Source organism: Coregonus clupeaformis, chromosome 35 (assembly GCF_020615455.1).
Source record: "Coregonus clupeaformis isolate EN_2021a chromosome 35, ASM2061545v1, whole genome shotgun sequence".
NCBI classification, from domain to species: domain Eukaryota; kingdom Metazoa; phylum Chordata; class Actinopteri; order Salmoniformes; family Salmonidae; genus Coregonus; species Coregonus clupeaformis.
The window spans coordinates 42182031-42319775 of record NC_059226.1 but is presented as its reverse complement, the minus strand read 5'-3'; the positions used below and the strand labels follow the sequence as shown (position 1 = coordinate 42319775).

The 137745-nt window shown below is 45.1% G+C and overlaps 4 protein-coding genes across 8 annotated transcripts; 3 read left to right on the top strand and 1 right to left on the bottom strand.

Moving 5' to 3' along the window:
- Positions 1-3909: 3909 nt before the first annotated feature.
- On the top strand, positions 3910-16081 carry LOC121539292 (RUN and FYVE domain-containing protein 1). 4 transcript variants are annotated; one of them, XM_041847681.2, is made up of 15 exons: positions 3910-4248; positions 4615-4785; positions 5046-5265; positions 5409-5594; positions 5790-5925; positions 10664-10765; positions 10878-10994; positions 11136-11303; positions 11451-11548; positions 11637-11756; positions 11833-11962; positions 12043-12137; positions 12554-12602; positions 13741-13818; positions 14899-16081. In XM_041847681.2, exons 1-15 carry the CDS (start codon positions 3915-3917, stop codon positions 15043-15045), a joined length of 2151 nt encoding a protein of 716 aa, XP_041703615.1. In that variant the 5' UTR covers positions 3910-3914; the 3' UTR covers positions 15046-16081. The 4 variants fall into 4 exon arrangements, 2 of the variants coding, with proteins under 2 accessions (XP_041703615.1, XP_041703605.1); XM_041847671.2 differs by having other exon boundaries at positions 4612-4785; XR_005995345.1 differs by lacking the exon at positions 12554-12602 and having other exon boundaries at positions 4612-4785; positions 14899-14985.
- Positions 16082-16134: 53 nt separating this feature from the next.
- LOC121539307 (heterogeneous nuclear ribonucleoprotein H) lies at positions 16135-22342 on the bottom strand. 2 transcript variants are annotated; one of them, XM_041847698.2, is made up of 10 exons: positions 22228-22342; positions 21381-21484; positions 21113-21268; positions 20636-20779; positions 19604-19742; positions 18423-18607; positions 17924-18036; positions 17710-17845; positions 17335-17511; positions 16135-17177 (listed from the first exon to the last, which is right to left on the bottom strand). In XM_041847698.2, exons 2-10 carry the CDS (start codon positions 21463-21465, stop codon positions 17089-17091), a joined length of 1224 nt encoding a protein of 407 aa, XP_041703632.1. In that variant the 5' UTR covers positions 21466-21484; positions 22228-22342; the 3' UTR covers positions 16135-17088. The 2 variants fall into 2 exon arrangements, with proteins under 2 accessions (XP_041703632.1, XP_041703642.1); XM_041847708.1 differs by having other exon boundaries at positions 17098-17181.
- Positions 22343-41877: 19535 nt separating this feature from the next.
- On the top strand, positions 41878-98301 carry LOC121539283 (ankyrin repeat and KH domain-containing protein 1-like). Its single transcript, XM_045211125.1, has 35 exons — positions 41878-42321; positions 56466-56619; positions 67097-67253; positions 67592-67739; positions 67952-68099; positions 74253-74486; positions 74658-74752; positions 75717-75872; positions 76543-76624; positions 76843-77034; positions 77693-77802; positions 77895-77982; positions 79023-79150; positions 79818-79994; positions 80328-80431; positions 85350-85491; positions 85630-85741; positions 85943-86088; positions 86323-86465; positions 87095-87308; positions 87505-87680; positions 87845-88007; positions 88204-88299; positions 88449-88770; positions 88982-89181; positions 89458-89786; positions 90018-90170; positions 90534-90683; positions 90920-92423; positions 94145-94331; positions 94522-94647; positions 94812-95057; positions 95298-95482; positions 97310-97474; positions 97582-98301. Exons 1-35 carry the CDS (start codon positions 42046-42048, stop codon positions 97630-97632), a joined length of 7059 nt encoding a protein of 2352 aa, XP_045067060.1. The 5' UTR covers positions 41878-42045; the 3' UTR covers positions 97633-98301.
- Positions 98302-103885: 5584 nt separating this feature from the next.
- On the top strand, positions 103886-121095 carry LOC121539276 (eukaryotic translation initiation factor 4E-binding protein 3-like). Its single transcript, XM_041847647.2, has 3 exons — positions 103886-104373; positions 112638-112817; positions 120447-121095. The coding sequence occupies exons 1-3, from the start codon at positions 104241-104243 to the stop codon at positions 120473-120475; spliced, it is 342 nt and encodes a 113-aa protein (XP_041703581.1). The 5' UTR covers positions 103886-104240; the 3' UTR covers positions 120476-121095.
- Positions 121096-137745: the final 16650 nt, after the last annotated feature.

Below are 137745 nucleotides of genomic sequence, written 5' to 3'. Positions count from 1 at the left end.
CCAAGAACCTGATTAAACAGCATGATCATTGCACTGGTGGTCCTTGTGCTGGGGACAATAAAAGGTCACTCTAAAATGTGCAGTTTTGTCACACAACACAACTCCACAGATGTCTCAAGTTTTGATGGAGCATGCAATTGGCATGCTGACTGCAGGAATGTCCACCAGAGCTCTTGCCAGAGAATGTAATGTTCATTTATCTACCATAAGCCGCCTCCAACGTCACTTTAGAGAATTTGGAAGTACGTCCAACCAGCCTCACAACCGCACACCACATGTAATCACGCCAGCCCAGGACCTCCACATCTGACTTCTACACCTGCGGGATCGTCTGAGACCAGCCACCCGGACAGCCGATGAAACTGTGGGTTTGCACAACCAAAGCATTTCTGCACAAACTGTCAGGAACCGTCTCAAGGAAGCTCATCTGCGTGCTCATCGTCCTCACCAGGGTCTTGACCTGACTGCAGTTCGGCATCGTAACCGACTTCAGTGAGCAAATGCTCACCTTCGATGGCCACTGGCACGCTGGAGAAGTGTGCTCTTCACGGATGAATCCCGGTTTCAACTGTACTGGGCAGATGGCGTCGTGTGGGCGAGCAGTTTGCTGATGTCAACATTATGAACAAAGTGCCCCATGGTGGCGGTGGAGTTATGGTAAGGGCAGGCATAAGCAACGGACAACGAACACAATTGCATTTTATCTATGGCAATTTGAATGCACAGAGATACAGTGACAAGATCCTGAGGCCCATTGTCATGCCGTTCATCCGCCGCCATCACCTCATGTTTCAGCATGATAATGCACGGCCCCATGTCGCAAGGATCTGTACACAATTCCTGGGAGCTGAAAATTTCCCAGTTCTTCCATGGCCTGCATACTCACCAGACATGTCACCCATTGAGCATGTGTGGGATGCTCTGGATCGACTTGTAAGACAGCGTGTTCCAGTTCCCGCCAATATCCAGCAACTTCGCAAAGCCATTGAAGAGGAGTGGGACAACATTCCACAGGCCACAATCAACAGCCTGATCAACTCTATGCGAAGGAGATGTGTTGTGCTGTATGAGGCAAATGGTGGTCAATGTTGCATTCATATTTTTGCTTAGTGTAATTATTACAACTTGTTTATATCAAATTAAATCACATTTTATTTGCCACATGCGCCGAATACAACAGGTGTAGACATTACAGTGAAATGGTTACTTACAAGCCCTTAACCAACAATGCAGTTTTTAAGAAAAAAAAAGATTTAAAAAAAAGTGTTAAGTAAAAAATAGAAAAGAGCAAATAATTAAAGAGCAGCAGTAAAATAAAATAACAGTAGGGAGGCTATATACAGGGGGTACCGGTACAGGGTCAACGTGCGGGGGCACCGGTTAGTTGAGGTAATTGAGGTAGGCTTTGTTATGCCCTCTTCACGACTGTCTTGGTGTGTTTGGACCATGATAGTTTGTTGGTGATGTGGACACCAAGGAACTTGAAGCTCTCAACCTGTTCCACTACAGACCCGTCGATGAGAATGGGGGCGTGCTCAGTCCTCTTTTTTATCCTGTAGTCCACAATCATCTCCTTTGTCTTGATCACGTTGAGGGAGAGGTTGTTATCCTGGCACCACACTTCCAGGTCTCTGACCTCCTCCCTATAGGCTGTCTCATCGTTGTCGGTGATCAGGCCTACCACTTTTGTTTTGGTGGCAAACTTAACGATGGTGTTGGAGTCGTGCCTGGCCATGCAGTCATGGGTGAACACGGAGTACAGGAGGGGACTGAGCACGCACCCCTGAGGGGCCTCCGTGTTGAGGATCAGCGTGGCAGATGTGTTGTTACCTACCCTTACCACCTGGGGGTGGCCCGTCAGGAAGTCCAGGATCCAGTTGCAGAGGGAGGTGTTTAGTCCCAGGGTCCTTAGCTTAGTGATGAGCTTTGAGGGCACTATGGTGTTGAACGCTGAGCTGTAGTCAATGAATAGCATTCTCACGTAGGTGTTCCTCTTGTCCAGGTGGGAAAGGGCAGTGTGGAGTGCAATAGAGATTGTGTCATCTGTGGATCTGTTGGGGCGGTATGCAAATTGGAGTGGGTCAAGGTTTTCTGGGATAATGGTGTTGATGTGAGCCATGACCAGCCTTTCAAAGCACTTCATGGCTACAGACGTGAGTGCTACGGGTCGGTAGTCATTTAGGCAGGTTATCTTCATGTTCTTGGGCACAGGGACTATGGTGGTCTGCTTGAAACATGTTGGTATTACAGACTCAGTCAGGGACATGTTGAAAATGTCAGTGAAGACACTTGCCAGTTGGTCAGCGCATGCTCGGTGTACACATCCTGGTAATCCGTCTGGCCCTGCGGCCTTGTGAATGTTGACCTGCTTAAAAGTCTTACTCACTTCGGCTACGGAGAGCGTGATCACATAGTCATCCGGAACAGCTGATGCTGTCATGCATGCTTCGGTGTTGCTTGCCTCGAAGTGAGCAAAGAAGTGAATTAGCTCGTCTGGTAGGCTTGTGTCACTGCGCAGCTCACGGCTTTGCTTCCCTTTGTAGTCTGTAATAGTTTTCAAGTCCTGCCACATCCGACGAGCGTCAGAGCCGGTGTAGTACAATTCAGTCTTAGTCCTGTATTGGCTCTTTTCCTGTTTGATGGTTCGTTGGAGGGCATAGCGGGATTTCTTATAAGCGTCCGGGTTAGAGTCCCGCTCCTTGAAAGCGGAAGCTCTACCCTTTAGCTCAGTGCGGATGTTGCCTGTACTCCATGGCTTCTGGTTGGGGTATGTACGTACGGTTATTGATGAAGCCAGTGACTGATGTGGTGTACTCCTCAATGCTATCGGAAGAATCCCGGAACATGTTCCAGTCTGTGCTAGCAAAACAGTCCTGTAGCTTAGCATCTGCGTCATCTGACCACTTTTTTATTAACCGAGTCACTGGTGCTTCCTGCTTTAGTTTTAGCTTATAAGCAGGAATCAGGAGGATAGAGTTATGGTCAGATTTGCCAAATGGAGGGCGAGGGAGAGCTTTGTACACATCTCTGTGTGTGGAGTAAAGGTGGTCTAGAGTTTTTTTCCCTCTGGTTGCACATTTAACATGCAACCATGGTTTATACTTATAGAGTGGTTTAAACCATATACATGGATTATAAAGTTACAACAAACTAATGTAGGCTAAATGAAAATGTGTCTAATTTTGTTGACTGTTTAGGCATTTTAGTTGGAAAAATAACATAAAAGTGCATTGCTTGACATCATATTGCTGATCATATCATGCCTCTTTCTGTATCATTTGAATTAATGGGAATAATGGACTTACAAGAAGTTATCATTAGACCTGTGACTACATTAATAAAAAAAGCATGCAAATTATGACATTTAGGGTCAGTTTAATAGGCACAGTTTAATAAGCCTGTTCATGGACTAAGAACCATGTTCAATGGAGATTCTCTATTGAAAGATCTACTTAGTCCAGGACTAGACTTAATCTATAACCGGGAAAACAGCTAAACATGCTTTAAACTGGTTTAAATCTAAAATAATATGTTGTCAACCAAAAGCCACTGATCTGAATGCACTTCTAGGTCTGTAACCTCAGCTCAGTTTCATCATAGGCCTACCTACGCAATGGATACACACGAAGGACACGGGACAATATCAATAGTGACATCTAGTGGCTTGAAATGGATACACAGCTATAACCTCATAAACATTGGCTGTTATCCACAATAGTTAGCGTCGCTTAAAAATGTCGTAAAATATTATTTAGACTGTTTATATGGAAAGAAAACACTTTAAACGATGCGAAACGAATAAAACAACACTTGATGAATCACTGAAAAGCATTCCTTGATTACTTTGGACTTCTCGCAGGCATCATAAGCGATTGCTCTGGCCTGGAGTCACATGTTCCGTTATTTTAATAAAAATGGCCGACGAGGTAAGGGAAACAAACACAGCTGCTGAGGAAAGCGACGTCAAAGAACAGGAATCCAAAGTTTTGGAAGTTATTCCAGACAGCCACCCTGTTGGCATTAGCAGCGATGAAGAGGCTCCAAAAGACAAACCGGCGACCGAGAGCAACTGGTCAACACCGATCCTGTCGCTAGCACGGAAGGCGACCGAGACGATCAGCAGTGGGGTTAGCTACGGTGCAGCTTTGAGAAACGCCAAATCGTCGGGATCTGCCGTGAGCTCTGCTACCAGTCCGACTAAACAAAACTCTACCGAGAATGACACACACACTAACCAATACCTACCAGGTACGGAGCAAGGTTATTGTATTGCACGCCAATGTGGAAGCATATAAACTTACTAGGTAGTGAAGTGCTGAACCAGCGACTTCTCTCTTCTGCATCTCTGCTGTCATCAGCTGTCAACACAACACATGACTCCTGCCTGGCGAGGAAATCAGAGTGGCATACTTAAGCAATAAATATAGACTAACAGTCTATATTTATCCGTGGTCAAGTCTTGTTGTCCTTTTAAAAATTACTTTTGCACAGGAAATTCAGATTATGATCTCTCCCCCCTCTTTTTCTTGTTCTCTCCCCTCTATTTCTTGCGCCTCTCTTTTTCTCTCCTCTCTTAATTATTTTTTCTTCTCTCTCCCTCTCTATTTGTAGCAGTGAAGGACCATATGGCTGTGGAGCGCTCCAACCTGTTCAGTATGATGAAGCTGAGTATTAAGGTCCTGATCCAGTCATCTCTGAGTCTGGGAAGAACCCTGGACTCTGACTACCCTCCTCTGCAGCAGTTCTTTGTGGTTCTGGAGCACTGCCTCAAACACGGACTGAAAGGTGAGACTTGCTCTAGAACAGGGGTGACAGGCCAACCCTCCGCCTGGAGAGCTACTAGGTGTGTTGCAGACTTTTGTCAGGTTCTTGATTAGCTGAATCAGGTGTGTTACTGCGGGGCTGGAGCGAAAGCCTGCACAACCAATTGCTCTCCCGTAGCAGAGTTGGAGACTCCAGTATTCCTGCGGCACTTATTCGTTTTGGCCCTTTGAAGAACACTACCTAAACATTCTCCTATCTTCTCTCTCTTTCTCTCTATGTAGTGAAGAAGTCATTCATCAATCAGAATAAATCTATCTGGGGTCCTCTGGAGCTGGTTCAGAAGCTGTGTCCTGAGTCTACTGATATTGCCACCAGCGCCAGAGACCTGCCAGGGCTAAAGACTGGGTTGGGTCGGGCTCGGGCCTGGCTGCATCTGGCCCTGATGCAGAAGAAATTGTCTGACTACCTGAAAGCCCTGTTGGACCATAAGGACCTCCTGGGGTGAGTACAGCACAAGGCTCTGTTGCTAGAACTGAATCAGTGTAATAAACATGTAATACCGGTAAGCATTTTGTGTCCTATTCACTTTTACAGTAGTTATTGTATCTATCTTACAAAATCTTTCTGCCTCCTTCCTTCCACAGTGAGTTCTATGATCCAGGAGCGTTGATGATGGAGGAGGAGGGGACAGTGATAGGAGGGATGCTGGTGGGGCTAAACGTCATTGACGCTAACCTCTGTATCAAAGGAGAGGACCTGGACTCCCAGGTGGGGGTCATAGACTTCTCCTTGTACCTGAAGGACCCTATGACCACTGAGACCACTAAGGAGTAAGTACTATGTCTCTGCCTTTCCTCCCTCACCCCAAACACACTCCTCTCTTAATTTATGACTATTCTCCTTTCCTCTAACCTCCTCCTCTCTTTCTTTCTCAGCAAAGATAAACCATCAACATAAACCACACTCCTCTCTCTGTTATCCTTTGTCTCTTCTCCTGTAACCTCTCCTTCTCTCCTCGCTGTCAGCGATGCTAAGATGACGGCCATATTGGACCAGAAGCACTACATTGAAGAGCTGAACAGACACCTGAGCTGCTCCGTCACTGACCTGCAGGCCAAGATGGACTCCATAGAGAAGACCAACAGCAAGCTCATTGAGGAGGTCAGAGGAGCTTATGAATGTGTTGTAATCCTTTGTAGTGTTTATTAAGCTAAAGATACGTTTTTTGCATGGGCTGTGTCTCAATCTACTGCAGACCATGAGACATCCCGAAAATCGGTCTTCTCATGAAAACGTCAGTAGCGTCCGACCGGTTTGGCCTACAAAAACTATTATGACCCTTCTATGGAAAGGTGACTCTCACGAACACGATGGTGTTCTCCGTTTTGCTTTAAAACCCCACAAGCGTCACAGGACTTGTCTGAAATCGGTTCAGCCGATCTGCCAACTTCTGTCTGTAGCGTCCGAATAGTTTGGGCTACACACTAATATGACCCTTCTATGGAAAGGTACGTTTCTCACAAACACGTACGTTTTGCTCTAGGACACACACAAGCCTCACAAGACTAGTCTGAAGGTAGCTGGATACCAGGTTAAAACAATTATGGAAGTGTGTATATAGTTTAGTGCCTAAAATAAGGTGTTAAATACATGTCCCAATAACATAAAATGTTTCCTGATCTTTCTTATATCTATCAGATATAGGACAGACACTTCAGAACAAACTTCCTTTTGATAGTCAAAACAAAATATCTGTTTATCCATGTATGAAGCTATTATTCAATGTGTTTCTATGGGCTAAAAGCAGTAAGGCCAAATGTTTTTATCAAACTATTTTGATTAAGGCACAGGTGTCAAACTCATTCGATCCTCCCTTGTCTTTGATTGATGAATTAAAGTCACTAATTAGAAAGGAACTCCCCTCACCTGGTTGTCTTAGTAAGGAACTCCCCTCACCTGGTTGTCTAGGTCTTAGTAAGGAACTCCCCTCACCTGGTTGTCTAGGTCTTCATTGAAAGGAAAAAACAAAAACCTGCAGACCCTCCGCCCTCCATGGAATGAGTTTGACACTTCTTTGACACTTAGGGGTCCTAAAATTCCAAATCAAATAGCTAAAGTATCCTTGGTATGACCATCTTAAAACAATTCCATATGTTAGCTTAGTAGAACCCCCCCCAAATGACTGTGTTATAATAACCATAGTTATCATGGGTGTCTTATAACCCTATGTAGAGCTTATGTAAGTGTTATAACTAGAGATTTAACGATTCACTGATGCGCATCGGTCCCCAGTTCAAATGTTTAAGATATGTGCATCAGTCTGCAGGACACCAAACCGATCCAAATGTAACATGCATCGGTCAGAAAATCTATTCAAACGTACGAGTCGCCGGTTCACTAAAATGTTTTGTTCAAATTACTTTCTTTCTACCTTCCGAAAATTCCGTCACCGGTTTTTCTGAAATTCCGTTACCGATTTGGTAACGGAATTTCGAGTTTTAATCACTTAATAATTCATAAACAAAATTGATATCAATAAAAACACTAACTAATTGATAGGTCTACCGTTTCCGTTTTACCTCTGAACTTTCATTATTCACCCTTATCTTAAAACCCCTATCTTAAAGATATGTGGGTTTTTGGTAACGTAATTTCAAGGCACAAGGCAATGTTTCTTAAACTTACAGAAGGCAGAAAAATTTATTCAAAACTAAATATAAGTGTTGATATTAGTAGGGGTCTTTACTTCAACAGTTATGTTTTGATGTATGTATAATACATTTTTTAATACTTTTTCTGGTAGATGTTTTCTAAGACCCCCTTTCCATCTGTTTGACCAGAAATCAAAACCTTTGCTTATTCCTAATTTTTTTTTATGCATATGCCTTAATTACTCAAATATAGACTCTTAGCTTTCATTTGACACCCAATTTGACACACTCCTATGAACTTGACGTGTTGGTGCTTTTACATGGAGATGACCCAAAGATGCTACCGGACACAACTCTCATCTGGCTATAGCCTACATGCTGATTGGAACTTACATTATATTTTTATTTTGATTATTCAGGTTCTCCATCAGCAATAGTTTTGGTTTAAACGATCAGTGTATATATGGTCATTTGTGGTCATATACAGGGTAACATTAATTTCATAACTAGGACAGCAGTCACTTTTGCTACCCACACTGCATGGTCGAAGAAGAGAAGCTCACTCCAAGTTGTCAACATCCAAACGGTCTAAACCATTCGATTATGAGACTGGGGTGAAATCCAAAGTTGTGCTATATATTCATTGGGTGTCATTGCTAAATATTGATACATTACTAGCTCTAACACTTTTAATCTGCAAAAATGACCAATTTAATTAGTGGATGATTGGGATAGTGGGGTGGTAGATGCCCACTTTCCCTTGTGGCTCAGCTCAGGTGCCTACATGCCCCATAGACATACATTTACATCATTTAGCAGACGCTCTTATCCAGAACAACTTACAAATTGGTGCATTCAACTTATGATAGCCAGTGGGACAACCACTTTTTTTCTTTCTTTTTTTATGGGGGGGTAGAAGGATTACTTTATACTATTCTAGGTATTTCTTAGAGGTAGGGTTTCAAGTGTCTCCGGAAGGTGGTCAGTGAACAAAAATATAAACGCAACAATTTAAAAAGATTTTACTGAGTTACAGTTCATATAAGGAAATCAGTTCATTTGAATAAATTAATTAGGCCCTAATCTATGGATTTCACATGACTGGGAATACAGATATGCATCTGTTGGTCACACAACTTTTTTTTATTTTACTTTTTAGTAGGCGCGTGGATCAGAAAACCAGTCAGTATCTGGTGGGACAATAATTTGCCTCATGCAGCGCGACACATCTCCTTCGCATAGAGTTGATCAGGCTGTTGATTGTGGCCTGTGGAATGTTGTCCCACTCCTCTTCAATGGCTGTGCGAAGTTGCTGGATATTGGTGGGAACTGGAACACACTATCGTACATATCGATCCAGAGCATCCCAAAGATGGTGACATGTCTGGTGAGCATGCAGGCCATGGAAGAACTGGGACATTTTCAGCTTCCAGGAATTGTGTACAGATTATTGCGACATTGGGCCGTGCATTGGCTTCCAGGAATTGTGTACAGATTGTTGCGACATTGGGCCGTGCATTATCATGCTGAAACATGAGATGATAATAATAATAATATGCCATTTAGCAGACGCTTTTATCCAAAGCGACTTACAGTCATGCGTGCATACATTTTTGTGTATGGGTGGTCCCGGGGATCGAACCCACTACCTTGGCGTTACAAGCGCCATGCTCTACCAGCGGAGGTGAGGGCGGCGGATGAATGGCACGACAATGGGCCTCAGGATCTTGTCACGGTATCTCTGTGCATTCAAATTGCCATCGATAAAATGCAATTGTTTGTTGTCTGTAGCTTAAACCATAACCCCACCGCCACCATGGGGCACTCGGTTCACAACGTTGACATCAGCAAACTGCTCGCCCACACAACGCCATCTGCCCGGTACAGTTGAAACCGGGATTAATCCGTGAAGGGCACACTCCAGCTTGCCAGTGGCCATCGAAGGTGAGCATTTGCCCACTGAAGTCGGTTACGACGCCGAACTGCAGTCAGGTCAAGACCCTGGTGAGGACGACGAGCACGCAGATGAGCTTCTCTGAGACGGTTTCTGACAATTTGTGTAGAAATTCTTCGGTTTTGCAAACCCACAGTTTCATCAGCTGTCCGGGTGGCTGGTCTCAGACGATGTGGAGGTCCTGGGCTGGCGTGGTTACACGTGGTCTGCGGTTGTGAGGTCTGTTGGACATACAGCCAAATTCTCTAAAACGACGTTGGAGGTGGCTTATGGTAGAGAAATTAACATTCAGTTGTCTGGCAACAGCTCTGGTGGACATTCCTGCATTCAGCATGCCAATTGCATGCTCCCTCAACTTGAGACATCTGTGGCATTGTTTTGTGACAAAACTGCACATTTTAGTGGCCTTTTATTGTCCCCAGCACAAGGTGCATCTGTGTAATCATGCTGTTTAATCAGCTTCTTGATATGACACACCTGTCAGGTGGATGGATGATCTTGGCAAAGGAGAAATGCTCACTAACAGGGATGTAAACACATTTGTGCACAACATTTGAGAGAAAGAAGCTTTTTGTGCATATGGAAGATTTCTGGGATTTTTTATTTCAGCTCATGTAACATTGGACCAACACTTTTTTACATGTTGCATTTTATATTTTTGTTCACAATACATCATTTACTTACACACACACACAGTCAGTTCAGACAGATCCAGCTCAGAGGCCCAGCTCATGAGCTCCATCAGCAGCAGATTTTAATTTAGAATGGAAAATGAATGGATGTGAAATATAACCCTATGTAGTTGTTATGGATGTGAAATATAACCCTATGTAGTCGTTATGGATGTGTTATAAACCTATTGTCCTTATAGCTGTGTTTTAACTAGGGCTGTCGAATGATTCAAAAAGAGGTAATTGCAGGATTTGCTGTGATTAATTGCAAATTCCGAATTTGCTCAGTGGGAGCTGTAATTGAAGATATTTCATACAAAAAAACATTAAAATAATATTGACGTCTTAATTTTGTGTAAAGTAACGGTTAGCAAAATTAGGTAAATTGAGAAAAGCACACTTTCTTTAACCTCAATGTTAACTTGTTTTTACATGGCATTGTAGATTTTAGCTGTATAGATTATGTATTTTTATGTTTTCAGTGTATTTTAACGCTCAGACAATGCGATTTAATCACACACACACAAAAAAATCATGCTTATGGATATGTTATAACCCTACATAGTGCTTATGGATGTGTTATAACCCTACATAGTGCTTATGGATGTGTTATAACCCTACAGCTGACGGCAGCGACAGACAGGATTAACTCTTTACAGGAGGAACAGGAAACACTGAGACATGAGAATGAGACCATCGTCCAGAGCAGCCAGAAGAAAGAGGAGGTCAGGACACTCCCACTTCCTATGCATCTGCAACCGTTTTCAGTCTGTGTAACTGTCATCCAAGTCAGACAATATGAAGAGCTGGCATTTCACGTCCTGTTTGGTTTCCTAGGCGACCCTGGAGGACAGCGCAGTAGAGCTGGAGACATACAGACAGACACGGCAGGGCCTGGATGAGATGTACAGCGTGGTGTGGAAACAGTACCAGGAGGAGAAACGCATCAGACAGGTGTGTGAAACAGTGAGATGAACAACTAGCTCTACATTTCTTTGAGATCCTAGCCAACTAACACATCTGTGTTATACTGCCTCTACAATAGGTTTGTATGTTCCTGTACCTTTGTTCCTCTGTGTGTGTGTGTGTGTGTAGGAGTTGGAGCGGGAGTTGGAGCTGCAGGTAGGACTAAAGCAGGAGATGGAGATGGCCATGAGGCTGCTGGAGAAAGACACACATGAGAAACAGGACACACTGCAAGCCCTCCGACAACAACTAGACCAGGTCAAAACCCTCAACCTGCAGATGTTCCATAAGGCAGAGGTAACACACACGGACACACAGAGACTGATATACACGGACAGATATACACAGACACGCGCTCAAGCAAACATGAAATGCACACATACTCTCTCACTTACTTAGCAACACCCTTGTGAGTACACACCTCTTGACAGAATGTGTGTGCAGGACTGTGAGAGTGATGCCCAGAGGAAGCAGGAGGAGGTGGGACAACTGGAGGAGAAGATGAACCAGATGGAGACTACCATTAAGGAGATGGAGCAGAGGTGTTTGTGTGTGTGGTGCAGAGTGGTTTCATAATGGTTTCCGTGTTTTAACATGATTGAATACTAATTGTAGCCCATGTATTTTCAGACTGCAGAACTCGGAGCGTGATCGCAGACAAAGTGACCAGACAGACAGAGACATGAGGACAGAGCTGGAGGGCAGAGTAGACTCCCTACAGAAACAGCTGTCTGACCTGGACACACTGAGGTACGTATGGACACACACACACACACACACACACACACACACACACGTTGTGACCCACACCACCCTGTCTCTCTAGGCTGGGTCTGGAGAGTGATCTGCGCAGTGAGAAGGAGCAGAGACAGGCCATTCAGAGAGCTCTACAGAGAGAACAGGACAACAGCACTGAGCTACGCACCCAACTACAACAGATACAGGGGCTACACATGGTCAGTGACACACACAGACACACAGAAAAGAGAAGTCCACCTCCCATTTTTCTTCTGAGCTTGTTTCTGTGTGTTTCTAGGAGCTGCAGGATGTTCGTCAGGAGAAGAAGCAGCTCCAGCAGACCTGTCAGGAGCAGGAGACAGCCTTACAGGAGATGGGCCTACACCTCAGCCAGTGAGTACTGTACTAGACAGCCTTACAGGAGATGGGCCTACACCTCAGCCAGTGAGTACTGTACTAGACAGCCTTACAGGAGATGGGCCTACACCTCAGCCAGTGAGTACTGTACTAGACAGCCTTACAGGAGATGGGCCTACACCTCAGCCAGTGAGTACTGTACTAGACAGCCTTACAGGAGATGGGCCTACACCTCAGCCAGTGAGTACTGTACTAGACAGCCTTACAGGAGATGGGCCTACACCTCAGCCAGTGAGTACTGTACTAGACAGCCTTACAGGAGATGGGCCTACACCTCAGCCAGTGAGTACTGTACTAGGCTCACTCCTAATCCTGCTCTTTACATCTCTCTCTCTTCTCTTCCTTCCTGTGTTCCATCTGTTTTGTCTTTGTATGACACATCTCTCTCGTAGGTCTAAACTGAAGATGGAGGACTTCAAAGAGGTCAATAAAGCCCTCAAGGTAACATGTTCTCTGGCCTAAATTAACACTTCCCCTTTCCTCTAGCTCTCCGTTACACCAAAGCTGTGTTCAAATACTCATACTAACCGTACTATTTGTGAGGTAAATTGAGTGTATAGTATGCTTATTGGTCATAGTATGGATATAGTTAGTATGCCAAAAGTTCCCGGATGTCATACTACATTCGCCAAAATACGAAGTATACAAGCAGTGGACCAATAATGCAATTATTCCGAAAATGGGCGTGGCTTCACAACGTTTTCAGATTTGAAGAAAATGGCGGAAAATATGCAGCCGAAGTCCAACGAGAGTGGATACATATTCATTGCTTTAACTAATTATGACAAATGTTAAGAAAATGTTGAGCAATATAATAAAGTCATGACTTTTCAAATAAGTTACCTTACACGTTATTTTGTCTGACAATTTGTTAGCTACGCTATCCTTACGAACCGCATATCATTAAAGCAGTATGTACCGGTATGTTAGTTGGCGAATACATCGAACTTGCCAGTATATTAACTATATGCTATCTAACTACCCAACGTTTATTGACTTGATTATTCATGTCATTCTTAGTTTAGCTAAGTGGTATAGTCGTTGTGCGTTTTCAATGGACATTCGGGTGCGTTCGTAAATAAGCTCTGGCTATCTACTCCGATTTCTGAGCACTCTCGTCTGAGTGTACCTGTGCCAGAGCGCAGCATAACTGCTGAATTTACGAACGCTCAACACCAGTTGAATTTGGCCGGTGTCTGTAAACGTCGGCAAAAAAGCGTCATTAAATTGTTGCCAGCAGCTAGTCATTTGTTATGCTAGCAAGAGGTTGCGTATCAACAGCATCAACTTCCGGTAGACAGGCGAAGCGCTAGTATGCTCAACTGAAAGGATACGGTTCGTTTACAGTATACTAAAATGAACTAATAGTATACAGTATGTTAGTATGGCTATTCGAACACAGCTCAAGTCTCTATGGAGTTTGTTCTTCACTAGTAGACTAGACATAGGCACTCACCGCTGGTCATAGGGTCCTTCAGGTACAAGGAGAAGTCTATGACCCCCACCTACACAACACAGACACTCACTCATTTCTGTAATAATTTGTGATTGAGCATTGTTGTCTGTCCGTGTCCATCAGGGCCAAGCCTGGCTGAAAGACAACGAGGCTACACAGTGTAAACAGTGTCAGAAGGAGTTCTCCATCGCTCGCAGAAAGGTAAAGCTCTGTCCATCCATCTCTTCGGAGTTGTGGACTCTGGTCTGTGGCAGATGTAGAGAAAGATTTATACTGAACAAAAATATAAACGCAACGATTTCAAAGTTACAGCTCATATAAGGAAATCTGTCAATTTAAATGAATTAATTAGGCCCTAATCTATGGATTTCACATGACTGGGTAGGGGCGCAGCCATGGGTGGGCTTGGAGTGAACAGGCCCACCCATTTGGCAGCCAGGCCCATCCAATCAGAATGAGTTTTTCCCCACAAAAGGGCTTTATTACAGACATAAATAGTCCTCAGTTTCATCAGCTGTCTGGTGGCTGGTCTCAGATGATCCCACAGGTGAAGAAGCCAGATGTGGAGGTCCTGGGCTGGCGTGGTTACACGTGGTCTGCAGTTGTGAGGCCGGTTGGACGTACTGCCAAATTCTCTAGAACGACATTGGAGGCAGATTATGGTATAGAAATGAACGTTCAATTCTCTGCCAACAGCTCTGGTGGACATTCCTGCAGTCAGCATGCCAATTGCGCACACCATCAACTTGAGACATCTGTGGCATTGTGTTGTGACAAAACGGCACATTTTAGAGTGGCCTTTTGTCCCCAGCACAAGGTGCACCTGTGTAATGATCGTGCTGTTTAATCAGCTTCTTGATATGCCACCTGTCAGGTGGATCAATTATCTTGGCAAAGGAGAAATGCTCACTAACAGGGATGTAAACAAATTTGTGCACAAAATTTGAGGGAAATAATCATTTCTGGGATCTTTTATTTCAGCTAATGAAACATGGGACCAACACTTTACATGTTGCGTTTATGTTTTTGTCCGGTGTATAAATGCCTTTGAATGAAACGCTCTCATTTGCCACAAATGTTACTAACAGTTATACTTGGACATCCTGTGTAGCTCAGTTGGTAGAGCATGGCGCTTGCAACGCCAGGGTTGTGGGTTCGATTCCCACGGGGGACCAGTATGAAGATGTATGCACTCTAACTGTAAGTCGCTCTGGATAGTGGCGTCTGCTAAATGACTAAAATGTAAATTTAGTATGTGGGTTTTTTTCTCCTTGTCTGCAGCACCACTGTAGGAACTGTGGAGATATCTACTGCAACAGTTGTTCTAGTAATGAGTTGGCCCTGCCCTCCTACCCTCGACCTGTACGGGTCTGTGACATCTGCCACTCCCTACTGCTGCAGAGGAGCACCTCTTCCACCACCTCCTGACACACAAGCAGACCCTCATACATACTCTCTCCTTCTCACACAAGCAGACCCTCATACATACTCTCTCCTTCTCACGCAAGCAGACACGCTCACACGTTTCACTCATAATCTTTCTTTCTTCCCTCACTCTCAAGTCATTGCAGTGATCTAGGCTACTGTGCTCAAAGCCCACAGTACTCTTGGTCATTGAGAACACATTTTAATCAAATTTGAGCAGGAACAGTGGATTTGGTGTGATCTATAATATTTATAAAGCTCTGTTTCGCCACTTACCTGAAATTCAGGATCTTTGGCACGGTTTACTTTTGAACTGTAGAGGGTTCTATCCACTTCTTGATTTGGGCTAATACTGCCTTCTCTCTTTTAAACTCATCTGGGGGGATTTCACAAAGTAAGCTCACTAAAGAATACAATGAGTCAGCCAGCTAATTGTCATAATGTTATGAACTAACTCCATTCCCAGTTATACTCCATATACCCTCTAGGATGCTGAATTTAAAGGATAGTGGTAGTTGAAGGGAGCCACAGGGTATTGGAACAGGCATCAGTATTTGTTGTACTATGAATGACCAAATATGCAACCATGTCACAATTGCGGGAAAATTTTAGACGAACTGACCTTCAATAATAGCATTGAATTGAAATAGTTCAAGAAAACCAACGTTGATTCGCTTTATTATAGTAATTTGAATCAGGAGTCTTAAATTTAGCTTTGAAAAGGTCTTAGAGGCGATTGTATAGATTCATGATTCTTTCACTTCCAGTGAAGCAAAGGAACAGTTATTTTCTGTTCATCTCAACCTGCCTAGCTGAATAATTGTGGATTTATTAGACCCAGGTCTTTTTTTTATTGTAAATGACTACAGAATGTTCTTAACACATTAAGATGTCTATTTTAGAATGTATAGAATTATCATTTTGTGCATTGATTGTGACCAGTGCTACTAAACTGCCATTTTCTGACGAATTATTGGGGCATGTTTTCTATCTAGATATTTGATAGATATCTAATTTAATAAAAATGTATCTGAATGTGTTTCTTCTTAACTGTATAGGAAACTACTCACCTAAAACAAGACAAACGACATATCCAGCTTAAAATTGTATTCACTCTTGTGCACCTTAAAAAAAAAAAAAAATCTGCATAGGCAGTAGAAAGAAACCTTTAACAGAAAAACGTAAGGTTTGTTTGCCAACTAAATAAGTAAAGTATCCATCCCTCATGGAGAATTCCCCCCCCAACCCCTCCCATAACAATCACTTCAATATAAAACAAACTCAAACATGCTCTTTGTTCACCATGTAAAATGTCAACTACACACACCATTATTTTAACATTGTTTCAGACTTTGACAGAAAGGCTAGATATTTTTGCAGCTACTGGAGAAAAGACTAGCAACATCTAGAATACTATTTACAGAAGTGTGTTGGTTCATACACTGAGATATAACAGTCAGGTGGGGTCAATTACATTCAACGCTTTTCAATTATGAAAATGTACAATTGGAATTTGGTTTACTTTCTGCATTGACTGGAATTTAAATCGAATTTACCCCAACCCTGCAGTCAGTCACTTCATGGTCAACGTAAGGTGAGCTACTGTGGGTAACAGAAACAGACTGGGTCATAATCACAGTTGGTTGTTTTGAATCTTCGTTAAACACCATGTAGCGGTATTGTTAGATGGCAGCGTACGGTGAAGGCTCCGTGCAGGATTTCTCCACAACCAAAACAACACACACTTCCTGGTAACGATGATGAAACAACCAATCCGCCCATGGTCATAGTTTGTGTTCCAACAGTACCGTACAGTTTGTATTGCTGCAGTCATGTCATTAACAACAGTAGGAGAGGATGGAAACAAAAAGTCTAATTTCTACCAACCTAACTTCAAAGGAGCCTCAATCATGAATACAATCAGCATAAAACAAAACATTTCCCAACCCTCACTATAAATCGGCTCAGAACTACAATACCCATCCAAAAGACCAGGTGAGAACTACAATTCAGTCATTCCAGCCAAACACATGCTGGGTTAAAGAACTACATCCCCCATCCTGACCCCAGGCCATTGGAACTCCTGCCTCCTCCGCCGCCGCCATAGTAACTGCTGCTCATACCGTCCTGGTTACCTGACAGGAGAGAGATACACACTATAGGACCGAGGAGTTCACACAGGCTAAAGCTTGATAGTTTGGGTCATACGTAGATACATACACATCAAGGCTGGTCAACAGTGGTGGAGGTACATGTGAACAGGTGTATGTGTTTTACAGAGCTGATACTCACTATAATCACTGTAACCTCCCATGCTGCCCTGGCCGCTGTAGCCTCCAGAGTATCCAGAGCTCAGCCCTCCACTGCTATAGGAGGACTGGCTCCCCATACCCCCCTGCATCGGACTGCCATACGAGCCATTACTGCCCCCTGCTGTAGAGTTCAGGAATAGCTCCACATAGCGGTGCTCTGCAGGACAGACAGATTGTTACCTACTTAATCATTTTAAGGTAAGAAAATAAGGAGGGAAGGCTGGGGAGGAGGAGGGGAAGAAGGAGGGATTATGGGGAGGAAGGTTTTTAGAGTGCCTTTCATAATGGTGGTGGCCGGCAAAAAATTAATAAAAATCTAACACAGATTAATTTTAAAAAAGAAGAGCAGACTCACGCATGTTGGCCTTGTCCTTCGACATGGCTGCCACAGCGTCCTCATGTGTAGCAAACTCCACGTCAGCCTCTCCTGTCACTCTGCCGTCAGGACCGATCTCTACATGCACTCTCACTGGGTTCAGAGGAGAAAAGAACTACGGAGAGAGAGAGAGCAGGACGTTATAGTCACTGTCTCACACAGACCATTCTTAGGAAGAGATCCTATAACTCACATTGTAGATGTCGGTCTCTGTGGCTCTGTAGGGCAGACCCCTCATGTGAACACAGTGACCCGTAGTGCTCTGGAAGGAGGAGCTACTATCACCGTACCTCCCATCAGACACACCTGAAGTTAGACACACACACCTTAGTTACAGAGAGACTGGTCTGGGACATGGAGACATATCATACCATACCCATTTCCCACGGGGGGCCTGTATGAAAAAAATAAAAAATAAAAAAATTATAATAATAATGTATGCACTCACTAACTGTAAGTCGCTCTGGATAAGAGCGTCTGCTAAATGACTAAAAATGTCAATGTAAATACCGTCTCTCATCATGATAGAAATGTGCATAGAGTGCTAGGAAGAGCATGACTAGGAGACCATCATGTTATGATCCATAGTCATGACCCCTTTGACTGATAATGGTTCCCAATTAATCCATTCAGATAAACAAAAACAAACAGTATCTTCTTACACTGTGCAGACATTACACACACACACACACCTCCACCATAGCCTCCGCGTCTAGCCCTGTCGTAAGAGCCCCCTCCTCGGCCCCCCATCATGTTGTACCCACGGCCCCCAGACGGTCTGTCGTAGGGCCCCGGTCTCTGCATCCCCATAGGTTTCCTCTGGGGTTCGTAGTGGGTCCTCACCTCGGCACGGCTGCTCTTGAAGATCTCAATGTACCTGAGATACATACAGTACACACACCACCATGAAGACCGCACCACACACAGGAGGTGGCGGCTAGAGCTAGCTACTGTACAGCTCCAAAGGCTGAATGAATGTGTCTGTTCAAATGTAAAGGGTACCAATAAAGTTGGGTGTTCAATATGCAGGTGCTGAGCTGACATTTTTGTGTATTTGATTGTCATTGAGGGTACTGATAAAGTTGGGCTATTCAGGACAGGTGCTGCCATTGGCACTACTGCTCCATAGGTAGGTGAGTCTTGAACTATGTGAGACTTGATCTAGTGGGTAACAGTATACTGTGTAGTATGAGAGGGAAAAAATAAATCCTTGACAGTACAACAGGCACTTTTCTTATGGTCACCTGCAGGTACCCGATACAGTTAACATTGATGTTACAGTACAATCTGTGTCCTGTTACATTGTGTCCCTGTCGTGGTCATTGTCCTGTTGTTATCCATGGAGACCCACTCTCTGAGCATTACCTGTGAGTGAGTGGGCGGGGTCCATGTCCTCGTGTTGATTGGCCCTCAGTGAGTTAGAACACCTGGGAGAATCCTGTCTGTCTATTGGCTACCTGTACTGATGTTTAGTGCCCAGGAACCAATCAGCTTCACTCTTAAGAATCAGTGTAAAATGGATATGCCCAAATTCAACTACAATGTTTACTCTGCACTCTCAACCAAACTTGGTGACGAACCTGAGAGCTTACAAGACACCTCGGCACTAAACTCAGAATATGAACTATCTCCCAATGGTTTTAGAACAAGAGAATGTGCTTCATTTTCCCAAAGACTGCTGTGAGTGAATGAATGATTGAGTGTGTTCTGATCTAATATTGTAACTGTGTCTTTACAGTCAATACCTGAGTATGTGTTGTCTTAAATGAACTGTTCTGTTGAGTGTCAGTCAGTGATACGTATGGTTAATGTTTGTAAGTTGTACACCATAAGAAAAGCAACTTTATCCAGCCAACCAACCAACCATCCCCACCTGTGCCCTATTCTTTCCTTGTGTTTCTTTAGAGCCTTTTCAGCTATATCCTGTGAAGCAAACTGCACGAAGGCCTCCCCCGTACTCCTCCCCTGGAAGTCCAGCGGCAATGTAATCCCATTTGGCACGATTTCCAACCCTTCAACCCAAGGACAGATAACCCCAGTGGGGGACACAGTAAATCACATGCCCAGTTACAGAAAGATAGCTTTCTCTATTGTTGCTTTATTTATTTTGTATGATAGATAGATAAAAAAAAAAAAGAGAGATATAATGAAAACTATGCATTATGACATGTACTGTACATACCAGGTGAGTGTTTTTAACCAATGAGACTCAGTGACCATTCAGGCTACTTACTTTTACTGCATTTGGGGGAACATAAAGGAGGGTGAGAGGAGATAGGAAAGAGCAGAGAGAGAGACAGAGAGAGAGACAGAGAGAGAGACAGAGAGAGAGACAGAGAGAGAGAGAGAGAGAGAGAGAGAGAGAGAGAGAGAGAGAGAGAGAGAGAGAGAGAGAGACAGAGAGAGAGAGAGAGAGAGAGAGAGAGAGAGAGGAGGATACAGCAGAGGAAGAGACTGTAGGTGTGAAGGAATGAAGAGGAGTGGCTCTGGCAGTACTTGTGTTACCTTTAGTACCCATCCATTTTATAATTGTCCCAATGGGATGAATGACATCTTTGTTATGATATAGTGGGTTCAGGGGAAAACACCAAAGGACAACTGTCAATGAAAAGTGACATAGGGGACTAGCATGTCAGGCCCGATTGGCCAAATTATTGTACAGAATAATTCATTTTTAAAAAGTGTTGGTTGGGACCAAAGCAGTGATAGAGAAACTTAGGTGATGGGGGAAATCCTGGACAAACTATAGCCTGTATAATGTGAGTCGCTCTGGATAAGATCGTCGGCTAAATTACTGAAAATGTTTTATTATCCTGGATCATTGATGAGGGCTGAGGACGGTTTACCTACTCCTACAGGATATTATGGGGGTGTTCATCAACCAGTGGGAGCTAGCTACTGGTACCTGAGAGGAACTGGACGATCTCCTCCTTGCTGCAGCCGAAGGGGAGGCCTCGGAGCCTGACCAGGCCGTCTCCAGTCGTCTCTGGGCAGTTTGGACCAGAATGTTTCATCACCCAGTCCATTTCCACATTGTTGGATTTGAACACTGAGAACAAACAAGTCAACACATACAGACCTAAGTCACTACTGATAGTGCTACACAATGTAAATGGCTGAGAACTGTAGCCTAAAGTGAAGTCCCAAGGCACATATTATGCTCCTGCTGCGAACATTGAAACTTCAGGAAGACTTTGATATGCCCAAATTCAACTGCAATTTTTTCGTCAACCAAACTTGTTGACGAACCTAAGAGCTTACAAGACACCTTGGCACTAAACTCAGAATATTAACCATATCTCCCAATGGTTTTAGAACAAGAGAATGTGCTTCGTGACACACAAACACAGAGACACAGAGCGACACACACACACACACACACCTTCAACATATCTGTGGCCCATGGTTTCTCTGTTCTTCTTCACAGCGATCTTCAGGTCATCCTCATTCTCCAGCTCAACGAAAGCCTCTCCGCTGGGTCGGCCCTCACGTGTGGAGGTAAAATGGATGCTGGTGCCATTGTTGGCGATTTTACAATCTATATGCCAAGAAGTGTGTAGAGGGACTCACAGTTATCGCAGATGTCAGAGGTGTAGGTTATAAAGGTGTTGTTCCAAGCTATACAGGTTTTATCGTAAAGGAGTTATTACCTGAGAAGAACCTCTGTACTTCATCCACAGAGCAGGACCATGGTAGGCCTCTCACACGCACCACGTAACCCTCTCCATCAGACATGGTTGGTATTCTTTTAAACCTGAGGAAAGTAAAGAAGCATACCGGTACAGTATGTTTGTAATGCTTAGATAACGGTAGTTAACTAGCTAGTTACCTTTACTCATTTTACATTTTAGTCATTTAGTATACGCTCTTATCAAGAGCGACTTACAGTTAGTGAGTCCATACATTTTTCATACTGGCCCCCGTGAGAAACGAACACACAACCCTGGCGTTGCAAGCGCCATGCTCTACCAACTGAGCTCAGTTAGCTACTTGGCTAATAATGTGTAACTAGTTAGCTAGTTACCCATCTACATTGTATTTTACTTTTAGGTAAGTGAATGCAGTTAGCTAATCATGTCTTGTAACGTTAGACATTTTAAATTGCTGCAAATTCCAGCTGGTAGCTATCTAACGTTAGGCTAACCACCGGCCAGCGCATTATGAATTTAGCTAGCGCATTGTTGCTAGTAGTTAGCTAGTTATATAAGTTTAGCTGGCTAGCTAAATTCAGTATCATGAAACACACTATTTCATTTGCATATAACAAACTAGCTAGATTAAGTTAATGTGTCTAACGTTATTAGATCATAATAATTTCATCCTCACCGACAGTCAGACACAAATGGCAGGCCTTGCGTTAGCTAGCTAAGTTAGCGCTAACGTTCGCTACCTGGCTTGCTAGGTTGATCAAATTGGCTGACCTAAACAGCAGGCAAGGACTCACAGGATAAAATGTATTATCACAAAACACATTCGTTGAAAAATAGACATAGCTACCTGCTAATTTGAATCCAGTGACAGTTTTATCACAACCAGGATTGCTAGTATAGCTAGCTGTGTTTCGGTGTCAGGCCGGTCTGTTTCCGCTAACTAGCTCCAAGCTTGCTAACTAGGTCCACGCCCAACAAGTATGACGTAGCCTGCCTGTGGCCACATTTTCCTGAGGAAACAGTAAAGTGATACTAAACGTTACCAATAATGAAGATTTAACATTTCCATTGCTTTCCATTGCTCTTGAGAAACAATGCACTCTAAAACTAGAAATGTACATTTGAACATGAAAGGCCCAGTGCAGTCAAAATTCAGTTTTTCCTGTGTTTTGTATCATATTGTACAACAGCTGATGAAACTAACACTGTAAAAGTGTGAAAAAAATGTATAAATGTTATTTCCTGATAGTTGCTGCTTGAAAATACAATCTACACAGGACCTTCTAGTCAGCAGGTTTACATGGGCGGGAGTTTCAGATTTCCATGGTGACATCACCATGCAGGAAATTGGTTAATAGACAATAACAAAAATAATTCCAAACCTCTCTGCCAATGGGCAAATTCGATTATGCTGAGCCACGGGGCACCGGTCTACGGCCTGTGATGTGAATGGGCAAAAGCAGTGAGGGAGAAGCGCCCTTCAAATCAAATCACATTTTATTTGTCACATGCGCCGAATACAACAGGTGTAGTAGACCTTACAGTGAAATGCTTACTTACAAGCCTTAACCAACAATGCAGTTTTAAGAAAATTAAGTGTTATGTAAAAAATAGATAAGTAAAAAAATAAATAATAATAATAATAATAATAATAATAATAATTAAAGAGCAGCAGTAAAATAACAGTAGCAAGACTATATACAGTCGTGGTCAAAAGTTTTGAGAATGACACAAATATTAATTTTCACTAAGTCTGCTGCCTCAGTTTTTATGATGGCAATTTGCATGTACTCCAGAATGTTATGAAGAGTGATCAGATGAATTGCAATTAATTGCAAAGTCCCTCTTTGCCATGAAAATGAACTTAATCCCCAAAAAACATTTCCACTGCATTTCAGCCCTGCCACAAAAGGACCAGCTGACATCATGTCAGTGATTCTCTCGTTAACACAGGTGAGAGTGTTGACGAGGACAAGGCTGGAGGTCACTCTGTCATGCTGATTGAGTTAGAATAACAGCAGGCAGGTGTGAGTGCATCTGCACGCACAGTGAGGCGAATACTTTTGGAGGATGGCCTGGTGTCAAGAATGACAGCGAGGAAGCCACTTCTCTCCAGGAAAAACATCAGGAACAGACTGATATTGTGCAAAAGGTACAGGGATTGGACTGCTGAGGACTGGGGTAAAGTCATTTTCTCTGATGAATCCCCTTTCCGATTGTTTGGGGCATTCGGAAAAAAGCTTGTCCGGAGAAGACCAGGTGAGCGCTAGCATCAGTCCTGTGTCATGCCAACAGTAAAGCATCCTGAGACCATTCATGTGTGGGGTTGCTTCTCAGCCAAGGGAATGGGCTCACTCACAATTTTGCCTAAGAACACAGCCATGAATAAAGAATGGTACCAACACATCCTCTGAGAGCAACTTTTCCCAACCATCCAAGAACAGTTTGGTGACGAACAATGCCTTTTCCAGCATGATGGAGCACCTTGCCATAAGGCAAAAGTGATAACTAAGTGGCTCGGGGAACAAAACATCGAAATGTTGGGTTCATGGCCAAGAAACTCCCCAGACCTTAATCCCATTGAGAACTTGTGGTCAATCCAGAAGAGGCAGGTGGACAAACAAAACCCCACAAATTCTAACAAACTCCAAGCATTGATTATGCAAGAATGGGCTGCCATCAGTCAGGATGTGGCCCAGAAGTTAATTGACAGCATGTCAGGGTGGATTGCAGAGGTCTTGAAAAAGAATGGTCAACACTGCAAATATTTACTCTTTGAATAAACTTAATGTAATTGTCAATAAAAGCCCTTGACACTTATGGAATGCTTGTAATTTTACTTCAGTATACCATAGTAACATCTGACAAAAATATCTAAAAACACTGAAGCAGCAAACTTTGTGAAGACCAATACTTGTGTCATTCTCAAAACTTTGACCACGACTCTACAGGGGGTACAGAGTCAATGTGCGGGGGCACAGGTTAGTCGAGGTAATTGAGGTAATATGTACATGTAGGTAGAGTGAAAGTGACTGTGCATAGATAATAAACAGAGAGTTGCAGCAGCGTAAAAGAGGGGGTGGTTGGGAGGGGGGGACAATGCAAATAGTCCGGGTAGCCATTTGATTAGCTGTTCATGAGTCTTATGGCTTGGGGGTAGAAGCTGTTAAGAAGCCTTTTGGATCTAGACTTGGCGCTCCGCTACCGCTTGCCGTACGGTAGCCGAGAGAACAGTCTATGACTAGGGTGGCTGGAGTCTTTGACAATTTTCTGGGCCTTCCTCTGACACTGCCTGGTATTGAGGTCCTGGATGGCAGGAAGCTTGGCCCCAGTGATGTACTAGGCCGTACACACTACCCTCTGTAGTGCCTTGCGGTCGGAGGCCGAGCAGTTGCCATACCAGGCAGTGATGCAACCAGTCAGGATGCTCTCGATGGTCCGGCTATAGAACTTTTTGAAGATCTGAGGACCCATCCCAAATCTTTTCAGTCTCCTGAGGGGGTGTGTTTGGACCATGATAGTTTGTTGGTGATGTGGACACCAAGGAACTTGAAGCTCTCAACCTGCTCCACTACAGCCCCGTCGATGAGAATGGGGGCGTGCTTGGTCCTCCTTTTCCTGTAGTCCACAATCATCTCCTTTGTCTTGATCATGTTGAGGGGGAGGTTGTTATCCTGGCACCACACGGCCAGGTCTCTGACCTCCTCCCTATAGGCTGTCTCGTCATTGTCGGTGATCAGGCCTACCACTGTTGCATCGTCGGCAAACTTAATGATGGTGTTGGAGTCGTGCCTGGCCATGCAGTCATGGGTGAACAGGGAGTACAGGAGGGGACTGAGCACGCACCCCTGAGGGGCCCCTGTGTTAAAGATTAGTGTGCCAGATGTGTTGTTACCTACCCTTACCACCTTTAGTCCCAGGGTCCTTAGCTTAGTGATGAGCTTTGAGGGCACTGTGGTGTTGAATTCTGAGCTGTAATCAATGAATAGCATTCTCACATAGGTGATAATTTTGTCCAGGTGGGAAAGGGTAGTGTGGAGTGCAATAGAGATTGCATAATCTGTGGATCTGTTGGGGCGGTATGCAAATTAGAGTGGCTAGAAGTAATTTAGCTAGGCTCGTGTCACTGGGCAGCTCGTGGCTGTGCTTTCCTTTGTAGTCTGTAAAAGTTTGCAAGCCCTTCCACATCTGATGAGCGTCAGAGCCGGTGTAGTACGATTCAATCTTAGTCCTGTATTGACGCTTTGCCTGTTTGATGGTTCGTCAGAGGGCATAGCGGGATTTTTTATAAGCGTCCAGGTTAGAGTCCCGCTCCTTGAAAGTGGCAGCTCTACCCTTTAGCTCAGTGCGGATGTTGCCTGTACTCCATGGCTTCTGGTTGGGGTATGTACGTACGGTCACTGTGGGGACGATGTCATCGATGAACTTATTGATGAAGCCAGTGACTGATGTGGTGTACTCCTCAATGCCATTGGAAGAATCCCGGAACATATTCCAGTCTGTGCTTGCAAAACAGTCCTGTAGCTTAGCATCTGCGTCATCTGACCACTGGTGCTTCCTGCTTTAGTTTGTACTTGTAAGCAGGAATCAGGAGGATATAATTATGGTCAGATTTGCCAAATGGAGGGCGAGGGAGAGCTTTGTACACGTATCTGTGTGTGGAGTAAAGGTGTTTTTTCCCCCTCTGGTTGCACATTTAACATGCTGGTAGAAATGAGGTAAAACGGATTTAAGTTTCTCTGCATTAAAGTCCCTGGCCACTAGGAGCGCCGCCTCTGGATGAGCGTTTTCCTGTTTGCTCATGGCCTTATACAGCTCTTTGAGTGTGGTCTTAGTGCCAGCATCGGTTTGTGGTGGTAAATAGACAGCTACGAAAAATATAGATGAAAACTCTCTTGGTAAATTGTGTCGTCACAGCTTATCATGAGATACTCTACCTCAGGTGAGCAAAACCTTGACACTTCCTTAATATTAGATTTCGTGCACCAGCTGTTGTTTACAAATATACACAGACCACCACCCCTTGTCTTACCGGAGGCCCCGATGCGTTCCTTCACGGATTATCGGAGGTGATTAAAGACGAGCTTGCAGCCCGGGAGCTGCCCCTGGACCTTGACTTCCTCATAGCCTTGACCATCCGGATCGCCACACAACCCGGATCCCCACACAACCCTTCTCCATTCCCATGGACGTCAGAGCATTGGATGGGCGCTCTATTGGCAGAGTCACCCAGACTACGTTTCCCATTAACTTGAGAGTGTCGGGTAATCACAGTGAGTCTATACAGTTCCTGCCCATTGAATCCCCTCATGCACCTGTGGTTTTGGGGTTTTCCTGGCTCCAGAGGCACAATCCTCTGATCGACTGGGCTACTGGTTCTATCCTGGGTTGGAGCCCGTTTTTCCATGCGCATTGCCTGAAGTCGGCAATGCCTGCCCCGGGATGTCTTCCTGCGGGCTTTGGAAAACCCCAGGACGTCTCCGCAGTTCCCGTGGAGTACCAGGACCTCTGGGAGGTTTTCAGCAAGGCCCATGCCACCTCGCTTCCTCCGCATCGGCCATATGACTGCGCCATCAACCTTCTCCCGGGCACTACACCGCCTCGGGGGAGACTTTATTCCCTGTCAGGTCTGGAGACCAAGGCGAAGGAGACGTATATTGAGGACTCCCTGGCTGCAGGGGGTATCCGTCCTGCTGCCTCCCCCGCCAGAGCAGGGTTCTTCTTTGTGGAGAAGGACAAAACCCTGCGTCCGTGTATCGACTACCGGGGCCTGAATGACATCACGATTAAAAACCGTTACCCGCTTCCACTTATCGCCTCGGCATTCGAGCCTCTCAAGGGGGCTACCATCTTCTCCAAGTTGGACCTACGGAACGCCTACCATCTGGTACGGATACGGGAAGGGGATGAGTGGAAAACCGCCTTTAATACGGCTAGTGGGCACTACGAATACCTGGTGATGCCATTCGGACTGACCAATGCTCCTACTGTGTTCCGGGCCCTGGTAAACCACGTTCTCTGGGACATGTTGAACCAGTTCGTATTCGTCTACCTTGATGACATCCTCGTGTTTTCCCACTCAGCTCAAGAACATGTCCTCCAGCGTCTTCTGGAGAACCAGCTGTTCATCAAAGCGGAAAAATGTGAATTCCGTCTCTCCACCATCTCCTTCCTTGGATACATCATAGCTGCAGGCAACATATAGATGGATCCTGAAAAGGTGAGTGCGGTTGTGGATTGGCCGCAACCCACCTCCAGAGTGCAGCTGCAACGCTTCCTGGGGTTCTCCAATTTTTACCGCCGGTTCATCCGGGGCTACAGCACCAGGGCTTCCCCCCTGTCAGTGCTCACCTCCCCCAAGGTCCCGTTTATGTTGTCTCCAGCTGCAGACCAGGCGTTCTTGGACCTCAAGCACCATCTCCTACCGCCCAGGGTCCAAGAATGTGAAGCCGGATGCGCTGTCACGCCTCTATAACCCCACTGCTACACCATCGGATCCCGAGACCATCCTTCCTACCTCTTGTCTCGCAGCTGCACTCATCTGGGGTATAGAGAACCGGGTCCGTGAGGCGCTGCGTTCCCAGCCGTACCACGGGGGGGCAGCTAACTGGATGTTTGTCCCGGACTCTGCCCGTTCCTCGGTTCTGGAATGGGCTCATTCCTCTCGACTGGCCTGCCATCCTGGCTCCCGTCGGACCCTGGCCTTTGCACGACAACGTTTTTGGTGGACCACCTTGGTTCCTGACGTCTCCGCATTCGTCGCGCCTGCACCGTGTGTGCCCAGAATAAGACTCCTCTGCAAGCTCCAGCTGGCCTCCTTCAACCACTTCCTGTCCTTCACCGTCCCTGGTCACATATATCCCTGGACTTCGTCACTGGTCTCCCCCGTCTGATGGCAACACGGTTATCCTTACCGTGGTGGACCGGTTTTCCAAAGCCGCCCATTTCATTATTCTCCCCAAGCTACCCTCAGCGAAGGAGACGGCCCAGCTCATGGTGCAGCACATCTTCCGGATCCATGAACTCTTTGTGGACATGGTCTCCAACCGGAGTCCTCAGTTCTCGTCCCAGTTCTGGAAGGCGTTCTGCACGCTCATTGGGTCGTCGGCCAGCCTGTCCTCCGGGTTCCACCCCCAGTCTAATGGCCAGTCGGAGCGAGCCAATCAGGACCTGGAGACGACTCTTCGCTGCCTGGTCTCCGCCAATCCCACCACCTGGACCCAGCAGCTTGTGTGGGTAGAGTACGCCCGCAACACCCTCCCTTGCTCAGCCACTGCTCTCGCCTTTTGAGTGCTCCCTAGGATATCAGCCCCCGCGCTTCCCGGAGCAAGAGGAAGAGGTCAGCATACCCTCGGCCCAGATGTTCATCCGCCTGGTTGGCGGGGATAATGGCTCTTCTACTGTCACACCCTGATCTGTTTCACCTGTCTTTGTGCTTGTCTCCACCCTCCAGGTGTCGCCCATCTTCGCTCTAGCTCGTTTTCCAGTTTTTCCCGGTTTTGACCATTCTGCCTGTCCTGAGCCTGCCTGCCGTTCTGTACCTTGTGACACAGTTCTGGATTACCGACCTCTGCCTGCCCCGACCCTGAGCCTGCCTGCCGTTTCTCTACCTTTCGGACTTTGCTCTGTATTACTGACCTCTGCCTGCCCTTGACCTGTTGTTTGCCCGGCCCCTGTTTTTGTAAATAAACTTTTGCTATTTCGAACTGTCTGCATCTGGGTCTTATCCTGAGTCGTGATACTAAAGGTGCTTCCAGGAACCTTTTCCCAAAGGAACCTTTTAAAAAGTTCCTCAAATAACCTTTTAGGGTGTTAAGGTTCCTGTAGGAATCTTTCATGTCCCATGTATTCTATTATGAATAATAATAATATGAACAATAATAATACAAATAACAGAGTGGCAAACTTGTAAAGTCACAAATTCATTTGATTGACTTTAAAAGTCACAGAAATCTCACTTGCAGACATCACAGAAATGTCTGGTCTCCCTTATCCCTCTATACAGCAAAAGGTTTGCCATTCGTACAACATTTGTTGGTCATTTACCCCCCTCATCAATTCCCAGAACACATTTCTGAATGAACAGCATAGTGCTTTTCATTGATGCTGCATACTCAATATTAAAAAGGAAATGGACCCCCATTGCCACTCCCAATCCCATGGAGATGTCCTCTCGCTCTTCAGTGAGTGCCTCTCCATCCAGGAAGAGTTGGATGTGGCTCTCATCCGCAAAGGCATTCCCCTCTATTCTTATGGTAGGTGATGGGAACACACTGTAAAAAAGTAAAATTAAGGTTACTCAAGTCATATTTCAAACAGTAAGTTAACAACTGAGCACAGCACACCTTACACAGTACTACTAACTTTGCATGTATTTATTTGTCTGCTGGGAAATACATACCCTGTCTGTGACATACAGCCCATTTGGATCTTCTTTGAAGAGGTAGGTGAGGAGCAAAATGGCTGCAGTGACCTTCAGACCTGTGTAATAGGGTGTGTAACAAAATGGCTGCAGTGACCTTCAGACCTGTGTAATAGGGTGTTTAACAAAATGGCTGCAGTGACCTTCAGACCTGTGTAATAGGGTGTTTAACAAAATGGCTGCAGTGACCTTCAGACCTGTGTAATAGGGTGTGTAACAAAATGGCTGCAATGACCTTCAGACCTGGGTAATAGGGTGTGTAACAAAATGGCTGCAATGACCTTCAGACCTGTGTAATAGGGTGTGTAACAAAATGGCTGCAATGACCTTCAGACCTGTGTAATAGGGTGTGTAATAAAATGGCTGGATTAGAATCAATAGAATTAGAATGGCTGCATTCTGTTAAGGGTACATTTTACATGTAGTAACATTGATTAAACAAGATAACCTTTGTGAGCCTCCTCTGTGTGTAAGAGAAGTGCTGTCTTGTAGAGATTCAGCAGTTCCACGACCACACCCGTCCTCTCCGTTTCTGCAATGATTTTGTCAGCCATTGTGCCGAATCCGGACAGAATGTTTCTGTCCACATCCATACCGAATTTGCTTCTCATCTCAGAGAAAATCTGAAAGTAAATTTGTTTATAATGCATCATCAATATATCTTAAATTCAGATGACAGTACTTGGCTATTTTACATTAGTTGTGCTTTTTACCATTTCTTTCTATCAGACTTTTTGTCTACTTACAATGGCTGACAAACGGAGTGCTGGGTACTGTTTTAAGATGTCCTTGGTGCCTTGTTGTTTCATAAAAAGTTCTCTCTCCTTTTCATTTTGTCTTGTAGGGAACTTATGTTCGGTCTCTTTTTTTGGCACTCCACCTGCATCTTTTCAACATGTAACTTCTGACTGAAGAAATCCTCACCAGTCTCAATCTGAAAATCAAATATAAATATTATCAAATATTGATACATACAGCATCAAAGTCTATAGAAAAGGGAAAATGTCCCGTATTCACAAAGCATCTCAGAGTGCTGATCTAGGACCAGGTCCCCACCTGTCCATACAATCCTATTTATGATCTTCAAAACGGATCCGGGATCAGCGGTTCGACATTGACACACTGAATACGGGCCATCATACAGTGGGGGGAAAAAAGTATTTAGTCAGCCACCAATTGTGCAAGTTCTCCCACTTAAAAAGATGAGAGAGGCCTGTAATTTTCATCATAGGTACACGTCAACTATGACATACAAAATGAGAAAAGATTTTCCAGAAAATCACATTGTAGGATTTTTTATGAATTTATTTTCAAATTATGGTGGAAAATAAGTATTTGGTCAAAAACAAAAGTTTCTCAATACTTTGCTATATACCCTTTGTTGGCAATGACACAGGTCAAACGTTTTCTGTAAGTCTTCACAAGGTTTTCACACACTGTTGCTGGTATTTTGGCCCATGCAGATCTCCTCTAGAGCAGTGATGTTTTGGGGCTGTTGCTGGGCAACACGGACTTTCAACTCCCTCCAAAGATTTTCTATGGGGTTGAGATCTGGAGACTGGCTAGGCCACTCCAGGACCTTGAAATGCTTCTTACGAAGCCACTCCTTCGTTGCCCGGGCGGTGTGTTTGGGATCATTGTCATGCTGAAAGACCCAGCCACGTTTCATCTTCAATGCCCTTGCTGATGGAAGGAGGTTTTCACTCAAAATATCACGATACATGGCCCCATTCATTCTTTCCTTTACACGAATCAGTCGTCCTGGTCCCTTTGCAGAAAAACAGCCCTAAAGCATGATGTTTCCACCCCCATGCTTCACAGTAGGTATGGTGTTCTTTGGATGCAACTCAGCATTCTTTGTCCTCCAAACACGACGAGTTGAGTTTTTACCAAAAAGTTATATTTTGGTTTCATCTGACCATATCACATTCTCCCAATCCTCTTCTGGATCATCCAAATGCACTCTAGCAAACTTCAGACGGGCCTGGACATGTACTGGCTTAAGCAGGGGGACACGTCTGACACTGCAGGATTTGAGTCCCTGGCGGCGTAGTGTGTTACTGATGGTAGGCTTTGTTACTTTGGTCCCGTGTTGTTCTGGTATTTTTGCTCACCGTTCTTGTGATCATTTTGACCCCACGGGTGAGATCTTGCGTGGAGCCCCAGATCGAGGGAGATTATCAGTGGTCTTGTATGTCTTCCATTTCCTAATAATTGCTCCCACAGTTGATTTCTTCAAACCAAGCTGCTTACCTATTGCAGATTCAGTCTTCCCAGCCTGGTGCAGGTCTACAATTTTGTTTCTGGTGTCCTTTGACAGCTCTTTGGTCTTGGCCATAGTGGAGTTTGGTGTGTGACTGTTTGAGGTTGTGGACAGGTGTCTTTTATACTGATAACAAGTTCAAACAGGTGCCATTAATACAGGTAACGAGTGGAGGACAGAGGAGCCTCTTAAAGAAGAAGTTACAGGTCTGTGAGAGCCAGAAATCTTGCTTGTTTGTAGGTGACGAAATACTTATTTTCCACCATAATTTGCAAATAAATTCATAAAAAATCCTACAATGTGATTTTCTGGAAAAAAAGTTCTCAATTTGTCTGTCATAGTTGACGTGTACCTATGATGAAAATTACAGGCCTCTCTCATCTTTTTAAGTGGGAGAACTTGCACAATTGATGGCTGACTAAATACTTTTTTCCCCCACTGTATGTATGCAGTTACCTTGGCTATTTTGGTCGGGTCTTCATTTATGGTGACATCTGATCTTCTTTTTTCCCTTGCCTCCCAAACCTCTTCTGCCTTTCCTGTACTTGTGTAACGTGATCAAGAGGCTGCCGCTGTTTTTTGTATTTATTCTTTATCATGCCGTGCCATGACTCCTTAAAAAATGACATGTGGAGAGGAGAAATGTCATGACCGATTATTGAGACTGAGGTCAGGGGAGCAGACTAGAGATCGTCTTGTTACACTGCTGTGATGGTTTAACAGTGTGAGAAGAAAATATCCAAGCCAGCACATTATGGTCTGGGTAGGCACAATGGTGTAAAAAGGTTATTAGTGTGAATTAATGTGAGTAGGAAAACTGAAGAATTTGTACATATCCCTTCCCTGTCTGGTCTCTCAACAAGGGGTACTTTTGAATGAGCGCTGTGCACACATCCATATATTGCCGGGTAGTGGGGTGCCTACAGCAAAAGAGAAACATACAAGATTACATTTAGACAAACAATTATGTTTGTAATACAAATTACATTGATTGATGGCGTTGATTATCATCATGTAAAAGGTGAGTATGTGCTCTGCTATCAGCTGCAGTGATTATGACAAGACAGTAGAGAGAAGGACAGTATGTGTTCTGTTATCAGCTGCAGTGATTATGACAAGACAGTATAGAGAAGGACAGTATGTGTTCTGCTATCAGCTGCAGTGATTATTACAAGACAGTATAGAGAAGGACAGTATGTGTTCTGCTATCAGCTGCAGTGATTATTACAAGACAGTATAGAGAAGGACAGTATGTGTTCTGCTATCAGCTGCAGTGATTATTACAAGACAGTATAGAGAAGGACAGTATGGAGGACAGAGACAGGAGAAAGGCTCAGGGCGACGCACACACACACACACACACACACACACACACACACACACACACAAGCATTATGATTAATAATTGATGAACATTAAGCTAAGATCAGTTTACTACATAACTATACTCACCAAGTGTAGGTACACATGAAGTCAAACAACACCTGCACAATCTGAGACCTCCACTTCGAGTGCACAGTAGGGCTGGAAATTCTGGAAATTCTGGAAGTCTAAACCCAGATGGCCAGACTCTTTGGCTGATTGATGTGTCCTGTTGCTGGCCAGTTGATATGTCATGCTGAAGGCCAATTGGTGGGTCATTGTGCAGGACAGATGTTGGGTCATTGTGCTGGACAGATGCTGGGTCATTGTGCTGGACAGATGCTGGGTCATTGTGCAGGACAGATGCTGGGTCATTGTGCAGGACAGATGCTGGGTCATTATGCTGGACAGATGCTGGGTCATTGTGCTGGACAGATGCTGGGTCATTGTGCTGGACAGATGCTGGGTCATTTTTGCTGGGCTGTTAACTGTGAACAATAATTTTAAAAAATTGTTATTTCAGGCTCAGAAAGAAACAAAAGAGCAGAGAATGTGAATAGGATCAATGTGATAGAATCAATGATGCAAATAAGTCATTCATTAAACTTACCTATTTACAGCTTTTATATTCTCCATACATTTTGTGAATTTGATTAGAACTTTAAATACTGGAACGATTTGCTCCACCATTCTTTGGTTCAATGACATCAAATTCTCTACATCAATTTGGTGTTCTGTGGGAGAAAGATCCAAAATAAAAAAGAACATGTCAGTGTTCTGGTCAGTGTGTATCACAATAGGAAATGCATATGGAAATGTGAAAGCAAAAGTGTGTTGTGCTTAATAAGTTAATAAATCAATGATTTTAACTAACTGCAATCCAGTAGCAGAGAGGAATGGACACTCTACCCTCTGGGTCCCTGTATCCATCTAACCCACGAAAATCGATCTCCTCAGCAGGACTTATAGCAATCCATTATTGACTGTGTTTAACCATGTATGCGTGGTGATGGCTGTTGATACTGGCTGCTAGTAGTACCAAGGAAACTGTATATTCCACACACTTCCATGAACACAGGGATCTCTTCTGAATGGACAGTGTCAATGACCAGATAGTCTCCTAAATTGTATTGTGCGTTGTTCACTGCAATGGACTTTGTCTTGGTGACACATTTTGCTCTGATGTCTTCTCCGAATCTGGCACTTAATACTGCACGGGCAGAATTTGGAAGTGCATGCAGTGGGACGTCTCTTGTGTCCGCACAGTGTGTTGTTGTGTTGCCAAGGCAGTTGTTGTTGGTTTGCTCCCAGCATTGTCTGAGCTGATGTCTTTTTACAAGGATCTTTGTTATATTTTTGAAGTTTCCCACAACTGCTGAGTGCCTCTTGAAATATTGGTGTTGCACTTCAAATCACATGGTGGACTGGTGGATCAAAGGTCCATAGGCAAGTAGCAGGCTAGGGTAGTGGACGAGATAGTGCATCTTTGGGATTGTCTTCCCTGGAAACAGCTCCTGGAAGAGAGCTTGAAATTCAGAGATTTTTTCTGCCAGATATGGGATCCAGGATCATCTTAAAACTGGGGCCAAGATGTCGTCGGATATCTCTCGAAGCAGGAGGTAGAGATCCCAAGCACTGCCATTTTGTATTTGACTACCAATCATTTGGGGGAGTAAATGGAAAAGTGTTAATTTTTCTGATGCACTTCCGGATAGATGGCCATTCTTCCTCAGGACTCTCTGGGATAGTGACACAGGTTTAGAAGACACATCTCGTTTGCCATAAGACAAGTTCTCAACCTCATAGCTGATCTGGGCAAGAGTAATTTGCCTCTGTTGAACCAGTTGTTGCAGCACTAGTCTGAACTCTGTGGGTATGATGCCCCCATAAAGGTCATGCATGACGTCTGGTGGAAACAGATTGGAGATGGCACATGATTCAGCTGAGAGAAGCAACAGGCTTTTCTGATGCCATACATCGATGCATTGTCTGGATTTCCTTCCACAGCCTGCAGATGGTACTTGTAGTTGTCTGGGTCACGCATGGTGAATTCCTCTTTAGTGATTTTTTTGCAAATGTCCCCCTTGGTAGCCAAGCAGAAGCGACAAATGCGACAAGAGGAAACTTTTTTGCTCTACCCTGCAACTGCACGTGCGGAGAGATTATCTGCTGAGACTGTTGTGATTGTGACTCGAAAGGTTTTGCATGATAACTTCACACCCTGTGTTTCTAATTCCTGGATGTCACGTATCAAAGGCTTGAATACTTCTTCGTAAGTGGTGACTTGTTTTTGAATGAGGTGGTTGATGAATCTGTGTGGAGTGGTATATATTTTGGAGGATCCTTGTGGTCAAGATTTCCTAATCTAAAGTACACTATGGTTAATTTGTGCTTGCCTTTTTCAGAACCCAGTGGATTGACAACTTCAAATTAATCTACATAGAACTGCAGACAGAGGCTCTGCTTTGTTAGGTTTGGATTTGAACAATTCACCGTCAGTAAAGTCTTCCAGAATTTCATCATTATGTGGCTTTTGGTCTTGATTCAAGGTGGCCCAGAACTCTTTATTACTTGCCATTTTTTGGAGTATGCTGACCAATGGGATGTATTGAAATGACCTTGTTTTATAACCTTCTTTGTTGCTCGGGGGTACCCCCCAAAAAAAAAAAAAAAAAAAAAATGTAAAGTGGTTATCCCACTGGCTATAAGGTGAATGCACCAATTTGTAAGTCACTCTGGATAAGAGCGTCTGCTAAATGACGTAAATGTAAATGTAAATGTACTTTGTTGAAGCACCTTTGGCAGCAATTACAGCCTTGAGTCTTCTTGGGTATGACACTACAAGCTTGGCACACCTGTATTTGGGGAGTTTCTCCCATTCTTCTCTGCAAATCCTCTCAAGCTCTGTCAGGTTGGATGGGGAGCGTCGCTGCACAGCTATTTTCAGGTCTCTCCAGAGATGTTCAATCGGGTTCAAGTCCAGGCACTGGATGGGCCACTCAAGGACATTCAGAGACTTGTCCCGAAGCCACTCCTGCATTGTCAACACCTATTAAATCCACAGGTAATTATACAATTTGGTTCGTGATGGTGATAGAGGTCAATATGTGTGAGTTGTCTGGACACAGAGAAAGTATGTTTGTTGCAAAGTGGACAATTGAATAGAGTTGGTATTCTTCAGACAGATTGTGAACCTTGGAATGATGGTATGGAATCATGGAGATCAATTCAAGTTGACACTAAAAGCAAAAGTGAAATGTATTAGTGTTGAGGCTAAAACAAAACCTATACCACTCTTTCTAGAAAACCACCTGTCCTCCTAATCTTTATTTATGGTTGTTCCATAAAGAAGCAGAGCTTGTCAGGAAAGGTGAAGATGTCTCTCTCTTATTTATCTGACGCCATATTTCTAAGTATGGGACATTATTGTATTCTGCAGACTAATATGATGCTCCAAATGGGGCATTGAGTTCTTCTTCCATGTCAACCCAAATTGGCCTATTAGAGTTCTCAATAGAGAGAGCCTATTTGGGCAGTTAAAGGCTTCTTGATATATACTGAAGAAAAATAGAAACGCAACATGCAACAATTTCAACGATTTTACTGAGTTACAGTTTACATTAGGAAATCAGTCAATTTAAATACATGTATTAGGCCCTTATCTATGGATTTCACATGACTGGGCAGGGGCGCAGGGCTGAGGCAATCAGAATACGTTTTTCCCCACAAAAGGGCTTTATTAAAGACAGAAATACTCCTCAGTTTCATCAGCTGTCCAGGTGGCTGGTCTCAGGCGATCCTGCAGGTGAAGAAGCCGGATGTGGAGGTCCTGGGCTGGTGTGGTTACACGTGGTCTGCAGATGTGAGGCAGATTGCACGTACTGCCAAATTCTCTAAAACAACATTGGAGGTGGCTTATGGTAGAGACTTTAACATTAAATTATCTGGCAACAGCTCTGGTGGACATTCCTGCAGTCAGCATGCCAATTGCATGCTCCCTCAAAACTTGAGACATCTGTAGCATTGTGTTGTGTGACAAAACTGCATATTTGTGTGGCCTTTTTATTGTCCCCAGCACAAGGTGCACCTGTGTAATGATCATACTGTTTAATCAGCTTCTTGATATGCCACACCTGTCTGGTGGATGGATTATCTTGGTAAAGGAGAAATGTTCACTAAGAGGGATGTAAACACATTTGTGCACAAAATTTGAGAGAAATAAGCTTTTTGTGCATTTAGTACATTTCTGGGATCTTTTATTTCAGCTCATGAAACATGAGACCAACACTTTACATGTTGCGTTTATATTTTTGTTCAGTATAATTACAGTTTAATCCTCCCTTCTAAATCTTTGGCTATAATCTAGCTAGGTTCATCCTTGCCCTTTTAATAGTCCAAATAAACTGAGTAATAATTTTGTCTATGGTGTTAAAGGTGTAGGCAGGTATGGACAGTGGAAACATGCTGACGACGTAATTCAGTTTAAGAGCTTTAACCATCTTTATAACATGTGGCCTACCCCACAATGAGATTTGTAGTTTATCACAGTTCTTCAACTGGAGTTGATTTTTTTTCAAATATACAGAATGGAAAAGAAACATTTCCCTTCCTCTTCCCCAAAGAAACAACTTCTCTTCTCACAACAACAAAGAAGACAAAATGACACCAGACAAGAAAAGATGAAGGAATTACACAGAACACACTATAATCACACTGTATTTATTGATTGACTGTAAATACATTAATTCACCATTCAGTTAGTATTGGAAAATATGAAGGAATTACACAGAACACACTATAATCACACTCTATTGATTGATTGACTGTAAATACATTAATTCACCATTCAGTTAGCATTGGAAAAGATGAAGGGCGGCAGGTAGCTTAGTGGTTAAGAGCGTTGTGCCAGTAACCGAAAGGTCGCTGGTTCTAATCCCTGAGCCGACTAGGTGAAAAATCTGTCGATGTGCCCTTGAGCAAGGCACTTAACCCTAATTGCTCATGTAAATCGCTCTGGATAAGAGCGTCTACTAAATGACGTAAATCAGTAAATCAATGAAGGAATTACACAGAACAGACTATAATCACACTGTATTGATTGATTGACTGTAAATACATCCATTCAGTTAGCATTGGAAAAGATGAAGGAATTACACAGAACAGTATGAAAAATGTATGCACTCACTAAAACTGTAAGTCGCTCTGGATAAGAGCGTCTGCTAAATGACTAAAATGTAAATGTAAACACACTGTATTGATTCACTGTAAATACATTCACTCGCCATTCAGTTAGCATTGGAAAAGATGAAGGAATTACACGGAACACACTATAATCACAGCTACTTTGCTGTTATTCTGGCTGCACTTTTTGACGTGACTGTAAATTAGCCATAGTTGGCAAGCAAGGGATAAGAACGTAACCAGCCAGTATGGCAATGGAACATTTAGAACGAACGACTGGGTCGCGTCCATAGATACAGAACAAAAAGACTGAACGACTGGGTCACGTCTCTGGCGACCGAACCTTGTAAAACGAACGACCAGCCGGCTTCGGTAGCAAGCCTAGATTTGTGTCGGGACTATATCTTCTGGAAGGATGAAATACAGTGGTATGAATACATTAATAAAATAAAAATTTTAATGAAAATATGTCAATCATTATTTGAATATGTTGGTAACCCGGACTAATGTAAGCACCTACCAAATGATTATAAAATGATACATTTATACACTTTATTCCTTACCTCCTCCATTATCAAATGGGTAATCTCGGCAACCCAGAAACAAAATCTGGCATAAACGCCATCTACATCTGGACAGATTATCAAATGGGGAAGAATTAGACCGGGTTAGGGATAATTGCTCCTGATCTAGGATCAGTTTACTTTAGCTAGGAGGGAACCTACCCATTTCAGGCAAGTTTCAAGTTTCAATATCACGTGCATAAATACAGTGAAATGCCTTTCTTGTAAACGCCAATCCTAACTATGCTGTAATCAATAACCACGTTTCCATCCACAGTTTTTATGCGAGTAAAGTCATCTTAAAAAATAAATCATGACAGCTATGATGGAAACAGGAAGTTTCGGTGTAATTTTATAATTGCCGACAGATAATTTGTTCGTTAGACATGGTGGGTTCTTTTTGTGTCGGTAAAATACATTATGCAGGAAATGGCAGTGGAAACGCCTTTATCCTCAAATATTGATATATCGAAGTCAATTTGGAGTCACGCGATTATAGAGTGCAGGTGCCAAGACCAGAGTAGTCACATTTGCTATTTAACGCAACAGTTTTGTGACAACTATCGGAAGAGTTGAAAATATAATGGAAACACATTGAACTTGAGATTTTTATTCGGTACATGAAAACTTAAGCGAAAAAGTACATTTTGTGTGCACTACATCATCACACACTGATTTTTATCCACAAGTCAGTTTGGTGGAAACACACCACTGGTGGGAAAATTCGCATATTTTCTTTATTTTCTTTAATTCTGTCGCCAATTGGATGGAAACCTAGCTACTGTAACACTAAAATAACACAAGCTAGAACAAAAACACACGATAAATAGAAATAAGAAATAAGAAGAACAAGAGAAAGTAAGAAGCTATATAAAGGGTCAGTTCCAATACCATATTTACAATGTGCAGGGATACTGGAGTGATGGAGGTAGATATGTATAGATGTAAGGTGACTAGGCATCAGTATATATGATAGACAGAGTAGCAGCAGTGTAAATTATGATCGTATGTGTGTGTGCGTGTGTAGAGTCAGTATAAATGTGTGTTGTAGTGTCAGTGTTGGTGAGTGGGTAGAGTCCTGTGAGTGTGCATAGAGACAGTGCAAAAATCAAAATCAAAGGTCAACTCAGATAGTCTGTGTAGCCATTCTGTTACGGCTTGAGAATAGAAACTGTTCAGGAGCCTGTTGGTGTCAGACTTGATGCACCGGTACTGCTTGCTGTGCAGAAACAGAGAGAACAGTCTATGGCTTGGGTGGCTGGAGTCTTTAACGATTTTCCGGGCCTTCCTTGCCTGATATAGAGGTCCGGGATGGCAGGGAGCTCGGCCCCAGTGATGTACTGGACTGTCCGCACCACCCTATGTTGCGCTATGCGATTGAGGGCGGTGCTGTTGCCATCCCAAGCAGTGATGCAGCCAGTTAAGATGCTCTGAATGGTGCAGCTGTAGAACTTTGAGGATTTGAGGGCCCATGACAAACTTGTTCAACTTCCTTAGGGGGAAGAGGCACTGCCGCGCCTTCTTCAAGACTGTGCGTGAGTGGACCATTTTAAGTCCTTAGTGATTTGGACACTGAGGAACTTGAAGCTCTCGACCCACTCCAATGCGGCCCTGTCAATGTGGATGGGGGTGTGCGGTGTCTGGGATGATGGAGTTGATGTGTGCCATAACCAGCCTTTCAAAGCACTTCATGATTACAGATGTGAGTGCTACAGGGTGATAGTCATTGTGGCATGAAGCCTTAGAGTTCCTGGGAACAGGAATGGTGGTTGGTACTCCTTGGCATAGAACTACATGTATAACTAAGTGGATAAGTGTATTATAGGATCTCTTTGCTCCTTGGTACCATTACAGTAACCCAACGACGTAAGTTGTTGGTAATCAGGCCTACTACTGTCATGTCATCAGCGAACTTGATGATGGAGTTGTAACTGTGTGAGGCCACGCAGTCGTGGGCATACAGGGAGTACAGGAGGGGACTGAGGACACACCCTTGTGGGGCCCCCGTGTTGAGGATCAGTATGGAGGAGGTAATGTTGCCAACTTTCACCATGGGGAGGGCCTGTCAGGAAGTCCAGGACCCAGTTGCATAGGGAGGAGTTCAGTCCCAGGGCTGTGAGCTTTGTGGTGAGCTTAAGAGGGCATTATGGTATTGAAGGCCGAACTGTAGTCAATGAACAGCATCCATTCCTCACATATGCATTCCTTTTGTCCAGGTGGGTGAGGGCAGTGTGCAGTGCAATGGCGCTTGCGTCGTCTGTGGATCTGTCAGGGCGGTAGGCGAATTGGAGAGGGAGGAGGTGATGTGGTCTTTGACTAGCCTCTCGAGGCACTTCATGATGATGGAAGTGAGTACTACAGGTCGGTAGTCATTCAGTTCAGTAACTTTCCTGTTGATGTCCCTGTTTATGGCGTTCCAAATATCATGTTGACATGACAGTAAATGCCTGAAATATTCCAGTTTATTCCTATTTACTTTTAATACCAGTGAAATGCCAGGGCCAGTGAGGCCACTGCACGTCTTGACGTTCGTTCTGAGACTCTTGATATCGTAAACCTAACGTGACGTCGCGTGCTTTCGCTTGACAAGCACCAATGTAAACCAATCATTGTCAGTCATTGTTTTACCTCAGCCAATGGTGATTTCATTGTTTTGTTTAGAGGCGGGTTTTCTGACAAACAGTGCGCAGTGGGTTAGGTTGTTAGCTAGAAAGTTAGCTAATGGCTGGGGGAAAGAGATCCTCCTCAACCCTCGCTTCGGGAGAGTTTCAGGATTCCCTGAAGTAAAAACACCCGACTATTCCACAAGAGATACCCCTGAAGGAAGTTAAGGTCAACAATAAGAACGCTAATATACGTATTGTCAAGATAAGTATGCAGGATGCAGTAGCCGGGACGAGAATGCTGACGGACGGCTTCGAGGACGAGATTGACTCGGTGACTCCTCGTACCCCAGCGGTAGGGATGGGGGTCGGAGCAACACCAGGAGTCGGACTACGGGGCATAGGGATTGGTGTGGGCGGAAAGAAAGTACGATTGTTCGGCGAGCCCGGTGGGCCTTCTACAGACAGACTGGATTTCAAACTGGCTGCTGCTGCAGTCCTTTCCTCTGGTCCCGGATCCAACAGCGACGAAGACGAGGTATCAGAGGTAACGTTAGCTAGATATGCTAGTTAGCCAGCTAGCAAGCAAACGTTCATCTCCCTGCCTAGCCAGCTAGCTAGATGTCAGCAGCCACCCCCTCCTAGGCTGAAGAAATAGTCTAAAAAACAACTACGAATGTGCTCGAAACATGTCTCCAGCAAACTCAATTTATCATGGGTTGTCAGACATAAGGAGAAAAGTGCAAGACACCGACATAATTGCATGATAATCGATGGAATGTTTTATTTATGCGGCGTAGGCTGTGACCACGGCCTAGTTCGGGTGGAAGCAATCATGCCATCGACAGTACTAGCTAGCTAACGTTAGCTAGCTAGTAAGTTAGCAATCGTCTCGCAGCACATACACATTCTCGACTTCACACACTGTACACATTGGTGGGAGAGCACGTATTCACACACAGTCAGAACAAGCAAGCGCTCTCAACCTTGCCAATATTAAAACTATCTAAGTTACCATTTTATCGTAATGGTGCAATTACGTCACCTTTCTAAATTATATACATTTTAAAGCCGACTGTCCTTCAATTCCTCAACACACGTTTTAGACAGCTAACTAGCTAACGTTAACTGTCCTAACTAGTTGAGTGATGGATAATCGGGCTGTCATAAATAACACAGAATGATCAGATGACACTTGTCTCAGCCTCCTCTATATCACAGTCCTGCGTTGTTACAATTCATAGCAGGCCCTTTTCAGAGTTGTGGCTAACTTTCCATGTGTTAGCAGGCTCACAGGACACCACAGTTGAGGTTGACACCCGTCAGATGAGCTGAGATCGCGAGCTACAACATGGTCACACAAACCAGGATCTCCTGTTTTGTCATCTGTAATGATGATAACACAACGGTTTCAACTCGAAAATCGTTCTTATGTGGATTGGTTCCATGACACCGTTTGCACTCTGTGTGCTCACCACCAACCAATCAACATCCACTTCCAGGTCAGGTGAAGGTGTGACTTTTGAAGCCACACCAGTGGTTGCCCTGCCATACCATACCCTGCCCTACTCTAATCTGTCTGTGGATTTGTGGCGGCCATGACACTTTCAAGTTGGTTGTCGTCTGACTGACACATCGCACAGTTCCCGCTCAGCCCAGTCAAAGCTATTCGCTGCTCTGGCACCCCAATGGTGGAACAAGCTCCCCTACGACGCCAGGACAGCGGAGTCACTGACCACCTTCCAGAGACACTTGAAACCCTACCTCTTTAAGGAATACCTGGAATAGTATAAAGTAATCCTTCTTCCCCCACCCCCCAAAAAGAAAGAAAAGTGGTTGTCCCACTGGCTATCATAAGTTGAATGCACCAATTTGTAAGTCGCTCTGGTCTCCCGAGTGGCGCAGGGGTCTAAGGCACTGCATCTCAGTGCTTGAGGCGTCACTACAGACCCCCTGGTTCGATTCCAGGCTGTATCACAACCGGCCGTGATTGGGAGTCCCATAGGGCGACGCACAATTGGCCCAGCGTCGTCCGGGTTTGGCCGGTGTAGGCCGTCATTGTAAATAAGAATTTGTTCTTAACTGACTTGCCGAATTAAATAAAGATCAAATAAATAAAATAAGAGCGTCTGCTAAATGATGTAAATGTAAACATCGCTACCAGTCTGGCTATTCTGTCCACTAACTACTGTTGAAATGTAATTAGGCTTGGATGGCGTCATGTGAATCCCATTCTAGGAACACAGTCTAGGATCATGTTTGCCTGGAAACCCAACATTGCAATGAATTCTATGTCGGGCAAAAATGAGTGTCTGGATCAAGAAAAATTATCTCACGACCTCTACAAGCCAGCATGTTGAATAAAATGACATTTTAAACACTACCGGTCGTTACTGCTGGTGCTCCTTTTGACGGTAGGAATGTGAGACAATATATCCACAGGAAAGTATAATTAAATCACCTTATCAAAGCGTTGGTAGTGCGTTGAGATTTCTATCACATGAAGCTAGCGCAGAACCATGTCAAACGTGTACGAGCTAGGCAAGCATGCATGCATGGTGGGCATGCGTTTTCATATTGTGCGCGTGCTTCAGGTGATAAATGTGAACGCACTACCAGCGCTTTGAAAAGTTGATGTAATTATACATGCCTGTGGATATAATGTCTCATTCCTACCTGCAAAAGGACCAACCACACAGACAACCGTTAAAGTAAGTTAAAATATAATTTTATTCAACATTCTGGCTTGTAAAGGTCATGAGAGAGCTTTCCTGGCTAAAACGCTCATTTCTGCCTGACATAGAATTCAATGCAATCAAGTTTCCAGGCAAGAATCATGTGTGTGTGAGACGCATGTTGTAACTGCCAGACCAGACGATAACCTGAGAGTGGTGCAGGGCTAGGGGGCCAAATCCAGATAATACTGGAAAATCAATTCACTAATAAGTTTCCCATATATTTCCAGGAAGGGTTTTATTTATTCACGAGGCTGTCATCTTAAAAGTCTGTCTGTCGTAACATGTGCACCTACAGAGAGCACTTTCACATGTCATGGTGTTGATGGAAGCTGTGGAGCTTGGCATGTTAACAGGGTGCAGACACTACCTGTTGAGCGACCACCACCTGACCATACCATAAGTAAACCGTGATGGAATGGATGTTAAGTTCTTATGTTTAATTTGGAAAATGGTTCCAGGGATAGGAGACGAGTGCAGGCAGCTATCGCGTCTGTCGGGAATTAGTTAAGGCTGAATGTACAGTATATGTCTGATACCGGTGTCATGTTTTGTGGCCTTCCTAAAAGGCCTTTTAAATTTTTTACATTTACATTTTAGTCATTTAGCAGAAGCTCTTATCCAGAGTGACTTAGAGGAGCAATTATGGTTAAGTGCCTTGCTCAAGGACACATCGACAGATTTTTCACCTAGTTGGCTTGGGGGATTCGAACCAGGGCCCTTTCGGTTACTGTCCCAACGCTCTTAACCACTAGGCTACCTGCCACCCCTCCTTGAGGATCTGGCTGAAAGGGAGGGATTGTTGTGAAACGTTAGCCTAGTGGAGAGCTCACTCCTGTGGGCTACAGCTGAACTCTGAGCTCCAGGATTAAGCAGATGCCTTTCCAGGCCTTTCCAGCTCTCTGGACGCAACACAGTGGTGGGAACTGTAGTTCATTGATGGGCAGGACTGATGTCCGTTGTTGTTTGGGAGTCCTCTTGGAACTACATCCCCCAAAGGTCATTGTGTTCTGCATTCCAAGTGTATCGCTACATTCCTCCACATAGACTGCTGCCGAGTCCCTGTGGACTCCCAGTAGCTTTTCCTTACTGGTCCTCATCTCGGTAAAGGACTACAGCTAAGGGCAGACTATTGACTGAATTAGCTGTCAACTCTTTTTATTTTGAATGCTGTTTGACAGTTGCAGATGGCACATTGTTTTCATTACATATCTTTGCATACTGTACTAAACATGTAAAACATTTAAAAATGTACTACTAGGAATGTTAACATTTTGTCATAATTATTTAAATGTTTTAATGAATTTGAAACTGTTTATTACCTATTGTCTGAAGTTTAACCACATTAATGCTCTTTGAATATTGCTAGTGTTGAATTCACAATATTTATTCCCAAATTTTATCTGCACTTCCTCATAAGCACTTGCATCACGTTCCTCAAAAATCTTTGCCAAGCAATGCTAGTAAACAGTATTCTAGTTTGGAACTGGGACAGGTTAGTCAGCATGTTGTTGGGTACACAGACAGACACAAGTCCCTCTCTCTGGCCCTGACCTTGGGCAGCTGCAGTCCCAGCACGGAGCTGCGCCAGGGGGCTCGTGCTGTATGTACTGAATTTGCTGCATGCTGTTTTCCTCCTCAATGCTGGTGTGCTGTTCTGTGTTAAAGGGTCAGCTATGGGCCCTTGGCTTGTACTGTTTAAAGTACACTAACTTTTCAGAGCCTGCTTGGCTTGCTTGGCCCCACTTGAGAGAACCTTAAGCTGGCTCGTAGTGTTGATATGGAACGGATGTCATTCCATGCATGTTTTTGAGATGTTTATTATGGAACACTTGTTTTGCTCCTTGACCAGATTGAGCTCTTGAGTGTTTTCAGTTATTACACACATAAAGCAAATAAACTGTTTGTAGTTAAAAGCTAGTTTTCGGTTGCAAATATGAACCACCATTTTGGAAAACATTGATTTAGAAAACATTTTAAGGAGTCTGTACACTGAAAATGCTAGAGTTAGTTTGTGGACTACACTGTGAGGTAGAAAACTGAGATGGGAATCTGTGACCGTCACAAGTGGTATCCTACTCTATAGATGCCCTGGATCCTAGATATTCTATTGCTAGGCTGGCCTTTTGTGCTCAGTTCAGGGTAACTCATTGTACTGTACAGAGCCAAGCCATTCATCAAACAACAGTTCCACACAGGAAAAACAGGCTCTGTTCTCTCCCATCCACATCACAGAGAGCTGCACTGGGAACATATCATGACACTTAGTTAGCTAACCACCTCATTCCTTTCTGTTAGCATGTGCATGTAGTATACTATCATGCTTTTAGGATCTGTCTCTTTTCAGATTCCACAATGATTCTTTAGTTGTGGACACTACATCACTCTTTAGTTGTGGACACTACATCACTCTTTAGTTGTGGACACTACATCACTGCACTCCCTCTCTTGCTGTTGTTCCTCCTCATCTTAGTAAGTCACCTTGATTTTGCAACTGTGTGTTTTATCAGTTTCTTTATGAAAGTATTTAGCGAACTCCATGACAGTAGCTAAAACAAGGGACTATAGCAGCACACAAGTAGACTACAAATGCATGCTGGGGCAGGGATGCCCTGAGCTCATGAAGTGAGTGCCACTGAAGCGATACTGTAGTGAAATTTGGAGCGGGCGAGAAGGCCAGTGCTCCATTAATTTGCATTTTATTGCATGACAGAAGTATTTGATACATCAGAAAAGCAGAACTTAATATTTGGTACAGAAACCTTTGTTTGCAATTACAGAGATCATATGTTTCCTGTAGGTCTTGACCAGGTTTGCACACACTGCAGCAGGGATTTTGGCCCACTCCTCCATACAGACCTTCTCCAGATCCTTCAGGTTTCGAAGCTGTCGCTGGGAAATACGGACTTTCAGCTCCCTCCAAAGATTTTCTATTGGGTTCAGGTCTGGAGACTGGCTAGGCCACTCCAGGACCTTGAGATGCTTCTTACGGAGCCACTCCTTAGTTGCCCTGGCTGTGTGTTTCGGGTCGTTGTCATGCTGGAAGACCCAGCCACGACCCATCTTCAATGCTCTTATTGAGAGGAGGTTGTTGGCCAAGATCTCGCGATACATGGCCACATCCATCCTCCCCTCAATACGGTGCAGTCGTCCTGTCCCCTTTGCAGAAAAGCATCCCCAAAGAATGATGTTTCCACCTCCATGCTTCACGGTTGGGATGGTGTTCTTGGGGTTGTACTCATCCTTCTTCTTCCTTCAAACACGGCGAGTGGAGTTTAGACCAAAAGCTCTATTTTTGTCTCATCAGACCACATGACCTTCTCCCATTCCTCCTCTGGATCATCCAGATGGTCATTGGCAAACTTCAGACGGGCCTGGACATGCGCTGGCTTGAGCAGGGGGACCTTGCGTGCGCTGCAGGATTTTAGTCCATGACGCCGTAGTGTGTTACTAATGGTTTTCTTTGAGACTGTGGTCCCAGCTCTCTTCAGGTCATTGACCAGGTCCTGCCGTGTAGTTCTGGGCTGATCCCTCACCTTCCTCATGATCATTGATGCCCCACGAGATGAGATCTTGCATGGAGCCCCAGACCGAGGGTGATTGACCGTCATCTTGAACTTCTTCCATTTTTCTAATAATTGCGCCAACAGTTGTTGCCTTCTCACCAAGCTGCTTGCTTATTGTCCTGTAGCCCATCCCAGCCTTGTGCAGGTCTACAATTGTATCCCTGATGTCCTTACACAGCTCTTTGGTCTTGGCCATTGTGGAGAGGTTGTAGTCTGTTTGATGTGTGTGGACAGGTGTCTTTTATACAGGTAACAAGTTCAAACAGGTGCAGTTAATACAGGCAATGAGTTGAGAACAGGAGGGCTTCTTAAAGAAAAACTAACAGGTCTGTGAGAGCCGGAATTCTTACTGGTTGGTAGGTGATCAAATACTTATGTCATGCAATAAAATGCAAATGAATTACTTAAAAATCATACAATGTGATTTTCGGGATTTTTGTTTTAGATTCCGTCTCTCACAGTTGAAGTGTACCTATGATAACAATTACAGACCTCTACATGCTTTGTAAGTAGGAAAACCTGCAAAATCGGCAGTGTATCAAATACTTGTTCTCCCCACTGTATAAGGAAATCAGTCAATTTTTTAATAAATTCATTAGGCCGTAATCTATGGATTTCACATGACCTGACAGGAGCGCAGCCACGGGTGGGCATAGGCCCACCCACTTGGGAGCCAGGCCCAGCCAATCAGAATGAGTTTTTCCCCACAAAAGGGCTTTATTACAGACCGAAATACCAGATGTGGATGTCCTGGGCTGGCGTGGTTACACGTGGTCTGTGGTTGTGAGGCCGGTTGGACATGCTGCCAAATTCTCTAAAATGACGTTGGATACGGCTTATGGTATAGAAATGAACATTAAATTCTCTGGCAACAGCTCTGGTGACATTCCTGCAGTCAGCATGCCAATTGCACACTCCCTCAAAACTTGAGACATCTGTGGCATTGTGTTTTGTGACAAAACTGCACATTTTAGTGGCCTTTTATTGTCCCCAGCACAAAGTGCACCTGTGTAATGATTATGCTGTTTATTCAGCTTCTTGATATGCCACACCTGTCTGGTGGATGGATTATCTTTGCAAAGGATAAATGCTCACTAACATGGATGTAAACAGATTTGTGCACAACATTTGAGAGAAATAAGCTTTTTGTCCCTGTGGAAAATTTCTGCAATCTTTCATTTCAGCTCATGAAACATGGGACCAACACTTTACGTGTTGCGTTTGTTTTTGTTCAGTATAATTGCATTCTAAACTGAAGATTATGATTAGTTGATTATTGGAGTCATGTACAGTGGGGGAAAATAGTATTTAGTCAGCCACCAATTGTGCAAGTTCTCCCACTTAAAAAGATGAGAGAGGCCTGTAATTTTCATCATAGGTACATGTCAACTATGACAGACAAATTGAGAAGAAAAAAATCCAGAAATTCACATTGTAGGATTTTTAATGAATTTATTTGCAAATTATGGTGGAAAATAAGTATTTGGTCACCTACAAACAAGCAAGATTTCTGGCTCTCACAGACCTGTAACTTCTTCTTTAAGAGGCTCCTCTGTCCTCCACTCGTTACCTGTATTTATGGCACCTGTTTGAACTTGTTATCAGTATAAAAGACACCTGTCCACAACCTCAAACAGTCACACTCCAAACTCCACTATGGCCAAGACCAAAGAGCTGTCAAAGGACACCAGAAACAAAATTGTAGACCTGCACCAGGCTGGGAAGACTGAATATGCAATAGGTAAGCAGCTTGGTTTGAAGAAATCAACTGTGGGAGCAATTATTAGGAAATGGAAGATATACAAGACCACTGATAATCTCCCTCGATCTGGGGCTCTACACAAGATCTCACCCCGTGGGGTCAAAATGATCACAAGAACGGTGAGCAAAAATCCCAGAACCACACGGGGGGACCTAGTGAATGACCTGCAGAGAGCTGGGACCAAAGTAACAAAGCCTACCATCAGTAACACACTACGCCGCCAGGGACTCAAACCCTGCAGTACCAGACGTGTCCCCCTGCTTAAGCCAGTACATGTCCAGGCCCGTCTGAAGTTTGCTAGAGTGCATTTGGATGATCCAGAAGAGGATTGGGAGAATGTCATATGGTCAGATGAAACCAAAATATAACTTTTTGGTAAAAACTCAACTCGTCGTGTTTGGAGGACAAAGAATGCTGAGTTGCATCCAAAGAACACCATACCTACTGTGAAGCATGGGGGTGGAAACATCATGCTTTGGGGCTGTTTTTCTGCGAAGGGACCAGGACGACTGATCCGTGTAAAGGAAAGAATGAATGGGGCCATGTATCGTGATATTTTGAGTGAAAACCTCCTTCCATCAGCAAGGGCATTGAAGATGAAACGTGGCTGGGTCTTTCAGCATGACAATGATCCCAAACACACCGCCCGGGCAACGAAGGAGTGGCTTCGTAAGAAGCATTTCAAGGTCCTGGAGTAGCCTAGCCAGTCTCCAGATCTCAACCCCATAGAAAATCTTTGGAGGGAGTTGAACGTCTGTGTTGCCCAGCAACAGCCCCAAAACATCACTGCTCTAGAGGAGATCTGCATGGAGGAATGGGCCAAAATACCAGCAACAGTGTGTGAAAACCTTGTGAAGACTTACAGAAAACATTTGACCTGTGTCATTGCCAACAAAGGGTATATAACAAAGTATTGAGAAACTTTTGTTATTGACCAAATACTTATTTTCCACCATAATTTGCAAATAAATTCATTAAAAATCCTACAATGTGATTTTCTAGATTTTTTTTCTTCATTTTGTCTGTCATAGTTGACGTGTACCTATGATGAAAATTACAGGCCTCTCTCATCTTTTTAAGTGGGAGAACTTGCACAATTGGTGGCTGACTAAATACTTATTTCCCCCACTGTATGTTAGCTGGGGCTGAGGCAAAAGTGTAACACCAATCAGGCTTCCGAGGACGGGAGTTGCCCATCCATGATTTAAGGCGACTCACAGCACAGTGAATGCATACCTTTTTTAAGTATGTTTGTTTATGTTTATTTTTCCTCAAATAAGGCTTTGGTTAATGTATCTGAAGCCTTTGCTTGACGGAGTCTTCCTCAATGCCCAGACCGTGTCAGTAAGGAGGCCTCTGGACCAATGTGAACGTGTCTGCCTGCAGTGCTGCCCTAGAGGCAGCGGCTACAGATGGAGGGATGGACTTTGAATCAGACCATAAGAGACCGCACGGTGTGTTCAGAATGGCTAATGTCTAGGTCAACAAGTGGAAAAAACAGCGCAGGACTGAGGCCTACATATAGGACATGGACTCCTTGAGAAATGGGGGAGGTTTTGTTTTCACTGTCCCTGCCTGACTTAAAGCTGTCCCATAGTTCATACCAACCCTACAACTGTCCCATAGTTCAAACCAACCCTACAGCTGTCCCATAGTTCATACCAACCCTACAGCTGTCCCATAGTTCATACCAACCCTACAGCTGTCCCATAGTTCATACCAACCCTACAGCTGTCCCATAGTTCATACCAACCCTACAGCTGTCCCATAGTTCATACCAACCCTACAGCTGTCCCATAGTTCATACCAACCCTACAGCTGTCCCATAGTTCATACCAACCCTACAGCTGTCCCATAGTTCATACCAACCCCTACAGCTGTCCCATAGTTCATACCAACCCTACAGCTGTCCCATAGTTCATACCAACCCTACAGCTGTCCCATAGTTCATACCAACCCTACAGCTGTCCCATAGTTCATACCAACCCTACAGCTGTCCCATAGTTCATACCAACCCTACAGCTGTCCCATAGTTCATACCAACCCTACAGCTGTCCCATAGTTCATACCAACCCCTACAGCTGTCCCATAGTTCATACCAACCCTACAGCTGTCCCATAGTTCATACCAACCCTACAGCTGTCCCATAGTTCATACCAACCCTACAGCTGTCCCATAGTTCATACCAACCCTACAGCTGTCCCATAGTTCATACCAACCCTACAGCTGTCCCATAGCACGCCCCCATTCTCATCGACAGGGCTGTAGTGGAACAGGTTGAGAGCTTCAAGTTCCTTGGTGTCCACATCACCAACAAACTATCATGGTCCAAACACACCAAGACAGTCGTGAAGAGGGAACGACAAAGCCTATTCCTCCTCAGGAGACTGAAAAGATTTGGCATGGGTCCTCAGATCCTCAAAAGATTCTACAGCTGCTCCATCGAGAGCATCCTGACTGGTTGCATCACCGCCTGGTATGGCAACTGCTTGGCCTCCGACCGCAAGGCACTACAGAGGGTAGTGCGTACGCCCAGTACATCACTGGGGCCAAGCTTCCTGCCATCCAGGACCTCTATACCAGGCGGTGTCAGAGGAAGGCCCTCAAAATTGTCAAAGACTCCAGCCACCCTAGTCATAGACTGTTCTCTCTGCTACCTCACGGCAAGCGGTACCGAGTGCCAAGTCTAGGTCCAAAATACTTCTCAACAGCTTCTACCCCCAACCCATAAGACTCCTGAACAGCTAATCATGGCTACCCGACTATTTGCACTGCCCCCCCACCCCATCTTTTTTACGCTGCTGCTACTCTGTTAATTATTTCTGCGTAGTCACTTTAACTCTACCCACATGTACATATTACTTCAACTAGTCGGTGCCCCGCACATTGACTCTGCACCGGTACCCCCCCCTGTATATATAGCCTCCCTACTGTTATTTTATTTTACATCTGCTCTTTTTTTCTCAACACTTTTTTTTGTTTTATTTTACTTTCTTATTAAAAATAAATGCACTGTTGGTTAAGGGCTGTAAGTAAGCATTTCACTGTAATGTCTGCACCTTTTGTATTCGGCACATGTGGCCAATAAAATTTGATTAGATTAGTTCATACCAACCCTACAGCTGTCCCATAGTTCATACCAACCCTACAGCTGTCCCATAGTTCATACCAACCCTACAGCTGTCCCATAGTTCATACCAACCCTACAGCTGTCCCATAGTTCATACCAACCCTACAGCTGTCCCATAGTTCATACCAACCCCTACAGCTGTCCCATAGTTCATACCAACCCTACAGCTGTCCCATAGTTCATACCAACCCTACAGCTGTCCCATAGTTCATACCAACCCTACAGCTGTCCCATAGTTCATACCAACCCTACAGCTGTCCCATAGTTCATACCAACCCTACAGCTGTCCATAGTTCATACCACCCTACAGCTGTCCCATAGTTCATACCAACCCTACAGCTGTCCATAGTTCATACCAACCCTACAGCTGTCCCATAGTTCATACCAACCCTACAGCTGTCCATAGTTCATACCAACCCTACAGCTGTCCATAGTTCATACCAACCCTACAGCTGTCCCATAGTTCATACCAACCCTACAGCTGTCCCATAGTTCATACCAACCCTACAGCTGTCCCATAGTTCATACCAACCCTACAGCTGTCCATAGTTCATACCAACCCTACAGCTGTCCATAGTTCATACCAACCCTACAGCTGTCCCATAGTTCATACCAACCCTACAGCTGTCCCATAGTTCATACCAACCCTACAGCTGTCCATAGTTCATACCAACCCTACAGCTGTCCCATAGTTCATACCAACCCTACAGCTGTCCATAGTTCATACCAACCCTACAGCTGTCCCATAGTTCATACCAACCCTACAGCTGTCCCATAGTTCATACCAACCCTACAGCTGTCCCATAGTTCAAACCAACCCTACAGCTGTCCCATAGTTCATACCAACCCTACAGCTGTCCCATAGTTCATACCAACCCTACAGCTGTCCCATAGTTCATACCAACCCTACAGCTGTCCCATAGTTCATACCAACCCTACAGCTGTCCCATAGTTCATACCAACCCTACAGCTGTCCATAGTTCATACCAACCCTACAGCTGTCCCATAGTTCATACTTTGGGCCAAGAGGTTGACCTGACATTTTGTGACTTGACCTGGAAAAAGTATATTTATTAGGTCTAGAGCAGGGATGACCAAACATCTGGGCCAAAAAATAATGGACATGACCTTTTCCTGGTCAGGTCACGCGTTCAGGAAAAACTTGAGGCTTGGACTAAAGCCTTCTGCATGCTTCGGTTCGGCTGGTGAGTGTGCTTCGAACGAGTGCTCGCATACCCCCTTAAAAGACATTCGCTTGAAAAACGAGAAAAAGCGGCAATAGCACTTTGTCCATCTCGAGATGCCGTAGCCAGTATACACTTCCTCAAAATAGTCTGAATTAATCTACGATAACTCAAGAAATCTTTCATCAATTGACGTTTTTTTTTTTTTTTTTAAGTCTCATACAGACACAACTTTGGACCAAAATGGCGAGACGTAACTGAACCTCCCTTTTCTAAACAATAAAAATCTCTGACATACAGTGAGGGGAAAAAAGTATTTGATCCCCTGCTGATTTTGTACGTTTGCCCACTGACAAAGAAATGATCAGTCTATAATTTTAATGGTAGGTTTATTTGAACAGTGAGAGACAGAATAACAACAAAAAAATCCAGAAAAACGCATGTCAAAAATGTTATAAATTGATTTGCATTTTAATGAGGTAAATAAGTATTTGACCCCCTCTCAATCAGAAATATTTCTGGCTCCCAGGTGTCTTTTATACAGGTAACGAGCTGAGATTAGGAGCACACTCTTAAAGGGAGTGCTCCTAATCTTAGCTTGTTACCTGAATAAAAGACACCTGTCCACAGAAGCAATCAATCAATCAGATTCTAAACTCTCCACCATGGCCAAGACCAAAGAGCTCTCCAAGGATGTCAGGGACAAGATTGTAGACCTACGCAAGGCTGGAATGGGCTACAAGACCATCGCCAAGCAGCTTGGTGAGAAGGTGACAACAGTTGGTGTGATTATTCGCAAATGGAAGAAACACAAAAGAACTGTCAATCTCCCTCGGCCTGGGGCTCCATGCAAGATCTCACCTTGTGGAGTTGCAATGATCATGAGAACAGTGAGGAATCAGCCCAGAACTACACGGGAGGATCTTGTCATTGATCTCAAGGCAGCTGGGACCATAGTCACCAAGAAAACAATTGGTAACACACTACGCCGTGAAGGACTGAAATCCTGCAGCGCCCGCAAGGTCCCCCTGCTCAAGAAAGCACATATACAGGCCCGTCTGAAGTTTGCCAATGAACATCTGAATGATTCAGAGGAGAACTGGGTGAAAGTGTTGTGGTCAGATGAGACCAAAATGGAGCTCTTTGGCATCAACTCAACTCGCCGTGTTTGGAGGAGGAGGAATGCTGCCTATGACCCCAAGAACACCATCCCCACCGTCAAACATGGAGGTGGAAACATTATGCTTTGGGGGTGTTTTTCTGCTAAGGGGACAGGACAACTTCACCGCATCAAAGGGACGATTGACGGGGCCATGTACTGTCAAATCTTGGGTGAGAACCTCCTTCCCTCAGCCAGGGCATTGAAAATGGGTCGTGGATGGGTATTCCAGCATGACAATGACCCAAAACACACGGCCAAAGCAACAAAGGAGTGGCTCAAGAAGAAGCACATTAAGGTCCTGGAGTGGCCTAGCCAGTCTCCAGACCTTAATCCCATAGAAAATCTGTGGAGGGAGCTGAAGGTTCAAGTTGCCAAACGTCAGCCTCAAAACCTTAATGACTTGGAGAAGATCTGCAAAGAGGAGTGGGACAAAATCCCTCCTGAGATGGGTGCAAACCTGGTGGCCAACTACAAGAAACGTCTGACCTCTGTGATTGCCAACAAGGGTTTTGCCACCAAGTCATGTTTTGCAGAGGGGTCAAATACTTATTTCCCTCATTGAAATGCAAATCAATTTCCAACATTTTTGACATTTTTTGTTGTTATTCTGTCTCTCACTGTTGAAATAAACCTACAATTAAAATTATAGACTGATCATGTCTTTGTCAGTGGGCAAACGTACAAAATCAGCAGGGGATCAAATACTTTTTCCCTCACTATCTTTTCTAGAGAATTATGGAACCACACCTCTCATTTGACTGGTCATTTGTCTAGAGTAGATGAAGTATCCATTCTACCCGGCAACACGCCACTGCCAATATGTTTCAACTGCAGTTGGTTATCTGAGCCATGCATTTTTACTCACTCACTCGGTGGTGTTGGAGAAAAACCTCCAGTCATGTAAATAAGAGAGGAGATGTGGAGGACACCAGTCAAACTCAAGAGCTGTGTATTACATTAGAGTCCAGTTGTAGTTGTTGATGGACTGAGTGGAATTCCACATATGGATACAGATGATATAATATTACAGGTTTTGCGGGTCGGCTGCAGATCAAGATGCAACATCAAGAGTGAGATTTCCCTGTCTGCTGTTATGTGCTTTATATCTTATGCATTGCTTACTTGTCTCTCTCCCTCTTCTCCTTACCCCAGGTGGAGTCATTTATCTTGGACCAGGAGGACTTGGAGAACCCCATCATGAAGACTGCCTCAGAGCTGCTTTTGTCCAGCGCCACAGACGGAGTGGACCTCCGCACCGTCGACCCAGAGACACAGGCCCGCCTCGAGGCCCTGCTAGAGGCTGCAGGTATGACCCTGAATCCATCTCTGGCCTTAACCCTGACTGCTGCCGTTCAGAACCCAACTGCGCCTGATCCCACAGTTTAACCCTGTCCCAAACCTGCCTCTATTTAGTCTAACTCAATTCAAACTCACCTCACCCTAAGACTAAGGCCTAGTACCCCATCCAAACAAATTCCATCCAACCCTACTTGACCTGAAAGGACCCCACCAGCAACCCCATTCCACCCTTCCAGAACCCAACTCGCCCCCTCTAGTACCGCCCCCAAACTTGACCCTGACGCCTTGCCTTGCAGACTGTTGCAGTTCTGCTTGATCCGTTGAAGTGAACGTGTGGTTATCTGCATCTTGCACTGCATAGCTGTCACCCGCCATCCGACCATGTTAGATCACTGATTACTTCAGGGGAAGGAAGGAGGCGATTCAAACAGGGGAAAGTCAGCCTGATGGAAAGCCAGAAAGAGATATGTCCATGTTTCTAATGTCAACATGTGGATGTGTGTGGATGTGTGTGTGTGTGTGTGTGTGTGTGTGTGTGTGTGTGTGTGTGTGGCTCGCGCGCGCATTTGTGCATAGCCTACATGTGTCCGGCTCTTGAGTGTTGTAGTGTTAGAGCAGGTGCTTATGGGTAAACATTCACTGTGTGCTGTCTGTGTGTTATATGGACCAGGGTGTGTTTCTAGGTTTTATGGTAACACAGTATTCAAGAATCTAAATGTTACCCTAAAAAGCTTTTTGTTCCACATAAATATCAACAGAAAATGGCAATGACAGGAAAATGTCAATGTAGTTTTCGCTTCTCTCTCTCTGATATACACTTAGGCTTTGTCCAAAATGGCACCGTATTCCTTATCCCAGAGGCCTATGGATCTTGATCAAAAGTAGTGCACTATGTAGGGAATAGGCTGCCATTTCGGATGCGGTTTCTGTGCTGCATTAATGATTTATTTCACCTTTATTTAACCAAGTCAATTGAGAACATGTAATTTACAATGACGACCAAGAGGCATAACGGAGAACAGGACAACACACAATACCACTAAATATACACTACCAGTCAATGGTTTTAGAACACCTACTCATTCAAGGGTTTTTCTTTATTTTTACTATTTTCTACATTGTATAATAATAGTGAAGACATCAAAACTCTGAAATAACACATATGGAATCATGTAGTAAATAGCCACCCTTTGCCTTGATGACAGCTTTGCACACTCTTGGCATTCTCTCAACCAGCTTCATGAGGAATGATTTTCCAACAGTCTTGAAGGAGTTCCCACATATGCTGAGCACTTGTTGGCTGCTTTTCCTTCACTCTGCGGTCCGACTCATCCCAAACCATCTCAATTGGGTTGAGGTCGGGGGATTGTGGAGGCCAGGTCATCTGATGCAGCACTCCATCACTCTCCTTCTTGGTAAAATAGCCCTTACACAGCCTGGAGGTGTGTTGGGTCATTGTCCTGTTGAAAAACAAATGATAGTCCCACTAAGCCCAACAGTGGCTGAAGAGAACAAGGCAACAGTGCTTGGATGACAGAATATTAAATGTAATAAAACGATATCACAGTAACAATGGAATCCTATTAACACATCGCAGCCACTTACACAGGAATTGACTGTCTATACTGAAATGTGAGCGCTGAAGTATGTGAAAGATAGGCTCTCTTCATATTCAATGAAAGAGGACCATGTCAGGTGAAACTTATCTTGGGAGACGTGTATCTAACCTTTTCAAGCAGCAGAGATAACCATCTCCTTAACCCACTGCATAAGAGAAGGTGTTCTTGCCAAGTTCCAATTTAAAGAGGATAAGACGGCACCCTAGAAGGGAAACAAATGCTACTGCATTCGCCTGGTGGGTGGTAAAACATATAATGCTACTGCATTCGCCTGGTGGGTGGTAAACATATAATGCTACTGCATTCGCCTGGTGGGTGGTAAAACATCTAATGCTACTGCATTCGCCTGGTGGGTGGTAAACATATAATGCTACTGCATTCGCCTGGAGGGTGGTAAAACATATAATGCTACTGCATTCGCCTGGTGGGTGGTAAACATATAATGCTACTGCATTCGCCTGGTGGGTGGTAAAACATATAATGCTACTGCATTACGCCTGGTGGGTGGTAAAACATATAATGCTACTGCATTCGCCTGGTGGGTGGTAAAACATCTAATGCTACTGCATTCGCCTGGAGGGTGGTAAAACATATAATGCTACTGCATTCGCCTGGTGGGTGGTAAAACATATAATGCTACTGCATTCGCCTGGTGGGTGGTAAAACATCTAATGCTACTGCATTCGCCTGGTGGGTGGTAAAACATCTAATGCTACTGCATTCGCCTGGTGGGTGGTAAACATATAATGCTACTGCATTCGCCTGGTGGGTGGTAAAACATCTAATGCTACTGCATTCGCCTGGTGGGTGGTAAAACATATAATGCTACTGCATTCGCCTGGTGGGTGGTAAACATCTAATGCTACTGCATTCGCCTGGTGGGTGGTAAAACATATAATGCTACTGCATTCGCCTGGTGGGTGGTAAAACATCTAATGCTACTGCATTCGCCTGGTGGGTGGTAAAACATCTAATGCTACTGCATTCGCCTGGTGGGTGGTAAACATATAATGCTACTGCATTCGCCTGGTGGGTGGTAAACATCTAATGCTACTGCATTCGCCTGGTGGGTGGTAAAACATATAATGCTACTGCATTCGCCTGGTGGGTGGTAAAACATATAATGCTACTGCATTCGCCTGGTGGGTGGTAAAGCATCTAATGCTACTGCATTCGCCTGGTGGGTGGTAAAACATCTAATGCTACTGCATTCGCCTGGAGGGTGGTAAAACATATAATGCTACTGCATTCGCCTGGTGGGTGGTAAAACATATAATGCTACTGCATTCGCCTGGTGGGTGGTAAAACATCTAATGCTACTGCATTCGCCTGGTGGGTGGTAAAACATCTAATGCTACTGCATTCACCTGGTGGGTGGTAAACATATAATGCTACTGCATTCGCCTGGAGGGTGGTAAAACATCTAATGCTACTGCATTCGCCTGGTGGGTGGTAAAACATCTAATGCTTCTAACCAAAAGTCACATTACCTTAATACTTAAAACCTAAATCGATACTGTCATTAATGTGTTTCTTCAATAATTATGCATAATACTTGTTGGATGCGCATTTGGTGTCCAGCTGATTTAGTTACGCCGTGATATCTTCTCACATCTGATCCAGGAAGGAATTTTCTTAATGACAGTCAAGTGAGGAACAGCTGTTGTGATGGCGCATGCAATGCAACAACAGCCCAAGTGCTGGAAAATAGGTGTTTGTGAAGAATGTCCAGAATATTTTGTCTCATTCGTTAAGTTGATGAAGACCGTTGTGCCTGGATCCACGTCGAATCTAATATCCCTAGCGAATTGAGGTTGATCAGCTGTCTGCTTGATTTACAGCAGGGTCTCGTTAGATTTAAGAGAAAGCATCAAGGTAATGTGTTTTGTCTTTGGGCCTCGGATTGGACACCAAGTCTACTGTGCGCAATTGTGTAGGATAGACTATTGCGCAACACCAACACTATTGCTATTAATTATTCTGCATAGAATGGGCTTATTCATAATATGATCTGGTAATGAAATAACATGACAAATACATTTTAGTTTTTCATGTTAGACCTGCAATTATAAACAATACAATGTGGTCCTCTGTAGCTCAGCTGGTAGAGCACGGCGCTTGTAACGCAAAGGTAGTGGGTTCGATCCCCGGGACCACCCATACACACACAAAAAAAAAAATTTATGCACGCATGACTGTAAGTCGCTTTGGATAAAAGCGTCTGCTAAATGGCTTATTATTATTATTATTATTATTATTATTATTATATTATTATTACAAGGGGCTTGAAGTAGCCTACTTGAATTTGGAGCTCAGAAATTCAGGTACTGGAATAGGACTACCTTGAAAATCTGACATTTCCTCATTTTGGTGCGAGAAAAGTCCTTGTAATTATTATAGGCAATTTATAAGTTCCTCTGCTCCCTTATAATTATCTGTGATTTAATTTTTGATCAGTTTTTGTGAGAGGTGGCCACTTACGTTTGTTTCCTGCCGCTTCAATTGAAAGGTATTGTGAAATGCATCGTTTTATAGGGTCAGCCATATTAGTACGGTGCCCCTGCAGCAAATTTGGGTTAGGTGCTCAAGGAAACATCGACAGATTTTTCACCTTGACTGCTCGTGTATTCGAACCAGCGACCTTTCGGTTACTTGCCCAACGCTTTAAGAGCTAGGCTACCTGCCGCCCTAATGAGAAACATTCACAGTGGGTTAGAGCAGAAATACCACAATAACAGGCAGCCAAAATGAAAACCCATCAGACCGAATGATCAGCAGGTACATTGAACAGTCAGTAGATCAGGTAATGTGTTTTTGAAGGAGTGTGGTGGGATGAATGTGTTAAGTTTTTGAAGGTCTTTTGCAGCTCATTCCAGTTGTTGGCGGTGGAAAACTGGAATGAATGATGGCCATAGGAAGTGCTGGTTTTGGAATAACCAGTGTCATACATCTACCAGCGAGCAGGCTGCTATTGGTAGTGAAGGTGCTGAGGTAGAGGGGGGACTTGCAAATAAATTGGCACCAGTGGGTCTGGTGTCGTGTATGTAAAGAGGGCCAGTTGACCAGGGTGTAAAGGTAACAGTGATAAGTGTTGAAGGGGGCATTGGTAACAAAGCAGATGGCAGTGTGGTAGATTACATCTAGTTTGAGGGAGGGGGCAAGCCTGTAACCTACGTCGCCATTGTCCAGGATTGTCTGTATGGTCATTTTTCCAAGGGTGTGCTTGGCAGAGTGGGTGAAGGATGTTTTGTTGCGGTACAGAAAACCAATTGTGGATTTAACTTTAGCCTGAAGGTGGGTGACGTGGGTATGGAATGACAGTGACTAGTACAGCCGTACGCCAATATATTTATAGGTGTCGACATTAGGGCTGACCCCATTTAGTCGAGCGGTCGCTGTCCGCGGTTCTGAAACATATCAGTGCGCTGTTGAATTGGCGCTTTTTCCTAGACCATGTTGCTATGTGCATAATAGCTAAGGTAACCAGCATATTGGTGTTGAGAACAATGCTGTGGAGGAAGCAGCGGAGTTAGGCGATGAGAAAACAGCCTTTGCCTTAATTGTGTAAGAAAAGTGAGGAGAGATGAAACCCCAACTTAATTAGGTCTATAATCAATAGCCTAACTGTTAAATGTGCCTGGCTTTATAAATCTTCCATAGATATCTACATAAATAAGACAGATCCTGCTTCTGTTGCCTGTTTGAGTGTTTGTTTAATAGCCTACTGATTCAGTGAGCACCAAGCCTTCGTGAGCACCAACCACAACATGTCGGATAAACAATTTCACTAATTTTTAATCTTTGCTATGCTGTAATAAAGGATTTACACCTTTTCCCTGTTAGAACAGCCTCTCTGGTATTATTTATAATTTATTTAGTGTTTACACTTCCAAATTGTCAGAAAAATAACCCTCATTTTTCTTGATCTCCTTATTGTTGTTATTATTACTATTATTGTTATGATCATCATTATGATAAGTAATGTCGTTATCATTAGTAGGCTTTGTATAGCAGCCTTGTATAACCACCATCGAGCTGTAGGCCTAAGAGCACATCCTGTTTAGTCTTAATACCGTAACTTACTTAGGCTTATATTTCAATACTTATATAAGCTACAGTATCAATCATTCATTCGTTCATGTCATCACACAGCATACGAGTCATTCATGATTTGAAATGCAATCAAGCATTTTAGTTTTAAAATAAAATAACAAAGCGACCCTCTGAATAATTAGCGTAAACAATAAATAAACCGTTCCATTTTGGAAATTGCATTCACGAATGAATGCGACTGGTTTTAGTCTTTGCTCTAATAAAGGCTTAAAAATATAATTTAAAAAACGTTACATTACATTTACATTTACATTTTAGTCATTTAGCAGACGCTCTTATCCAGAGCGACTTACAGGAGCAATTAGGGTTAAGTGCCTTGCTCAAGGGCACATTTACGTCATTTAGCAGACGCTCTTATCCAGAGCGACTTACAAATTGGTGCATTCACCCTATAGTGGGCCCAACCACTTTACACTTTTTTTTTTACCATGGGGGGTAGAAGGATTACTTTATCCTATCCCAGGTATTCCTTAAAGAGGTGGGGTTTCAAATGTCTCCGGAAGGTGGTGAGTGACTCCGCTGTCCTGGCGTCGTGAGGGGAGCTTGTTCCACCATTGGGGTGCCAGAGCAGCGAACAGTTTTGACTGGGCTGAGCGGGAACTATGCTTCCGCAGAGGAAGGGGAGCCAGCAGGCCAGAGGTGGATGAACGCAATGCCCTCGTTTGGGTGTAGGGACTGATCAGAGCCTGAAGGTACGGAGGTGCCGTTCCCCTCACTGCTCCATAGGCAAGCACCATGGTCTTGTAACGGATGCGAGCTTCAACTGGAAGCCAGTGGAGTGTGCGGAGGAGGGGGGTGACGTGAGAGAACTTGGGAAGGTTGAACACCAGACGGGCTGCGGCATTCTGGATGAGTTGTAGGGGTTTAAGGGGTTACAACAGACTCTCTGGTATGCTTATAATTTTAGAGAAATTATATTGTAATCTATACAGAACCTGTTTGGCACACGTAATATGCACGTAGCGCTTGATCCTTACCTTTTTTTTTCTTGATCTACAGTATTTTCCACAACTTGTCACATTTATTCCACACATTTGACTTCCCCTTTACCTCCTGAGCAACCAGTAAACATTCCCCCGTTTCGAGTTTGTCACGGCCTCTGCATCCATTTTTCTGTCGCATGTGGTACAGTGTTCAGAGTTTGTTATTACCAATTTATTGATGTAATTATGATATAGGTCAGGCCCTATGTCACAAAGAGAGCAAGGGTTGAGGGAATGTTTTTCCTAAACAAATGAGGGATTTCGGTAACAGAACTTTTCAGTCAGAAATGGCTGTAATTGTTGCAGCTTCAGCAACACGGACAACGCGATAAACGCTGTTGATGTTCTGTGGTGGTCGCTGCAGCAGGGAGGAGAGACAGACAACGGGTGCTAGTCAGTCACTCACTGTCATTTTTTTAACACAGTGCAGCAAGTCTGAGCCCGGCCCGGCACAATCAAATCAATTGCAGTCGGACTCCCTCTAGTCATTTTTCTTAATGATTTCATCAAACAATGCGCTTAAAGCATCAGACACGCTTAGTGCATATAGTTGATTTTATTAAAACACATAGGATGTGCCTATGTATAGAAAAATACACGTTTGAAAATATCGACCAATCGAAAGAACAGACTACTCTCGGTCGGCTAAGATTTCTTTTGGGGGGGGGGACAGCCCTAGTCGACACTCTAGCTCTGACCAATTCAGGATGAGAACGTTAGGAGGGCAGGCAGGTTGAGGTAGGTTCCGGTACATTTTAGTTTTGTTGGTATTAGTAAGGTCTGTAGTAGAGTGAGGCTAGACAATCCTCTGAGAACCCTCTGGTCGCTGAGTCTGTTGAGCAGGATGCAGTGGTTAACAGAATCAAAGGCTTTAGCCAGATTAATAAAAACAGCTGCGTAACACTGCTTCTTGTCGAAAGCCGAGATGTTGTTTAGACAGGACAATACAACGATCAACCCCCCCCAGACCTCAGCCCTCCACTACTTTCCCTGCCCTGCCTGGCCCGCCTGGGGCAACGTTGTGAAATCCTTCTGACAGTTAGGCGTAGGCTACGTTTAGACTCACTCACACAGCCAGAGCAGAGGGTAGTGGTGGTGAAAACGCTGACTGGCAGGACCCACCCACTAACACACAGTTTTACTTCTAAACTTTTCTGTTACAAAGATGGTGCCATTCTGTATGGCTGTGTCTTGTGAGCTCTGACCCAACTTTGCTTGTGAGTAATTATTTTGGTGTTTTGTCTTTACTTTACTGCACTGTTGTGTAGGGCTTGCAAGTTAAGAATTTCACTGTACTTGTGCATGTGACAACTAAAACTTGGAACTTCCACTAATGTAGGGTAGAGGCAAACATATGGGGGGAGAGTTGGGCTCTTGCTAGCTTGCTCTCACTTTCTCCCCCATCTCTCGTGTCAACGCACACACAATATTTTGGCTTGGATGACCTCCCTGGATGGGAAGTGTGTCTTGCTCCTTGTGAAAGAGGTCCTCTGTAGGTTAACAGAACAAGCACAGTTTTTTCCTCCTGCCTGCTTCTCTCTCTTGCTCTCCTCCCTCTCTTCCCTGCATCGCTGTCCTCTCCCTCCTCTCCTCCCTCTCTTCCCTGCATCGCTGTCCTCTCCCTCCTCTCCTCCCTCTCTTCCCTGCATCTCTGTCCTCTCCTCCCTCTCTTCCCTGCATCTCTGTCCTCTTCCCTGCATCTCTGTCCTCTCCTCCCTCTTCCCTGCATCTCTGTCCTCTCCTCCCTCTTCCCTGCATCTCTGTCCTCTCCTCCCTCTTCCCTGCATCGCGGTCCTCTACTTCCCTGCATCGCGGTCCTCTACTTCCCTGCATCGCGGTCCTCTCCCTGCCTCCCTCCCTCTCACACACGCTGTTGTATGACATTCCTGCTTTTCTCCCAGCAGTGCCTGTCTTGTCCAACACTTTCTCCCAGCAGTGCGTCTTGTCCAACACTTTCTCCCAGCAGTGCCTGTCTTGTCCAACACTTTCTCCCAGCAGTGCCTGTCTTGTCCAACACTTTCTCCCAGCTGTGCCTGTCTTGTCCAACACTTTCTCCCAGCAGTGCCTGTCTTGTCCAACACTTTCTCCCAGCAGTGCCTGTCTTGTCCAACACTTTCTCCCAGCTGTGCCTGTCTTGTCCAACACTTTCTCCCAGCAGTGCCTGTCTTGTTCAACACTGTCTCCCAGCAGTGCATGTCTTGTTCAACACTGTCTCCCAGCAGTGCCTGTCTTGTCCAACACTTTCTCCCAGCAGTGCCTGTCTTGTCCAACACTTTCTCCCAGCAGTGCCTGTCTTGTCCAACACTTTCTCCCAGCTGTGCCTGTCTTGTCCAACACTTTCTCCCAGCTGTGCCTGTCTTGTCCAACACTCTAGGCCTCATCATAGAGTAGGTAGAGTACAGAGCATGAAACAAACCCTGCTAGCCTGTAGGCCCCTAACCCCCAATCCCCTCGCCCCTAGCTAGCCCCTACCCCCAAGCCCCTCGCCCCTATCCTTCTGGCCCCTAGCTAGTCCCTACCCCCTAGACACTAGCTAGCCCCTACCCCCTGGACACTAGCTAGCCCCTAGCTAGCCCCTACCCCATAGACACTAGCTAGCCCCCTAGACACTAGCTAGCCCCCTAGACACTAGCTAGCCCCTAGCTAGCCCCTACCCCCTAGACACTAGCTAGCCCCTACCCCCTGGACACTAGCTAGCCCCTACCCCCTAGACACTAGCTAGCCCCCTAGACACTAGCTAGCCCCCTAGACACTAGCTAGCCCCCTAGAGACTAGCTAGCCCCTACCCCCTGGACACTAGCTAGCCCCTAGCTAGCCCCTACCCCCTAGACACTAGCTAGCCCCTACCCCCTAGACACTAGCTAGCCCCTAGCCCTTTAGGTAGCACCCTAACCCCTACCTTAGACTCTAGTCTAGCCCCCAGGCACTTGGGGAGATCTGTGAGGACTTGGTCAGTCGGTGTAGGCAATATGTCTACATTTCCACCTAGCCTCTGAGGGAAAGGTGGAGCTACTCTCACATTACTCTTGACCTCTTGACCTTTTTAACATATAGACATACACAGAGTGTACAAAACATTAGGAACGCTTCCTAATATTGAGTTGCACCCCCTTTTACCCTCAGAACAGCCTCAATTCGTCGACTCTACAAGGTGTCGAAAGCGTTCCACAGGGATGCTGGCCCATGTTGACTCCAATGCTTCCCACAGTTGTGTCAAGTTGGCTGGATGTCCTTTGGTTGGTGGATCATTCTTGATACACACAGGAAACTGTTGAGCATGAAAAACCCAGCAGCGTTGCAGTTCTTGACACACTCAAACTGGTGCGCCTGGCACTTACTACCATACCCTGTTCAAAGACACTTAAATCTTTCGTCTTGTCCATTCAGCCTCTGAATAGCACACATACACAATCCATGTCTCAATTATCTCAAGGCTTAAAATCCTTATTTAACCTACACTGAAGTGGATTTAACAAGTGACATCAATAAGGGATCATAACTTTCACCTGGTCAGTCTATGTCATGGAAAGAGCACGTGTTCCTAATGTTTTGTACACTCAGTGTAGATACCCAAGACAGTTAAGCTTCTCAAATCTCACTTTTCCTGACTTGGATCTAACCCATGCTTGTGTGTTTCTGTGTTTTTTTATGAATGCCTCTACTAACCATGGATTGGATTGGCTGTGGCTGGATTTGCCTCTACGATCACCTGCCTGGCTTCTTTGGTATGGTTTTGCCTCCATGCCTGTGATGACCTTTAACCCGGAAGGCATTGGTAAACTGTCAACTGCGGATGGTAAAGCCTTTGCAGATCCCGAGGTGCTGCGGAGGCTGACGTCGTCAGTGAGCTGTGCCCTGGACGAGGCAGCTGCCGCCCTGACGCGCATGAGAGCAGAGAACACACTCAACGCTGGCCAGGCCGACAAGTATGTATCTACCCCAGTCCATATATCAATAGATCCATCAAAATATCTATCAATACATGAGAAGACAACCACTGAATATAGCAATCAATATCAGAATTTCAGTCAATCAGTCAGTGTATTAACTCAGAGATCAATATGTCACTCAATCAAACAGTTTAGTCATGTGTTGTCTGGTAGTTTCTCTGTCAAAATAATAGTAGAAGTGTGATTATGAGGTGTGTGTATGCGGGCATTAGTTGTGTGTTTGTGTTTGTGTAAGTGTGTGTGTACAGTATGTAAGGGGTGTGTGTGTTCTCCTGTCACAGTGGCAGTAATTGTAGCAGTCTGGTTATTTTCAGCCGTAGTCTAGCAGAGGCGTGTTCGGACGGAGACGTGAACGCTGTGAGGAAGCTACTAGACGAGGGGAGGAGCGTCAACGAACACACTGAGGAGGGAGAGAGTCTGCTCTGCCTAGCCTGCTCTGCTGGATACTATGAACTCGCACAGGTGGGTCTGTGTGAGTGGGAGAACAGTGCAGTGCGTGTGTCTGTGCACAAGTGTGTCATCGTCCTTTTTCAAAAATAGACATTGTGTCTCCTCTTTTTGGGGGGGGGGTTATTTTATGTCAGAATGACATTCAGTCCCCCACAAACTCTCTACACCATACATTGACATTGTATGACCTCTAATCCCTGACCCCTGCTGTGATTGGTTGTTAGGTGCTGCTGGCCATGCATGCCAACGTGGAGGACCGGGGGATTAAAGGTGACATCACGCCCCTGATGGCGGCGGCGAGCGGCGGTTACGTCGACATCGTCAAGTTGCTCCTGGTCCACGGGGCTGACGCCAACGCACAGTCCTCCACAGGTATGAATACACACTCCTTTTCCATCTGCCTTGTTCAATGTGCGTGTGGACATTTCTTGTCATAATTCTTTGTCCAAACCAAAACGTTTAGATTTCTGTTTGGACAATATGTCCTTGTGCTCCATCTAGCTCCATTAAAACATCACTAACAGACAACACAAGTATCTAGTTCTTCTCTCCCTCTGCCACGCTGTCTCTCCCCCTCTCCCTGTAGGTAACACAGCCCTGACGTATGGTCTCTCTCCCTGTAGGTAACACAGCCCTGACGTATGGTCTCTCTCCCTGTAGGTAACACAGCCCTGACGTATGGTCTCTCCCCCTGTAGGTAACACAGCCCTGACGTATGGTCTCTCCCCCTGTAGGTAACACAGCCCTGACGTATGGTCTCTCCCCCTGTAGGTAACACAGCCCTGACTTATGGTCTCTCCCCCTGTAGGTAACACATCCCTGACGTATGGTCTCTCCCCCTCTCCCTGTAGGTAACACAGCCCTGACGTATGGTCTCTCCCCCTCTCCCTGTAGGTAACACAGCCCTGACGTATGGTCTCTCTCCCTGTAGGTAACACAGCCCTGACGTATGGTCTCTCTCCCTGTAGGTAACACAGCCCTGACGTATGGTCTCTCTCCCTGTAGGTAACACAGCCCTGACGTATGGTCTCTCTCCCTGTAGGTAACACAGCCCTGACGTATGGTCTCTCTCCCTGTAGGTAACACAGCCCTGACGTATGGTCTCTCTCCCTGTAGGTAACACAGCCCTGACGTATGGTCTCTCTCCCTGTAGGTAACACAGCCCTGACGTATGGTCTCTCCCCCTGTAGGTAACACAGCCCTGACGTATGGTCTCTCCCCCTGTAGGTAACACAGCCCTGACGTATGGTCTCTCCCCTCCCTGTAGGTAACACAGCCCTGACGTATGGTCTCTCTCCCTGTAGGTAACACAGCCCTGACGTATGGTCTCTCCCCCTCTGTAGGTAACACAGCCCTGACGTATGGTCTCTCCCCCTCCCTGTAGGTAACACAGCCCTGACGTATGGTCTCTCTCCCTGTAGGTAACACAGCCCTGACGTATGGTCTCTCTCCCTGTAGGTAACACAGCCCTGACGTATGGTCTCTCTCCCTGTAGGTAACACAGCCCTGACGTATGGTCTCTCCCCCTGTAGGTAACACAGCCCTGACGTATGGTCTCTCCCCCTGTAGGTAACACAGCCCTGACGTATGGTCTCTCCCCCTGTAGGTAACACAGCCCTGACTTATGGTCTCTCCCCCTGTAGGTAACACAGCCCTGACGTATGGTCTCTCCCCCTCTCCCTGTAGGTAACACAGCCCTGACGTATGGTCTCTCCCCCTGTAGGTAACACAGCCCTGACGTATGGTCTCTCCCCTGTAGGTAACACAGCCCTGACTTATGGTCTCTCCCCCTGTAGGTAACACAGCCCTGACGTATGGTCTCTCCCCCTCTCCCTGTAGGTAACACAGCCCTGACGTATGGTCTCTCCCCCTCTCCCTGTAGGTAACACAGCCCTGACGTATGGTCTCTCTCCCTGTAGGTAACACAGCCCTGACGTATGGTCTCTCTCCCCCTGTAGGTAACACAGCCCTGACGTATGGTCTCTCTCCCTGTAGGTAACACAGCCCTGACGTATGGTCTCTCTCCCTGTAGGTAACACAGCCCTGACGTATGGTCTCTCCCCCTGTAGGTAACACAGCCCTGACGTATGGTCTCTCTCTGTAGGTAACACAGCCCTGACGTATGGTCTCTCCCCCTGTAGGTAACACAGCCCTGACGTATGGTCTCTCCCCCTGTAGGTAACACAGCCCTGACGTATGGTCTCTCCCCCTCTCCCTGTAGGTAACACAGCCCTGACGTATGGTCTCTCTCCCTGTAGGTAACACAGCCCTGACGTATGGTCTCTCCCCTCTCCTGTAGGTAACACAGCCCTGACTTATGGTCTCTCTCCTGTAGGTAACACAGCCCTGACGTATGGTCTCTCCCCCTCTCCCTGTAGGTAACACAGCCCTGACGTATGGTCTCTCCCCCTCTCCCTGTAGGTAACACAGCCCTGACGTATGGTCTCTCTCCCTGTAGGTAACACAGCCCTGACGTATGGTCTCTCTCCCTGTAGGTAACACAGCCCTGACGTATGGTCTCTCTCCCTGTAGGTAACACAGCCCTGACGTATGGTCTCTCTCCCTGTAGGTAACACAGCCCTGACGTATGGTCTCTCTCCCTGTAGGTAACACAGCCCTGACGTATGGTCTCTCTCCCTGTAGGTAACACAGCCCTGACGTATGGTCTCTCCCCTGTAGGTAACACAGCCCTGACGTATGGTCTCTCTCCCTGTAGGTAACACAGCCCTGACGTATGGTCTCTCCCCCTCTCCTGTAGGTAACACAGCCCTGACGTATGGTCTCTCCCCCTGTAGGTAACACAGCCCTGACGTATGGTCTCTCCCCCTCTCCCTGTAGGTAACACAGCCCTGACGTATGGTCTCTCCCCCTCTCCCTGTAGGTAACACAGCCCTGACGTATGGTCTCTCTCCCCTGTAGGTAACACAGCCCTGACGTATGGTCTCTCTCCCTGTAGGTAACACAGCCCTGACGTATGGTCTCTCCCCTCTCCCTGTAGGTAACACAGCCCTGACGTATGGTCTCTCCCCCTGTAGGTAACACAGCCCTGACGTATGGTCTCTCCCCTGTAGGTAACACAGCCCTGACGTATGGTCTCTCCCCCTGTAGGTAACACAGCCCTGACGTATGGTCTCTCCCCCTGTAGGTAACACAGCCCTGACGTATGGTCTCTCTCCCTGTAGGTAACACAGCCCTGACGTATGGTCTCTCTCCCCTGTAGGTAACACAGCCCTGACGTATGGTCTCTCCCCTGTAGGTAACACAGCCCTGACGTATGGTCTCTCTCCCTGTAGGTAACACAGCCCTGACGTATGGTCTCTCCCCCTGTAGGTAACACAGCCCTGACGTATGGTCTCTCCCCCTGTAGGTAACACAGCCCTGACGTATGGTCTCTCTCCCTGTAGGTAACACAGCCCTGACGTATGGTCTCTCCCCCTGTAGGTAACACAGCCCTGACGTATGGTCTCTCCCCCCTGTAGGTAACACAGCCCTGACGTATGGTCTCTCCCCCTGTAGGTAACACAGCCCTGACGTATGGTCTCTCCCCCTGTAGGTAACACAGCCCTGACGTATGGTCTCTCTCCCTGTAGGTAACACAGCCCTAACGTATGGTCTCTCTCCCTGTAGGTAACACAGCCCTGACGTATGGTCTCTCCCCTCCTGTAGGTAACACAGCCCTGACGTATGGTCTCTCCCCCTGTAGGTAACACAGCCCTGACGTATGGTCTCTCTCCCTGTAGGTAACACAGCCCTGACGTATGGTCTCTCTCCCTGTAGGTAACACAGCCCTGACTTATGGTCTCTCTCCCTGTAGGTAACACAGCCCTGACGTATGGTCTCTCCCCCCCTCCCTGTAGGTAACACAGCCCTGACGTATGGTCTCTCCCCTGTAGGTAACACAGCCCTGACGTATGGTCTCTCCCCCTCTGTAGGTAACACAGCCCTGACGTATGGTCTCTCCCCCTGTAGGTAACACAGCCCTGACTTATGGTCTCTCCCCCTCTCCCTGTAGGTAACACAGCCCTGACGTATGGTCTCTCCCTCTCTGTAGGTAACACAGCCCTGACGTATGGTCTCTCCCCCTCTCCCTGTAGGTAACACAGCCCTGACGTATGGTCTCTCTCCCCTGTAGGTAACACAGCCCTGACGTATGGTCTCTCTCCCTGTAGGTAACACAGCCCTGACGTATGGTCTCTCTCCCTGTAGGTAACACAGCCCTGACGTATGGTCTCTCTCCCTGTAGGTAACACAGCCCTGACGTATGGTCTCTCTCCCTGTAGGTAACACAGCCCTGACGTATGGTCTCTCCCCCTGTAGGTAACACAGCCCTGACGTATGGTCTCTCCCCCTCTCCCTGTAGGTAACACAGCCCTGACGTATGGTCTCTCTCCCTGTAGGTAACACAGCCCTGACGTATGGTCTCTCCCCCTCTCCCTGTAGGTAACACAGCCCTGACGTATGGTCTCTCCCCCTCTCCCTGTAGGTAACACAGCCCTGACGTATGGTCTCTCTCCCTGTAGGTAACACAGCCCTGACGTATGGTCTCTCTCCCTGTAGGTAACACAGCCCTGACGTATGGTCTCTCCCCCTCTCTCTGTAGGTAACACAGCCCTGGCGTATGGTCTCTCCCCCTGTAGGTAACACAGCCCTGACGTATGGTCTCTCTCCCTGTAGGTAACACAGCCCTGATGTATGGTCTCTCCCCCTGTAGGTAACACAGCCCTGACGTATGGTCTCTCCCCCTGTAGGTAACACAGCCCTGACGTATGGTCTCTCTCCCTGTAGGTAACACAATCCTGACGTATGGTCTCTCTCCCTGTAGGTAACACAGCCCTGACGTATGGTCTCTCCCCCTGTAGGTAACACAGCCCTGACGTATGGTCTCTCTCCCTGTAGGTAACACAGCCCTGACGTATGGTCTCTCCCCCTGTAGGTAACACAGCCCTGACGTATGGTCTCTCCCCCTGTAGGTAACACAGCCCTGACGTATGGTCTCTCTCCCTGTAGGTAACACAGCCCTGACGTATGGTCTCTCTCCCTGTAGGTAAGACAGCCCTGACGTATGGTCTCTCCCCCTGTAGGTAACACAGCCCTGACGTATGGTCTCTCCCCCTGTAGGTAACACAGCCCTGACGTATGGTTCTCCCCCTGTAGGTAACACAGCCCTGACGTATGGTCTCTCTCCCTGTAGGTAACACAGCCCTGACGTATGGTCTCTCTCCCTGTAGGTAACACAGCCCTGACGTATGGTCTCTCTCCCTGTAGGTAACACAGCCCTAACGTATGGTCTCTCCCCCTGTAGGTAACACAGCCCTGACGTATGGTCTCTCTCCCTGTAGGTAACACAGCCCTGACGTATGGTCTCTCCCCCTGTAGGTAACACAGCCCTGATGTATGGTCTCTCTCCCTGTAGGTAACACAGCCCTGACGTATGGTCTCTCTCCCTGTAGGTAACACAGCCCTGACGTATGGTCTCTCTCCCTGTAGGTAACACAGCCCTGCCGTATGGTCTCTCCCCCTGTAGGTAACACAGCCCTGACGTATGGTCTCTCTCCCTGTAGGTAACACAGCCCTGACGTATGGTCTCTCCCCATGTAGGTAACACAGCCCTGACGTATGGTCTCTCTCCCTGTAGGTAACACAGCCCTGACGTATGGTCTCTCTCCCTGTAGGTAACACAGCCCTGACGTATGGTCTCTCTCCCTGTAGGTAACACAGCCCTGACGTATGGTCTCTCCCCCTGTAGGTAACAAAGCCCTGACGTATGGTCTCTCCCCCTGTAGGTAACACAGCCCTGACGTATGGTCTCTCCCCTCACCCTGTAGGTAACACAGCCCCTGACGTATGGTCTCTCCCCCTGTAGGTAACACAGCCCTGACGTATGGTCTCTCTCCCTGTAGGTAACACAGCCCTGACGTATGGTCTCTCTCCCTGTAGGTAACACAGCCCTGACGTATGGTCTCTCTCCCCTGTAGGTAACACAGCCCTGACGTATGGTCTCTCTCCCTGTAGGTAACACAGCCCTGACGTATGGTCTCTCTCCCTGTAGGTAACACAGCCCTGACGTATGGTCTCTCCCCTGTAGGTAACACAGCCCTGACGTATGGTCTCTCTCCCTGTAGGTAACACATCCCTGATGTATGGTCTCTCCCCCCTGTAGGTAACACATCCCTGATGTATGGTCTCTCCCCCTGTAGGTAACACAGCCCTGACGTATGGTCTCTCCCCCTGTAGGTAACACAGCCCTGACGTATGGTCTCTCTCCCTGTAGGTAACACAGCCCTGACGTATGGTCTCTCTCCCTGTAGGTAACACAGCCCTGACGTATGGTCTCTCCTCCTGTAGGTAACACAGCCTGACGTGGTCTCTCTCCCTGTAGGTAACACAGCCCTGACGTATGGTCTCTCCCTGTAGGTAACACAGCCCTGACGTATGGTCTCTCTCCCTGTAGGTAACACAGCCCTGACGTATGGTCTCTCTCCCTGTAGGTAACACAGCCCTGACGTATGGTCTCTCCCCCTGTAGGTAACACAGCCCTGACGTATGCGTGTGCTGGGGGGTTCGTAGATGTGGTGAAGGTTCTCCTAAAGGAGGGGGCCAACATCGAGGACCACAACGAGAACGGCCACACCCCCCTAATGGAGGGGGCGAGCGCGGGCCACGTGGATGTGGCCAGGGTTCTGCTGGAGTACGGCGCCGGGATCAACACACACTCCAACGAGTTCAAGGAGAGCGCCCTCACGCTCGCCTGCTACAAAGGTGACGCTCTTCTTCACTTCTCCTTCAAGTGTTCCCTTTTGATATTTTTTTTAAAAATGTTTTCTTGTGGCGCTCGCTCACATAGCCCCCCCAATACAACATTCATAGTCTCAGACAACAAAATGTCAATTTAAATGAAGTGATTTATCCCTCCCTCCCCTCTCCCTCCAGGTCATCTGGACATGGTGAGGTTTCTGCTGGAAGCTGGGGCAGATCAGGAGCATAAGACGGATGAGATGCACACAGCACTGATGGAAGCCTGCATGGTGAGCATATGACCCAACACACAGCCCCCCTCTTCTCTCTCCCTGCATGGTGAGCATATGACCCAACACACAGCCCCTCTCTTCTCTCTCCCTGCATGGTGAGCATATGACCCAACACACAGCCCCTCTTCTCTCTCCCTGCATGGTGAGCATATGACCCAACACACAGCCCCCTCTCTTCTCTCTCCCTGTATGGTGAGCATATGACCCAACACACAGCCCCCTCTCTTCTCTCTCCCTGCATGGTGAGCATATGACCCAACACACAGCCCCTCTCTTCTCTCTCCCTGCATGGTGAGCATATGACCCAACACACAGCCCCTCTCTTCTCTCTCCCTGCATGGTGAGCATATGACCCAACACACAGCCCCTCTCTTCTCTCTCCCCTGCATGGTGAGCATATGACCCAACACACAGCCCCTCTCTTCTCTCTCCCTGCATGGTGAGCATATGACCCAACACACAGCCCCTCTCTTCTCTCTCCCTGCATGGTGAGCATATGACCCAACACACAGCCCCTCTCTTCTCTCTCCCTGCATGGTGAGCATATGACCCAACACACAGCCCCTCTCTTCTCTCTCCCTGCATGGTGAGCATATGACCCAACACACAGCCCCTCTCTTCTCTCTCCCTGCATGGTGAGCATATGACCCAACACACAGCCCCCTCTCTTCTCTCCCTGCATGGTGAGCATATGACCCAACACACAGCCCCTCTCTTCTCTCTCCCTGCATGGTGAGCATATGACCCAACACACAGCCCCTCTTCTCTCTCCCTGCATGGTGAGCATATGACCCAACACACAGCCCCTCTCTTCTCTCTCCCTGCATGTGTGCGTGCAACCCGGGTGCTTATGTCTGTGTGCGTGTCTCTCCAGTGTGTGTGTGTGTGTGTGTGTGTGTGTGTGTAACCCACTCAGGTGCTTATGTTGTCCCTGTGTGTGTGTGTGTGTCTCCTGTCCCAGGATGGGCATGTGGAGGTGGCACGGCTGCTGTTGGACAGCGGGGCGCAGGTCAACATGCCCGCTGACTCCTTCGAGTCGCCCCTCACCCTGGCAGCCTGCGGCGGGCACGTAGAACTAGCAGCTCTGCTCATAGAGAGAGGTGCCAACCTAGAGGAGGTGAGTAGCAACACACACAGAGTCCTGTAACAGTGGATGTTTTAATGTGTATCTAGGTGAATGATGAGGGCTACAGCCATCTGATGGGTTAGGGATGGTGAATCCCAAACCACCGCCTCGCCCTTACCAACCCGCTTGGAGGGCCCTCTGTCACTCTCCGAGGGTGACTTCCAGAGAGTGGCGAGGGGGTCAATAAACCCATCAACTTCAGGACACACAACTGACTTGAATGATGCAATTCATGATCCATTTTTAAATTGTAAAAAGGGGAGTGAAATTCAAATGAACAAATACTCCCTGTCGGTTTACAGTAACAGTTAAATCTTTAATTTAGGAGTTATTTTTTATATTTTACAAACCAATGCACGTGTCATATAATTAGGCACGCCTCTCCATTATTTTGTGTGAAATTGCGCACATTTTTAAATAACACGGTGCCTTATGGGATTTCACTTCGCTATGAAGCCAGCAGCGTTGCAGGCTCAGTCTAAGTGCCTACTGTAAGGGCTAATTAACCCCTACGCCCTTGATCATTTTCATTCCTTCAGCTTTGGGACACTTTTGCAAATGACGGAGGCGCACGTGAACGTGTGCGTGGAGGGGCCAGGGGAAGGGGGTGATTTGGGATTCAGCCACTGAGTCCTGTAACTGGATGTTTTAATGTGTCTAGGTGAATGATGAAGGCTATACCCCTCTGATGGAGGCAGCCAGAGAAGGCCATGAAGAGATGGTGGCTCTGCTGCTGGCTCAGGGTAATGAACTGGGATCATATGGAACTAGAAAATAAATGGAGACCTGAACACTGTTCAATGCTCTTGCATATACTATGTTATTGTGTGTAATGAAGTACTTTGTCAGGCCTGTTGGAGAGGGTTTCACTTCTAATATAGACACTAGCCTCTCTCTCATCTCTCTCTATTTCTGCCTCCATCTCTCTCTCGCTCTCTCTGTCTCTCTCCTCCCCCTCCAGGTGCCAACATCAACGCCCAGACGGAGGAGACCCAGGAGACAGCCCTGACCCTGTCGTGCTGTGGAGGGTTCCTGGAGGTGGCTGACTTCCTCATCAAGGCCGGAGCCGACATCGAACTGGGCTGCTCCACGCCTCTCATGGAGGCTGCTCAGGAGGGACACCTGGAGCTGGTCAAATACCTCCTGGCTGCAGGTACACACACACACACCTGGAGCTGGTCAAATACCTCCTGGCTGCAGGTACACACACACACACCTGGAGCTGGTCAAATACCTCCTGGCTGCAGGTACACACACACACACACACACACCTGGAGCTGGTCAAATACCTCCTGGCTGCAGGTACACACACACACACACACCTGGAGCTGGTCAAATACCTCCTGGCTGCAGGTACACACACACACACCTGGAGCTGGTCAAATACCTCTGGCTGCGGTACCACACCCCCTGGGCTGGTCAAATACCTCCTGCTGCTACACACACCACACCTGGACTGGTCAAATACCTCCTGGCTGCAGGTACACACACACACACACTGGAGCTGGTCAAATACCTCCTGGCTGCAGGTACACACACACACACCTGGAGCTGGTCAAATACCTCCTGGCTGCAGGCACACACACACACACCCTGGAGCTGGTCAAATACCTCCTGGCTGCAGGTGAGATGGGGAGTCGTATTGAAGATTCTTTGTTTGATCTTTAGTATTTTTGTAGAGAACTTATGTGAGACTCCAGGACTTAGCCTAGTAACTAGATGGCTGTTGTAAAGTTGACAACCTCTGCCTTTTAACAGGGCTTGTTAGTTTTTCTTTTGGGTCAGCTCTGAACTCTGACTTCTCTCTGTAGGTGCGAACGTGCACGCTACCACGGCGACGGGAGACACAGCACTGACGTACGCGTGTGAGAACGGACACACTGACGTGGCCGACATTCTGCTGCAGACTGGAGCAGATCTGGTACACAAACACTCCTGTTATCTCTTTCTTTCCTTCTTTCTTTCCGCCCATTTCCTCTCCTAAAATCCACATCCTTTTTGTCTGTCCTCCAGGAGCATGAGTCTGAGGGGGGGAGGACTCCCCTGATGAAGGCAGCCAGAGCAGGACACCTCTGCACCGTGCAGTTCCTCATCAGCAAGGGTGGGTTAGGTTAGACTGCATCTTTTTTTTTAAACCACTACAATGCCCTTAACTATGTCCTACTATGGCAGACACTGGAAGGAGAAGTTGACGTGACAGAGGAAGTGCTTTGCATAGGTGCTTTGATGGTGGTTTTTTGTGGGACTGAAAAAATAGCTTGGAGCGTAAAATAACGTTATTAACCGGTTCCCATGCTTTTAAAATAATGGTTCTGTTCCGGAACACTATAGATCACCTTCGTTCCTCGTAAATGTTTGTTATTTTCTGGTTCCTGAACCGGTTCCAATCACTGGTTCTAATTCTATGTTGTTGTACAATTCCCTCCTTTAAGATCTACATCCATTTTGAACTATTATTATTATGAAACGATTGATTCTTAGAAGTTTAAAGTGGATGAAAGTATATACTGAACAAAAATATAAACGCAACATGTCAAGTGTTGTTCCCATGTTTCATGGGCTGAAACAAAAGATCCCAGAAATGTTCCATACGCACCAAAAGCTTATTTCTCTCTAATTTTGTGCACAGATTTGTTTGAGCATTTCTCCTTTGCCAAGATAATCCATCCACCTGACCGGTGTGGCATATCAAGAAGCTGATTAAACAGCATGATCATTACACATCGTTTTTAGAGAATTTGGCAGCACATCCAACCGGCCTCACAACCCCAGACCACGTGTAACCAGGCCAGCCCAGGACATCCACATCTGGCTTCTTCACCTGCGGGATCGTCTGAGAGGGGATGGGGTGGGGGGGTGCTGAGGAGTAATTCTGTCTGTAATAATGCCCTTTTGTGGGGAAAAACTCATTCTGATTGGCTGGGCCTGGCTCCCCATTGGGTGGGCCTATGCCCTCCCAGGCCCCTCATGGCTGTGCCCCTGCCCATTCTAATGAAATCCTTAGGGCCTAATTTATTTATTTCAATTGACTGATTTTTCCCTCTATGAACTGTAGCTCAGTAAAATCTTTGAAATTGTTGCATGTTGCGTTTTATATTTTACTTCAGTATATATTGTTTCTTTCCTGTGTTTTGTGTCCAGGTGCTAATGTGAACAGAGCGACCGCTAACAAGGACCACACGGTGGTGTCTCTGGCCTGTGCTGGAGGGCACCTAGCTGTGGTAGAACTGCTGCTGGCGCATGGAGCTGACCCCACACACAGACTGAAGGTTCAACACACACACACCTGACCCCACACACACACACCTGACCCCCACACACACACACACACACACACCTGACCCCACACACACACACACCTGACCCCACACACAGACTGAAGGTTCAACACACACACACACCCGACCCCACACACACACACCTGACCCCACACACACACACACCTGACCCCACACACAGACTGAATGTTCCACACACACCTGACCCCACACACAGACTGAAGGTTCAACACACACATCTGACCCCACACACACACCTGACCCCACACACAGACTGAAGGTTCAACACACACACACACACCTGACCCCACACACAGACTGAATGTTCAACACACACACACACACCCTACTCCCAGACTGAATGTTCCACACACACACACACACCTGACCCCACACACAGACTGAATGTTCAACACACACCTGACCCCACACACAGACTGAAGGTTCAACACACACACACACCTGACCCCACACACACACCTGACCCCAAACAAAGACTGAAGGTAGAAAACACACACACACCATCATCAAACAATACCATCAAACTCATAAGAAAGCTGTTTAACTCAGCCATATGAACAAGAGTATCAGAATAGAAAAAGTTAACTGTGATGAAGCCTCATTCAGACTTACTCACTTCCTGTTTCTCCTCCAATAGGACGGCTCGACGATGCTGATTGAAGCTGCTAAGGGCGGCCACACCAACGTGGTGTCCTACCTGCTAGACTTCCCTAACAACATCCTGTCTGTCCCCTCCCTGACCTCTGCCAACTCACCCCCCTCACAAGACCCATCTCAGGTAAAACTCACCCCCCCCTCACAACACCCCTCTCAGGTAAAACTCACACCCCCCTCACAAGACCCCTCTCAGGTAAAACTCACACCCCCCTCACGACCCCTCTCAGTAAAACTCACACCCCCCTCACAACCCTTGTAACTCACCACCCCCTCTCACAAACCCCTCTCATAAAACTCACCACCCCCCTCTACAGGACCCCTCTCAGGTAAAACTCACACCCCCCTCACAAAACCCCTCTCAGGTAAAACTCACACACCCTCACAAGACCCCTCTCAGGTAAGTAATTGTTTTGCGCTATTGAAACAGGCCAGCATGGAAATTGTGTTTAACTAGTTGTTTTATGTTTTACGACCACCCTTCTATCCCCAGGTTCCTCGTGTCCCATTCCAGGCCCTGGCCATGGTGGTGCCCCCCCAGGAGCCAGACAGAGCCCCCTCCACATCACCCGCCCCCCCTCCTGCCTTGGCTTGGCTGTTATTCTTTCTTTGTTTTCTTAGGTTGCTTCTTTCTTTTGTTTTCTTCCTTAACGGTTGTCTCTTAGGCTATCTTGGCCTTGGCTTGGCCTCTTAGACGCTTCTTGGCCTTTTTATATCACATGTCTAACGATGGTACTTCAACTGATGATGAATTGGCTTTATTGTAATGTGACCTAATCCTGCTATCATTCCTTGTTCCCTCCATCTCTCTCCCTCCTCTTCATCCCTCGTCCTCCATCCCTCCTCTCCAGGTTGTCCAACACCTCCCTCCCTCCCAGCCCCTCCAGTCCCGGGGGTGCGTCCCGGCCGGTCCGATGAGAGGCCTTGCCCCCATTCCACCTTGCCCAGCCCCTGGTGTTTGGAGGAGGGAGGATAATAGCTGGGCCAGAATCTCGCCATGGAGAGCCCAGCTGCAGTCTCTGGACTGATCCAGGGCCGCTCACCAACAGATCGAAGCTGAGCGGGAGGTGCGGTAAGCAGACAGACAGGAGGATCATTCATAGTATACATCCTTTATTACTTGGGGATGAGGTCATGAACTCTTTCCCAATTGTCCTGGGCCCCAAGGGTGCATGTTTTGGTTTTGTCTTGGCCTCTACCTGATTTTAAAATAATCAAAGCTTGATATGATTTCTTCCCTTGGGCTCCCCAGGACGTTTGTAAACGTTCCAAACCCTCATCGGTATGGCACACATGTTTTAACTTTTTGCAACACGAAGTGAAAATGTGGGTTTGTTATTCCAGGCAGTCCAGGTAGTTCCATCCCCGTTTGGTGCCTAAGGAACACCACCCAGGTCTGAAGGGACCAGATAGGTCTCGGAAATATGTTGATAGCTCCACCCATCTTTCAACCAATGGATGAGCAAGGTCTGACCATAGAACTATAGGTCTGATTCACCCTAACCCACCCCGTGGCGTACGTGTCTTCTAGGTCCAGAAGAAGAAGAAGATTCTGAAGGAGCTGCAGAAGGTGGAGCGCCAGCTGCAGTTGAAGACCCAGCAGCAGTTCACCAAAGAGTACATGGAGGCCAAGGGCTTGAAGGAGGAGCAGGAGGCAGGCCAGGACCCGGGGCCAGGGCCGGGTAAGGGCCAACACTACCATGCCTGGGGCCCTCACAGCACCACCGGGGGTTAACACGCACACACAGCCCGGGTCGGATACAGGGTCTGACGAGGAGGGGAACAGAGAGGAGGAAGAGGAGGAGGAGGTTAGGAGTTGTTGTTGGTGGTGGTCTGTTTTTTTTTTTTGTCATTTTGATCTGAAGGAATGTGATTATTTCTGAATAATCAAGAGTTTCTGATTTTCTGGCATTATCCATCCTCTCATATCTAATAGAAACAGACGTATCCATCCCCTCAAATCTAATAGAAACAGACGTATCCATCCTCTCATATCTAATAGAAACATACTGATCCATCCCCTCATATCTAATAGAAACAGACTTATCCATCCCCTCATATCTAATAGAAACGATATCCATCCTTCATATCTAATAGAAACAGACTTATTCTTCCCCTCATTCTAATGACACTTATCCATCCCCTCATATCTATGAAACAGACTTATCCATCCTCTCATATCTAATAGAAACAGACTTATCCATCCTCTCATATCTAATAGAAACAGACTTATCCATCCCTCTCATATCTAATGAAAACAGACTTATCCATCCCCTCATATCTAACTAGAAACAGACTTATCCATCCCCTCATATCTAATAGAAACAGACTTATCCATCCCCTCATATCTAATAGAACAGACTATCCATCCTCCTATCTAATCTTCTCCTCTCATATCTAATAGAAACAGACTTATCCATCCCCTCATATCTAATAGAAACAGACGTATCCATCCCCTCATATCTAATAGAAACAGACTTATCCATCCCCTCATATCTAATAGAAACAGACTTATCCATCCCCTCATATCTAATAGAAACAGACTTATCCATCCCTCATATCTAATAGAAACAGACTTATCCATCCCTCATATCTAATAGAAACAGACTTATTCATCCCCTCATATCTAATAGAAACAGACTTATCCATCCCCTCATATCTAATAGAAACAGACTTATCCATCCTCTCATATCTAATAGAAACAGACTTATTCATCCCCTCATATCTAATAGAAACAGACTTATCCATCCCCTCATATCTAACCATCCCCTCATATCTAATACAGACTTATCCATCCTCTCATATCTAATAGAAACAGACTTATCCATCCCCTCATATCTAATAGAAACAGACGTATCCATCCCCTCATATCTAATAGAAACAGACATATCCATCCCTCATATCTAATATAAACATCTTATCCATCCTCTCATATCTAATATAAACAGACTTATTCATCCCCTCATATCTAATAGAAACAGACTTATCCATCCCCTCATATCTAATAGAAACAGACTTATCCATCCCCTCATATCTAATAGAAACAGACTTATCCATCCTCTCATATCTAATAACTCCTTCTATAAAACAGACTTATCCATCCCCTCATATCTAATAGAAACAGACTTATCCATCCTCTCATATCTAATAGAAACAGACTTATCCATCCTCTCATATCTAATAGAAACAGACTTATCCATCCCCTCATATCTAATAGAAACAGACTTATCCATCCCCTCATATCTAATAGAAACAGACTTATCCATCCTCTCATATCTAATAGAAACACTTATTCATCCCCTCATATCTAATAGAAACAGACTTATCCATCCCCTCATATCTAATAGAAACAGACTTATCCATCCCCTCATATCTAATAGAAACAGACTTATCCATCCCCTCATATCTAATAGAAACAGACTTATCCATCCCCTCATTCTAATAGAAACAGACTTATCCATCCCTCTCATATCTAATAGAAACAGACTTATCCATCCCCTCATATCTAATAGAAACAGACTTATCCATCCTCTCATATCTAATAGAAACAGACTTATCCATCCTCTCATATCTAATAGAAACAGACTTATCCATCCCCTCATATCTAATAGAAACATACTTATCCATCCTCTCATATCTAATAGAAACACTTATCCATCCCCTCATATCTAATAGAAACAGACTTATCCATCCCCTCATATCTAATAGAAACAGACTTATCCATCCTCATATCTAATAAAAATACTTACTCCATCCCTCATATCTAATAGAAACACTTATCCATCCTCTCATATCTAATAGAAACAGACTTATCCATCCCTCTCATATCTAATAGAAACACTTATTCATCCCCTCATATCTATAAAACAACTTATCCATCCTCTCATATCTAATAAAACAACTTATCCATCCTCTCATATCTAAGAAACAGACTTATCCATCCCTCATATCTAATAGAAACACTTATCCATCCTCTCATATCTAATAGAAACATACTTATCCATCCCCTCATATCTAATAGAAACAGACTGATCCATCCTCTCATATCTAATAGAAACGGACGTATCCATCCCCTCATATCTACAACGACTTATCCATCCTCTCATATCTAATAGAAACAGACTTATCCATCCTCTCATATCTAATAGAAACAGACGTATCCATCCCCTCATATCTAATAGAAACAGACTTATCCATCCCCTCATATCTAATAGAAACAGACTTATCCATCCTCTCATATCTAATAGAAACAGACTTATCCATCCCCTCATATCTAATAGAAACAGACTTATCCATCCTCTCATATCTAATAGAAACAGACTTATCCATCCCCTCATATCTAATAGAAACGGACTTATCCATCCCCTCATATCTAATAGAAACAGACTTATCCATCCCCTCATATCTAATAGAAACAGACGTATCCATCCCCTCATATCTAATAGAAACAGACTTATCCATCCCCTCATATCTAATAGAAACAGACTTATCCATCCTCTCATATCTAATAGAAACAGACTTATCCATCCTCTCATATCTAAATCTCTCGTATCTAATAGAAACAGACTTATCCATCCTCTCATATCTAATAGAAACAGACTATCCATCCCTCCTTTCCATATTCTCCTCCCCTCATATCTAATAGAAACATACTTATCCATCCTCTCATATCTAATAGAAACAGACTTATCCATCCTCTAGCCCAAATCCTGATTTCTCTTGATCACATTCCTGCTGTGTTTTGTAAGAACTCATACTTTCATACTTTTAGATGCTTTGTTTGATTGTTAGAAGTTTGCCTCATTTCTATTCCAGGATGATGACGACGATGAGGAGGAGGAGGATGATGAAGAAGAAGAGGTGGAAGGAGAGGAGGAAGATTACGCTAAGCTACCCCAGGTGGACACTATCCTCTACAGGGACGGACAGCAGCCCCCCCTGCCCCCCTCGCCCTCCCCCCACTCCCATCTCCACCCCCCTCCTCCCCCCCTCCAGACAGCCTTCGTGCCCATCCAGCCTCTACCCGAGTACAGCCCGTGCCCAGCCGACTACCCCTGCCCTGGCAGTACCAGCCCTGATCTGCAGAGGGTACTGGTGGGCCAGCAGATGCTGGGTCTGGGTCAGGGTCAGGGGTTAGGACCAGGGATGGTAGGGCAGCAAGCCCCAGATGGACTCATGGTGGCTACGCCCGCTCAGACGCTTACAGACACGCTGGATGACATCATGGCAGGTGAGTGTGTGTAGCGTAGCGTGGTCTTACAGCTGTTCCCGTCTGCCTGCTGTGGGTGGGTGCATCTCAATAGTCTTAACTCATTTCCTCCTTAGTATACTGTCTCCTTTCCTTCAACTGCAATGATTTGAAAGAACAGAACTGATGAACAAATTCCCCAGAAGAAATGCCTGAAAAGTAACAAATACTAACTCTTCTCTTGGTCTTTGTCTCTCTTTCTGTCTCTCTTTCTGTCTCTCTCTGTCTTTCTCCTCCCCTGTTTCTCTCCTTCTTTCTCTGTTCCAGCAGCAGTGAGCAGCAGAGTACCCATGCTGAACACTACGACGTCCCCCCCCCCCTGTCTGACCCCCTGTCACAGGCCCCCTCCAACATGGGCTCGCCCCCCTCCCCACTGCCCCTCTACCCCTCTGTGGACATCGACGCTCACGTAAGTCACTGCTCACACACACACTGTGGTTATCGATGCTCATGTAAAGCCCATGGTCACTCATACACACATTCGAGACTGAGAGACACACACATACCCACAGCGTTGTTGTAAATGTGTGTTTCCCTCTCCCTTCAGACGGAGAGTAACCATGACACAGCGCTGACGCTGGCATGTGCCGGAGGACACGAGGAGCTGGTGTCTGTTCTCATCGCACGAGGAGCCAACATCGAGCACCGCGACAAGAAAGGTAACACACACATGAAGTTACTGTTCATTCTGAGTGTTAGTTGGGCCTGGATATCTGTCAGACATGTTTTCATTTCTGATTAATCAGGAATATTTGTTTTCTTACATCCAAGGTAGGGTTTATACAGTGTTCAAAGTGCTTCAGTTTGTATTGGGTGAATCTGGATATCTGGTTCTGACCCTCTCCTCTTCCTCTCCCCAGGGTTCACCCCTCTGATCCTGGCTGCGACAGCGGGCCACGTAGGTGTGGTGGAGGTCCTTCTGGATAAAGGGGGTGACATAGAGGCCCAGTCAGAGAGAACCAAAGACACGCCCCTCTCCCTGGCCTGCTCAGGGGGACGACAGGAGGTACACACCAAGAGATCAGATTTAAATCAGTTTTGTATTATTTCTAATATGTAATTCTATGGTACACGCTCACTTCCCTTCTATGAAACCACACTGAAACGACTCACTGAATCAACTCACCTTTCACTGACTGCAATAGCATATTGCAAACATAATAAAGACTATGGCCCAGTACTTACAAATAACTTTCATTTCCTTGTCCCCTCCCCTCTCCTCTTGTCTCTCCTCTCCTAGGTGGTGGAATCGTTGCTGTTGCGAGGAGCCAATAAAGAGCATCGTAACGTGTCAGACTACACCCCTTTGAGCCTGGCGGCGTCCGGAGGCTATGTCAACATCATCAAGATCCTCCTCAACGCCGGCTCAGAGATCAACTCCAGGTACTGGGCGGGACGTGACAAGATCACATCTTATTTTCTCTTCTCTTCTAACTGATACCACTACTTTTCCAGGTCTTGATCAAATACATTTATTTATGAAATAGCATTTCTTACATCAGAAACTTCCACTGGGTTGTTTAAATGAGTGATGACTGCATCTTTGGTAGTGAAAGCACCTCTCCTCGCGTATCTCACTCATTGATAAAATCCTCCCTCCAACTTTTTTCCTCTCTGTCACTGTCTCTCTGTCGCTCTCTCTCTCTGTCGCTCTCTCTCTCTGTCGCTCTCTGTCGCTCTCTCTCTCTGTCGCTCTCTCTCTCTGTCGCTCTCTCTCTCTGTCGCTCTCTCTCTCTGTCGCTCTCTCTCTCTCTGTCTCTCTCTCTCTCTCTCTCTCTCTCTCTCTCTCTCTCTCTCTGTCGCTCTCTCTCTCTCTCTGTCGCTCTCTCTCTCTCTCTGTCGCTCTCTCTCTCTCTCTCTGTCACTCTCTCTCTCTCTCTGTCGCTCTCTCTCTCTCTCTCTGTCGCTCTCTCTCTCTCTCTGTCGCTCTCTCTCTCTCTCTGTCGCTCTCTCTCTCTCTCTGTCGCTCTCTCTCTCTCTCTGTCGCTCTCTCTCTCTGTCTCTCTCTCTAGGACGGGCAGTAAGCTGGGTATCTCTCCCCTGATGCTGGCAGCGATGAATGGTCATGTGCCAGCGGTCAAGCTGCTGCTGGACATGGGCTCAGACATCAACGCTCAGATCGAGACCAACAGGAACACGGCTCTCACTCTGGCCTGCTTCCAGGGCCGGGCGGAGGTGGTCAGTCTGCTGCTGGACCGCAAGGCCAACGTAGAGCACAGAGCCAAGGTGAGGAGACCGGACCGTCCATATTATAGTAGTATATCAAGGGAGTCCAGAGCCAAGGTACATATAGGATCTGGTGAATCCTAACTTCAGAATTGTCACTCCGTCTCCCATTGACATCAGTGCATGACTAAGTGATTTGAGTGAGGGATTGGCCCCATATTGTACATGTGATGTTGACCTCCCTCTCCCCTGGTAGACTGGTCTGACCCCTCTGATGGAGGCGGCGTCGGGGGGCTATGCTGAGGTCGGCCGGGTGCTGCTGGATAAAGGGGCTGATGTCAACGCCCCTCCTGTCCCCTCGTCCCGAGACACAGCCCTCACCATCGCTGCAGACAAGGGTCACTACAAGTTCTGTGAGCTGCTCATCAACAGGTGGGTGTTAAACCAACCAATCAATCACTCTTTGTCTGAGTGGGTATTCATTTTGAAGCCAGGAATTTCCCTAAAATGGAATGTTTTCTTTCAGTCTTTCATTTTTTTTATCCTGTGTTTATTTATCTTCTCTTAACTCCTCCCTCTTTTCTTCCGTTCTCCAGAGGGGCTCACATTGACGTGCGCAATAAGAAAGGGAACACCCCTTTGTGGCTGGCGGCCAACGGCGGCCATTTTGACGTGGTTCAGCTGCTGGTGCAGGCCGGGGCCGACGTAGACGCTGCAGACAACCGCAAGATCACACCGCTCATGGCTGCCTTCCGCAAGGTAGGTAATGTCGCAGGATGACCCTACCCCTGTGAAACACCTGGCCCCCTCACTATCTAGTTCCTCTACAAGGCCCTGCAGTCTTCCCCCTGTCTTTACTTGTTGCCGCCAGCCTGAAACAATGTTGGCCTATTTTACAGTTATCTCTCTCTCTCTCTCTCTCTCTCTCTCTCTCTCGCGTGTCTGTGTTTCTCAGGGTCATGTAAAGGTGGTTCAGTACCTGGTAAAAGAGGTCAACCAGTTCCCCTCAGACATTGAGTGTATGCGATACATCGCCACCATCGCTGACAAGGTAACACACCTCCACCAGGTTGGATGATCACTCTGTGGATGTTGGCTGGATATCATTGACTGTCAAATGCGGCTTAGCTTGTATAAGTATGGCGGTGGGTTCGAAATATTTGAGTTTCCACTAACTCTCCATCCCTCCCTCACTCTCAGGAGTTGTTGAAGAAGTGCCATCAGTGCATGGAGACCATCGTCAAAGCCAAAGACCAGCAGGCTGCTGAGGCCAACAAGAACGCCAGCATTCTCCTCAAGGAGCTCGACCTGGAGAAGTCCAGAGAGGAGAGCAAGAAGCAGGCCCTGGCAGCCAAGAGAGAGAAACGCAAGGAGAAACGCAAGAAGAAGAAGGAGGAACAGAAGAAAAAGCAGGAGGAGGAGGAGGAGGAGGAGGAGGAGGAGGAGGAGCAGAAGACGACCAAGGAGGAGGAGGAGGAGGAGGAAGACGGTGAGATGCAGAAGCAGAATGACTCCGCTGAGGGTAAATTATATCTTGGTTTCAATATCTAATAATTTGTTCCCAAAATGTTGATGTTAGCATTTGTTTGCAGTGGCTAGTTTAACAAAAGCAAAGTGTAGATTGCAGTCACTCCTTGTCCATAGACAGTTTTCAAGGTAAGGAAACAAATGTCTAATATGTAATATTGTAGAACTATCCCTTCAACTCTCCACCCATCCCTCCCCCTCTCCAGAAGTGGACCCCCCTATCGACCCTCCCAGTGCGACCACCACTACCACCATCGGTATCCCCGCCACCTCGGCCTCCTTCAGCTGTGTGTTCGGCAAGAAGAGGGCCAGTGTTGCCACAACGACCAGTGTCAACCGCAAAAGCAAGAAGAACAAGACCAAGGACTCGTCCCCCAGCGAACCAATTATATGTCAGGACCCACAGGTATTAACCAATCATACTGCAGGACCCACAGGCGTTTGGTGTATTTAAAATAGATTCACTTTTTTCTTTTCTTTCTTATTTTTTGATGACATGACTGCTAAATAGAATGTAGACTAGCTAAATTCAAGGACAAGAGTGAAGCTATGATGTGTTTTTCTGGGTGGCTGCAAATATGTACACATTTCTACTCTTCTTTTTCCCACTCAAAGTTATACCATCAAACCATCTATGCAAGTCAATCAAGGTGTCTAATCAGTGATGATTCCATCTGTCCAGCAGGTGGTGCTGGCACAGCACAAGGCCAACGAGATCCATGGGGAGCCACGGGGTGGGGGCGGGGGGGTGACAGGGGCGGGGGGCACCAGTGACTCAGACCCCCTGGACAGCACTGACTGTGCCAGTGAGAGTAGCAGCAGCGGGGGCAAGAGCCAGGAGCTCAACTTCCTCCCGGACCTCCCCTCCTCTTCCTACTCCTCCTCTTCCTCGTCCTCCTCTTCGTCCTCGGGCCCCTCTCACAGCCTGCTGCCAGGCCCGGAAAAGAGACACTGTCCTCAGCTACACCCAGGCAACCAAGTCACCGTCTCCATCTCCAAACCTACACAGAAGTGAGTGACCTGTAGCACCTTAAAGGAGAGACATTTTGAGTTAGACTAAGAACTGTAGTTTTCCTAAAGGAACTGGTCAAGCACAATCAAATCACACAGAACAGTGCATTTCTAATACAAATGCATAGTTAAAAACAGCAACCTTATTAAATGTCAATTTGACCTTTATCCCTTTCCCTTCCTCCCCTCTCGTTCTCTCCCCCCTCTTTCTCTCTGTTCCTCCAATCTCAGAGCTCCAGACATGAGTGAGTTGACCCTGAGCAGCTCTCTACCGTCTCAGTTTAAGACCATGTCTCTGCCCGTCACCTCCCCCAACAGCAAGAGCCTCACCAGCCCCAAGAGGGGACAGAAGAGAGAGGAGGGCTGGAAGGAGGTGGTCAGACGGTGGGTACACACACACCATCCATAAAATCCATCTAGAAATGCTTCAAGTAAATCTATAGGTAATTTTAGGCCAGTGGTTCCCAAACTTTTTTGGTTACTGTACCACCAACTTAATTTTGCTCTGCCCGGAGTACCCCTGAAGTACCCACTCATGCATTTTACCAGTAGACCTCTGGTCTCATGAGTCTTCTAAAGTACCCCCTGTGGATAGACCAAGTACCCCCAGGGATCCTAGTACCCCAGGTTGGGAACCACTGTTTTAGGCAATAAGGAAAAGTGAGTTGTCAGCCCCGTGGCTCCCCATGGAACTTGTCCTTCGGCCTGGTTCTAAACTCCATATGAACCTCTTTTTCCGGGCTGCAGGTCTAAGAAGCTGTCGGTGCCGGCCTCGGTGGTGTCGAGGATCATGGGTAGAGGAGGCTGCAACATCACAGCTATACAGGACGTGACGGGAGCACACATCGACGTGGACAAACAGAAAGACAAGAACGGAGAGAGAATGATCACCATCAGGTAGGGAGAGAGAGAGAGAACTGAATAGGAGGAAAATATGAATAGGTATGTGTTGATTTATCTGGGGGATTCTAAGCATTTAAAAGGAATGAAGTGTAATGTCTTATTAATCCTCCTGCTGGATCTCCACAATATCAGTGAAGAGTTGAGATACTGTGATTGGTTGGAACCATGTCCATGGAATGTGTACATTGTAGTGCATTCCCTGACCCCCGTGTTGTGATGGTCCATTCCAGAGGTGGCACAGAGTCGACACGCCACGCGGTCCAGCTGATCAACTCTCTGATCCAGGACCCAGCCAAGGAACTAGAGGACCTAATCCCCAGGAACCACATCAGGGCCCCGGGCTCCAAGACCACCTCAGCCCCCTTCCCCACCCCCACTGGGGCTAACCTTAACCTCACCGTCGGGGCCAAGGCCCTGGGCTCCCTGGTCACGTCCTCTGGGGTCTCCTTCCAGTCCTCCTCTCAGACAGGGGGTAAGATGGGTAAGGGTCTGTCGTCTGGGGTGAGGCAGCCCTTCCCCGTGTCTCTCCCCCTGGCCTACGCCCATCCCCAGCTGGCCCTTCTGGCAGCCCAGACCATGCACCAGATCAGACACCCCATGCTGCCCATGGCCCAGTTTGGTGGGACCTTCTCCCCTGCCGCCAGCACCTGGGGCCCGTTCCCGGTGCGGCCGCTGAGTCCCGGTAGCGCCAACAGCTCCCCCAAACACAACGGTGGTAGTAGTAACAACCAGGCCAGATCCAACTTATCTAGTCATAATGATCACAACACATCATCCACAGGGTCCTCTGTCTCCAGTCCTAGTGCCTCTAACAGTCACGCTGCTACGACTACAGGGTCACCCCACACCCCTAACCCCACTCCTGGGGCCCAGCCCAGCACCCCCACCCCCACCCCCTCCTCAGTCAGGAAACAGCTGTTCTCCTCTGACCACAAGCACACAGGGGTCAACTCTGTCTCCATGGTTACTGCCAACACTGTCAGTAGTAGTAGTAGTCACTCAGTGAGAGGTACAGGGTCTCCCGCCCACCAACACACGGGCTTAACGGCCACAAACGCCCCTAACCCTCCTCCTCAACCCCAGGTCGCCCCCATCTCTCAGCCCCCCAAGTCACCCCCCAGCGCCCCCACTGCTCCCCCAGGCAAGGTGAAGCTGACCCCCTCCCTCTCTCAGGAGGCCCAGCCCGTCTCAGTCAACAATGGGGTTAGTTCAGCTGGTTTTACTGCCTCTGCCATGGCTGCCCCCTCCAAACCTGAGCCCCGCCAGCAGCACCAACCACCTCCTCCCCTAACCACCACCTCAGACCCCACTCCACCTCTCCTCCCTCCTCAGTCAAGCTCCCACCTCCCCCCAACCTCCACCACCCCCTCACACACACACCCCAACAGCACCGTACCCCACTTCTCGGCTCCCGCTCCCCGCGTCTCTCACCGCATGCAGCCCCCGACAGGGCCCTACTACCAACACCCCGACCAGCAACAACAACCGTTCCTACCCCATAACACACAGCAACAACAACATGAGCACCCCAAACCGAAGCAGTCCCAGCCCCCCTCCATGCCCCCTCAGCCCCAGTCTCCTCACCACCCCCAGTCCTCCATGGGTCTGATGAACGGCTCTCAGATGCAGCAGCAGCAGGTCCATGGTGGGGCCAAGCCCCAGCAGATGCCCCCTAACTTCGGCCCTGCAGCCCTCTTCAACCATTTCAGCAGCATGTTCGACAACAACAACCAGGTGGGTGCCACCACACATTCATTTCTACTATTTCTAGTTTTATTCTCAACAGAAAAACATTTTGTTACAATAGTGCAGGGCTCTCCAACCCTGTTCCTGGAGAGCTACCGTACAGTAGGTTTATACTCCAACCCTGTTCCTGGAGAGCTACCGTACAGTAGGTTTATACTCCAACCCTGTTCCTGGAGAGCTACCGTACAGTAGGTTTATACTCCAACCCTGTTCCTGGAGAGCTACCGTACAGTAGGTTTATACTCCAACCCTGTTCCTGGAGAGCTACCGTCCTGTAGGTTTATACTCCAACCCTGTTCCTGGAGAGCTACCGTACAGTAGGTTTATACTCCAACCCTGTTCCTGGAGAGCTACCGTACAGTAGGTTTATACTCCAACCCTGTTCCTGGAGAGCTACCGTCCTGTAGGTTTATACTCCAACCCTGTTCCTGGAGAGCTACCGTACAGTAGGTTTATACTCCAACCCTGTTCCTGGAGAGCTACCGTACAGGAGGTTTATACTCCAACCCTGTTCCTGGAGAGCTACCGTACAGTAGGTTTATACTCCAACCCTGTTCCTGGAGAGCTACCGTACAGTAGGTTTATACTCCAACCCTGTTCCTGAGAGGCTACCGTCCTGTAGGTTTATACTCCAACCCTGTTCCTGGAGAGCTACCGTACAGGAGGTTTATGCTCAGCCCTGTTCCTGGAGAGCTACCGTACAGTAGGTTTATACTCCAACCCTGTTCCTGGAGAGCTACCGTACAGGAGGTTTATACTCCAACCCTGTTCCTGGAGAGCTACCGTACAGTAGGTTTATACTCCAACCCTGTTCCTGGAGAGCTACCGTACAGTAGGTTTATACTCCAACCCTGTTCCTGGAGAGCTACCGTACAGTAGGTTTATACTCCAACCCTGTTCCTGGAGAGCTACCGTACAGTAGGTTTATACTCCAACCCTGTTCCTGGAGAGCTACCGTACAGTAGGTTTTAACTCCAACCCTAATCTAGCACACTTGATTCTAATAATTAGCTGTTTGGTAAACTGAATCAGGTTAGTTACAGCTGGGGTTAGATCGAAAACCTACAGGAGGGTAGCTGTCCAGGAAGGGGTTGGAGTTAAAACCTACAGGAGGGTAGCTGTCCAGGAAGGGGGTTGGAGTTAAAAACCTACAGGAGGGTCGCTGTCCAGGAAGGGGTTGGAGTTAAAACCTACAGGAGGGTAGCTGTCCAGGAAGGGGGTTGGAGTTAAAAACCTACAGGAGGGTCGCTGTCCAGGAAGGGGGTTGGAGTTAAAACCTACAGGAGGGTAGCTGTCCAGGAACAGGGTTGGAGTTAAAACCTACAGGAGGGTCGCTGTCCAGGAAGGGGGTTGGAGTGAAAACCTACAGGAGGGTAGCTGTCCAGGAACAGGGTTGGGGTTATAACCTACAGGAGGGTCGCTGTCCAGGAAGGGGGTTGGAGTGAAAACCTACAGGAGGGTAGCTGTCCAGGAAGGGGTTGGAGTGAAAACCTACAGGAGGGTAGCTGTCCAGGAAGGGGTTGGAGTTAAAACCTACAGGAGGGTCGCTGTCCAGGAAGGGGGTTGGAGTTAACCTACAGGAGGGTCGCTGTCCAGGAAGGGGGTTGGAGAGCGCTGCCATAGAGTAACAACATGTTTGAAGGTTGTGACCTAAACTTCAGTGCCTACTCATTTCGGGTCACACCTGATATTTTTTTTCTCTCTATTAGGTTGGTAACAACCAGGTGTGGGGTGCGTGCCACCTCCCTGCCCGCTCCCCCCCTGAGCAGCAGTATTCTGCCCCCCCCTCCTACATGGGCATGGGCCAGATGGATGGCATGATGGCCCCTCCTCCAGACAGCTCCAAGGCCCCTGGATACCGCTCTGCCTCACAGAGGATGGTCAACAGTCCTATTGGTAAAAGAAAGGGCCATGTAGATTAGAAAATATATATATTTGACTTTGTTTGACCTTACAGTATATGCCCCAACTCTCTCTCCCTGTCTTACAGCTCTGAGTCTGACCAGCTATGCTACCAGTATGTCTGGTAGTCCAGTGTACCTGCAGTCTATAGGCCTCTAACTCTCTCTCCTCTCTCTGTATGTAGCTCTGACCAGCTATGCTACCAGTATGTCTGGTAGTCCAGTCTATCTACACGGCCCAGCAGCTGTGGGCACCCCCTCATTCAGCAGACAGCACTTCTCCCCTCACCCCTGGAGCGCTGCCACATCAGGTACTGACACAGATGTGTGAAAATAAATCTAAAATGCCCATGAAGCTTATTTTCCAGGAATTCAGCACACAGAAAATAATTGATTTAACTAATACAATTTAAGAGTTTTGCCTAACTGTCTTTTAGACTCAAAACCCCTAACCTTTAACCCCTCCTCTCCCCAGGCGAGTCCCAGGCAGTGCCCCCTCCCTCCAAGGTGTTGTCGTCTGGCCCCCCGGGCCCCCCTCCCCACCAGGCCAAGCAGGGCCAGGGTAGCAGCCAGCAGGACAGGAAGGTGCCTCCTCCCATCGGGACAGAGAGGCTGGCTAGGATCAGACAGACCACCGTCAACCCTCCTCTCCTCCAGACCTCCTACACTGCTCCTGTAGGACAGGGAGGCATATGGTCCTTCGGAGTCGGCAGCGCCTCGGGTGAGTAGTCACACATACCAGATGGACACACAAACATACCAGACGGCCACACACCAGATCAATGTGTTCACACACAACCTCTAACCCACGCTGGTCTCTCCATCCCCAATGTCTACAGCCCTGATATACGGCTGATGGGTGTACACACACCCCACCGCCCCCTCACACACACACACACACACACACACACACACAGTGTCTCTCTGTGTCTCTCTTACCTCCTGTCTCCCTCTCCTCTAGAAGCCATGTCAGGTTGGTCCCAGCCCCTGATGGGCAGTCACATGATGCACCCTGGGCTGCAGGCGGACCACAACTTCTCCCAGTACCAGCCCATGGAGCAGGATGACACCGGCATCTCTAACCCCGCTAACAACTACCACCAGCAACACATCAACCACCCCAACAACTACATGGACTTCCCCAAGGTAACACACACACCTTTGCAAATGGCCGTTCCTCTTGTCCGTGTCTCCAGGGTAGGGCCATGTCAATATACTGTAGTTAGTGGACCTTGTTGTCTCCAGGGTAGGGCCATGTCAATATACTGTAGTTAGTGGACCTTGTTGTCTCCAGGGTAGGGCCATGTCAATATACTGTAGTTAGTGGACCTTGTTGTCTCCAGGGTAGGGCCATGTCAATATACTGTAGTTAGTGGACCTTGTTGTCTCCAGGGTAGGGCCATGTCAATATACTGTAGTTAGTGGACCTTGTTGTTTCCAGGGTAGGGCCATGTCAATATACTGTAGTTAGTGGACCTTGTTGTCTCCAGGGTAGGGCCATGTCAATATACTGTAGTTAGTGGACCTTGTTGTCTCCAGGGTAGGGCCATGTCAATATACTGTAGTTAGTGGACCTTGTTGTCTCCAGGATAGGGCCATGTCAATATACTGTAGTTAGTGGACCTTGTTGTCTCCAGGGTAGGGCCATGTCAATATACTGTAGTTAGTGGACCTTGTTGTTTCCAGGGTAGGGCCATGTCAATATACTGTAGTTAGTGGACCTTGTTGTCTCCAGGGTAGGGCCATGTCAATATACTGTAGTTAGTGGACCTTGTTGTCTCCAGGGGTAGGGCCATGTCAATATACTGTAGTTAGTGGACCTTGTTGTCTCCAGGGTAGGGCCATGTCAATATACTGTAGTTAGTGGACCTTGTTGTCTCCAGGGTAGGGCCATGTCAATATACTGTAGTTAGTGGACCTTGTTGTCTCCAGGGTAGGGCCATGTCAATATACTGTAGTTAGTGGACCTTGTTGTCTCCAGGGTAGGGCCATGTCAATATACTGTAGTTAGTGGACCTTGTTGTCTCCAGGGTAGGGCCATGTCAATATACTGTAGTTAGTGGACCTTGTTGTCTCCAGGGTAGGGCCATGTCAATATACTGTAGTTAGTGGACCTTGTTGTCTCCAGGGTAGGGCCATGTCAATATACTGTAGTTAGTGGACCTTGTTGTCTCCAGGATAGGGCCATGTCAATATACTGTAGTTAGTGGACCTTGTTGTCTCCAGGGTAGGGCCATGTCAATATACTGTAGTTAGTGGACCTTGTTGTTTCCAGGGTAGGGCCATGTCAATATACTGTAGTTAGTGGACCTTGTTGTTTCCAGGGTAGGGCCATGTCAATATACTGTAGTTAGTGGACCTTGTTGTCTCCAGGGTAGGGCCATGTCAATATACTGTAGTTAGTGGACCTTGTTGTCTCCAGGGTAGGGCCATGTCAATATACTGTAGTTAGTGGACCTTGTTGTTTCCAGGGTAGGGCCATGTCAATATACTGTAGTTAGTGGACCTTGTTGTCTCCAGGGTAGGGCCATGTCAATATACTAGAGTTAGTGGACCTTGTTGTCTCCAGGGTAGGGCCATGTCAATATACTGTAGTTAGTGGACCTTGTTGTTTCCAGGGTAGGGCCATGTCAATATACTGTAGTTAGTGGACCTTGTTGTCTCCAGGGTAGGGCCATGTCAATATACTGTAGTTAGTGGACCTTGTTGTCTCCAGGGTAGGGCCATGTCAATATACTGTAGTTAGTGGACCTTGTTGTCTCCAGGGTAGGGCCATGTCAATATACTGTAGTTAGTGGACCTTGTTGTTTCCAGGGTAGGGCCATGTCAATATACTGTAGTTAGTGGACCTTGTTGTCTCCAGGGTAGGGCCATGTCAATATACTGTAGTTAGTGGACCTTGTTGTTTCCAGGGTAGGGCCATGTCATTAGACCTTGTTGTTGTGATGTGTATAATGACCTTGTTGTCTCCAGGGTATGGCCATGTCGATGTATGGAGGGACCATACTGCCCCCCCACCCCCCTATGGGAGAGAGTCCGGGGGGGGGCATATTCAACGGGCTGCACTCTGCCGACCCTGCATGGAGCCCCATCATCAAGGTGGTTCCCAACAGCTCAGACAACACCGACCCACAGCAGGTGAGACTTTATCCACACACACACACACACACACACACACAGTTCTTTTTGCTAATGGAATCTCCTCCTCCTCTCTCTCACCTGTTCCTCTTCTCCTCCTCGTTCAGGTGTGGCCTGGTACCTGGGCTCCTCACGTTCACCTGAACCACGTCAACTAGCCAGCCGGCATCGACAGCAAACGCGCACACACACATCACAAACATGAATATAATTTCCAACTGACAACAAGAACCTGACGAGACAAAAACCAACAATTGTAAAACATGTTAACTTTCGTAGAGAACAGAGAGCAAAGCAGAGTTTCAAGAATTGGAGAGAAATTATCTTGACACCGTTCTTTAATAAGATATAAAGATATACTAACATTTGAGTGAGGGCTGTTATGATGATGGTGGAGTCAGGAGGGAGGGAACACTCTGGGCCCTAGTTCTGTTTAAAGTCCTGTTGATGTCTGATGAACAACCAAACTGATGGTGACAGCCTGTCCAACTGGCTCCATGCTCTGTGTAGCTTAGAAATAAGGACTTCCACCCACGTACAGAGTTCTCGCTCTCCTCGGGGAGAGCTTGACCTGATAAAGATGATGGTGATGATGACGTAGCTAATGATACTCAGCCAAGAACTAGAGGATGATGATTACCTAAAGAGAGGCAGGGGGGAGAGAAAGAAATCACAATACCTTTTAGTGGTAAATACATGTATAATTGTTTACATACTAAAAGGGTTAAAATGAGAGTACATTTCATGTCGTATAGTGGCTCTACTTTATGTAGCCTGTATTAATGTGAAATATTTACCTTAATATTCAATAAAGATATTGAAATGTACTTGTGGCAGTGCACTTTTTTGTATATGTGTAGGTATGGCTTTGTGTTTTAATTTCCCTGAAATGAATAGCATGTTTGATAGTGACAGCACAATGTATTTCTTATATATTATCATCTTAGAAAATATAATCTGTACACTCAACTCGTGGCTCCGACGCGATACATTTAATAAAAACTAACATTGACAGCTAATGCTGCGTACATAACCAAGTGGGAAGGTTGTATTTACCACATAGAACTGGGAAAAATCCACTTGAACGCCCCTCCAACTGGTGATTACTAGTGGGAAACGTCTATCATCCCTGAGCTCCGACTTCTCTCACATCGGTGTCCAAATCACTAAGGACTTAAAATGGTCCACGCACACAGTCGTGAAGAAGGCATGACAGCGCCTCTTCCCCCTCAGGAGGTTGAAAAGATTTGGCATGGGCCCTCAAATGTACCATTTGAAAGCATCTTGACTGGCTGCATCACTGCTTGGTATGGCAACTGCACCGCCCTCGATCGCATGGCGCTACAGAGGGTGGTGCGGACAGCCCAGTACATCACTTGGGCCGAGCTCTCTAACATCCAGGACCTCTATATCAGGCCCAGAAAGGAAGGCCTGGAAAATTGTTAGATTCCAGCCACCCAAGCCATAGACTGTTCTCTCTGCTTCCTCACGGCAAGCGATATCAGAGCAACAAGTCTTGACACCAACAGGCTCCTGAACAGCTTCTATCCCCAAGCCATAAGACTGCTAAATAGCTAATGTTTTCCCCTCATCAATCTACACACAATACCCAATAATGACAAAGCAAAAACCTTTATTTTTATACTGAAATAGTATCCCAGTCCCTGCTGCTGAAAAACATCCCCACAGCATGATACTGCCACCACCATGCTTCACCATAGGGATGGTGCCTGGTTTCCTCCAGACATGACGCTTGGCATTCAGGCCGAAGTGTTCAAGCTTGGTTTCATCAGACCAGAGAATCTTGTTTCTCATGGTCAGAGTCCTTTTAGGTCCATTTTGGCAAACTTTGCCAATCTACCATAAAGGCCTGATTGGTGGAGTGCTGCAGAGATGGTTGTCCTTCTGGAAGGTTCTCCCATCTCCACAGAGGAACTCTGGAGCTCTGTCAGAGTGACCATCGGGTTCTTGGTCACCTCCCTGACCAAGGCCCTTCTCCCCCGATTGCTCAGTTTGGCCGGGCGTCCGGCTCTAGGAAGAGTCTTGGTGGTTCCAAACTTCTTCCATTTAAGAATAATGAAGGCCACTGTGTTCTTGGGGACCTTCAATGCTGCAGACATTTTTTGGTACCCTTCCCCAGATCTGTGCCTCGACACAATCCTGTCTCAGAGCTCTACGGACAATTCCTTCGACCTCATGGCTTGGTTCTTGCTCTTACATGCACTGTCAACTGTAAGACCTTATATAGGCAGGTGTGTGCCTTTCCAAATCATGTCCAATCAATTGAATTTACCACAGGTGGACTCAATCAAGTTGTAGAAACATCTCAAGGATGATCAATGGAAACAGGATGCACCTGAGCTCAATTTCGAGTCTCATAACAAAGGGTCTGAATACTTATGTAAATAAGATATTTCTGTGTTTTATTTTTAATACATTTGCAAACATTTCTAAAAACCTGTTTTTGCTTTGTCATTATGGGGTATTGTGTGTAGGTTAATGAGGGGGGGGAAATAATTTAATCAATTTTAGAATAAGGCGATAATGTAACAAAGTGGGAAAAAGTCAAGGGGTCTGAATACTTTCCAAATGCACTGTAACAAAATGGCTACACAGACTATCTGCATTGACCCTCCCTACTTTATATTTGGACTGACTTTATGCACACTCACAGGACTCTACACACTCACAGGACTCTACACACTCACAGGACTCTACACACTCACAGGACTCTACACACTCACGGGACTCTACACACTCACGGGACTCTACACACTCACAGGACTCTACACACTCACAGGACTCTACACACTCACAGGACTCTACACACTCACGGGACTCTACACACTCACGGGACTCTACACACTCACGGGACTCTACACACTCACGGGACTCTACACACTCACGGGACTCTACACACTCATGGGACTCTACACACTCACGGGACTCTACACACTCACGGGACTCTACACACTCACATTGACACTCCAAAAGAGACACAAACACATTTGCCCACACACACACAACACGAACATGCATTCATACTGACTACACACACGTACAATCATCATATACACTGCTGCTACTCTGTTTATCATATATCCTGATGCCTAATCACCTTACCCCTATATATATATCTACCCCTACCATGCCAGTATCCCTGTATATTGTAAATAAGGTATTGGCACGGACCTTGTATATACAGTAGTAGTAGTACTTACTTCATTGTGTTCTTATTTCTATTTCTCATTTGTTTTTGTTCTACTTTACTTTATAGTATATTTTTACTCCTGATATTGATTACTGCGTTGTTGGGAAAGAGCTTGCAAGAAAGGCATTTCAATAAAAACTCACCTACTAAGGAAATGACCTTGGTAACAGCATTTCTGGCAGTTTAATGCAATAAAACATTTATAAAAAGCAATCTATTAATATGGTTTTTGAACACTTTAATTTTACAAGCATGTTAGCTGTACTTTTAGTTTATGGTTGAAGCAGCTTGTTGAGAAGTGTGTTGCATTATGGGGTAAAACATTGTCAGACAAAATTGTCCGACATGTCGACTGCATGAACTTTACAAAAATCATGTGATTGAAGGTCAATTTCTTTATAAAAAAATGAAAAATAAAGCCAAGATGAACAAAAACACATACATAACAACATGAGAAAGTCATTAAGCTACAGTTGAAGTCGGAAGTTTACATACACCTTAGCCAAATACATTTAAATTCAGTTTTTCACAATTCCTGACATTTAATCCTAGTTAAAACTACCTGTCTTAGGTCAGTTAGGATCACTACTTTATTTTAAGAATGTGAAATGTCAGAATAATAGTAGAGAGAATGATTTGCTTCAGCTTTTATTTATTTCATCACATTCCCAGTGGGTCAGAAGTTTATATACACTCAATTAGTATTTGGTAGCATTGCCTTTAAATTGTTTAACTTGGGTCAAACGTTTCAGGTAGCCTTCCACAAGCTTCCCACAATAAGTAGGGTGAATTTTGGCCCATTCCTCCTGACAGAGCTGGTGTAACTGAGTCAGGTTTGCAGGCCTCCTTGCTCGTACACGCTTTTTCAGTTCTGCCCACAAATGTTCTATAGGATTGAGGTCAGGGCTTTGTGATGGCCACTCCAATACCTTGACTTTGTTGTCCTTAAGCCATTTTGCCACAACTTTGGAAGTATGCTTGGGGTCATTGTCCATTTGGAAGACCAATTTGCGAACAAGCTTTAACTTCCTGACTGATGTTTTGAGATGTTGCTTCAATATATCCACAAAATTTTCCTTCCTCATGATGCCATCTATTTTGTGAAGTGCACTAGTTCCTCCTGCAGCAAAGCACCCCCACAGCATGATGCTGCCACCCCCGTGCTTCACGGTTGGGATGGTGTTCTTCGGCTTGCAAGCATCCCCCTTTTTCCTCCAAACATAACGATGATCATTATGGCCAAACAGTTCTATTTTTTTTTCATCAGACCAGAGGACATTTCTCCAGAAAGTACGATATTTGTCCCCATGTGCAGTTGCAAACTGTAGTCTGGCTTTTTTATGGCGGTTTTGGAGCAGTGGCTTCTTCCTTGCTGAGCGGCCTTTCAGGTTATGTCGATATAGGACTCGTTTTACTGTGGATATAGATACTTTTGTACCTGTTTCCCCCATCTTCACAAGGTCCTTTGCTGTTGTACTGGGATTGATTTGCACTTCTCGCACCAAAGTACGTTCATCTCTAGGAGACAGAACGCGTCTCCTTCCTGAGCGGTATGACAGCTACGTGGTCCCATGGTGTTTATACTTGCGTACTATTGTTTGTACAGATGAACATGGTACCTTCATGTGTTTGGAAATTGCTCCCAAGGATGAACCAGACTTGTGGAGGTCTACAATTTTTTTTCTGAGGTCTTGGCTGATTTCTTTTGATTTTCCCATGATGTCAAGCAAAGAGGCACTGAGTTTGAAGGTAGGCCTTGAAATACATCCACAGGTACACCTCCAATTGACTCAAATGATGTCAATTAGCCTATCAGAAGCTTCTAAAGCCATGACATAATTTTCTGGAATTTTCCAAGCTGTTTAAAGGCACAGCCAACTTAGTGTATGTAAACTTCTGACCCACTAGAATTGTGATACAGTAAATTATAAATGAAATAATCTGTCTGTAAACAATTGTTGGAAAAATTACTTGTTTCATGCACAAAGTAGATGTCCTAACTGACTTGCCAAAACTATAAGTTTGTTAACAAGAAATGTGTGGTGCTTGAAAAACGAGTTTGAATGATTCCAACCTAAGTGTAAGTAAACTTCCGACTTCAACTGTATATGCAGGGTCAGTGCCAATACCATATTTACAATGTGCAGTGAACTGGAGTGGTGGGTTAGATATGTATGGGGTAAGGTGACTAGGCATCAGGATATATGATAGAGTAGCAGCAGCGTATATGATGTGGGTGTGTACATAGTCAGTGCGAAGGGTCAATGCAGATTTTTAATAAACAATGGCAACAATGCCATGTTGATCTGAGCCGTGGTGTCGGAAAACCACAGTGTCCGACTTTAGTCTGTCGTAGATGCACCTCCCCCGACTCCTCTGTCTGTGTGTGTGCGTGCAAGTGCACATGTTAGTTCACCGTTTCGGGAACCGTGAGTGTGTGCTCAGTTCCGTTTTGTCCGCGTGCCGTGAGTTATGAAGACCTATGTCATGCAAGTAGCACACGTCCTGTTTCCATGACATGTATTATAAAACAATCAATACTGTACATCAATTAAATATATTTATCTCACGCGGGTGATACGTTTATTGCGCAGCCATGAATGTACACTATATCCAACCTGTCTACACAGTGTTAATCAGATAATAATATGCCATTTAGCAGACGCTTTTATCCAAAGCGACTTACAGTCATGTGTGCATACATTTTTACGTATGGGTGGTCCCGGGGATCGAACCCACTACCCTGGCGTTACAAGCGCCATGCTCTACCTATTGAGCTACAGATCACGTGTACATGGGAATATGTTATTCAGAGTGGTATCAATACACAGACAAATCCGTTTAGTGATGTCATAACTTCATTGGCTGGGTTTACAGTCATATTCAGGTAGGTACATTATCAGAATGTGGTGAGTTGATGTAAATCAGTTTATTCTCTTTTGGATGGATGTTCTGGTGTCGTTTCTGCCTGAATAATGTATTTCCTTTGCCATTGTTGTCAAGTAAAACAAGTTGGGACTTGTTACTTTCTGTTCTACACCATCGCTTCAGATTAGATCCACTGGATTACTTCTGGATGAAAATGATCATATTACTCCGTTTTGGACAGCCCCACCCTATACTCCACCCTTCACAGGCGGAGCTAACATTTGATTGACCAACCAGTCGCCCTTCTTCGTGGAGATCAAGTTCGGCTGTTGTCTTTATATATGCAATCTATGGCTGTAGCAATCACAACACGTCACATGACCAGAGTCATCCTAATAGTTATTAAATGCACGCGAACATATTCAACAGCCCAGTTCGTTCTCTCTAGTTGCTGACAGCTTTACTTATCTGGCAACAAAACCGTCCGCCCTGAACAGCTCTGCAGTCTGTTTTATTTTGTTAGCTACAGTAGCTAGTTTTAGTTAAGTTTTTGTTGTTGTGGATCTTGTTAGCAAATTACTTGTTGATTTTCTTGTTGTTTGGTAAACAATCGAATTTGCAAGATCAGCCGAGCTTCACACAAAACGTCTGTTTGCGGTTGATCAGAATAACCCAAGCAAACCCAGGATGACTACCAACGCTCAGCAGGCGAAGAGTTGCCCCATCCCTACCCGGGTTCTCACCCTGAAAGACTGGTCTCAGCTCCCCGAATGCTACAGTCAGACTCCCGGGGGTACTCTCTTCTCCACAACGCCCGGAGGTAAGAGCACCCGGCCGGTTCAACCATGCACCACGCACAACACGTTTGTACCAGGGGTAGTTTAGCTAACGTTAGCCAGCTCATTTGTTTTTTTACTGCTCGAAAACTAACGTTTATATTGTGGGGAAAGGGGAACTAAACTTGTCGAATGTTGTACAAGGAAATAATAATAATAGAAATAACACGTTCACGTTAATTATAGATGTTTTGAAACGTACATTTACTGCCCCAAATCTTGCAACCTCTCATCAACTTTACTTAACCCTCACTGTCTCGTGACACCAGTTTATTTGGTCGTATATAAAACATGCGCAGATGAGTGCCACAGTATCTGTCTGCTTGACTTGCATCATACTGTTTTTCTGTCTGTTTAACTTGCAGCGTACTGTGTTTGTTGGAAATTGCGTATGATATGCTATATGAAATTTTAAATTCAAATACAACTTAATTCAATGCATCATTAAAAAATATATATATACATATTGCGTCCAGTCTTTTTTAAAACGGACCTCACTCTTCGATTATTGTTACGGCTATATTCTTATTGACAGACGAAAATAAAAAATGAATTTTTCAGTGATGTGGGAAAAAATAAGGTTCACTTGTTCAACCCCACTGGTTTAACCGCATGGCTGCTTACGTGCAGTCTGGTGGTGGGATTCGGTACTGTCTGTTTACCACACACAAACTTCAGACCTGTGTAGACTCGCAGACCAGTGAACTGGCTGCTGCAATTCACGTTCACAACAACACTCATGTAAAGTGTTATGTTGGGAACCGATTCCCAATGAACTTTCACTGGGCGAAATGTAGTGTCAGTTGGGATCTGCTATACATCAGATCTCGTGATATGAAAACCATGGCACATTATGTAAGTGAAGTAGCCATAGTAATGGGAGTTATGGTTGTCAAAATTGGCACAACATTCTGGAGAGGAAAAATACTGGTGGAAAAAGCATATTGGTGAACAACAAGCTCCTCTTAACCTATGACCTATTGGTGGGCGGGGCCAGATTTAGGGCGGCGATTGGGGTGGAGAGAGGGAGACATCCCCTCTGCAGGCCACCACAGCTTCCCTGGTGCATTTCAGGAATACTGTAGGAACATTCTGTTCCAGCCAAGTGGAGAGTGAGAGGGAGGGCTGAAAAAAATCCAGGAATGAGCCGGTAAATTCTACAAACACCTAAAAGGAAGCAATTCATAAAACTTTCCATAACAAAGCCATCACCTACAGAGAGATGAACCTGGAGAAGAGTCCTCTAAGGAAGCTGTTCCTGGGGCTCTGTACACGATCAGAGCCCCAGGACAGCAACACAATTAGACCTAACCAAATCATGAGAAAACAAAAAGAGAATTACTTGACACATTGGAAAGAACTAACAAACAAACAGAGCAAACTAGAATGCTATTTGGGCCTAAACAGAGAGTACACAGTGGTAGAATACCTGACCACTGTGACTGACCCAAACTTAAGGACAGCTTTGACTATGTACAGACTCAGTGAGCATAGCCTATTTGCACATCGTTACACTGTGTGGATACAGACATAATGACATTTGAAATGTTTATATTCCTTTGGAACTTTTGTGAGTAATGTTTACTGTTAATTTTTTATTGTTTATTTCACTTTAGTTTATAATCTATTTCACTCGCTTTGGCAATGTTAACATATGTTTCCCATACCAATAAAGCCCCTTAAATAGAATTGAATGGGAGATAGAGAGGAAAGAGAGAGGGGGGGAGAGGCCTTCCTTTCTAAGAATGGTTGAAGTCCCCTGTAGCTCAGTTGGTAGAGCATGGCGCTTGCAACGCCAGGGTTGTGGGTTCGTTTCCCACGGGGGGCCAGTATGAAAATGTATGCACTCGCTAACTGTAAGTCGCTCTGGATAAGAGCGTCTGCTAAATGACTTAAATGTAAAAGTGAGGACTTGGGAGGGCACGAGGGAGGGAGTGGTGGAATGTTTGGCTGAGGAGAGCAGAAAGCTGTGGTTTCAGGTCAGCTATAGATCCTTCATGTCCATGTTGCGTTGTGGAAGGCATGGCCAGACCAGAACAACTTAGTTATGAGCTTTAAGGAGCAGTAGGAACAGCTCTGCTACTGTCATTCGTGCTTATTTGTGATTCTTCATTGATGCCTTACAACAGATGGCCTAGAGCAGTTTCACATGATGCCTCTATAACTAGAAGTTCATTTTATGCAACTAACTGCTCATGTGAGCACAACAAGCATGCACAGGGTGATGTCCCATTGCCACAGACAGAGTGAGTAGCATTACATGGGATGGGGTAGGTTTCATGTGAACAAAGAGATTGGCCACAGAGCTGGGCTTGGCTGGGCCTCTTCTGCATAACTCAGGGCCAGGGCACTATAGTTTAGCTGCTGGCTGGCCTGCTGTCTCTGCATAGCTTCTGCCTGAATTCCTGCCCCAATGTACACACACACACTCCCTCCCCTCCACTCCCCTTTTGTTCAGGACAGGGTGCTCAACAGGCATAGTGTGTGTGTGGAAATAGAACTGTTCTGCACTGCATCAGTTGTAACTCCAGCATGCTGTACTAATACTCAGCGGTGGAAAAAGTACCCAATTGTCATACTTGAGTAAAAGTAAAGATACCTTAATAGAAAATGACTTGAGTAAAAGTGAAAGTCACCCAGTAAAATACTACTTGAGTAAAAGTCTAAAAGTCTGTTTTAAACGTACTTAAGTATCAAAAGTAAATGTAATTGCTAAAATATACTTAAGTATCAGAAGTAAAAGTATAAATAATTTCAAGTTCCTTATATTAAGAAAAGCAGTTTTATTTTATTTTTTACGGATATCCAGGGGCACACTCCAACACTCAGACATAATTTAGAAATGAAGCATTCGTGTTTAGTGAGCCTGCCAGATCCGGGGCAGTGGAGATGGCCAGGGACATTCTCTTGATAAGTGTGTGAATTGGACAATTTTCCTGTCCTGCTAAGCATTCAAAATGTAATGAGTACTTTTGGGTGTAAGGGGAAATGTATGGAGTAAAAAGTACATTATTTTCTTTAGGAATGTAGAAGTAAAAGTAGTCAAAAATATAAAAAGTAAAGTATAGATACTACTTAAGTAGTACTTTGAAGTATTTTTACTTAAGTACTTTACACCACTGCTAATACTAAATACTGCATGGCACCAATCCCTGTCCTCTCCATGTAACCCTGTCCAGGGCAAACTTCATTAGTAGACACCACAACATTGGATGATTCACATCTAACAACTGTTTATGAAATGTTCTGTCAGGCAGCCTGCTAATGAGTTTTTATCTATGATTGGTACACAGTGGTTCAGGTCAAACTTCAGTTCATCAGCATGATATTCATATTCAGCATGATATTCATATTCAGTATGATATAATATCTAACAGTTTTATGAATGTTCCGTTGCAATTCAGGGAAGACTTCAGTCTGTCAGCAACCTGTCAGAGCCCTGTTGTTTACCAACCAGTCTCCACTGTAGACATGCAAAGTGAAACATGCAGACATACTTTTTATGGAGTAGCAAGTCCCCCCCCAAAAAATGAATGCACTCACTAACTGTAAGTCGCTCTGGATAAGAGCGTCTGCTAAATGACTAAAATGTAAATGTAAGTTTCCCTTTACATACTGTATGCCTAATGGTCTAGGCCTTGTGAGGAGGAGATGACATTTGGTTCCACAACAACCAAGGTGTTTGACTCAACATACCCCATTCCTGAGGCTTCCTGGTTGATGGGAGGTTATCACCACAGGAGGCCTTGGCAGCCCACCTAAGCAAACAGAATGTAGGGGGAAACTCTGCTGGTGACTACAGTACAGATCTGTAGCGTGCTACACAGAGCTCCTGGTGCAGGCTACACAGAGCTCCTGGTGCAGGCTACACAGAGCTCCTGGTGCAGGCTACACAGAGCTCCTGGTGCAGGCTACACAGAGCTCCTGGTGCAGGCTACACAGAGCTCCTGGTGCAGGCTACACAGAGCTCCTGGTGCAGGCTACACAGAGCTCCTGGTGCAGGCTACACAGAGCTCCTGGTGCAGGCTACACAGAGCTCCTGAAGTGTGCTACGTGGTGCAGGCTACACAGAGCTCCTGGTGCAGGCTACACAGAGCTCCTGAAGTGTGCTACGTGGTGCAGGCTACACAGAGCTCCTGGTGCAGGCTACACAGAGCTCCTGGTGCAGGCTACACAGAGCTCCTGGTGCAGGCTACACAGAGCTCCTGGTGCAGGCTACACAGAGCTCCTGGTGCAGGCTACACAGAGCTCCTGGTGCAGGCTACACAGAGCTCCTGGTGCAGGCTACACAGAGCTCCTGGTGCAGGCTACACAGAGCTCCTGGTGCAGGCTACACAGAGCTCCTGAAGTGTGCTACGTGGTGCAGGCTACACAGAGTTCTGTGAGTTTGGTGGTGACCACATATGGTTCTGGTCTGCCACCTGTCACCTCTTCCTGGAACTTGTTGATGTTCTCCACTTTCCTAGAAGTCACTCACTACTGCTAACCCACGACCTCTCCTTTTTCCTCTGTATCCTCCTGTCTTCCTCTCATCCCTAACTCACTATGGCCAACTGATGACCCCTCTTCCCCACCCTCCTCTCCTCCTCCCTCTCTTCTCCTTGGGCTGAAAACAGGGTGTGTGTGTTTGGTATGCATCCTGAACCTGAGGCCAAGGAGGGGTGGACTCCCAGTTTCTTCCAGATACATCCCTCCCTCTGCCCTGTCAGGGAGTTACTACTCTCTTGTATTTGTGCAGTTTTGACATCAAAAGATTCATGGCCAGTCTTCAAGGACCAGACTGGATAAATCAGGAACTATCATCAATTTTTGTACACTGAATAATGTGTTTGCGTTTACAACTAATCTCTCCAACAGATTTTATGGTACATGAGTCAATGACTAAAATAAAAATATTGGTCAACCGAGTGTAGTCTGTTCTTAAGACCAATCGATTAGTCAAAATTGTTAAATGTGTATAGACACATCCTATGTGTCTTAATCAAATCAACTATATGCACTGAGCTTGTCTGATGCTTTAAGGGCACTGTTTGATGAAATAATTAAGAAACAAAAATTACTAGAGGGAGTCTGATCGCAATTGATTTGATTGTGCCAGGCTCAGACTTGCTGTGTTAAAAAAAAAAAAGACAGCGAGTGGCTGTGTGACTAGCACCCGTTGTCTGTCTCTCCTCCCTTCTGCAGCGACCACCACAGAACATCAACAGCGTTTATCGCGTTGTCCGTGTTGCTGAAGATGTAACGTAATTACAGCCATTTCTGACTGAAAAGTTCTGTTACCAAAATCCCTCATTTGTTTAGGAAAAACATTCCCTCAACCCCTTGCTCTCTTTATGTGACTCATGTATGCATCGCATGCACGTGACCAATAGGGCCTGAGCTATAGCATATCATCACATCAATAAATTGGGTATAACAAACTCCGAATACCGTACCACATGTGACAGCAAAATGGATGCAGAGGACGTGACAAATAAACTCGAAACGGGGGAATGTTTACTGGTAGGCTCAGGAGGTAAAGGGGAAGTCCGATGTGTGGAATACATTTGACTAGTTGTGGAAAATACTGTAGCTCAATAATAATAATAAGGTGAGGAGCAAGTGCTGTGTGCATGTGCCAAACAGATGCTGTTAGATAACACTTTACATTGTTTCAAACAGACAGATTTAAACAACACTAAATAAATGACAAGCGTACCAGAGTTTTTTTTTCTTTTTTGGTATAGCCTTTATTACAGCAAAGATTAAAATAAGTCTCATTCAATCGTGAATGCAATTTACGAAATGGAACAATTTATTTTGTTTAGGCAAATTATTCAAGGGTCGCTTTATTTTATTTTAAACAAAAATTCTTGATTGCATTTCAAATCATTAATGACTCGTATGCTGTGTATTATATAGGCTACAGTACTGTAGCCTATATAATAAGTATTGAAATATAGGCTTATGTAAGTTGCGTATTAAGACTAAACAGGATGCACGCTTAGGCTTACAGCTCGATGGTGGCTGCTCTATAAGCCTACTAATGATAATGAAATTATTACTATTATTATAATGATGATCATAACAACAATAATGAGATCAAGAAAAAGGAGGGTTATTATAAATATTATTTTTTAGACAATTTGGAACAGTGTAAACCACACTAAATAAATATTACCGGAGAGGCTGTTCTAATGGAAGGAAAAGTGTAAAGCCTTTATTACAGCATAGGAAAGATTAAAACAGCCGAATTTGTGAAATTGTTTATCAGACTTGTAGGCTACTAAACAAACTCAAACAGGCAACAGAAGCAGGATCTGTTATTTATTTATTTATTTATTTATTTATTTATTTATATATATATTACACACACTACCGTTCAAAAGTTTGGGGTCACTTAGAAATGTCCTTGTTTTAGAAAGAAAAACATTTTTTTTGTCCATTAAAATAACATCAAATTCATCAGAAATACAGTGTAGACATTGTTAATGTTGTAAATGGCAATTGTAGCTGGAAATGGCTGATTTCTAATGGAATATCTACATAGGCGTACAGAGACCCATTATCAGCAACCATCAGTCCGGTGTTCCAATGGCACGTTGTGTTTGCTAATCCAAGTTTATCATTTTAAAAAGCTAATTGATCATTAGAAAACCCTTTTGCAATTATGTTAGCACAGCTGAAAACTGTTGTGCTGATTAAAGAAGCAGTAAAAGATTCCCACGGGGGGCCAGTATGAAAAATATATGCACTCACTAACTGTAAGTCGCTCTGGATAAGAGCGTCTGCTAAATGACTAAAATGTAAATGTAAAAATGGCCTTCTTGAGACTAGTTGAGTATCTGGAGCATCAGTAATTGTGGGTTCGATTACAGGCTCAAAATGGCCAGAAACAAAGAACTTTCTTCTGAAACTCGTCAGTCTATTCTTGTTCTGAGAAATGAAGGCTATTCCATGCGAGAAATTGCCAAGAAACTGAAGATCTCGTACAACGCTGTGTACTACTCCCTTCACAGAACAGCGCAAACTGGCTCTAACCAGAATAGAAAGAGGAGTGGGAGGCCCCGGTGCACAACTGAGCAAGAGGACAAATACATTAGTGTCTAGTTTGAGAAACAGATGTCTCACAGGTCCTCAACTGGCAGCTTAATTAAATAGTACCCGCAAAACACCAGTCTCAACGTCAACAGTGAAGAGGCGACTCCGGGATGCTGACCTTCTAGGCAGAGTTCCAAAGAAAAAGCCATATCTCAGACTGGCCAATAAAAAGAAAAGATTAAGATGGGCAGTCTGAGATATGGCTTTTTTTTATATATATATATATATATATATATATATATATATATATATATATATATATATATATATATATATATATATATATATATATATATAATGAGAGATGGATGATTTTTAGAGCCAGGCACATTTAACAGAGGCTATTGATTATAGACCTAAATAAGTTGGTTTCCTCATTTTTCTTAGACAATTAAGGCAAGGGCTGTTTTCTCATCTCCTAACTCCGCTGCTGCCTCCACAGCATTGTTCTCAACACCAATATGCTGGTTAACTTTGCTATTGTGGTCCTCTGTAGCTCAATTTGTAGAGCATGGCGCTTGTAACGCCAGGGTAGTGGGTTCGATCCCCGGGACCACCCATACGTAAAAATGTATGCGCACATGACTGTAAATCGCTTTGGATTAAAGTGTCTGCTAAATAGCATGTTGTTATTATTATTATTATTATTATTATTATTATTATTATGCACATAGCAACATGGTCTAGAAAAAAGCGCCAAATCAACAGCACACTGATGAGTTTAAGAACCGCGGACAGAGACCGCTATCCAACGCGGGAGAAAGCGCATTTGTTGTAAAATATTATTTTTATCCGTGTTGCAGCTTTTGTTCTTACGTAAAATAACCATATACATTTTCAGTAGCACACGTCTTAGTGATGGACTGTACCATTCGCACGGCCTCCACAATGGATCAGTCCACTCAGACAGGATCCAATCAGACAGGTGTCTTGTACACCATGAGTTTTTGTTTTGTTTTTTTGGCTACTGCTCGACTAAAGACATCTTGGTTGACCAACAGCCTATTGACCAAACAATCGACCAGTCGACTAAATGGGGTCAGCCCTAGTCAATTTACACTGGTTTTACCACACTGCTTTGGTCAACATGGTGCAACTCCCTTCACTGGCTGTTAACAGTCATAAAAACTGCAAGTCAGCTAACCCTGCCCCCCCCCCCCTCTGACAGGAACACGCATCATCTACGACAGGAAGTTCCTCCTGGACTGTCGTAACTCTCCCATTGCCCGTACCCCTCCCTGCTGCCTGCCCCAGATCCCTGGGGTGACGGTGCCCGCTCTGCACCCTCTGGGCAAACTACAGGAGCTAAAAGAGGAGCTGGAGGAGGAGGAGGAGAAGGACCTGGCAGGTAGGAATATGCACACCAAACACACTAGACATGCGTGTGTGTGTATGTATATATATATACAGTGGGGGAAAAAATTTATTTAGTCAGTCACCAATTGTGCAAGTTCTCCCACTTAAAAAGATGAGAGAGGCCTGTAATTTTCATCATAGGTACACATCAACTATGACAGACAAAATGAGAAAAAATATTCCAGAAAATCACATTGTAGGATTTTTAATGAATTTATTTGCAAATTATGGTGGAAAATAAGTATTTGGTCAACAACAAAAGTTTCTCAATACTTTGTTATATACCATTTGTTGGCAATGGTCAAACATTTTCTGTAAGTCTTCACAAGGTTTTCACACACTGTTGCTGGTATTTTGGCCCATTCCTCCATGCAGTTCTCCTCTAGAGCAGTGAGGTTTTGGGGGCTGTCGCTGGGCAACACGGACTTTCAACTCCCTCCAAAGATTTTCTATGGGGTTGAGATCTGGAGACTGGCTAGGCCACTCCAGGACCTTGAAATGCTTCTTACGAAGCCACTCCTTCGTTGCCCGGGCGGTGTGTTTGGGATCATTGTCATGCTGAAAGACCCAGCCACGTTTCATCTTCAATGCCCTTGCTGATGGAAGGAGGTTTTCACTCAAAATCTCACGATACATGGCCCCATTCATTCTTTCCTTTACACGGATCAGTCGTCCTGGTCCCTTTGCAGAAAAACAGCCCCAAAGCATGATGTTTCCACCCCCCATGCTTCACAGTAGGTATGGTGTTCTTTGGATGCAACTCAGCATTCTTTGTCCTCCAAACACGACCGAGTTGAGTTTTTACCAAAAGTTATATTTTGGTTTCATCTGACCATATGACATTCTCCCAATCCTCTTCAGGATCATCCAAATGCACTCTAGCAAACTTCAGACGGGCCTGGACATGTACTGGCTTAAGCAGGGGGACACGTCTGGCACTGCAGGATTTGAGTCACTGGCGGCGTAGTGTGTTACTGATGGTAGGCTTTGTTACTTTGGTCCCAGCTCTCTGCAGGTCATTCACTAGGTCCCCCCGTGTGGTTCTGGGATTTTTTGCTCACTGTTCTTGTGATCATTTTGACCCCACGGGGTGAGATCTTGTGTGGAGCCCCAGATCGAGGGAGATTATCAGTGGTCTTGTATGTCTTCCATTTCCTAATAATTGCTCCCACAGTTGATTTCTTCAAACCAAGCTGCTTACCTATTGCAGATTCAGTCTTCCCAGCCTGGTGCAGGTCTACAATTTTGTTTCTGGTGTCCTTTGACAGCTCTTTGGTCTTGGCCATAGTGGAGTTTGGAGTGTGACTGTTTGAGGTTGTGGACAGGTGTCTTTTATACTGATAACAAGTTCAAACAGGTGCCATTAATACAGGTAACAAGTGGAGGACAGAGGAGCCTCTTAAAGAAGAAGTTACAGGTCTGTGAGAGCCAGAAATCTTGCTTGTTTGTAGGTGACCAAATACTTATTTTCCACCATAATTTGCAAATAAATTCATTAAAAATCCTACTATGTGATTTTCTGGATTTTTTTTCCTCATTTTGTCAATAATAGTTGACGTGTACCTATGATGAAAATTACAGGCCTCTCTCATCTTTTTAAGTGGGAGAACTTGCACAATTGGTGGCTGACTAAATACTTTTTTTCCCCACTGTATATATATATACAGTGAGCTCCATAATTCACTGGACAGTGACCATTCTTTTGTTATTTTGGTTCTGTACTCTAGCACTTTGAGTTTGAAAGGATACAATGACAATGAGGGTGAAGTGCAGACTGTCAGCTTTAATTTGAGGGTATTTTCATACATATCGGATGAACCGTTTCCGAATTATAGAAGCTTTTGTACATGGTCCCCCCCATTTTCGGGCATCAAAAAACATTGGACAGTTTAACATAATGTAGAATAAAGTAATCATTGTTAATATTTGGTCGCATATCCTTTGCATGCAATGACTGCTTGAAGTCTGCGATGCATCGCCATCACCAGACGCTGGGTATCTTCCCTGGTGATGCTCTGCCAGGCCTGTACTGCAGCCATCTTAAGTTCCTGCTTGTTTCGGGGACTTATTGCCTTAAGTCTCCTCTTCAGCATGTAAAATGCATGTTCAATTGGATTCAGATCTGGTGATTGACTCGGCCAGTCAAGGATTTTCCACTTTTTGGCCATCAAAAACCCCCTTTGTTGCTCTAGCAGTATGTTTAGGGTCATTGTCTTGTTGCATGATTAAGTGCCGTCCAATGAGTTTGGAGGCATTTGGTTTTATCTGAGCAGATAAAATATTTCTGTAGACTTCAGAATTCATTGTTCTACTTCTGTCTGCAGTCACATCATCGATGAAGACAAGTGAGCCTGTTCCACTGGCAGCCATACAGGCCCAGGCCATAACACCCCCTCCACCATGTTTCATGGATGAGGTGGTATGCTTTGGATCATGGGCATTTCTTTTTTTCTCCACACTTTTGTCTTTCCATCACTCTGGTACATGTTAATCTTTGTCTCATCTGTCCACAATACTTTTTTCCAGAACTCTTGGGGCTCTTTTAGGTGCTTTTTTAGCAAACTGTAATCTTGCCTTTCTGTTCTTCAGGCTTATCAGTGGTTTGCATCTTGTAGTGTACCCTCTGTAGTCCTGCTGGTGTAGTCTTCTGCGTATGGTAGACTTTGACACATCTACACCTGCATCCAGGAGAGTGTTTTTGATCTGTTGGGCTGTTATCAGGGGGTTTTCTTCACCATAGAGAGTATTCTCCGGTCATCCACTACAGTGGTCTTCCTCTGTCTACCGGGTCTTTTGACATAATTGAGTTCACCGGTTGTTTTTTTCTTGTTAATGATGAACAAAACTGTTGACTTGGGCATGGCCAGGGTTTTTTGCAATGTTCCTGAATGATTGATTTTCATTTCTGAGCCTTATGACGGCCAACTTCATTTGCATCGACACGGCTGTCTTCCTCATGTTGTCACACCCCAATAACAACCTCCAAAGGCAATAGCAACGTCTAGAATCATTACTATTCATCAACAGCTCTCCTGCATTCACTAACGACACAAATGAATACACCTGCCTAACGACACACATCTGTGAAGCCAATTTAACAAATACTTGTAGTACCTTAAAATGGGGGGACCATGTACAAAAGGTGCTGTCATTTCTAAACGGTTCATCCGATATGTATGAAAATACCCTCAAATTAAAGCTGACAGTCTGCACTTCACGCTCATTGTCATTGTATCCTTTCAAACTCAAAGTGCTAGAGTACAGAACCAAAATAACAAAACAATGGTCACTGTCCAATGAATTATGGAGCTCACTGTGTGTATATATATATATACAGGTAAAAGTCAGTAAATTAGAATATTTTGAAAAACTTGATTTATTTCAGTAATTGCATTCAAAAGGTGTAACTTGTACATTATATTTATTCATTGCACACAGACTGATGCATTCAAATGTTTATTTCATTTAATTTTGATGATTTGAAGTGGCAACAAATGAAAATCCAAAATTCTGTGTGTCACAAAATTAGAATATTACTTAAGGCTAATACAAAAAAGGGATTTTTTAGAAATGTTGGCCAACTGAAAAGTATGAAAATGAAAAATATGAGCATGTACAATACTCAATACTTGGTTGGAGCTCCTTTTGCCTCAATTACTGCATTAATGCGGCGTGGCATGGAGTCGATGAGTTTCTGGCACTGCTCAGGTGTTATGAGAGCCCAGGTTGCTCTGATAGTGGCCTTCAACTCTTCTGCGTTGTTGGGTCTGGCATTCTGCATCTTCCTTTTCACAATACCCCACAGATTTTCTATGGGGCTAAGGTCAGGGAGTTGGCTGGCCAATTTAGAACAGAAATACCATGGTCCGTAAACCAGGCACGGGTAGATTTTGCGCTGTGTGCAGGCGCCAAGTCCTGTTGGAACCTGAAATCTCCATCTCCATAGAGCAGGTCAGCAGCAGGAAGCATGAAGTGCTCTAAAACTTGCTGGTAGACGGCTGCGTTGACCCTGGATCTCAGGAAACAGAGTGGACCGACACCAGCAGATGACATGGCACCCCAAACCATCACTGATGGTGGAAACTTTACACTAGACTTCAGGCAACGTGGATCCTGTGCCTCTCCTGTCTTCCTCCAGACTCTGGGACCTCGATTTCCAAAGGAAATGCAAAATTTGCTTTCGTCAGAAAACATGACTTTAGACCACTCAGCAGCAGTCCAGCTCTTTTTTTCCTTAGCCCAGGTGAGACGCTTTTCGCGCTGTTTCTTGGTCAACAGTGGCTTGACACGAGGTATGCGGCAGTTGAAACCCATGTCTTTCAAGCGTCTCTTGGTGGTGGATCTTGAAGCCCTGACTCCAGCAGCTGTCCACTCCTTGTGAATCTCCCCCACATTTTTGAATGGGTTTTTTTCACAATCTTGACTAGGGCGCGGTGATCCCTATCGCTTGTACACTTTTTTCTGACCACAGTTTTTCCTTCCCTTTGCCTCTCTATTAATGTGTTTGGACACAGAGCTCTGAGAACAGCCAGCCTCTTCTGCAATAACCTTTTGTGTCTTTCCCTCCTTGTGCAATGTGTCGATGGTCGCCTTTTGGACAGCTGTCAAATCTGAAGTCTTCCCCATGTTTGTGTAGGCTTCAGAACTGGACTGAGAGACCATTTAAAGCCCTTTGCAGGTGTTTTGAGTTAATCAGCTGATTAGTTTGTGGCACCAGGTGTCTTCAAAATGTAACCCTTACACAATATTCTAATTTTGTGACACACGGAATTTTGGATTTTCATTTGTTGCCACTTCAAATCATCAAAATTAAATGAAATAAACATTTGAATGCATCAGTCTGTGTGCAATGAATAAATATAATGTACAAGTTACACCTTTTGAATGCAATTACTGAAATAAATCAAGTTTTTCAAAATATTCTAATTTACTGACTTTTACCTGTATATATATATATATATATACACATACACGCAGCACACAGTCCCAGTCAAAAGTTTGGACACATAGTTTTGATGTCTTCACTATTATTCTACAATGTAGAAAATAGTAAAAATAAAGAAAAACCCTTGAATGAGTATGTGTTCTAAAACTTTTCACCGGTAGTGTATATCTCACAAACACATTCTGTACAGATGTGCACACTGACATAAACGTGCATATGAACACGTACACACACACACACACACAGAGGAGGTCAAAGGGGACATGGTAGGTACACACTGGGATAACCGGCTGCTAGCGCTACCCTGCCTTTATTCCCATTCAACCAGCTATATGATCATGTTGACATGTACCTAGCTGTATGTTCTTTGCATGTCTTTATGGAATCTAGTGTTACCTGCTATCCATGCACATTGTTGCCAATTTATTCACATCTTTGTGAAATGTAGGATAACTTTCTGCATGTACAGTGTAACCTTTGTTAAATATTCTTACCAGACATGTGTGTATGCAGTATCAACAGCTATGTGTTACTGAGCAAAACTCTTGACGCCATTTCTAGCCTGGTTGTTTTAAGAAGTGGATGAGGGGGAATAGAAGGCCAAAGCAGCAGTTCACAGGCATTATCACCTACTGTTATTCCTGTCTGTCAGGCATTATCACCTGCTGTTATTCCTGTCTGTCTGTCTGTCTGTCTGTCAGGTATTATCACCTACTGTTATTCCTGTCTGTCAGGCATTATCACCTGCTGTTATTCCTGTCTGTCAGGCATTATCACCTGCTGTTATTCCTGTCTGTCAGGCATTATCACCTACTGTTATTCCTGTCTGTCAGGCATTATCACCTACTGTTATTCCTGTCTGTCAGGCATTATCACCTACTGTTATTCCTGTCTATCAGGCATTATCACCTGCTGTTATTCCTGTCTGTCAGGCATTATCACCTGCTGTTATTCTGGTCTGTGTGTTGAGTGTTTGTGGAACGTTACTAGGCCTTATCCCCTTGACGGTACTGTGAAACTAGGCCACTGCATCCTTGGACCAAAGTCATGTAATAGGCCTACCTAATACTAGTCTGTCAGGACCTAGACTTCCAAGTCCTGGGCCCTGTTCATTTACTATAGAAAAATGCTTTCTTCCTAGAAGTAGCCTATTCACATTAGGTAAAAGGACCCATGAGCACCAACATGTGAAGTTCATAGGAACATGTCAAATTGGCTGTCAAATGAGAGCTGAGTCTATACTTTTGAGAAATTAAGGCAAACCGTTTTCTAAAACTGTCCATCCTAAAACAGATGGAAAAGGCTTCTTAGAAAACATCTACCATTAAAACGTTTTAAGGTATTAGAAATGCCTCAAAACACAATTTTGAAGTAAAGACCCCTGCCAACTAATATCAACACTTATATTTAGTTTTGGATAATTTTTTCTGCCTGCTGTAAGTTTAAGACTTTGCCTTGTGCTTTGAAATTCTGTTACCAAAAACCCACATCTTTAAGGTATGTTCTAATTTCTCTCCCTTATGAGGGAGGATAATGAAAGTTCAGAGAAGTAACAAGTAAAGGTAGACCTATCAATTAGTTGGTGTTTTTACTGATATCAAATTTGTTTATGAATTATTAAGTGATTAAAACTTGAAATTCCGTTACCAAATCGGAGTTGCCCATAGAACATTGTGTAATGTTGTCCTATCCAAAACTCTGCAGCTATCTGTTCATATCAGTGTGTATCTTGTCTGGTACTTTGCTGTAGATATCTCTACGTATCAGCTGCCTATCTGTTGTTGTCATAGGGCACGGTTTTGTTTTGCGGCTGAAGACACACACTACTATGATGGTGAGCTGTGGGCTAGTTGCAGACAGTGTCGTTAAGTATCAGGTTGGTTCTCTGGTCCAGTTGGTTATCTGTGTTGAGAGGTCAGGCCAGCACAGGGACACTAGATACTAGATAAACAGTTAAATGGAGATTGTTTCAACAGCAGAGAGGGAGTGGCCTGGTGTGGTCTGAGGTTTGGCTGCTGCTGCTATTGGTCACGAGATTACTGTTGTTGTGGAGATTAGGCACACCATCCTCTATCTCTTTCTGTTTCTCTCTGACCCCTCTTTCTGTCCATCTCTCTCCCCTCTCCCCCTTTTCTCCCTCCACTCTCTCCCCCCTCTCTCTCCTATTTCTCCCTCCACTCTGTCCCCCCTCTCTCTCTTATTTCTCTCTCCCCCTTTTCTCCCTCTACTCTCTCCCCCCTCTCTCTCCTATTTCTCCCTCCACTATCTCCCCTCCCCCTTTTCTCCCTCCACTCTCTCCTATTTCTCTCTCCCCTCTGTTCCCCTTCTCTCTGTGAGGCTAAAGAGGATGGCGATTAAAGATGACCTGTTTTCTCTCCCCTCTACTTGCCCCTAAGACAGACAAACAGAAACAGAGGGGTTAGGGGATTGTGTGTCTGCTCTGGGAGATTTGTTGTCTCTCCTGTCTGGAGTTGACAAAAACACCACATTGATAAGAAGGATGAACACAACACTGTCACTCCCCCGTCAATACGTTATTATGGGTGTGGTTAGGACTTAGTGGACTGATACAAGTAATGACTGATTTGTTAATGTCAATCTCTTTTCTCTTCCCTATCATCTCGCTCCTTCTCTCTCTCCTTCTCTTTCTCCTGCTGTCTCTCTCTCCCTCTGTAGATGACAGCCAGTTTGAGATGGACATCTGAGCTGCAGCTCATTGCCTCCTGTGGAGAGAGCTGTTTTATCTTCTGTTCTGACGTCTGATTGGTCCTTTACTACCAGCATGCATCACATTCACCTTCTTCAACTTCCTTTTTTTTTAACGTTTTGTTGTTGAGGAAACCCTCCCAAAAGAAAAAACAGAATGGGGGTATGTTGATCCCTGAGTTAGGAAAAAATTAAGCACCAGTGTATTGTTAAGCATGGAATGCTTCAATGGTTGCAGATTCGTGTCTGAGCTGCAAGGTTGGAAGAAGCAATATGTTTGTGTTTGTAAGTTTGTTGGACTGTTTTTGATTTGTACATAAGAGTACAGTACTTTGTATTTTTTAAAAGGAGGGAAATGTACTAAATTTTACATTAAACATACAGGGACGGTGGGATTAATCAAGACGGCAGAGTTGCTGCTTGTTTTTGTTTTTTTAACGATAAGACTCCATTTTGGAGGGGCTGCTGGGCCTATGAGGGGTCACCATGTCTGACCCTGGCATAAGGTTAAAGGTCAGAGGTTGGGGGTGACTGTTGGACAGGCGCCTCCATGCAGCTACCTGTGGAGGAGGAACTGAAATGTATCAAAGTTCAAAATAAAAAAAGGATAAAACCTAAACTTGAGTTCAGTCATGTTCTTGTTTGTTGTTGCTGCCTCATGCTTCCTCATGTGGTTCCTATTTTCAAACTATGCCAGAAAGCATGTGTAAATACAGCAAGTTTACCATGTCATTACTTTGTGTGTATATATATATATATATACATCGAAGTAAATTGTATTCACGCGATAATATTGTGTGGTTCTCCCACTACGACTTTGGGAAGCCATGCAGTTTATAGGCTACAGATGAAATGCGTTATGATGAACTTCACAGGGTGGTGAAAGTGCACGGTGATGAGCTTGATGCTCCTTTCAATAAATATCGAGGGTTGTATTCTGGTGACATGATAATCTATGTTTGGCAGCCGTTTGACAAATAAAAAATAATCTTGTTGTTTTGTCCACCAATACCTGCACTGTATTTGCGAGTGCAAGCTATTGGCTATAGTATGAAAAATGTATGCACTCACTAACTGTAAATCGCTCAGGATAAGAGCGTCTGCTAAATGACTTTTTTTTTTTTATGTAAGTGCACGTGCCGAGACCAGAGTGGCCACATTCACTATATAACGCAATATTTTTAGTGAGGAAAACCATCAGTAGAGTTGAAAATGCGATGGAAACCCATTTAACTTGTATTTGTTATTCGGTATAAGGGAATTTAACCTTGCATACGTTATTTTTTTGTGAAGTACTTCATCAGGCACAGCCGTTTACCCGCAACAATTCGATTTGATGGAAACATCTCTGGTGGGGAAATGCACATATTTTTTTTAATTTTTTTTTTTACATATTTTACAATATTCGCATGAAAATCTGTCGCAAATTGGATGGAAACCTAGCGCTTGAGACCTAATTTGGATGGAAACCTAGCTAATACACCCTGTCTTCGCACAAAGCCGCAGTAAAGCACATATAGACTGGTTGGTTGTTTCGCAAAGAAAACGCTGCGTGTGCACCTATGGGGCAAAACAGATGAGGTTGGCTTAGATTGATGATCACATGTAAACTATATTTAATCTCCAATGTTTATTTAAAACATAAATAAAGTTGGACAATGAGCACTTGTCTCTCAAATACATAGTTACTGTTGTTTGTTAGCTAGCTAGCACATTTTTGCCATATTAGCATAGATGTGACATCAGTCAAAACACCACCTCAAATCAAGACCTGGTGTCAAGAACAAGCTCAAACGACCTGGAACAAGCCACTTACGATGGCAGCCTCTTGTGATTGTTGCTAGCTACAGTATCTGACTGTTCAGAATCATGACGCACGGCCTTCTGCCCCTTTTTGAAGCGGTCGGATCGTTTTTTTGACGTCAGCTAATCCGGCTGAACTAGGGTATTACATAATCATATTCCGTTTTTATTTGAAGTCCTGACTATAGAAAAGTAGGAAGTTAAAGCAGGAAACATGGATTTCATACAATGCTGTCTGGATTTATTTTTGGTACAATGTGTTGCATCATTTGAAATACTGCACATGTAGCCTTCACATGTTTACATTTAAGTCATTTGCAGACGCTCTTATCCAGAGCGACTTACAGTTAGTGAGTGCATACATTTTTCATACTGGCCCCCCATGGGAATCGAACCCACAACCCTGGCGTTGCAAACGCCATGCTCTACCTATTGAGCTACAGGAGGGCATGTTCTTGAATTATTTCCAAACGTCTGCCATTAAAACAAAACTCAACTCCACAATGTTGATACAATGTACCCAGTGTATAAAGTAGGCAGTATTGAGTAGTCATTACATTGGGTACACTACACTGCACAGACCATTGACATTTAGGTTCCTTGAGTGGAAATGCATAATAGACCAATGAATGCATAGTATTAAGGAGCCCTTCTAGCTTTTGTTAGGCAAAACTTCCTCTACAATGTTGCCATAATGTACCCACTGTATAATGTTAGGCTGCATTGAGTAGTCACTGCAGTATTGGCTAGCTAGACCACACCACCCCTCTCTCTCACACACACACAAACACACTAGTCCATGCCAACCCTCTATCGTAGCGCCCTCATAACAGAAGTTTAACACGTGTACATGAAGCCCTGGGTGTCCTCTGGGGCAGCCTGTTGCAGCAGCTTACTATAGAGTTAGGGAATAACGTTTAGGACGTATTGCCCAACATATGGTTCCCATTAGCGGGGGAACAATATGTTCAACAATGCTCTCATTCTTTCCAAATGAAATAAAGTCAACGCTGATGATAGATCTGTTCTGGGTATCGGTTTTGGGTCTTAATTAAATAGATAGATGTATGATAAGGATATTTGGTAGCTAACACTTTATTTGAACTGTATGTTATAACAGTATCATACTGTCATAAACAAGACATTGCAGATGCTTATACGGTTGAGTCACCATTCATTCAGTATTCATACATGCCCCATGCAGAACCTGATCCCACCTGGCAGCACCATGCTTCAACAATCTAGAATGGTTCTGAAGACACCCAGGTGAACTGGAAGCACAACCCAGTGGACAGTACTGGATCTGGTTCAGGGCTACAGGGGATACACAGATGATCTGGAGGTGAAAGACATGAGATCAGCCAGACTCAGCCTCCTATTACCAGACTGAAACAAAGAAAATAAAAGATGCACAATAACACAAAATCAGAAATATACAAACATCAACTTAACGATCTTAAACAAATTAAAGAGGGGTTTGTTCTGAGCCAACTTCATCTTATAAATAATCTTCCAAGAACAATAAGCATATTAAAAATGAGACTTATGCCCCCCGATTTATCAGTTGGGTCAAAATAAAACAATTTGTCTTCCAAATAAACATTAAAAGTGCTCCCTTAAAGTATTCTAAATCAATTCAAAATCTTCTGACATGAGAGCCGTCAGTTTCTGGGTCACAACCACAACTCACATTTGTTATCAATAGCAATTTTTTTATCTGTGTACGGTAAAGGTCTTTACCAGGTACACTCTGTGAATGAGTTTATATGATACTTCTTTCACCTTATTAGATATACAATATTTCCCAGACGGCAACAAAACGTTGTTCCAGTTCACTTGTCGCAGGGCTGCATTCCAGTATATTTTAGCAGAAGGAATAGTAACACCCTGACAGTGTTTTCTTAGATATATGTTATTACATTTAGAGTTTAAAAAACGTAAATTCCTTCAAGCTGAATTGAGGCTACAAATTCCTCAACGGTTGCTGTGATAGGAGAAAACTGAGGATGGATCAACAACATTGTAGTTACTCCACACTACTAACCTAAATGAGAGTGAAAATAAGGATACACATTTTCCAAAAAATGCATCCTGTAAAACTGCAAAAAATTTCCTAAATAAAAGCACTATGTTTGGGGCAAAGCTAACACAACACATCACTGAGTACCACTCTTCATATTTTCAAGCATGGTGGTGGCTGCATCATGTTATGGGTATGATTGTCATGGGCAAGGACTAGGGAGTTTTTTTAGGATAAAAATAAATGGAATAGAGCTAAGCACAGGCAAAATCCTAGAGGAAACCCTGGTTTTAGTCTGATTTCCAACAGACACTGGGAGACATTCACCTTTCAGCTGGACAATAACCTAAAACACAAGGACAAATAATTTTATTTTTTACCTTTATTTAACTAGGCAAGTCAGTTAAGAACAAATTCTTATTTACAATGACGGCCTACACTGGCGACGCCCTATGGGACTCCCAATCACGGCCGGTTGTGATGCAGCCTGGAATCGAACCAGGGGGTCTGTAGTGACGCCTCAAGCACTGAGATGCAGTGCCTTAGACCACTGCGCCACTGGAGTTGCTAACCAAGATGTCATTGAATGTTCCTGAGTGGCCTAGTTACAGTTTTGACTTAAATCGTCTTGAAAGACATGAAAATGGCTTTCTAGCAATGACCAACAACCAACTTGACAGCGCTTGAAGAATTTAAAAAAGAATAATGTCCAAATATTGTACAATGCAGGTGTGCAAAGCTTTAGAGACTTACCCAGAAAGACTCACAGCTGTAAACGCTGCAATAGGTGATTCTAGCATGTTTGATTCAGGGGTGTGAATACTTGTGTAAATTAGATACACTACATGACCAAAAGTATGTGGACACCTGCTCATCGAACATCTCATTCCAAAATCATGGGCATTAATATGGAGTTGGTCTCCCCTTTGCTGCTATAACAGCCTCCACTCTTCTGGGAAGGCTTTCCACTAGATGTTGGATCATTGCTGTGGGGACTTGCTTCCGTTCAGCCACACGAGCATTAGTGAGGTCGGGCACTGATGTTGGGTGATTAGGCCTGGCTCGCAGTCGGCGTTCCAATTCATCCCAAAGGTGTTCGATGGGGTTGAGGTCAGGGCTCTGTGCATGCCAGTTAAGTTCTTCCACACCGATCTGGACAAACCATTTCTGTATGGACCTCGCTTTGTGCACGGGAGCATTGTCATGCTGAAACAGGAAAGGGCCTTCCCCAAAATGTTGCCACAAAGTTGGAAGCACAGAAGTGTCTAGAATGTCATTGTATGATGTAGCGTTAAGATTTCCCTTCACTGGAACCAAGGGGCCTAGCCCGAACCATGACAAACAGCACCAGACCATTATTCCTCCTCCACCAAACTTTACAGTTGGCACTGTGCATTGGGGGAGGTAGCGTTCTCCCGGCATCCGCCAAACCAAGATTTGTCCGTCTGACTGCCAGATGGTGAAGCGTGATTCATCACTCCAGAGAACACGTTTCCACTGCGCCAGAGTCCAATGGCAGCGAGCTTTATACCACTCTAGCCGACGCTTGGCATTGCGCATGGGGATCTTAGGCTTGTGTGCGGCTGCTCGGCCATGGAAACCCATTTCATTATGCTGCTGACAAACAGTTATTGTGCTGACGTTGCTTCCAGAGGCAGTTTGGAACTCAGTAGTGATGTTGCAACCGAGGACAGATTATTTTTAGCATCAGCACTCAGCGGTCCTGTTCTTGTGTGGCCTACCATTTCCCGGCTGAGCCGTTGTCACTCCTAAACGTTTCCACTTCAAAATAATAGCAGTTACAGTTGAGCGGGGCAGCTCTAGCAGGGCAGAAATTTGACAAACTGACTTGTTGGAAAGGTGGCATCCTATGACGATGCCACGTTGAAAGTCACTGCGCTATTCAGTAAGGCCTTTTTACTGCCAATGTTTGTCTATGGAGATGGCATGGCCGTGTGCTAGATTTTATACACCTGTCAGCAACGGGTGTGGCTGAAATAGTCGAATCCACTAATTTGAAGGGGTTGTCCACATACTTTTGTATATATAATGTATTTCTTTATTTAATTTTTTATAAATTAGTAAAAATGTCAAACATGTTTTCACTTTGTCATTCTGAGGTATTGTGTGCAGATGGGTGAGAAAAAAAAGTTTTTCATCCATTTTGAATTCGGGGGTGGGGTACAACTCAGTGCATACTGCAATGGCATTGGATGTTCCCCAAGCAACAATTAAACACATACAGTACTTTATAAGACTTGTACAGGGAAATTATCTTTATAAGAGGAATGAAGAATTCAGTTTTAGCGTCCTATTAGATGGTGTGTGTGTGAATCAAGGATAAGAAGTACACTAATAATTAGGAAGATACAGTATCAAGCCTGCTTTTCCTCCTGCAAAATTATACTGGATTTCTACATTTAATAACTTTAATTGAAAATGATTCACTTAATTTATACAGTTAACCAGGTACTGTCAAGATTTAAAATGTAAGTCATTTTTATTCTGTGATTGTATTTGTACTAAGATTTTTTGGACAGATCTTGAGCATTTAATTTTTTAGATCAACTGGTGCTAGGGTACATCTTGGTGGTATGGATGTTTTACTTTTATTTAATAATCAGGATCAGAACAAAGTCTTTATTATGATTGGTAAATATTTTATACATGAGTGCAAGTGGGCTAAAGAAAAGCCAAGAGTCTTACTTTTTAAAATTGAACTTGAAAATTATTTTTAAATGCTCCATAAATTAAAACATTGTAAATCAAACCCTATATGCCTGTGAAGCCTTGTGTATTTTTTGTTTAAATGTGGATACCCCTGTATAAAGTTTATATATTTTTTGTATACTATGTTGTAAAGTAGGACTGTTATATTTGTTGTTAATAAAATAAACTATAGTGGAATCAGCGATTTTCCTTCAAGATAAAAGTCCCCCATTGAAACTGATGCAAATGGATATACAGTGGGGAGAACAAGTATTTGATACACTGCCGATTTTGCAGGTTTTCCTACTTACAAAGCATGTAGAGGTCTGTAATTTTTTATCATAGGTACACTTCAACTGTGAGAGACGGAATCTAAAACAAAAATCCAGAAAATCACATTGTATGATTTTTAAGTAATTAATTTGCATTTTATTGCATGACATAAGTATTTGATCACCTACCAACCAGTAAGAATTCCGGCTCTCACAGACCTGTTCGTTTTTCTTTAAGAAGCCCTCCTGTTCTCCACTCATTACCTGTATTAACTGCACCTGTTTGAACTTGTTACCTGTATAAAAGACACCTGTCCACACACTCAATCAAACAGACTCCAACCTCTCCACAATGGCCAAGACCAGAGAGCTGTGTAAGGACATCAGGGATACAATTGTAGACCTGCACAAGGCTGGGATGGGCTACAGGACAATAGGCAAGCAGCTTGGTGAGAAGGCAACAACTGTTGGCGCAATTATTAGAAAATGGAAGAAGTTCAAGATGACGGTCAATCACCCTCAGTCTGGGGCTCCATGAAAGATCTCACCTCGTGGGGCATCAATGATCATGAGGAAGGTGAGGGATCAGCCCAGAACCACACGGTAGGACCTGGTCAATGACCTGAAGAGAGCTGGGACCACAGTCTCAAAGAAAACCATTAGTAACACACTATGCTGTCATGGATTAAAATCCTGCAGCGCACGCAAGGTCCCCCTGCTCAAGCCAGCGCATGTCCAGGCCCGTCTGAAGTTTGCCAATGACCATCTGGATGATCCAGAGGAGGAATGGGAGAAGGTAATGTGGTCTGATGAGACAAAAATAGAGCTTTTTGGTCTAAACTCCACTCGCTGTGTTTGGAGGAAGAAGAAGGATGAGTACAACCCCAAGAACACCATCCCAACCGTGAAGCATGGAGGTGGAAACATCATTCTTTGGGGATGCTTTTCTGCAAAGGGGACAGGACGACTGCACCGTATTGAGGGGAGGATGGATGGGGCCATGTATCGCGAGATCTTGACCAACAACCTCCTTCCCTCAGTAAGAGCATTGAAGATGGGTCGTGGCTGGGTCTTCCAGCATGACAACGACCCAAAACACACAGCCAGGGCAACTAAGGAGTGGCTCCGTAAGAAGCATCTCAAGGTCCTGGAGTGGCCTAGCCAGTCTCCAGACCTGAAACCAATAGAAAATATTTGGAGGGAGCTGAAAGTCCGTATTGCCCAGCGACAGCCCCGAAACCTGAAGGATCTGGAGGTCTGTATGGAGGAGTGGGCCAAAATCCCTGCTGCAGTGTGTGCAAACCTGGTCAAGACCTACAGGAAACGTATGATCTCTGTAATTGCAAACAAAGGTTTCTGTACCAAATATTAAGTTCTGCTTTTCTGATGTATCAAATACTTATGTCATGCAATAAAATGCAAATTAATTACTTAAAAATCATACAATGTGATTTTCGGGATTTTTGTTTTAGATTCCGTCTCTCACAGTTGAAGTGTAAAAATACAGACCTCTACATGCTTTGTAAGTAGGAATACCTGCAAAATCGGCAGTGTATCAAATACTTGTTCTCCCCACTGTATATGCACTGTACAGCCTAACCTATGGATTGTACACACATGAAATGGGGGTGTCAGCCTACTCGGTGACACTCACAGAACACAACTGTGTAGAGTTTACACAAATATTAGCATCTTAGCTCTTATTGCGTGACGCTGAAACCACTGAAATGAGCGACATTAAGCTCACCAGTCAACCTACAGTGAGCTCCAAAAGTATTGGGACAGTGACACATTCTGTGTTTTGGCTCTGTACTCCCAACACTTTGGATTTGAAATTATACAATGTCTATGAGGTTAAAGTGTGGACTGTCAGCTCTAAGTTGAGGGTATTCTCATCCATATCAGGTGAACTGTTTAGAAATTACAGCACTTTTTGTACATAGTCCTTCCATTTTAGGTATTGGGTCAAAGTATTGGGACAAATTCACAGTACCAGTAAAAAGTTTGGAAACACCTACTCATTCAAGGGTTCTTCTTTATTTTTACTATTTTCTACATTGTAGAATAATAGTGAAGACATCAAAACTATTAAATAACACATACAGTGAGGGATAAAAGTATTTGATCCCCTGCTGATTTTGTACGTTTGCCCACTGACAAAGAAATTATCAGTCTATAATTTTAATGGTAGGTTTATTTGAACAGTGAGAGACAGAATAACAACAACAAAATCCAGAAAAACGCATGTCAAAAATGTTATAAATTGATTTGCATTTTAATGAGGGAAATAAGTATTTGACCCCCTCTCAATCAGAAAGATTTCTGGCTCCCAGGTGTCTTTTATACAGGTAACGAGCTGAGATTAGGAGCCCACTCTTAAAGGGAGTGCTCCTAATCTCAGTTTGTTACCTGTATAAAAGACACCTGTCCACAGAAGCAATCAATCAATCAGATTCCAAACTCTCCACCATGGCCAAGACCAAAGAGCTCTCCAAGGATGTCAGGGACAAGATTGTAGACCTACACAAGGCTGGAATGGGCTACAAGACCATCGCCAAGCAGCTTGGTGAGAAGGTGACAACAGTTGGTGCGATTATTCGCAAATGGAAGAAACACAAAATAACTGTCAATCTCCCTCGGCCTGGGGCTCCATGCAAGATCTCACCTCGCGGAGTTGCAATGATCATGAGAACGGTGAGGAATCAGCCCAGAACTACACGGGAGGATCTTGTCAATGATCTCAAGGAGGCTGGGACCATAGTCACCAAGAAAACAATTGGTAACACACTACGCCGTGATGGACTGAAATCCTGCAGGGCCCGCAAGGTCCCCCTGCTCAAGAAAGCAGATATACAGGCCCGTCTGAAGTTTGCCAATGAACATCTGAATGATTCAGAGGAGAACTGGGTGAAAGTGTTGTGGTCAGATGAGACCAAAATCGAGCTCTTTGGCATCAACTCAACTCGCCGTGTTTGGAGGAGGAGGAATGCTGCCTATGACCCCAAGAACACCATCCCCACCGTCAAACATGGAGGTGGAAACATTATGCTTTGGGGGTGTTTTTCTGCTAAGGGGACAGGACAACTTCACTGCATCAAAAGGACGATGGACGGCGCCATGTACCGTCAAATCTTGGGTGAGAACCTCCTTCCCTCAGCCAGGGCATTGAAAATGGGTCGTGGATGGGTATTCCAGCATGACAATGACCCAAAACACACGGCCAAGGCAACAAAGGAGTGGCTCAAGAAGAAGCACATTAAGGTCCTGGAGTGGCCTAGCCAGTCTCCAGACCTTAATCCCATAGAAAATCTGTGGAGGGAGCTGAAGGTTCGAGTTGCCAAACGTCAGCCTCGAAACCTTAATGACTTGGAGAAGATCTGCAAAGAGGAGTGGGACAAAATCCCTCCTGAGATGTGTGCAAACCTGGTGGCCAACTACAAGAAACGTCTGACCTCTGTGATTGCCAACAAGGGTTTTGCCACCAAGTACTAAGTCATATTTTGCAGAGGGGTCAAATACTTATTTCCCTCATTAAAATGCAAATCAATTTATAACATTTTTGACATGCGTTTTTCTGGATTTTATGGTTGTTATTCTGTCTCTCACTGTTCAAATAAACCTACCATTGAAATTATAGACTGATCATTTCTTTGTCAGTGGGCAAACGTACAAAATCAGCAGGGGATCAAATATTTTTTTCCCTCACTGTATGGAATCATGTAGTAACCAAAAAAGTGTTAAACAAATCAAAATATATTTTATATTTGAGATTCTTCAAATAGCCACCCTTTGCCTTGATGACAGCTTTGCACACTATTGGCATTCTCTCAACCAGCTTCATGAGGTAGTCACCTGGAATGCATTTCAATGAACAGGTGTGCCTTGTTAAAAGTTAATTTGTGGAATTTCTTTCCTTAATGCGTTTGAGCCAATCAGTTGTGTTGTGACAAGGTAGGGGGGGTATACAGATGATAGCCTTATTTGGTAAAAGACCAAGTCCATATTATGGAGAGAACAGCTCAAATAAGCAAAGAGAAATGACAGTCCATCATTACTTTAAGACATGAAGGTCAGTCAAAGTTCAAGAACTTTGAACGTTTCTTCAAGTGCAGTCACAAAAACCATCATGCACTATGATGAAGCTGGCTTTCATGAGGACCACCACAGGAATGGAAGACCCAGAGTTACCTCTGCTGCAGAGGATAAGTTCATTAGAGTTACCAGCCTCAAATTGCAGCCCAAATAAATGCTTCACAGAGTTCAAGTAACAGACACATCTCAACATCAACTGTTCAGAGGGGACTATGTGAATCAGGCCTTCATGGTCGAATTGCTGCAAAGAAACCACTACTAAAGGACACCAATAATAAGAAGAGACCTGCTTGGGCCAAGAAACACAAGCAATGGACATTAGACCGGTGGAAATGTATCCTTTGGTCTGGAGTCCAACCTGGAGATTTTTGGTTCCAACCGCTCTATCTTTATGAGACGCAGTGTGGGTGAATGGATGATCTCCGCATGTATATTTCCCACCGTAAAGTATGGAAGAGGAGGTGTTATGGTGTGGGGTTGCTTTTCTGGTGACACTGTCTGTGATTTATTTAGAATTCAAGGCACATTTAACCAGCATGGCTACCACAGCATTCTGCAACAATATGTCATCCCATCTGGTTTGGGCTTAGTGCGACTATCATTTGTTTTTCAACAGGACAATGACCCAACACACCTCCAGGCTGTGTAAGGGCTATTTTACCAAGAAGGAGAGTGATGGAGTGCTGCATCAGATGACCTGGCCTCCACAATCCCCCGACCTCATCCAAATTGAGATGGTTTGGGATGAGTCGGACCTCAGAGTGAAGGAAAAGCAGCCAACAAGTGCTCAGCATGTGTGGGAACTCCTTCAAGACTGTTGGAAAAGCATTCCAGGTGAAGCTGGTTGAGAGAATGCCAAGTTTGTGCAAAGCTGTCATCAAGGCAAAGGGTGGCTATTTGAAGAATCTCAAATATAAAATATATTTTGATTTGTTTAACACTTGTTTTGGGTACTACATGATTCCATATGTGTCATTTCATAGTTTTGATGTCTTCACTATTATTCTACAATGTAAAAAATAGTAAAAATAAAGAAAAACCCTTGAATGAGTAGCTGTGTCCAAACCTTTGAATGGTAGTGTATGTGTATTAAAGTAATAAAAAGTTAAGTATTTGGTCCCATATTCATAGCACGCAATGACTATATCAAGCTTGTGACTTTAGACATTTGTTGAATGCATTTGCTGTTTGTTTTGTTTCAGATTATTTTGTGCCCAATAGAAATTAATGATACATAATGTATTGTCATTTTGTAGTCACTTTTCATTTAAATAAGAATAGAATATGTTTCTAAATGCATTATTCACGATACAGGTCTAGACCAGGCTAGCCTCCACATACAGTATGATACAGGCCTAGACCAGGTCTCCTGAGTGGCACAGTGGTCTAAGGCACTGCATCGCAGTGCTAGCTGTGCCACTAGAGATCCTGGTTCGAATCCAGGCTCTGTCGCAGCCGGCCGCGACCGGGAGACTCATGGGCGGCGCACAATTGGCCCAGCGTCATCCAGGGTAGGGGAGGGAATGGCCGGCAGGGATGTAGCTCAGTTGATAGAGCATGGCGTTTGCAACGCCAGGGTTGTGGGTTCGATTTCCACGGGGTATTCACTAACTGTAAGTCGCTCTGGATAAGAGCGTCTGCTAAATGACGTAAATGTAAATGTATGATACAGGTCTAGACCAGGGTAGCCTCCACATACAGTATGATACAGGTCTAGACCAGGGTAGCCTTCACATACAGTATGATACAGGTCTAGACCAGGCTAGCCTTCACATACAGTATGATACAGGTCTAGACCAGGGTAGCCTTCACATACAGTATGATACAGGTCTAGACCAGGGTAGCCTTCACATACAGTATGATACCATGGTAGTAGACACAGATCCCTGCAATACTGTGGAGTGAGATTGGTTGGTGTTTGTGTGTGTGTATGTGTGTGTCAGTCAGGTCCTCATGGGTCAGGTTTCTCTCCGATGGACCCACTGACCCGTCCTGAGACGACACACACTAACTAACTAACTAACCAAGCAAAATGATAAACTGTGTAGTATGTGATCAATCATTAAAATGTTGCAGTGTTTTGATGTTGATGAGAATTACCCAGCTGGACAGCAGTACAGACTACCGGTAATAAAATGAGGTATGGTAGTAAGATTATGTGTGTGCCTCTGTGTCTGATTGGTTGTTTCAATGTAGAAAATAGTAAAAATAAAGAAAAACCCTTGAATGAGTAGGTGTTCTAAAACTTTTGACCGGAAGTGTACACTCACACACAAACACAAACATACACTCTCACACATACACACAAATGTGGATATCTGAACCTTCACGGTGACCGAGTCAATTTAACTCTGACATTCACTCTATATCTATTTATGTAGCTAGCTCACGACACACACATTCTAACCCTAAACCTAACCCTACAGCTCACATCCAAAAGGTGCTGGAGGAAACACGACACCAACACACACGGCACACCAACACACACTCACACGACACCACGTAGGATCTCAAAACAGCTCACGTGAAAAGGTACAGTTACAGTATGATACACTCATGTCATTGGACTTCAACTGTTATGTACTGTCTATTTACCTAGGATGGCAAGATGATGTTATGTACTGTCTATTTACCTAGGATGGCAAGATGATGTTATGTACTCTCTATTTACCTAGGATGGCAAGATGATGTTATGTACTGTCTATTTACCTAGGATGGCAAGATTATGTTATGTACTGTCTATTTACCTAGGATGGCAAGATGATGTTATGTACTGTCTATTTACCTAGGATGGCAAGATGATGTTATGTACTGTCTATTTACCTAGGATGGCAAGATGATGTTATGTACTGTCTATTTACCTAGGATGGCAAGATGATGTTATGTACTGTCTATTTACCTAGGATGGCAAGATGATGTTATGTACTGTCTATTTACCTCGGATGGCAAGATGATGTTATGTACTGTCTATTTACCTAGGATGGCAAGATGATGTTATGTACTGTCTATTTACCTAGGATGGCAAGATGATGTTATGTACTGTCTATTTACCTAGGATGGCAAGATGATGTTATGTACTGTCTATTTACCTAGGATGGCAAGATGATGTTATGTACTGTCTATTTACCTAGGATGGCAAGATGATGTTATGTACTGTCTATTTACCTAGGATGGCAAGATGATGTTATGTACTGTCTATTTACCTAGGATGGCAAGATGATGTTATGTACTGTCTATTTACCTCGGATGGCAAGATGATGTTATGTACTGTCTATTTACCTAGGATGGCAAGATGATGTTATGTACTGTCTATTTACCTAGGATGGCAAGATGATGTTATGTACTGTCTATTTACCTAGGATGGCAAGATGATGTTATGTACTGTCTATTTACCTAGGATGGCAAGATGATGTTATGTACTGTCTATTTACCTCGGATGGCAAGATGATGTTATGTACTGTCTATTTACCTAGGATGGCAAGATGATGTTATGTACTGTCTATTTACCTAGGATGGCAAGATGATGTTATGTACTGTCTATTTACCTCGGATGGCAAGATGATGTTATGTACTGTCTATTTACCTAGGATGGCAAGATGATGTTATGTACTGTCTATTTACCTAGGATGGCAAGATGATGTTATGTACTGTCTATTTACCTAGGATGGCAAGATGATGTTATGTACTGTCTATTTACCTAGGATGGCAAGATGATGTTATGTACTGTCTATTTACCTAGGATGGCAAGATGATGTTATGTACTGTCTATTTACCTAGGATGGCAAGATGATGTTATGTACTGTCTATTTACCTAGGATGGCAAGATGATGTTATGTACTGTCTATTTACCTCGGATGGCAAGATGATGTTATGTACTGTCTATTTACCTCGGATGGCAAGATGAGACCTATGGGAGAGAGCTGAACTAGTAGAATGGTCATCTTGTTTTGTCAACACTGAGATCACTGATAAGGCTATCTTTACCAGAGGGCATGCAGACAGAGATAAACAGAAACGGGGTGTGTCTAACCAACTGCCAACATAATCTTGTTTGTATTTTGACAAAACAAGTGTTCTACAGTACATCTGTTAATAGTGGGAAAGTTGTTGTGGACAATACCATAAATATATACATATTTACACACACAACACAAAATACACCACACACACACCAAATATCCATTTGGCAAATCTGACCATAACTCTATCCTCCTGATTCCTGCTTATAAGCAAAAACTAAAGCAGGAAGCACCAGTGACTCGGTTAATAAAAAAGTGGTCAGATGACACAGATGCTAAGCTACAGGACTGTTTTGCTAGCACAGACTGGAACATGTTCCGGGATTCTTCAGATAGCATTGAGGAGTACACCACATCAGTCACTGGCTTCATCAATAAGTGCATCGATGATGTCGTCCCCACAGTGACCGTACGTACATACCCCAACCAGAAGCCATGGATTACAGGAAACATCCGCACTGAGCTAAAGGGTAGAGCTGCCGCTTTCAAGGAGCGGGACTCTAACCCGGACGCTTATAAGAAATCCCGCTATGCCCTCCGACGAACCATCAAACAGGCAAAGAGTCAATACAGGACTAAGATTGAATCGTACTACACTGGCTCTGACGCTCGTCGGATGTGGCAGGGCTTGAAAACTATTACAGACTACAAAGGGAAGCACAGCCGCGAGCTGCCCAGTGACACAAGACTTCCAGACGAGCTAAACCACTTCTATGCTCGCTTCGAGGCAAGCAACACTGAAGCATGCATGAGAGCACCAGCTGTTCCGGATGACTATGTGATCACGCTCTCCGTAGCCGATGTGAGTAAGACTTTTAAGCAGGTCAACATTCACAAGGCCGCAGGGCCAGACGGATTACCAGGACGTGTACTCCGAGCATGTGCTGACCAACTGGCAAATGTCTTCACTGACATTTTCAACATGTCCCTGACTGAGTCTGTAATACCAACATGTTTCAAGCAGACCACCATAGTCCCCATAATCTAAGATAACCTGCCTAAATGACTACCGACCCGTAGCACTGACGTCTGTAGCCATGAAGTGCTTCGAAAGGCTGGTCATGGCTCACATCAACAGCATTATCCCAGAAACCCTAGACCCACTCCAATTTGCATACCGCCCCAACAGATCCACAGATTATGCAATCTCTATTGCACTCCACACTGCCCTTTCCCACCTGGACAAGAGGAACACCTACGTGAGAATGCTATTCATTGACTACAGCTCAGCATTCAACACCATAGTGCCCTCAAAGCTCATCACTAAGCTAAGGATCCTGGGACTAAACACCTCCCTCTGCAACTGGATCCTGGACTTCATGACAGGCCGCCCCCAAGTGGTAAGGGTAGGTAACAACACATCTGCCACACTGATCCTCAATACGGGGGCCCCTCAGGGGTGCGTGCTCAGTCCCCTCCTGTACTCCCTGTTCACCCATGACTGCATGGCCAGGCATGACTCCAACACCATCATTAAGTTTGCCGACGACACAACAGTGGTAGGCCTGATCACCGACAACGATGAGACAGCCTAGGGAGGAGGTCAGAGACCTGGCCGTGTGGTGCCAGGACAACAACCTCTCCCTCAACGTGACCAAGACAAAGGAGATGATTGTGGACTACAGGAAAAAACAGAGGACTGAGCACGCCCCATTCTCATCGACGGGGCTGTAGTGGAACAGGTTGAGAGCTTCAAGTTCCTTGGTGTCCACATCACCAACGAACTATCATGGTCCAAACACACCAAGACAGTCGTGAAGAGGGCACGACAAAGCCTATTTCCCCTCAGGAGACTGAAAAGATTTGGCATGGGTCCTCAGATCCTCAAAAAATTCTACAGCTGCACCATCGAGAGCATCCTGACTGGTTGCATCACCGCCTGGTATGGCAACTGCTTGGCCTCCGACCGCAAGGCACTACAGAGGGTAGTGCATACGGCCCAGTACATCACTGGGGCCAAGCTTCCTGCCATCCAGGACCTCTATGCCAGGCGGTGTCAGAGGAAAGCCCTCAAAATTGTCAAAGACTCCAGCCACCCTAGTCATAGACTGTTCTCTCTGTGCCAAGTCTAGGTCCAAAAGACTTCTCAACAGCTTCTACCCCCAAGCCATAAGACTCCTGAACAGCTAATCATGGCTACCCAGACTATTTGCACTGCCCCCCCACCCCATCCTTTTACGCTGCTGCTGCTCTGTTAATTATTTATGCATAGTCACTTTAACGCTGCCCACATGTACATATTACTTCAACTACCTCAACTAGCCGGTGCCCCCGCACATTGACTCTGCACCGGCACCCCCCTGTATATAGCCTCCCTACTGTTATTTTATTTTACTTCTGCTCTTTTTTTCTCA

Coding starts and splice junctions, on each gene's coding strand:
- LOC121539283 (XM_045211125.1), top strand. CDS start 42,046: ATGCAGGATGCAGTAGCCGGGACGAGAATGCTGACGGACGGCTTCGAG. Junction 76,625..76,842: donor GGCTCTGCTGCTGGCTCAGG/GTAATGAACTGG, acceptor CTCCCCCTCCAG/GTGCCAACATCAACGCCCAG. Junction 92,424..94,144: donor TGTTCGACAACAACAACCAG/GTGGGTGCCACC, acceptor TCTCTCTATTAG/GTTGGTAACAACCAGGTGTG.
- LOC121539307 (XM_041847698.2), bottom strand. CDS start 21,465: ATGTCTGATGGAGAGGGTTACGTGGTGCGTGTGAGAGGCCTACCATGG. Junction 19,743..20,635: donor GATCGTCCAGTTCCTCTCAG/GTACCAGTAGCT, acceptor CTTGGGTTGAAG/GGTTGGAAATCGTGCCAAAT. Junction 18,037..18,422: donor ACGCGGAGGCTATGGTGGAG/GTGTGTGTGTGT, acceptor GTCTAACTTCAG/GTGTGTCTGATGGGAGGTAC.
- LOC121539276 (XM_041847647.2), top strand. CDS start 104,241: ATGACTACCAACGCTCAGCAGGCGAAGAGTTGCCCCATCCCTACCCGG. Junction 104,374..112,637: donor CTTCTCCACAACGCCCGGAG/GTAAGAGCACCC, acceptor CCCCTCTGACAG/GAACACGCATCATCTACGAC. Junction 112,818..120,446: donor GGAGGAGAAGGACCTGGCAG/GTAGGAATATGC, acceptor CTCCCTCTGTAG/ATGACAGCCAGTTTGAGATG.
- LOC121539292 (XM_041847671.2), top strand. CDS start 3,915: ATGGCCGACGAGGTAAGGGAAACAAACACAGCTGCTGAGGAAAGCGAC. Junction 10,766..10,877: donor GCAGCCAGAAGAAAGAGGAG/GTCAGGACACTC, acceptor TTGGTTTCCTAG/GCGACCCTGGAGGACAGCGC. Junction 11,757..11,832: donor TCTGACCTGGACACACTGAG/GTACGTATGGAC, acceptor CTGTCTCTCTAG/GCTGGGTCTGGAGAGTGATC.